Below are 144,179 nucleotides of genomic sequence, written 5' to 3' on the forward strand. Positions count from 1 at the left end.
AACATCAGTTTACTGAGGTTTTTATTGAATTTATTACACCAATGCTAAAACAAAACAGGTGAACATTTCAAAGAATTGAAAAAAGCAATCTTATAATAATAAGACCTTAAGTAAAAATTTCAGAGCAGGCCCTTTTTAAACATGGCTTCTAGAGTGAAAGGTGCTTTTCCATGTTTGAGTTTGATATCACAATATCACCGAAGGAAAACATTCCCACAGACATAAGCGTGTCCATTTTAGTAGCTGTGCATGTTTTGTGTGTTGCCACCTCAAGCAGAGGGCAGAAGATAAAAAAAAAACATTATTCTTTGTTTTTAAAACCAAATATACATAGTGGTTTACATACAGTATGGGGAAACTGCACATGCTAACATCACAAATTAGACAAGGTAATTCATTTTAATGCAGGTAACCTCAGCTAAAAGATGTAAGCCAAAGGTAACACAGTATCATATCAAATCAATGAGACGAGAGATGTCATGATGAGAATGGTGACAGCTGCAGTATTAACTGATTTTTTTTTGTATGAAGAACAAAAAATATGGTCTCCTGCTGCTACAGGAGTGTACATCAAAAACCATGAAACAACACTTTATTTCTATGAAACATAGAAGCCCCATATCACATGCTGACATGAAAGCTGTAGAAGCCATTGAAAGTGTCACTTAAAGCTTCACTGGGTACACCAAAGACAACCACAGCTCTCACCATATTTCCTGATGAGAAGAAAACCATGAAAGTCTATTTCTGAAAAGTTCTTATTTTCTAACAAGGCATGATCACCAACAAGGGATGAAAACCATCAAGAGTGGCTTCAGGTCTTCTTGCGGCTACACAAATTGAGAAGGAGGGTATCACCTGAATATTGGAAGAATAAAAATTAACAGCAGAATATATTATGTACTGTACAAATGTCCTTAAATGCTAGTAGTCATTTTGCAATAACATCAGCAGAATTCTGAATGAATTATAAAGTAACACAAATGGCAAAATTATGATGTAAATATGGTTATCCGGCCATTCACAATTAATAAGCAAGGGACGGTTACACCAGAGTTACTTGATTTTACCGTGTCAACTTGACATGAATACAATACTTAATGTTTGTGCCTTGCTGAATGCAGTTCTGCCTGTTTACTTCAGACAAGAGAGAACACTCATGGCTTCTTTCTTTAGACCCATCGGAATTCATGTGTTTCTTCAAGAGGTCTCCATCCATAATAATTTTGGTATATTCCTTAGCTAGTTTCTAGACACATATCTCTTACATCATGGATTACTTTACAGGAATCTAATATCTCTAATCTTATAATAAATATTTGTTTTAAAAAATCTCAGTTTCTCATATAAGTATATATACATACATATAATATATTGATTGTGGGCTTTTGAAATTAGTTTTATTTATTTGTATGATGATGAACTTGGTCCACTTGTGAAGCTTTCTCCAAATGTCACTCTGAAGGGCTGATTAAATAGCACAGAAGATAGTCCATCCACTGTGACTGTGAACGGTTTCTTCAAGAATACACGGCATCCTTCAAAAGTGCTTAGTTAGCAAGTTGCCAATTTCATCTTTCTGAGAGCAGAATAAATATTGTAGAAAACTGAAATGCTGCAGTCTTGTGTTTTTTCAGTTACCTGCGTGGAGGCAGACATCTGCAATTTAAAAAGAAACATTTTTAGAGTAATACTTATTTGATGGTTATGTAGCACATAACATTTACTGTGCTACTTGAAAAGTTGCTTTTTCAGTGAAATTGGGAAGTTCAGTACAAGACACAGTTTGCATTATTTCTGCTTTTTCAAATTAAGAGCAGGAATCAATAAAGTACTTACACATCACATTCTTTTGATTTTGCCTTTTCTTTTCTTCTTCTTCCTTTTCCTCTCTGTTTTCTTCTATGAAAAAAAAAAATCTATTTTGTAGTGGGCAATTTAAATCTGTCTGTCAATCAATCGTATTTCAGTTACACGCGTCTGTCAAGGCAGTCATTTCTGTTTAGTAACTTACCATACTGTATTACGCATTGTAAACTCAATATATAGGTCAATACATAACCCTGGTCATACGTTAACTGCTGCACTGGACTATTGCCCTGTCAGGTGTCGTTTCTTATCTTGGTAGCCTGATGCTGCCAAGATGGGTTCCAGCTCCCCACCACCCTGGACTGGATTAAATGGGGTTGAAAATGGTATGCTATGATAAAATGAACTTCTACAGGAAAAAAAATGCTAAAAGTTAAAGGGAAATAAAAAAAATGGTTTTTCTAACAATATGGCTTCTTCAGATGACCTTGACTTTTGAAAGTTAAATTTAGATGAAGAAATGGAAAGAAATGTATATAAAGTTCTCATTCTCAAAGTAATCAAGACCACAGGTAATCCCCCAATATGTCAGACTATTCCAAATTAAACAAACAGAAAGTGGAAATAATGACCAGCGTACATACAGCTTTTCTTCATCTCTAAGCACGTGGAAGAAGTGAAGACATGATAAAATACTTTATTGCACAAAGTGGCCAAGTCACACACAAACACATACTGCAAGTACCGTTAGGTTATGATTGGCAGGATTGTTTACTACTAATTTTGCTTCCCTAATTCTCTCCTCTCATCAGTACATTATTTTACTCACAATATAAAAATATGTATACAAGAACCACAGTGGCATAGTGTTTGCGTCCTGTGCTTGAGGATTGTTTACAAACTAAATTTTTGCCTCTTGGGTCTTCTTGCTTAAAGCCATCCATCTTCTAACCCGCTGAATCCAAATACAGGGTCACGGGGGTCTGCCGGAGCCAATCCCAGCCAACACAGGGCACAAGGCAGGAACCAATCCTGGGCAGGGTGCCAACCCACCGCAGGACACACACAAACACACCCACACACCAAGCACACACTAGGGCCAATTTAGAATCGCCAATCCACCTAACCTGCATGTCTTTGGATTGTGGGAGGAAACCGGAGGAAACCCACGCAGACACGGGGAGAACATGCAAACTCCACGCAGGGAGGACCCGGGAAGCGAACCCGAATCTCCTAACTGCGAGGCAGCAGCGCTACCACTGCGCCACCGTGCCGCCTTGCTTAAAGCTGTCTTTTTTAATATTGAAAATGTTATGAGGTATGGCTGTTATACTCACTAATCTTGCAGATGGAGAGTGGCAACATGTTACACATTAATTAGCACATTGCAAGTAAGAATTAAAATGTACACATAACAATAATGACCCTATAAGCCTATACTATTTGTTCTAAAGTGGGCACATTCACAAATTCCTACAAATAAATATGACATTTCATAGTTGTATGGTCCAGATTATAATTTTGTAAAAGCCATATTTACCTTTCCAGTTTAATTGTGTCTTTCTTTTGTCTATAGAAAAACAAAACCAAAAAACAAACAAATTAATACAATATGTTATACTTTTATATTAACTTTTATCTCTCCGTTGGAGTTATAAATCCCTTGCAGTGGAGACAATGTCTTCTATTCTATTCACCAAATGGAGATTTATGTGCAGCATTATTTTTCTCAGGGACTGGCTAATAAACTCAGCAATCCAGGAGGAGTTGGGGGTAGACTTACTACACCTCTAGATGTGATGATAGAGGATGTTATCTTGCTATAAAGTTTAGCAAGGACAGTCTAGTGGGAGAAGACCTAGGGCATGTGGTAGAAAGTGGTATGCGAGTGCTAGATAAATACGATAGATACTCCCAAGAGCTCTTAGCGGCTGTCTCTTGTTTTGGCATTAACTGGAGTAATTTCATAGGGTGCAGACTCTTTCAATTTGTCCCGGCATGGTTTTGACATTTCCACAACTTTATATATATATATACTAGCTGATTACCCAGTGGCTTCGCTCACCGAGTGCAAGGGAAAAAAGTAAAATGTAGTATATAAATTATTAAAACAGTAAAACATTAGCATGTAAGAAGTAAAGATACATTGAGCAGTACTGGACTGCTTTCAGGTAAAGTACATTTTAAAGGCGCTATAACACAACAGGTAAGTAGCACTAACAGCAGCTTAAATGTATTTGGATCATCTCTCGGTAGGGGATCCCTTGTGAAAGGCGCTACACGACCGCTGTGGTATAGAAAACACATTTTCTATGCGATCCTGCAAATTTCTGCCTGACAACCTTGCACTACGTGCCTGTGATTTAAGAGAAAAATTATTCTGAGAAATGTGGACGCTGCCCTTCTGTGCTTAACGGGCAGAAGGTCCAAACAATTCCCAAGTCTAAAACTTAACATGAAGAGGTTGGTACATCTTCTTAGATGTAAACCCTTCATTTTCTTAAAAGAATTTATCACAATAGCAACCTTGAATGTTGCGGGGTTTCAGTGACCTGAACTCACCTTATGGGACAGTAAGTAGTCGTGAAGCGCAATTTACAAAGAGAGTTTTGCTTCAATGGCGCCGATCACACTCATTCGCAATGACTTCCACTCTCCCAGGAGCTGACGGGGATCTCGTAGTGTCACAAACAGTACGAGAAGAGAGGATGGCGCCCGAAACTGCGAAGCTCTCGACCCAGCAGAGCAGCCCAACATTCCGCACCTCCGAGCATCCACTTTGTTCTCACGACCCCTCGCTGCTGAAGGGGGTGTCATCTTCACATTGTTTACAGCTCAGCGCAATTAAAAAGTAGAAAGACGCAAAGCTGTTTTCCTCATCTCTTATACTATCAAGTACTGCCAATTAAAAAAAGTTGTAATGTGGCAGTTTCCGCAACAGTCACGTGGATGAATAAATAAAACTTCTCTGTCAGAACGTGCCTGGTGGTGAACGGCTCAGCGCTGGAGTCCAGAGAGGAGGGCTGGGAGAGGACAACGTGGGGCGCACTTCTATGGGATGATCGGCGTGTTTGTGTTTACTTCTTTTCAAAATCGGTAAAGTAACTTTCACTCAAATAATAACAATTCATAAAGACGATATAAAAATGGCATCCACAAACAAAGTGATTAGTTCCTGTATTATAATATGTTCTGTGGTCATATGTAATTTCCGTTTCGCATGGTCATACATAATTTCCGTTTCAAACACGAAAAGAATTTTATCCGTTATATATATATATATATATATATATATATATATATATATATATATATATATATATATATATATATATATATATATATATATATATATTTATTCATAGCATTCATAGTCTGAGTCCCGACCTGATTGTATGGGTGATTACCTAGCAGGTAACGCATGTGGTTGGTCTGGTGACCTGTCGAAGCTCATCGAGAGAATGCCAAGAGTGTGCAAAGCAGTAATCAGAGCAAAGGGTGGCTATTTTGAAGAAACTAGAATATAAAACATGTTTTCAGTTATTTCACCTTTTTTTGTTAAGTACATAACTCCACATGTGTTCATTCATAGTTTTGATGCCTTTAGTGAGAATCTCGAATGTAAATGGTCATGAAAATAAAGAAAACACATTGAATGAGGAGGTGTGTCCAAACTTTTGGCCTGTACTGTATAAATATATATATATATATATATATATATATATATATATATATATATGGAGGATTGACGGATTGACGGCGTGCTCGGCCCTCACCCCCAGGCCGCCAGGAGGAGCTCTCCCGACAGCAGGATCGTGCCCCGAGTTCCAGCAGGGCCTTATGGACTATGTAATGTTTTTACACAGCCCTGCTGGATACCTTGGGGGCCACTGGGAGTCGCTGTAGGGGGGGCTCATGGGCTCTTGTGTGCCCTATAACCCGGGAGTACGTCACGGTTATGTGACAGGAAGGAATGACGTGCTCCCGGGTTGAAGAAAAGGACTGTTTGCCCTGACCCGGAAGGAATAAGGAACTGTGGACAGGAACACCTCCGGGTCAGGGGCTATAAAAGGACGGTGCCTCAGTCCAGACACTGAGCTGAGCTGGGAGGTAGAGGAGCAAGTGTCTGGGCGAGGAGGAGTGATTATAGTGTTGTGTTGAATTGATTTATTGAATGAGTAGTGTGGAGGGTGCTTTGTGCACATTGATAGTATACAATAAAGAGTCTTGAACTTTTACCTGGTGTCTGGAGTTGTACCTGAGGGTTCAAGGGAGCACTAGCGCCCCCTACTGCCACAATATATATATATATATATATATATATATATATATATATATATATATATATATATATATATATATATATATATATATGTGTGTGTGTGTGTGTGTGTGTGCGTTATACACACGTTTCTGTGTAAATCCATAATTACTGCCTTTAGATTGCCAGAAGATTCCAAAACATGAGCCAGACATATTGCTTTAAATAAAATTTTCTCACTTGTCACTGAATTATTTTATCTGTGTCATGACAGAAAGAGGACTGAAGAGGTTCATTGCCTTCTTTTCCACTTTTGTGTTTCAAAGAAGGTCATGTCCAGCTAACTGTTAAAACCTGATTGCATGCCAGATCCTGTTCCAGACAGTGTTTGAGAATAGCTGATGAAGTGAGATACTAACACCAGTGTAGTGAAAATATGTTTAGAAAAAACTTTCCTGTAAGAAGTGTGGTTAATCAAACAAGTGAAACAGAGGACTTGATGCACATCATTATTCAGATTTGATGAAACTGTGAGGATGTTAGTAATGTAAAAATAAAAACATTTTAAAAAAGAGCAGTAAAATAAAAAGGAAATTAGCAAGCTACTTATTGATCCTGTAGCATGGTGAGTGCAAACTCAGATCTATGAAGATAGGTAAAATACCAAAATTTGGTAATAGCCCCTTCTGCTGTGTGCAGTAGAGTTCATGAATGGTTACTGCAAATTTGTACACTATGTATTGTCTGTGAAAAATTTGTGTCCCACCAAATGACAATAGTGTATCACCCCCGATATGATAGATTCTCTGTATAGTGCCAACATAATAAATAATAACTAAAAAAGAAAAGGTTTCTGTTGTGCATACAGAGAGAACTAAAAGATGAGTTACTTATCATTCAACATTAGTTACTGAATTCAATGAATAAAGTCATCTATTATCATTTATTATCATAACCTCCTATTGTTATACTAATCTAAAAAATTCACTGTATTCCTTCAGTGCCTGGATTGCCACCTATATCCTTAGCTCTAACTGGTTATCGGTTATTATGCATTATCGACATGGTATTTGATTTTATGTGAAACATGTGCATGAGTTTATTGTGCTATGGAATAGTGCCACATGTGGGGCTGCAAAAGTAGACTTCAGTTTCTTGCAAGCCTTAGATTAGAGTAAGTGAGTTTAGTAAAGAGATGGACTATTGGAAGATTAAATAGATTACACTTTGTGTTATTATTGTAAAATGTTGACAGTTAAAACGTTACGTATACCAAACAAGCACATACGTGAGTATCACAGCTGTAAGTACTAAAGTAGTGAAACAGTATGTGCAGATGAATCATTACACAAAGTTGTCTTTACATAAACATCACAATATTGTGAGTAATTAACTTATTTGAAAGTTATCATAACGGTAGTGAAGTTTGAAGGGGGTATACAATTGATAATGATGTGTTTCTAATTCAAATCATATTTATTTGGTATAAGTGCATCACTGGTAATGTGCCCAGATGCATTCGCTGATTTTGCATTAGGCTTATAGCAATCAGAGTCCATCTGGCCTTATTTCTGTAACAGGTATGTATTCCATTGTGGACATCATTGAGGAATAAGCAGCCTATAATGATAAATTTCACACATTTTTCAGTCCTGTACTGCAGAACACCACCTGACTCATGAAATGCACTCCAGAGACCTTTTAGCATGCCTGTGCAACTTTCTTCAGTTGCAGATTTAGTTTCTTCTCTGACTAAAATGAAAGTTTTGTTGCAGGAGTTAAATAGGAATATGATATCCAGTTTTTTCAGTGAGCTAGGCACCAAGAAGTCCATCTTGTTTTTGCCAAGTCCTTTGTATTACACCTTACACCTATAACTGATTAAAATGTGAAATTTGGCCACTTTGCTATGATTTTGTTTATCATTATCTTGCTGTTGCTGATGAAGAACATGTCCAGTAAGGGATAGTCACTTTGACAATGTTAAGAACTGTCTGGTTGTTCCTTTTGTTTACTATTTGCCTTTGGCCCCTGCCATATGTCTCTTTTCTTTGTCTTCTTCTTTCAGCTGCTCCCATTAGGGGTTACCACAGCAGATCATCTTCTTCCATATCTTTCTCTCCTCTGCATCTTGTTCTGTTACACCCATCACCTGCATGTCCTCTCTCACCACATCCATAAACCTCCTCTTAGGCCTTCCTCTTTTCCTCTTCCCTGGCAGCTCTATCCTTAGCATCCTTCTCCCAATATACCCAGCATCTCTCCTCTGCACATGTCCAAACCAACACAATCTCACCTCTCTGACTTTGTCTTCCAACCGTCCAACTTGAGCTGACCCTCTGATGTACTCATTTCTAATCCTGTCCATGTGGAATAATATTTACGTAGCAGTCACATGATGGGCAGGGCAAGGGAAATAAAAATGTGTAACTTAGATAGCGATGTTGTTCTAACTTTGCACAACATTTTGCACTGCAAAAGCCACACTTTTAGCATTTGTAGTGTTTTGATACTTCAATTTTTTTTCAACCCTTTTTTCTATGTTGTGGATTATTGATTGATTGCGTCATTCATTTGTTATGTTCTGTCTACTGATGTGTTTGTTTTGAATTTTCAATGTATGACTATAGGCCTGTTTTTGCATTGTGCCTTTCCCTTGGGCTTTTAGGAAGCTTTTGTTCATACCCTTGTTTGTCTGGCATTTATTATCATCTTCCTGCTTTTTGGAGTATGGAGTAGGACAATAAACATCCTTTTACTTTATCATTATCTTTTTCTATTAGCTAATCACAATATCCACTCCAGTAAGGGCATGGGGCTTTCTTTCTGAAAAGGTTGACTGAATACCACCTTGATCTTCATTCTCTCACCAGAGTGGCTTCTACATGGTTGAGAAGCTACAAATGGAAGAACATACTGAGAAGGTGACTGTCTCTGAAGGTATGGCTAGGCAGTAGTCTCCTAACAGATAATCAAAGTGAAGCAATGCATCGACTAACGGTTTGTCTCTGATGTAGCTTCCATATATAGTACCAGTTTCTTTTGGAAATCCAGAAATAGCAGAAACCTTTCTATTAATGTTAAAAGTTTGCAGTTCATTTAAGGTTAACTTTTATTACAGAGAGTACAGTGTGCTGTGCTGACAATAATCACTAGTGATTCTAGCATATATATCATATAAATGTGATAATACAGCTGATAAAATTTAAATATTTTGTAAAGTTGGTCTTGTTGTACAAATGATTGATTTCAGAAAATGTCTGGTTATCTTTGGAATTGAAAAGGACTTAAAAGCAATAAGTCAAGGATTTCTAACATTGTTCAGTGGTTCACTGTTTTCAAGGATTTACAGAGCTATCAACTCTAGCATGAACACTTTGCAAGAAGAAAAAATAATTTCCTTCCAGTATCCAAAAGAGCTGCACAAGATTCTCTGTAAAAAAAAAGTACTGTTAATCCTGTGCTGCTTTCACAGAAAGGGGAAATTTTATTTTGGGCACTTTTGTGTGTGAATATTTGCCTGTATAACTAACAGTAGAAATATTATATCTGAATTAACTTACACAGTAATAACAAGAATAATAAAATCAGACATTTTTATAATGAAATGTTAAAACATAACATAATTTTTCCAAAATTCCTCTTAATTGACAATGTACTGTATTTGAGCTGCTGTTTCATGAGTGATCGATCATGACAACAGATGTTTGAATCATTTTGTCAGCTTTAATGCTGCAGGTAACCACTTCTCCATAAACCACAAAATTAACAACAGTTTAGTACACATAAAGGTTTCACAAAGTAGCTGTGATACTGTGGGCTAGAAGTAAAATGATCCCCTAGTCAGGACTACATCTCATATTATCCTGAAGATGGATTAGAGACGTCATTAGAGTTTTATATACTGTATATTTATGTGGTGTTTTAATATTTGGAATTCTCTACTACATGGGCTGTTGTGCCAAATAAAATACAACCAAAAGGTAACATACCTGCATTCACAACTTTGATGCTCAATAAATGTCATTTCAATGTACTCTTGTCTCTCTCTTTTGATTTTCAAAAGCTAGAAGAAAATTGAAAGAAAAAGTATAATTTTACAGCATCTCTTCCAAAAAACATTTAAGTGACAGGTGAAACTTTGTTTTTGGTGTCCTGTAGTGAATGATGCAGATATAAAGTAAATAATGTTATTTTACTATGTGCACCAATGTAGAAAAAGGGGAACAACTCCCCAAAATGACTATATGGCGATATATTAAAAATTCAATGAAATATATTATTTTTCTACATAGACATCTTGTTTCACCAAACACCTCACATATTGTTGCTAAGCATAACAGCACGATATAACAATCCCAAAATGGCCTAGTCCAGCTCAGGCTCATGTAATGCTAGAGGATGGCCCAACAGCACTAGGTGCAAGGTAGGAAACAGTCTGTCACATTGTTCACTTATGCACATTCACACTTGCACTCTTTCTAATTTATATTTAACAGTTAAAATAACCTGTCTTTGGTGTTTGCTGTAGAAAAACTGGAGTACCCAAAGGGAAAACCACCAACGCAGACAGTGAACATATACATGCCACACAGACAACACTTGGCTGCAGGATTCAAACCCAGCACGCTGGATCCGTGGATCAGCAGCATTAACCATCGTGCCATGGTGCTGCCTGGTTTTTCATACAGTCTATAGAAAATGTTTTCATTGATAAGCATAGTTTACCATTGTGGAATGGTCTTCATCAAGTACGTTTGTTCACCTAATTTTAATTTCTCCACTCCTCATACTTGTAATAAATCAGTTCCTCCATATTTCTCTGAAAATTTTTTGCAAATTAGAAAATGGCTGTCTCAATCCAGCCACAAAAATGGTTACTAATGGTGAAATTCAAAAATGGAAAGTTAAGTCAATATGATTACGCCTTGACAGGATATTACGGACAGTGCAGTCTAATGGAGTTGGCTGCCTAATGTATCAGCTTGAAATAATGATCTGACGTGGGAAATTACTTTTAAACAAAAGTAACCTCTACTTATTGCCATATACATGTACAGTATACTTACATAGCAAAATTGCTTAGTCATTAATCTTTGAGGTTATTGTTCCTGTTTTTTATTCTAAGTAGCTTATTTAATTTTTCTGGAACTTAAGTTTTTGCTTAATGAGTTAGTTCTGAAGCTCAGTCTCTACAGTCACAGAAAACAAAGTCTTTTACTTTTCTACACAGTTTAAAAATATCCAATATCTCTCTTCACTAGGGCAGTATTTCTAACCTGCTTATCTAGTTCAGGGTTGCTGGCAGTCGGTTCATATTCCAGCAGTATTGACTGCAGTGTGGGATCAAGCCCTGGATGACATCCTAGTTTATCACAAGGCACTCCCACTCTCATTTACAGTTTAAAGCTGTCAATTAACCTAACTTGAATATTGGGGAATAACAGAGTACAGGAGCAAATCCCAGAAGGACAGAAAGGATGGAATTAACGTTGTCTGTGACCAAAACAGTCCCCTAATGTGCTTACCGTATATACTCAAATATAAGCCAAGTTTTTCAGCACCCAAAATGTGCAGAAAAACGTCACCCTCAGCTTATATTCGAGTGAGGTCTCGCTGCCCCCGCCAACCCGACAGAAAGCTGGAGTGTACGGTACAGTACCTGGTTTGGTCTGCGGGCGGTAGAAGAACTGCTGCGGGCTCTGTGTGGTGCTGTGCAGCCTCTGGGAGACTCATTCCCGGCTGTGTGCTCAATTAATGAGCTGCTGACTCAATATATGGTAATTTTATTGGTATTTATTTTGATTATTGAAACTTACCAGTAGCTGCTGCATTTCCCACCCTAAGCTTGTACTCGAGTCAATACGTTTTTCCAGTTTTTGTAGGTAAAGTTAGGTACCTCGGCTTATACTCGGGTCGGCTTATACTCGAGTATATACGGTAAATCAATAACATAGATGAAATAATATTCTCAACCCAGGCAGGAACCAACTATGAACAAAATGGAAGTGCATGGTAGGGCTTTTTCATGTACACACTCACATTTATACAAAGCCAGTTTGGAATCAGCAGTCTGCCTATCCTGCATGTCTTTGGGACTTGAGTATGAGGGAGACTCACACAGACAAGGACATAACGTGCAAATTCCACTTTGACAGTGACAGAATGTGATCTAAATTTTAAAAATAATTTGTACATGTTATTTTCAGGTTTGCCACAGGGAGAATGGAAACAATTGAATCCTGTATGGTAAAATTGCAGCTTAATTGAAGTACTTATCCTTTTATTTTAGTTGCTTCCACATTAAACAATGAAATCAAACACTATTTAATATATACAGGTGCTGGTCATAAAATTAGAATATCATGACAAAGTTGATTTATTTCAGTAATTCCATTCAAAATGTGAAACTTGTATATTAGATTCATTCATTACACACAGACTGATGTATTTCAAATGTTTGTTTCTTTTAATTTTTATGATTATAACTGACAACTAATGAAAGTCCCAAATTCAGTATCTCGGAAAATTAGAATATCAATTAAGACCAATGCAAAAAAGGATTTTTAGAAATGTTGGCCAACTGAAAGGTATTAAGTATGAGCATGTACAGCACTCAATATTTAGTTGGGGCTCCTTTGGCCTGGATTACTGCAGCAATGTGGCGTGGCATGGAGTCGATCAGTCTGTGGCACTGCTCAGGTGTTATGAGAGCCCATGTTGTGGCCTTCAGCTCTTCTGAATTGTTGGGTCTGGCGTATTGCATCTTCCTCTTCACAATAGCCCATAGATTTTCTAAGGGGTTAAGGTCAGGTGAGTTTGCTGGCCAATCAAGAACAGGGATACCATGGTCCTTAAACCAGGTACTGGTAGCTTTGGCACTGTGTGCAGGTGCCAGGTCCTGTTGGAAAATGAAATCTGCATCTCCATAAAGTTTGTCAGCAGCAGGAAGCATGAAGTGCTCTAAAACTTCCTGGTAGATGGCTGCGTTGACCTTGGACCTCAGAAAACACAATGGACCAACACCAGCAGATGACATGGCACCCCAAACCATCACTGACAGTGGAAACTTTACACTGGACCTCAAGCAACATGGATTCTGTGCTTCTCCTCTCTTCCTCCAGACTCCAAAGGAAATGCAAAATTTACTTTCATCAGAGAACATAACTTTGGACCACTCAGCAGCAGTTTTGTCTTTAGCCCAGGCGAGACGCTTCTGACGCTGTCTCTTGTTCAAGAGTGGCTTGACACAAGGAATGCGACAGCTGAAACCCAAGTCTTGCATACGTCTGTGTGTGGTGGTTCTTGAAGCTCCAACTCCAGCTGCAGTCCACTCTTTGTGAATCTCCCCCACAGTTTTGAATGGGTTTTGTTTCATAATCCTCTCCAGGGTACAAGCGGTTATCTCTATTGCTTGTACACTTTTTCTACCACATCTTGTGCTTCCCTTCACCTCTTTATTAATGTGCTTGGACACAGAGCTCTGTAAACAGCCAGCCTCTTTAGCAATGACCTTTTGTGTCTTGCCCTCCTTGTGCAAGGTGTCAATGGTCGTCTTTTGGACAACTGTCAAGTCAGCAGTCTTCCCCATGATTGTGTAGCCTACAGAACTAGACTGAGAGACCATTTAAAGGCTTTTGCAGGTGTTTTGAGTTAATTAGCTGATTAGAGTGTGGCACCAGGTGTCTTCAATATTGAACCTTTTCACAATATTCTAATTTTCCGAGATACTGAATTTGGGACTTTCATTAGTTGTCAGTTATAATCATCAAAATTAAAAGAAATAAACATTTGAAATACATCAGTCTGTGTGTAATGAATGAATCTAATATACAAGTTTCACTTTTTGAATGGAATTACTGAAATAAATCAACTTTGTCATGATATTCTAATTTTATGACCAGCACCTGTATACTCTTAGAAAAAATCACAAGCAACAATTTAAAGACAGTAAAATCAGTGCATACTTGTGGGTTGCCTACAAATAAAACACAAATTAATTTTTCTTTTATATGAAGCAGTAGCCTTATTTAAGAAAAGAACATCTGCTCTTGGTTGCCACGCTAGGTTATAGAATTTAAATGGTCGTTGGTATGGGCCTATGTTAGCACACATCCCTGACTACCTTAATAAAAAACACCTTAAGTTTCAAAAAGAGAAAAGAGGCATTGTCTGCAATGAATGCATTTAGCATCACCTGTTGATTTTTGATATTAAATCTAATCCTACCATTTTAAATAAAGGCAATTGACACTGTGGAATATGACCAACAGAGCAATCCTTTCATAGAATACAACTGTTGTTGATGACAAAAGATGAAAAGAAAGAAAAGTGGATGCCTTTTATAGCCTCAGGTAAATTTTGTTCATTCATCTTGGTTTATTTCTTCTAAGAGAACTGTTCAACTTAAAAAGAAATCTTGTTTTTGGTTACATACTGCCATTTAGCAAAACCGCCTAAGGCAATTCTTTAACAAGCTCAAAAACCAAATCAGATCACATCAGTAAGGAGGAAAACCACAAAAAAGGGTGCTGTACTGCATGGAGCAGGAGGCCAGCAAATAATACGTAATCACTTTGTAAGGCTGCTCTTAACCTATTTAAAGTAGAACCAAGTAACTACAAGTCTTGTTCAAAGGCCAAAAAGAATCATGTCAGTTTATAGTCACAAATCAGACTAATATCATGTGGTGTATTTAAGAGAAGAAAGAAGAAGCAACAGTGGAATGAGGAGAGGAAAGATTAGTGAAACAAAGAATTGAGAAGAAAAAGAGTGGGGTTTGTAGGTAGTTCACTAGACACTATAGAGGATGATGCTTCATACAGAGTTATTCCTGCTCAGATAAATTTTGTTTAAAATATGATGTCTTAAAGAACCTAATATAATGTATGAATAGCTAAACAAAAACAGAGAAGGAAAGCACCTAAGAAGGATGCTAGTTAACCCAAGAGACCTGATACTATTTTAGGTGGCAGTCATTTGCCTGCATTTATGTGCTGATTAAAAATAGCAAAATTAAGGCACCCAGTAACAAGTCAACTTAAAAATTCTGGTAAACATTTTTCTAGGATACAGCAAATACCAAGAAACCCTGTTATTTTGTGAAGAGCTATCTGCTTTAATTACACTAACCAAAGTTCAGTAGCTACTTTTGCAGTAGTAGATGCCCAGTTGTGCTTATAGCAATAATGATTGTATTTGGATCAGGTAATCGAGGTGCTCAGCTGTCCTTGCAGTTTTAGCTGTGCCCCAGCCTTGCACACCTTTAGGGATGGCTCTCATTCTGGCCAATTAATTATTTCCTCTCAGCCTCATGCTACTCATTTGACAGCCACATGTGAAAAAGGGCTCCAGACAACATCTGGTGCACATGTGATCAAACAACAGATTTGAACGGTCAAGATCTATGCTAAGCCCTAAAGACCACCACAGCAACCAACAGTGAGTAAAAAGAAGAACTGTGGCAAAACAATTCTTTGTTATGCATGATTGAAAATGAATGTATTTTGTTTGATCATTCATATACTGTATGCATATCCATTTGTCAAGTTAATGAAAGTATGATCTGGGAAATGGATGCTTAAAAGAGTGAGTCAGGGAAGTTATTTTTAATCAGAAGATGAGTCAGTGTCTGCAGAACAGATTCAGGTCTAGAGTACATATCAGCTGTGCTCACAAATGTTATTTACACTTTACACAATCTATACTTGGAAATGTGATTTATTGCAGTCAACTAAGCACTTTGAGCTACTGTTTGTATGAAAATGTGCTATATAAATAAATGTTGTTGTTGTTGTTGATGTCTGCGGTGGGCTGGCGTCCTGCCTGGGGTTTGTTTCCTGCCTTGCGCCCTGTGTTGTCTGGGATTGGCTCCAGCAGACCCCCGTGACCCTGTAGCTAGGATATAGCGGGTTGGATAATGGATGGATGGAGTCAATGTTTTGGTACATAAGATCAATTTTGCTATTTTCTTATATGTAAATGTGATTTTAATAATATCGAGTATTATTTCACTCTAGAATTTAGCACAGTTTGAGGATTCAATGGAGGCCCTCTTCTCAAGTCCCCCAGCTATGTTAAGGCAAGAATGCCCATAAAAGTTATGAAACATTTTCTTTATTGCTGATCAGTTAATTTAAAAAAAAACTAGGGGCCCCCGCTCCCTGCTCGCCTACCCCTGGGTTTGGTTTACCGAATATACAATTTAAAGAGATTGTTATTTTCATGGGAATTGTTACATATGCATTATTTTCACTTTTACTTTAAAACTTTTGTAAAAACAATACTTGTCCTTAATTTCTGGCCCCGGGCGTGGTTAAATCTTTCTTGAGGACGTATAACGCTGCTCATGTTGTGAAGGGCGGGTGGGGGCATCTGAACACGTGCTAAGGAGATGCCGTTGGATCATCTGCTTCTTTCTGCTGCTGCTGCTAGCGAGCTGCATGTTCTTTTTGTCATGCTGCACGTCGATCTTTGTAAAACCTGTACAGCAGCTGTCCTTTTACCATTTTGCGTCTGTGCAGCTCACGTTGTAAAGCGGGGTGGCTTAACACATGCTAAGTAGTTACAGTCGGATCATCTGCTGGCTTGTTTCTGCCGGTGAGCTGCGTTTTCTGCTTGTTGCGCTTTGCGTCGATCATTTCAAGGCCTGTACAGCAGCTGTCCTTTTGCCACATTGTGCCTCTGCCACTCGCGTTGTGAAAGGTTTAGGCTGAATGCGTGCTAAGGAAAACCAGTCGGATCATCTTCTGGCTTCCTGCTGCTGCTGGCAATCTGCGTGTTCTGCTTGTTGGTTGTCGTTGTTTTAAGAGCTGGGAGCACATGATGTTTCTCTGTCAAAGGCATTCCAACAACTGCTTGGTTAGATGTCCTTGAACTTGTTTTAAATGTGGTTTCACTGCCTTGTCTCTCATGATGTTAAAGTGTTTCCAGCGGGATGTGAAATTGTCTTCGTGGGACGTTAAAGTGTCTCTCACGCGGACGTCAAATTGTCTCCTGAGAAGATCACGTCTTGTCTCCCTAGTCTCCCTCCCAGGATTTTTTTTTTATAATAGAGAGATGGTTTAGTATTTACATGGAAATTTACAGGAACAAACTTATCAGATGTTTCTGACACTTACTGTAACTTTGCTCAACAGCCAGTGTATCAGTAAAGTATCTTCTTTAGTACACTAAATGACTTTTCAGAGGTCTATATCTAATACTGCTGGACTTCTGCATGTGATGGCATATGAAAAGCATTGTCTTCACTACAGACCTCAGTTTATTGGGTTGCAATGGTTATTGCAGTTGTATCAAGGCTTCAAAGATCAGGGTTCAATTACCAGTCTCTGTAGAGTTTGCGTGTTCTACCACTGACATAACCAAGGATATCATTGTATTGCATTTGCAATCCAGGCCAAAGTGCAGACGCATCTCTTTATGCAAATGGTCCTGTGAGTCTGAAACAAACTAATAAGTCATCTAGCCAAAGCAGGAATCTTAATGTCATTTCTAAAGTACCTGTTTGAGACACTGAAGCTTCCTAACAATTGATTAATAGAATATGCTTAATGGAATGAATGGTTTCCTGTTATTTATCAAATGTTTTATGTTCTTATAGGAGAGAATCCATTCAACCTTTGCCACATTACTTTGAGTAACAGGACAGACAGCAGTGCATTACTTCCTTGCCTATTAAACTATTAATGGAGTTCATATTGAAACTATACAGAAATATTAAATTTTTTACTCTTTATTTTACAAAGGGCAGTGTGTGATTTTGCATTTATCAGCCTGTAATTGTTTGCATTGGTTCAGTTGTTTTATGGTTAATAGGTATACCTCTAAATGGTGTGTTAAATTGCTACGCTTAAACATTGGAAAGATACAGTGTCATAATGCATTTTAAGTGTTGCACCTAATGAAGCTAAAGCAACAGTGGAAATAAGAGAGTAGGAGACGCCTGAAATAAATATGACACCTATATATTTAAAAGAGTAAATAAAAAGATAATAGGTTCGCTTGTTTTTTGTGCTTCCAAGAAATGGCCTTCTTATGACAATGGTTTCTGTCATCTCTTGTTGTTTGCAACTTCCTTTCAAAGCCCTTTGTAATTCTGCTTATTATAAAAGGCACTGCATGAAATAAATATGTAGTGACTGAAAAACTGTAGGTGCTCAATGGCTTCAGGCTAAAATGTAAAGACAAGAAGGCAGACATGTACGGTACTATGTATTCACTGTCTGAATTGTAAATTACTTTCATTTCTAAAGAGCCTTGTAATAGTATTGTATATTGTCTGAAAGGCAATCTATGAAATAAAGCTGGACTGAAAATTACCCAGGGTTAAAGAACGTAATAAAAGCTGCAGTCATGCCACAATAGTGTGGTGAAAATCGATTCAGTTCATTTCTATATAGACTGTGTTACAAGTGTGACATCAAAAAAAAAAAGTACAGTCTTCATTTTATATAATGCCATTTCACAAAAAACTCCATCTCAAAGGATTTTATGTTATTAATGCAATATTTGCAGTAATACAACAACAGAAGGTGAGGTGTACCCTAGTGACTAATAGGCTGAGTTGTAAGTCTTAAGCTGGGGTTTAGGTTTGACTACTGCCACACACTATAAGACGTCTGAGCAGCAACTTGATGACAAGCAGTTTTTTCAGAAAGTGCTTCATCAGATAGGACAAAAAAATGCTTATCTCTTTCAAGGCCTTTCTCTCTCAAGCTAAGTACAACAGAGCATTTCTGGATCCACTTTGCAACAGTGACATCAAATTTTAATTTAGTAATCCAGAAGAATGCAACGTCTTCAGTAGTTCTCTCTTTCTGGGGCGATCATAGTTAAGATACATGTTATGTTTAATGCACTGATTAAATATTTATCATCAATGGGTAGAGAGAAAAATAGTAGTTAGAAATTGCTTCTCTATAGTGCCTCTTTCAAGGATTCCTCCCACTACATGGACATGACTTGAGATTTATGACTACATCAGTTTATTATCATTGCCTCAAGAATCACTCTATTTACTATGTGCATTTTACCTGCATAGTGACATTATAGGTTTTAACAGGAACACACTCCAAGTTCTCATCCCCACAGCAGCCTGCACAGCGCAGCAGTGGGACACACGAAGGGCTGAAGATGTGCTCCAGCTCATTTGGGTAGTCCTGAATGACATCCACTAGTTTCTCAATGGTGCGGCAGAAACTCCTTCTGTATACTTCCTGAAATGGCATCACTGCAAAACAAAAAGCATAACAGTATACAACAATTGCAAACACAAGTGCAAATACCAGAAATTTCCCAGAGAAATTAGATAACCAATGACAGTTACAGTAAGTCATCTAATGACAAAGACAGTTCAGTTAGATTAGAAATTGACCCCTGATTAATAGTACCCAACGTTCTTTAGCTGAATACACTTATCTAAAGTAATTTCAGCAGATGTATAAAATTGCAAAACGCATGAAAAAAATAGAAAAATTGTTTTTTTTTGCTTGATGCTCACAAGTTGGGTTGCTGCTAGCAGTGCCTGCCTCACTATACAGTATAATAATAAAACATCTGCCGGTATATCACAATTACACAATGCTTCTTGCCGTTTGTGGTACCTCTTGAAACATACATTATAGTGCATTTTAAGAGTTAGATTTGGTGTTTTGACAAAATGCAGGTACATTGATTAGTGGTGCTGAATCACAGCTTAACTATCCTGGGTTCAAATCTTGTATCCAGCCTTATCTGTGCAAATATTGCATGTTCTTTGTGTCTGTATAGGTATGAATAATAAAAAAAAAAACAAAAAACAGAACCCACCCATGGTCAAGAAAAAACTCAGTTGTATTTAATAATGTAAAGCATGCCTCGGGCCAAATTCAGGCAAACTGATATAAGTAAAATTATAAGCTGATAGTTTGTCTAATCATGCAGAAATGGCTAAACTGAATTTTTACAAAATCTTGCATGTTCCTTGCCATTGGCAATGTATTTTATGAACCAGACTTTAATAGTTATATCAATCAATCAGTCAATCAATAGTAATTAAATAATAATAATAAAAAACAGCAGAGAATAGTAGAGTGTGCCTTTCAAATTCTGAAAATGCACCAGTTGTGGCTAGTTGGAGGATGGTGTGGAGTACCATATCTGGTAAATACATTATCTTGAGTTGAAATGTAGTTCCATCCAATTATAAAACAAATCAGGTTTATGACATCTATGACAGGGGTCTAAACCAAAATTCCCCTCCATTCTTTTAGCATAACTTGATATGAAAATTATGAGCAAATAAAAAAATGTTTCCATAGGCAAAACACACAAATAGGAACCTGAAAACAATAAAAATGGTCAAAATCCTAGATCTAAGGCAGGAGAGAAGGTTTTCACTAAACAAAATATTTTTCAGTGTTCCATTCCTCCGAAAGTGACTTGCTGTACTTAAGTATGCATAACTCTCTTATCACATATGATTATGTGGAAAATAGGTATGACTAGTAGTAGGCAGCATGTGGAAGGAGGGATCCTTACACTTACACTATATTCTGGAGTAGCAACTCTTAAACATGTAGCACCCTAGTACTTTACAAACCTGAAGGTACACATCTCCCGGTAATAAACTTTAGGAACTCATTGTGTATAATGGCTAATCTAAACAACAGAAATCTCCCATATACAGTACTGCTCTAGTTTAAGACCACTACCTGGCTACCATGTTTCTATAACAGTTTACAGTTTGCAATATTTCACCAGTGTGATTCATGCTCAAATTTTGGTCAGCCTGTGCATTTCCCAATATGTTGTCTGGAAAGCTGTTGCCCTGGTATATAGCAAGCAGTCTTCTTGAAATGCAATGTGTGATCTCTCTAATGTGCTTCAAAGCAGCTTTAGTGGCTGATGGCCATTACACTGTAGTCATATAATTAATGTAAACTAAGCTTCAGATTTTCAGTCTAGGAGCAGGAACGGTGACACAGAGCTTGATTATAATAGCAAAAAATTAAAAATGAACACAAAAGAAAAAATACATGAAGCAAAGATAACAAAATCATAATTACTTTAGCCACAATAAAACTGCAGAACAGTCAGTTTAAATAAACTTTTTTTATTAAAAAAAAGAAGTTAAAGCCCATGAAGATTTAAGTTTGTCTCGCTTCAGAAAGTTAGAGTGGGAAGATAAAGGCATGATTCTCAAAGGAGTGCAGTTTGGTGCCAGGCATGTATGGTTAATAATGCACAGCTGATTGTTCTGTCACCAGTGGAAAAAAGCAGATCACAAAATCAGTTTACATCAAGACTAGGAGGTGAGAGGAAAACATGTGTAGTCAGTAATAACTAAAGGCCAAAAACCGAAAAGAAAATCAAATTCAGCCATAAAAATCCAATGCGCAGAAAAAATTTGTAAAGGTCCTGATTCCCTAAAAATTGGTTTAATATCGTGGACTGCATCAGGAGTGGGCAGGAGGAGTATAAGAAACTAATCAAGGACTTTGTTAAATGGTGCGACTCAAACCACCTGCAACTGAACACCAGCAAAACCAAGGAGCTGGTGGTGGATTTTAGGAGGCCCAGGCCCTTCACAGACCCCGTGATCATCAGAGGTGACTGTGTGCAGAGGGTACAGACCTATAAATATCTGGGAGTGCAGCTGGATGACAAATTGGACTGGACTGCCAATACTGATGCTCTGCGCAAGAGAGGACAGAGCTGACTATACTTCATTAGAAGGCTGGCGTCCTTCAACATCTGCAATAAGATGCTGCAGATGTTCTATCAGACGGTTGTGGCGAGCTCCCTCTTCTACGTGGTGGTGTGCTGGGGAGGCAGCATAAAGAAGAAGGACGTCTCACGCCTGGACAACCTGGTGAGGAAGGCAGGCTCTATTGTAGGCATGGAGCTGGACAGTTTAACATCTGTGGCAGAGCGACGAGTGCTAAGCAAACTCCTGTCAATCATGAAGAATCCACTGCATCGACTGAACAGTGTCATCTCCAGACAGAGGAGCAGCTTCAGTGACAGACTGAGGAGATCATTCCTCCCCCACACTATGCAACTCTTCAATTCCATCCGGGGGGATAAACGTTAATATTATACAAAATTATTGTCTGTCTGTTATACTTTCATTGTTATCAATCTTTAATTTAATATTGTTTTTTATCAGTACGCTGCTGCTGGAGTATGTAAATTTCCCCTTTGGATTAATAAAGTATCTATCTATCTATCTATCTATCTATCTAGCTAGCTAAATTCAATGCAAGTTTTCTTTGTAGAACCCAGAAACTTGGATGCCTTTGTAAGTGTGCGGCCACCTTATAAACAGTAGGTGTTTGACACTTTTAAAAGGCACATCATAAAAACAAGTACTGTTGCCAACAGTAATACACATAAAATGGGAAACGCTGTAGTTAGGAAGAATAAACAAAACAGTGACATGATAACATTAAGAAAACGACAAAAATAATACAATTATGAAAATGACAAAAAATATTAAACTAGAGTACAAAATGACAGTACCACACACACAGTGTTGACCAAAACTGCCATCCTGTAGGTCTTTTGAGCCTGGCAAGGCGGACACAGCTTTCTCTCTCACTCTCTATACACAGATATACAGTATATATATATATATATATATATATATATATATATATATATATATATATATATATATATATATATAGAGAGAGAGAGAGAGAGAGAGAGAGAGAGAGTATATATATGCGCAATGGGTATAGCAAAGAATCACCCAGTTTGAAAATATTCACATTTTGTTGCTTTACAGACTAAAATGAAAGCACACACAAAAATAATTTTAACATCCAAGTTAAAGACATAATAGCAACAGTTTAAAAAAAAATAAAAAATTGATACAAGTTTGAATTGATAAAGGATTAAAGTGTTAGAACTTTGTAGAAGGACCTTTTGCTTTAATTATATACAGTACGTACACAGTATATAAACAGTATATTGAAACACTGATGCAAGATGAACGTTTTCACTATACTTCAGTATGTCTTCACACAAGCATCATTTCTTAGTTTGTTCTGTTAAAATCTAGTATGATCAAATCTGCAGTTGCAATGATTCATTCTTAAAGATAAAAATTATGGTCTGTCTAATGCAACTCACCCCCACACAAACAATGTTCTCTCAATCTTGTTTCCTCATGAGGGCCTATATCTACAAATCCCACATATTTGAAAGCTCTTTGATTTTCTTTTCTTATTACCCACAGCAGCATTGTATGCCTAGTGAAGACAGAGAGTCTGCTCATACTGTGTAAAATGTCACTAGGTCATAATACACTTCTCAGTAGCTGCCAATACAACAGAGGAGAAAAGAAATTCAATGATATAATTGACACTGACAAGACGGATACATACCTGAGCTGCACTAAGGAGTTGCAGGGTCACATGAACAATTAGATAAAGTCACAATTACAAAAACAAAATAATTAATCTTTAAAGGATCAGCCCAAAGCAACTCATTGATAGACATTCTGCTCTGCCAAATACATTTATTTCTACAATCACACATTTCCTGAAGAAAGAGTATATTGAGCATATTGTAAAAACATGAAAATGTTACCATATGTAGTTTGTCAAAGCACAAAAAATTGGATGATTGGTGCACTGCTGCATTGGTGCATTGGTTTATAACTCTTTGACATCTGGGAAGGATCTCTAAAGCTGAATTGCAAGGGTAGCCATTCCATGCCAAAAAATCAAAAGAAAAACTGCCTTTGCCACTGATGCTAGGACATTTGCTTTAAATATTTCTAAGTGAGCTTCATTGAGTATAAGATGAGTCTAATTAAATGTTGTTGAGCGGAAAGACACCCTTAGTATGTTGTTCTTACTATTATGTGCAAGAAGTAAACCTCTTGCCAAGGAATTTTGCAAAGTCTGTTTTGAAAAGTGTTTCACAGAAAATGTTTATTTAGCTCATCACTCTTTTTATCAAACCATTGTAACTGCTTAAGAATCATAGGTTATAGAGTAAAAATGGTAGGGGGACCGTAACCTATCCAGAAAGCTGTGGGTAAAAAAGAAATCATTTTAGGGAGCTGGGAATTTAGAGTTGCCATGTAAGCTAACAGCATGTCTTTGGACTATGCTTGCCACTGGAAGGTTGGGGTGTATATTCTGTAACTTCCATGTCTAAAAATGAAACCAAGGTCCAAGTACCATATTGTAGAGCTCTTTCAAAATTTACATGTGAGATTGAATTTCTATATAATATCCATCATAAAATCCATACTTTCACATTTTATGGTATTTTGTCTCCTTCTAGTATCTGTATGAACATTTGCTGTACAACCTGCATACCCACCAACATGATTTTTCAGAAAAATTGTGGACATTTCAGATGCAGGGTAGACATGTTTATCACTTGCATTTGCTTTAATTGGTAATAACAAAAGAGTCAGACTTGCAACAAAGCTCGCATCCCACCCATTTCCTGAAACCACTTTTTCCATTACATGACCCTGTAATTGAATAATTGAGCTGAAACCCACCTTTGTTGCACCGGGTGCTGAACTTCGTATCAAGTTATGCTAAAGGTTGGAATGAAAATTTGATTTAGACCCCTGTCATGATGTCTTAGACTTTTTTATAATTGGATGGCACTACATTTCAACGCAAGATAATTTGGTAGCAGATATGGTATTCCACACCATTTTGCAACCAGGTACAACTGGGACATTTTCAGAATTTCAAAGGCACACCCTATTATTCTATGCAGTTATTTATTATAATTATTAAATTACTATTCATTCATTCATTCGTTTTGTAGCCAAGGGACAAAATACAAAAAAAAGTATAAATGGAATAAAGTAATACTCATTCTTGTTGAAATCTTGAAGGGTAGTTTCTCCCCAGCCTCTTTAACAACCTCTAGATTAAAAGACTATTTTACTCCAAAAGAACAAATTGTTCCTTATACAATGACTCAGTTAATTAATATTAACCATATATTTTTTTTGATCTTACTTGCATTACAAATTATGTGAAACAAATGCAGATGGAGTTAGAATAGGTAGATTAATTTTATTCCCCTTGATGATTTCCACCATTGGCTTAACTATTTCACTGCAAGTGCATGGACTTAGATTTGTAAGGCTTAAAAAGAAAATATGAACGACATTCAGTATAGTGAACAATATGAGATATTGTATGTGGTATATCATAACCTACTTTAGCCTACTTCAGAAAAATATTTCTGGAATTATTGAAAATCAGGTTACTCCATAAAGTTAGGCAGGCAACCAATGTGTGTGGTATTGGTAACAATTTGCTTCTAATCTAAATGTTGTCATAGAGATTTCATAGTTTTTTATGGGTATTTAAAATTTTTATAGTGGTCATTAGAGGCCTGTCTATTGGTCTTTCAGTGAAGCAGCACCATTAATAACCTTGGCCTCAGTCCAAATCCAGAATCATGACCTCTTAATTTCACTGTTTGCCTGGGTTAGAGTCTCTAAAGAGTAAAAGAGAAATTAGTGATCTGACATGCAGCTTACCTTCAGAAGTTCTGCTTACACTGGAAGAAGATAATATCTGCAACAACAGCAAAAACACCATCAATCAATTACATGTACTGTTCATATGCTGTAGCAGGCAGTAGTAATAGAGTTTGCCTTTCTAAATTGCCCATTTTCATTTTATTGCCTAGAGAGGAACTGAGTCAGACATTTAAAAGCTGGATAACAAGACGCTTTGAGCTTAATGATATTAATGAAATTTGTTTATTTATGTATTATTTAATCTGTTTTGGCAATTCACAAAGCAAATAAAGCAAATTGCTCTTCTGGGAAGTAGTTTGCAGTCCTATTGCACAATTTCTTAAGATTAAAAAAATCTTAAAACCACTCCATGTCACTCCACAGCTGCAAACAATTTTTGTCATTTACTAATTAAATGTATACAGCTTTACCTACAAGCAGACATAGTATGTGTGACCAGACTGCATTATAAAAATAAAACACTATGTTAATTCTAAGTAATGTAGAACTCTTGATTTTAGTTCAGCTGCTTAAAATATGATATAAAGAATATCAAAAATAAGAGCAGGCATGCATAAAAGTCAACAAGAAGAAAATCTCGATACAGCTGAATTGTTTAATAAATCAAATGCTAAGGAAATTAATAATTTTCTGATTTTAATATTTTGAAAGAGTGGTTGGCAAGCACTGATCCCTCACAGTAACTGAGACAAGGACTTGAATCCTAACCTGGTCAGAGTCAATGCAGCGTTGATATGATCTGCCTGTGTTCATTTGTATCTTCTTAGCGGCACATCCCAAAGACATGTATTAAGGTGAACTATTGTCTCCACTTTAATCTGGTGTGGATGAATGTATCAAGTCTGTGAAACTAACAATGACTGTGTAGTATACTGCCATTTGCTAGCTTCTGCCTTGCACCAGATACCAGTAAAAGGCTTCAGCTCCTCATCACCATGTATTGATCTATGTTGGTCCTAGCACAGTTAGGAAGCCTAGCACAGTATGTGTGCTGACTCAGTATGTTACACATTTTTGCTTGTGTTTGACATCAGAATAAATAGTTTCCACAGAGTTTCACAGCTTTGTCTCACATTTTATCTGAACTTATAGAGTTTTCCATTAGAGTTTATATGACTGTTGTGATGGCTTAACTCATGACATTACCAGTGTGGTTTATATTGGAGTTCACTAAAACTAAACTTTACTATTAAACTAAACAGACCTATTAGTATTTTAAGGATAAATGTATGTGGCTGGAAAACATAACAGATCACAAAATGTAGAATATTCCTGTATGATCATCCTTGCCCAAAACAGATCTTCACTGCCCTTCCTCACTTGTAGGTAACACCAACTTTCAGAGTTGGGTTATTTGATACTTAAATAGGTCCAATAGGTGGTGAGATTATTAAATATAGATTAGTGAGACTAACAGGTAGAGAATGAGGAGGCTTGGTTAATCAATCTTAAACTGAAACAGAGGACCTGATTAAAATGCAAATGTCAAATTCAAAACCTAAACAAGAATCTGAAAGAGGATGACAAAACCAAAGCTCTGTTCCCTTTTGTGGTGCCCATTAGACACAGGGCCTGCAAGCCCTGAGATTTATAATATCTAGTAAAACAGCACAACCACTTGCATATCTACAAATATCTTTATATTGTGCCCTTCTGACAGAAACTGATTGGTGTAGCATCTTTACTTTGTCAAATAAAGACTGGCAAATGAGAATCAGGTAGACATTTGAATAGCAATTTCCCAAGAAAACAACAAACTCCTTTCTGCAACTTCTGGAGCCCTGTTAGAACCAACATGGGGAATTTATTTATTTATTCAGGTGAGAATGAAACAGAAGATATAGATTCCAGATTGGACAGAGTGAGCTACAGTGTTAGAAAACCAGCAGGAGGCCAGGATGCACTAAACCAGACAGCAAAATGAAACTTCTCTAGTAGCCCCTTGAAAGAGATGAGATACAACCTGCCTCATTTTCAGTAAGGGATAAGATTCACCAAAAAAAAACCAAAAAACTAATGCACATGACCACAAAGTTCTAATCACATATTTTACTAAACTTAAAGCCAGCAGCTCTCTTTTGACATAAGGATGAGATGGGCAGAGCACAATTAATATAGAATTTATAGCAAAACAGCATCAGTACTTAGCTGCTGTCACAAAACGAGACAAAGACAGATAAAGGTTTGGGGCAGCCACTCATATAATTTGGTATCCTGACTGCAAAAGTCGTTTTCAAAGCAACTAGCACTGAAGTGCATACAATGGAGTCCAAAACCAGACTGCGGGAGAAGGGAGAAGGGAAAAGGGTAGGCTTTTAAAGGGGAAGACAGGAAGTGAGGTCATAAGGATCGGGCATGTGTTCATTATTCATTGGATCAGGCCCGGATGTGACATCAGGGGGGCCAGAGCTGGTAAGGCCAGATTCCATTGGTTCGGACCCAGAAGTGATGTCAAGAGAGCCAGGTGGAGCCTCCCGGGTTTGGTCTACAGGGAAGTGAGAAAGAGAGTTAGTGCACTCTGCCACATCCCAGCATGCCTCAGAACTGCCTTCACTCGAGCCCTTTAGCTGCCTCCCATGCGCGCGTGCGTGACACTGCTTATCTACTAAACTAAGGTCTGTTGTATTAACACAAAAGCATATAAACACATTTTCCTTCTAGTTTCAAAATTATGAAGAGTGCTTATCCTTAGTTTGATTATTAATTTCTGTGATGCAAGATCCAATACTGGCACATTCATTACAAGAAAAACCAAGAGTTTCCTCCACATAAAAGGCTACCTGCTTATTCCCAACTCAGAAAATGATAGAGTTGTTATACCAGATGGCTAAATCTTATTTACTGAAAATATCTGAGATAAAGCACAATCATAGTGTTATTTTTCATAAAGGATACATTTCAATGAGTAAACGCTTAGAAAATGAAGACACTTTGATTAAATATCCATATGGTGCATACTGTACAGCAGCCATTTCAAAATGGGGATGGTGCTAAATGGTTTTCTGTAACAGAGAAATCTTAGGCAGTACAGTTGTGCTGCTGTCTTGCAGTTCCAAGGACTAAATTTCAATTTCCAGCATGTTCGCTCTTTCTGGGGTGTTTACAGGTTCGTTTTATGTCCATGATGGCCTTTTCTGGATAGTCAGCTTTACTCACACATTTCAAATGTGATTAGTGTGTCTGAAGTGACCAGGATAACTGATGGTGGGTATGTAAGTCAGCATGTTGGACTAGTGTGCCATCCAAGTCAGTTCCTGCATTATGCATAATACTACTGGGATATCAGGTCCTTCAACTGGAAAGTGGTATCAGGAAAAGAAGGAGGGGTAGATTGATGGATGGATAAATGGACAGATGAACATTTATTTCTATAGCATATTTTCACACAAAATATGTAGCTGAAAGTTACTTCCAATAATTTAAATGAAACAAAAAATAAAATTACAAAACAAATAAATAAAAATTCAAAACATAATGAAAAAAGGATAACCTATAAATAAAAACGTACATAAAACAGATAAACAAGTAATATGGATTCAATTAAAAATACCTTACATTGTAAACTCTTTTTTAACGAGTGTCTAATGATTAAAATGTTAAGTCTAATGCTACGGATGGCTCCATACATAATACAAACTGTTAATCAAATTAACCAAAATCTATTCTGCATTTATATTTCGTGTTTAAACTCAGTCTGATCGGGCCTGTTTTACTGTAAATGGGTTTATCAGAGCCTATTTTTTCTCTTCCCTCTTGGACATTGTTGGGCAACCGGTGCGAATTTTCAGGGGCGCTGCGAAACCTTTTGTAAAATATTTAAAATTGCTAGTGTTTTTGAACTTTTGGTTGATTAAAAAGATAATGTTTAAAAAAAAATATTTTATGTTGGAAAAACAGATAACGGAACACTTACGGAAATGAAGTCTGAGAAACGCGAGAGACTTCAAATGATCGACAAGGAAACTGATCCTTGCATCAATCTTATATGTGCTGAAAAACAATCTCAACATTCACATTAATTAAATTTAAGATTTATCCTTTGATTCCTTTATTAATAAAATGTCTTTCAAACTTGTAAAATTAACTGTTTTTATTGGCGATTGTCCATAGATTGTGTCGTCAGGACTTTATTTATGGACAGTCCCTCAGGTGTGCCGTGAAAGAAAATCTTTGGACTTAGTGCGCCGCAACTCGAAAAAGGTTGCCTTTCACAGCTCTTGGATTACAAACAGTAACATTCAGTATATGTAATACATTTTAGAAAACATTACTGTGTTACACCCTAAAGAAAAGTTCTTAGTGACATATTTAAAAAAAATAATATTTAGTAGTATACCCAGAGGTTTAATTCCTTTGCTACACTGTGCTAACATTTATGAGGAGTCAATGCTGATTATGGTTTGGACAGGCTCCAAAGTTCACAGTCCACAACTTTCATGTGGAAACCTGATCACAGCATGTTAAAATTTAGTATACCATTCTAGTCCTGCTCATGTTTTCTTCAACTGCAGTGCCAACAACATGAACTAGAATTGTTCTAAAGTATTTTATAGGTCCATTCACCTGTGCTATGGTTAACACCTCACTGCTCCTGGGACCTTATTTTATTTGGTGGCCCAACCACCATCTGCGTAGAGTGACTTTGCTTTTGGAAATCCAGTTTCCTTCGGCATTCCAAAAAAAATGTGTATTACATTAAGTGGTAATTCCACATTGGCTCGTGAGGGTGTGTGTGGTTGACTGGTGCCCTATCAAGTGTTGGCTCTTTCCTTGTACCTGATGTTCAGGATTAGACGCCACCCCCCAGGAACTCTGAACATTATTGCAAAGGCTTGAAAATGCTAGGTAACATTCTAATGTATGGCCAGCTTTTTTGATACTGCATTCAATTCTTTCTGTCTGCACCCTGCAATCCTATCATTGTGTGATCTTCCATATGTTTAGGCAGCTGGTGGGTGAGAGTGCAGACTAGATGTGGCTTTGCAAATGAGCAAACACCTCTGTCCATGGTCACTTTGAATTTTAATTTTGCATGCTTAAATGTTCCTTTCTGCTATTGCAAACTCAAATTTTGCACTTCCTCCTTTTTTGGTGTCTTTTATTTTTAACCTTTTCCAAAATGTTTTAGCTTGAGTTCCCACACTGGCAACCATTTTTTTTCTACACACTGGCTTTCTGATATGTCTGTGAGAGATTTACCCAAGACATTTTGCTAGCTACAGTAGAACAGAATGAGGACTCAAGACTGCATCTATTGTTCATAACCCCCGAAAACATTTTTTAAGAGAAAATATTGTTGAACTCTTATGTGAGCAGCAGTATTTAATTTATAACTTACTCAACAGTTTTCATTATAAGCAATGTCACAAAGCAAAAATTACACTATATGATAAAGAAATACTTGAGGGAAAAGCAGTAGTATAATTTGATTTAAAACCAATGTACATAAATGGTAACTGATGAGTAAGACATGATTCTAAAACCAGTACAATTTATTGACCCAGAATGTTGGAGTTATTGGTATTGCATTGAATCTCCATTCTTGATGGCATAAACAGTGTGACATACACATAAATGGTGTCCTTTTGACATATTCAACCAAGCACTTTGTCACTGCTTGTGTCGTGGTCTGTAGATGTTGTGGATTTGATGGCAGTAGATATCCCACTATGTCTTAATCATTCTCTTTGAAAGGTTTTGGTGTCACAAAAGCACTCCTAGGAGATGATGACATTGTGTGTGATTTGATATTCTGTTTCAGAGTACTACCTGTATCAGATAATATAATAGGTGACAATGTGTTAATGACATATTATTGTCTTGTAGTTAAGCTGCCTGTAACAAACAGCAAAGCAAAGCCTCAATCTTAAATTATGATGTACCACACCTTGATACTTATTATCCCTGATGGAAAACATTGTTGCCCAAGATGCACCATTGTCCACATTATCTTCAAGATAGATAAAAGGAAATTTTGTGAGAGCAGACTTTACTCCATCAAATTTGTTAGCTAATACATAAAATTCCTACGTATTTTATCTAGACTTTATTTAAAAGCTGTTTGATTCTCTGATTTAACTATTGACTAGTTTTATATTTGCACAGTCATTTGTGTGAAGACGTGCTGCCTTGTTTCCGTCAAAAATGCATCTTCCTTTAAGTTTCCTATTTAAGTTTAACTATTTTGGTATTTAACTCCAAAAATTCTGGTGGATCAACTTTATTGATGCCTTTGAGAATTAAGAAGGCTTGGATTGTGTCCCCTAATAACCTTCTCTGTTTTAGAATAGACTTTAGAATATGTTTAATTCTTTTAGTCTGCCCTTTAGTCTAAGGATGCATTTAGCACAGATTCTAGTATTGACATAAGTTTTGTAGTATGGTGGCCAGAGTTGCAGATTGAACTCCATATGCATTCTGAATGGAACATAATAGAATCAAAGTTTAACATCCCTTGATTAATAAGTAAAATGTACAATATAACCTAACATTTTATTTGCCTTTTAATTGCTTCAGCGTTTTGTGTGTAGAATGATTTAGTTGTTTCAATTAGGTCTCTAAATCATTTTTAGAATTTCCTTTCCTTAGATGAATGTTACACATGCTGTTTTTACAATTAATATTCCCATTACAGTGGTGTGAAAAACTATTTGCCCCCTTCCTGATTTCTTATTCTTTTGCATGTTTGTCACACAAAATGTTTCTGATCATCAAACACATTTAACCATTAGTCAAATATAACACAAGTAAACACAAAATGCAGTTTTTAAATGATGGTTTTTATTATTTAGGGAGAAAAAAAAATCCAAACCTACATGGCCCTGTGTGAAAAAGTAATTGCCCCTGAACCTAATAACTGGTTGGGCCACCCTTAGCAGCAATAACTACAATCAAGTGTTTGCGATAACTTGCAATGAGTCTTTTACAGCGCTCTGGAGGAATTTTGGCCCACTCATCTTTGCAGAATTGTTGTAATTCAGCTTTATTTGAGGGTTTTCTAGCATGAACCGCCTTTTTAAGGTCATGCCATAGCATCTCAATTGGATTCAGGTCAGGACTTTGACTAGGCCACTCCAAAGTCTTCATTTTGTTTTTCTTCAGCCATTCAGAGGTGGATTTGCTGGTGTGTTTTGGGTCATTGTCCTGTTGCAGCACCCAAGATCGCTTCAGCTTGAGTTGACAAACAGATGGCGGACATTCTCCTTCAGGATTTTTTGGTAGACAGTAGAATTCATGGTTCCATCTATCACAGCAAGCCTTCCAGGTCCTGAAGCAGCAAAACAACCCCAGACCATCACACTACCACCACCATATTTTACTGTTGGTATGATGTTCTTTTTCTGAAATGCTGTGTTCCTTTTACGCCAGATGTAACGGGACATTTGCCTTCCAAAAAGTTCAACTTTTGTCTCATCAGTCCACAAGTCTTGGCAATCATTGAGATGTTTCTTAGCAAAATTGAGACAAGCCCTAATGTTCTTTTTGCTTAACAGTGGTTTGCGTCTTGGAAATCTGCCATGCAGGCCGTTTTTGCCCAGTCTCTTTCTTATGGTGGAGTCGTGAACACTGACCTTAATTGAGGCAAGTGAGGCCTGCAGTTCTTTAGACGTTGACCTGGGGTCTTTTGTGACCTCTCGGATGAGTCGTCTCTGCGCTCTTGGGGTAATTTTGGTCGGCCGGCCACTCCTGGGAAGGTTCACCACTGTTCCATGTTTTTGCCATTTGTGGATAATGGCTCTCACTGTGGTTCGCTGGAGTCCCAAAGCTTTAGAAATGGCTTTATAACCTTTACCAGACTGATAAATCTCAGTTACTTCTGTTCTCATTTGTTCCTGAATTTCTTTGGATCTTGGCATGATGTCCAGCTTTTGAGGTGCTTTTGGTCTACTTCTCTGTGTCAGGCAGCTCCTATTTAAGTGATTTCTTGATTGAAACAGGTGTGGCAGTAATCAGGCCTGGGGGTGGCTATGGAAATTGAACTCAGGTGTGATACACCACAGTTAGGTTATTTTTTAACAAGGGGGCAATTACTTTTTCACACAGGGCCATGTAGGTTTGGATTTTTTCTCCCTAAATAATAAAAACCATCATTTAAAAACTGCATTTTGTGTTTACTTGTGTTATATTTGACTAATGGTTAAATGTGTTTGATGATCAGAAACATTTTGTGTGACAAACATGCAAAAGAATAAGAAATCAAGAAGGGGGCAAATAGTTTTTCACACCACTGTATATACTCCTATCGTTTCATATTTCTTTATGCTATACTGTATATTTCAAGTGTTTCTCCAGTTTTGAACATTGTCCAGGCCACGGTGAATACATTTTCCACATCCATGCAATTTTGCTATCATCTGTGTGTTTTGAAAATTATACTCATAATATTTGAATCCATGTCATCAAGATAAATGAGAAAAAGGCAGCTGAAAAACTAAACTGATTATTTCACTTCATTTGTATATACCTCTTTCATCTTTATTGCTTTTATACTGCCCTGTAACTAGCTTTAGTGAGTTACCTAGAATGTCTATGGCTTTTAGCTTTAACATTAATCTTTACTGCAGAATCATTCCACTGCATATTAAATGCTTTGATTTTGACTGTTATTACTGTTGAATGTAAGAATAGTAAAATAAGTCTTTCAAAGTCTGCTGCTGTAATTTATAATATAATTTTGATACTAGCACTTTTAGGTTTGTTTCCATTATTGGCAAAGCTTGTTGATCTGGAATTATTAAGATTCATTTTCTCTCTCTCTCCCTTTAGTCAGTTATGTCTTTCATTTGAAGTGACTGTTTGAATAAATTTACCAACTGTTTGTAAATACAGTGGAACCTCGGTTTGGGAGCATAATTCATTCCGGAAATGTGCTTGAAATCCAAAGCAATCGTATATCAAAGTGAATTTCCCCATATGAAATAATAGAAACAGAACCCAAAACTATTCATATAAAAATGATTAATACAAAATATAAGGTAAAAATACATAAAACAAATTAACTTGCACTTTACCTTGAAAAAAATCATGGCTGGTGTGAGTGAGTTTCTAAACTCTTTTAGGATTCCACTCAACAGGCAGAAGAGCGTCCCGAAGCAACCGCAGGTTCCAAGTGCTGTAGCAGTTTGCCGTAAAAGCGAATCCAAAAAGATCATGGGCATGGTATAAGCGTCTGCCGTTGATGGAGAATACAGGAACATTATAAATACGCAGGGCACAGTATTACTTGGCCCCGACCCTGCCTGACTGCTGTGTCTGTGTATAGTTAGTGGCAGATCCCGCTACAATAAATAACCATGCAGTTCCTGTTTCAAGCTGAATAAAGCTGGTGTCACTAAAGTACTGAGACTCAGCTTTGTGTTTTGGGTGCAAGACAGGGGCTCACACACGTGGTCACCATGCTATAGTAAACAGTATAAGCTCGTACGGATGTTGACTATATGAGTGAGGCACCCCCGTAGACATATATAGATAGACGCCGCATTCACTGTGTTGCCCAGTCGACACGATACGTCAGCGCGTCCACCCTATTGTGAGTGGCAAAAGTGCCATTTAAACTAATACAGGTAGACGTGGAAACCGGGTTTTCTAATGAAAAAACAATAACGTTTAAAACAGTATCGTTTACATACAACAGATTTTGGTGAATCGTTTACATGCAATTATTTATATCCATTTATACACTAACGGCAATTATTAAATAGTAATTATTATTATTAAATAATTCCTCCCATATAAGTAACATTTCTTGGACTGCCTTCTTCCATCTCCGAAACATTTCTAGACTTCGTCCTGTTCTTACGCAACACAGTACTGAAGTATTGGTTAATGCCCGAGTCACCTCACGTATAGATTATTGTAATGCTATTCTATCTGGCATCCCACAAAAACATATCCATCGCTTACAATTTATTCAAAATTCTGCTGCCAGGATAATAACCTGCTGTTCTAAATCCACTGAACTTACTACACCTACTCTCTCAACTTCACTGGCTCCCTGTTAACTACAGAATACAATACTAAATACCGCTCTTAACATTTAAAGCTCTCCTGATCTCCTACAGACTGACACTCGTCTCGCTCACTCAGATTCTCATCTGCAGCTGTACTTTCTGTACCGCACATCAAACTCTGTGCTATGGGAGCTCGAGCGTCTCTCATAGTGCTCCTCGACTTGGGAATTCTCTTCTCTCTCATATACATCAGCTCGATTCAATAACACATTTTAAAACTACCCTCAAAACTTATCTTTTCAAACTGGCATACCAATAGTGAATTTTGCACTGTTACTGCCAGTTATCATTGTTTCTTTGCTAATTATTGCTTTTTGATTTATTATTCTCTTGTTTTAATTTTACTAATGTTGTTTAATTTTATTGTAAGTTGACCTTGAGTGCTAAGATTATAAAACAGGATTTTCTAATGGCCACATATAATCAAAACAATTGTTCAGTCTTACCTATGAAATGTAATCCCCCAGGATCTGGTTTGGAGCATACAGCGGTTTGTTCTATACCAAGCAGCACATTATTCATTACTTCACTCCACAGCAGTGCCACTCGCAATATGGCGGCGATGTTGGCGTACGATACTGCTGGTCATGCAGCGTCTAGTAATTCTATGTCTATGGGCATGCCGACTCAGACAGAGAATGGGAGACGATTACCCACAATCCCGCAGTGAGAGAGAGAAGAACCATTAGCTCAGTTGTCATCACGTGGCGCTTGGCATATAAAGCGTATACGTTCTACTCGTATTGCAAGATATCACTCGTTTATCAAGTCAAAACTTATTAAAAATTTAATTGCAAAACACTCACAAACCAAGTTACTCACAATCCTAGGTTCCACTTGGTTTGTTTTTTCATTTATTTCACCCTCACTGGTAAAATCTTTTTTTTTTTATTTTATGAATTTTATGTATTAAATTAAAATGAATGAAATGCAAAAGAGTCAATACTACTTGCCTTTATGTCCCATATCATGTGAAATCAATGACAGCACCCTTCCTCTACCCAATTTGGAGAACTATGTGAACAAAAAACCTTAATTATTCCTTACATTTCTATTATATTTTAAGTGAATGCTCCATCTAGGGGTGTTGTTAGTGTCAGCAATTATTAAGGGCTTAGCCCTCACTCCATAACGTGGAGGTAAAAATGGAGAAGGTGGACCATTGCAGTTTTTGTGGGATCGATGAACATTGCCAAAAAGCTGAAAAAAGAGGAACAAAGGCTGGGCTTGTGAACACAGGGACTAGAAATCTATGTGCATTGGATAGGTCTCTCATTGATCCGGAGCTGGGCACCTGGAATCCGAAACAAAAGCCTTGGAAGTTCACCCCTAACATTGCCAGTGGTTCCACCACCAGACTAGTAGTTAATTAGTGAAAACAAGTATGTGCTGCAACAGAAAGTAAGGCATATAGTGTCTTCTCTCAACTTAAAGTTCATATATTTGTGACCATTAATAAAACTGACAGTTAGGTAGTGACATAATTTTGTCTACTTTTTTACATGTGGCATTTTTGCATCTGAAGTGAGCAAGTTAACATTTGAATCTTAATTTAGAGAATAACATAGATAGATAGATAGATAGATAGATAGATAGATAGATAGATAGATAGATAGATAGATAGATAGATAGATAGATAGATAGATAGATAGAAAGAAATACTCTGGAAAGATTGGAAAGATATTCATTTTGAACTATAATAATTCTTCCGGCCAAGCTGAGCTGAGGACATGAAATACTCTGAGAAAGGGTATAGTTGTACATTGGAATGATTTCATTTAAACAGTAGCAATTCCTCCATCAAAACTGAGGACATGATGATCTATTAATATATTATTTGTTGCTTTCCATCAGATTACCAAAATGAACTGATCTTTTAAGATTTCTTTTAACTATAACTTCCAAAATTGTTTTAAGACAATTAAAATAATGTAGTATAAAATAAGGTGCAAGACTATTCACTTGAAACAGTACATTTTATTGGTAAAATCAAATTACATTCAGGCAATTAGTCTCCAGTTGGCCTAGTGCTTGCAGCACATGTTCTATACCACAAAAATGCATCATCGACACATTCTTGTTGTGTCTCCATGATCTGACCCTGTCTGGTTATTGCCTTTTTATAGAAAGTTTAAAGTTTTGCCATCTAGTAGAAGTCATGAGCATAATGTGCAATTAAACCTAAATATATACATACTTGCTCATGCTGATCTCCAGTTTTTCCTGTAAACTGGACCACTGCTTCTGGGTGCAACTATTTTCTGCAAAGTATTTTTAGAAGATACTCATGAATTGAACAAAAATAATACAGTAAAGAGCATCCGTCTTAGGGGCAAATAGCTAAAGTGTTTACAGAGATCCTGATAACGAATCAACTGAAACAGGTAACCTGCTTTTTTAAGTTGGAATTGAGAAGTTGATGGAACTGAGGGAAAGCAGCCCTTGGCAACTACAGAAAAAAAGTGGCTCTAAGGAAGGGAAGTAAGGAAACATTTTAAAGACAGAGAAGTCAAGCATAGGGTACTATTTTCTATGGACCTATTAGTATTTGTAGGGGATTTTCTCACAAACCAAGTTAATTAAGACAGTCGGTGCCTTTCTGCACCCACTACTTAAAATACAATTAGATGACACTTATACACTTAATGGAAGGCTCAGATGTTATTTACTATTAAAGTGTGTTTATCTGGGACAAGCAACCAAAAAAGGTTTCCTGCTAGTATATTAGAATATAATAATGAGGCAACTTGGTATGATCCAAGCAGCATATACTCAATTTACAGTGTCATAAGAACTGACAAAGAGTTCAAAAAGGGTTGGGGTAGCCACCCGTGTATTATATCCTGGCTGCAAACTTGGAAAAAAATTGGTTTAAAGATGTGTACAGATCAGATTCCAAAACAGAACTGACTGGATAGAGGAAAAATGGCGCCCCTAAAGACCAGTACAGGAAGTGACGTCATCCGCCACCAGTAGGATCCTCATCCATAGGCTCGGAACCAGAAATGATGTCATCAAAGGGTCTGGAACTGGAAGGTTCTTTGTCCATAGGCTTGGAACTGGAAGTGACATCATCAAAGGGCCCAGAACCAGAAGTGACATCATCAGGCCCGGAAGTGAAATTATTAGGGCTGGAACTGGAAATGATGTAATCAGGGCCAGGCGGAAATTCCTGTGAACGGTCTGCAGTAATGTGAAAAAAAGAGTCAGCGCACACCGCCACCTCCTGGTCTGGCGTGGAATTACTCTCATTTAGGCCTTTTAGCTGCCTCCCATGCGATGTGTGTGACAACAGTTACTGGAGGTTGATGTCTACCATTAACACAGAAGCTGCAAATAATATAGCCAGCACTGCTGCATGGGTAGTTTGCATTGGTTCTGAGCAAATGCAGTAGGAGTGCACCTGCATGTGAAAAAGAGCTGGAGTGACCCTAACCCTGCAAGCTCATCAAAAAATGGGTTTAACTTGTTACTAAAGGTGGAAAAGCATCCACAAAGAGACAATTTATATAGTGTCTCTGTCACATTTAAAACAACAATTCCAAATCTGATTAATTTTCAAATATCTGAATGTCTTTGTTATAAACTACAGAATTTACAAACTGAATTAAAAAATCTCAATTGAAAATTATTGATTGGCCAAATGTTGTTAGACTGATATATGATACTGGCAACAATGTAAATTAAATTATCAGGGTTGCTTCATTGAAACAATCAATCAATTAACTGCATGATGAACCGATGTTGAGGGCTGGAGCTTCTCCCAGCAATATTGTGGGGACCAGCCTTGGACAGGGCCCTAGTCTGTCAGTCTTCTAAAGTACTTTATAAGTGTTCATAACCACAGGGTCAGCTCTGAATCAAAAATGATGTTGATATATACAGTATGTATTTAGGAAGTGTGAAAAAAACTGGAGTGCCTGGAGGAAACCCCCATATAGACAGAAAGAGCGCCTGCACAAACCATAGAGACTGAGCTGGGTTATACACCGTCTTACCTTCTTCCTACTGTATTAAAATGCAGCAAATATATAAGATGAATTACCAGCATAATTCTACATTTTGCAGAATAACAAAAATTATTGATTAAGAAGGAAGTGATGAAGAATAATGAAGACCACCAATATATGAACTTTTCACACAAGAATGTTTAAGACATTAAAATCGCAGTCAGCAGGAAAAACTTAGCCACACCACCAGCCTAGACTTAAATGTCATGGCTGTACTGTCCCCTTCCAAACTACTTTATATTTACCAAATAAATTGTGTTGGCCAACTAAATTAAAGGAATACTGCCACAACCCAAGAAGACTTTGGCGAATGTTGTTTTTGAAATGACAAGTGCTAAATGAATATTGATTAAAAAATGGAACACAAATTGCTTTGGTCTAGTTCAAAGAATAGAAGCAGTCCCATATATCAGCTTCTTGTGCTGTTTGTAGGTTGTGGGGAGGAGGAGAAATTAAGGCATGATGTGACTTTTTTTCCCCACATTCCTAGAAAAGAAGCACTGCTCAGTCTCTTGTGGAAGATTTATACATACTGGCTCATTTATTAAAGTGCATAATCAGGAGTTTTAGGTTCATGTTCTACAACACTTACTGAAGCGTAAAAGGTTTTATAATACACATAACAGTTAATGAGCGCAAACAAACAGTAGGAGATTCATATGGCAACATTCTTTTATTCTTCGAAGAGACAGCAATTTAACTATCCCAGCTTTTAATAAACACTTTGTTTTTTTATTCCCTGCTTTAATAAATCTTATCTTAGATTTATACACAGAAATAGTCAGTCATTAGCCAACCCACTATATCCTAACACAGGGTCACGGGGGTCTGCTGGAGCCAATCCCAGCCAGCACAGGGCGCAAGGCAGGAACAAATCCCAGGCAGGGTGCCACAGGACACACACACACACACCAAGCACACTCTAGGGACAATTTAGGATCGCCAATGCACATAACCTGCATGTCTTTGGACTGTGGGAGGAAACCCACACAGACACAGTGAACCCAGGTCTCCTTCTGCGAGGCACCCACAGAAATAGTATTTACATATATTCAAACAAAGTTTCTTTGTCATTATAGAAAGTCAAGTGATTGGCTCAAGATCACACAGTCAGTGATGGAAGCGACAGCTTTGTACATTAAATTCCACCCCTTCAGCCAGTAGACCACACCTGGACAATGTACAGTAAATGCACTCCTCTGCATGCAGCTTCGCAGATTCCAAATTACAGTTTATTTTAAGCACTTTGGAGATAATTCTGTGTTCCCTTACCAAGCACACAAGAAATGACTCATGTTTTGTCACTTTAAAGGAAAGATATAAGATCGAAAAAGTGACATTATTTTTGTATTCACCTATAAACATTTAATCTAATTAAAAAGCAACAGAAAGAAATGAACAAATATCTTTTTATAAAAATACTTTAATACAAGACTACGAGAATTAAAGCTGAAAGATAATATCACAAAAGAGGAGCAGTTCTGGAACACTTCAGTTTTATTTCAAAACTCTTCTCCAGTTATCAGTGCTGGCGTACAGCTCCACAGTTCAGAGTAGATACTCATCTCTTGACAGTCTGCACAATCTCCATGTCCTCATTGTTTCTCTACAGTTAACAAAAGTTCCATTACACTTCTCAAAGCTGTGAGTGTTAGGCGAATTTGCAACCAGAAACCTGCACAGTGTGTGCTTCATTCTTGATACGTTCTTTTGTTGTGCCTGGTGTGTCTGGGACTAGACTTTTGCAAATGTAAAAAATACTTAATAATTAATATTTAAAACAATCATTTACTGGTTTTCTGTGCACAGACACTTTTCTAGGTCCATTACTATGGAAACAGAAGACAATTTGTGAATGCAGGTGAACTGAAATTTCTTGAAAACAAACCATTCTGCTGTGGAATGACTTTATTTGCCATGGTTCATGCCCACCATAAAAGAAGATAATAACAAATGCTTTGTATGTGGCCCTTTAATAACATTAGTAGCAGTCTCATATAAGAGTAAAAAAGTTGTCTCCCCAGTACAGTCACTGGATCTACATTTTTCCAGTGGCCACGTTACTTTTTTCTGATAGGCCAGTTTCTGACATACCCCAGAGATGCATATGTCAATTTAACCGATGAGTATGATCAAGAATTTCTTGTAAGGGACTTGCATATTGTTCAAGATTTTTTCTTCATTTATGAACCAATGCTGCCTTGATAGGCTCCAACAACCTGTGATCCTGGATTAGTTTAATAAATATTCAGAAAATGAATGGCATATAGATAGATTTGTTTTTACTTGAATGATTTCGCAGATCAAGAGTAACACCTTCATAAACTCAAATACTGTGAAGGGTATCTTTTGAAAATTAATGTTTCCTCAAAAGACTTACAGGCATTTTCATATACAGTATTGCCTAACGGAGGTGGACTTGCCAATTGTATACATAAGGACTCAGTCTCTTACTTGTATATCTGTATTATGTAAGTTCATGAGGATTTATTCCATCTTACTATTTTAAGTATGCCATTTACTTATTCCTTTTTCTGTTTTTAATTTGATTTTCTTCTCTTTAAGGTTTTTTCTTTGATTTCTTGTAAAGCACTTTGAACTGCATTCTTTGTATGAAAATGTGCTAACCATCCATTTTCTAAAACCTGCAGGATCCTCGTCAGGGTCATGGTGACATTGTGCACAAGGTAGGCACAATCACTGGATATGGAGGCAGTTCATTGAAGGCTAACACACATCACACACACAATTTAACATTACCAATCCACCTAACCTACAGTACTTTTCTTTAGGATGTAGACTGAAGCCAGAGCATCCAGAAGAACTTGCAAACTCCACGCAAGGAGGACCCAGCCCATGAACCCCAGTCTCTTTATTTACTGAGGCAGCAGCCCTACCACTGTGCCACTGTGTTCCCCCTAAAATATAATATAGAAATAAAAATGTTGTTGTTGGACATTGCAAGTTTACAGGTTCTCCATCACAAATTTATATTATATAATTTTAAGTATGGCTACTGTGGCCCCATAAATTTTTAAGTAGAACGAGCATTGTACTTTCAATCATGTTATGATCTGACTCTTGGCAAGTAATATGACCAAACTACATTCCAAAAACAGGTACTGTAAATGTGTTATTTAATACATGTAAAGCACTTCAGGATAATCTACTATAAAAAGGCATTACGTAAAAATAGAGATTATCATTGAGGTAAGAAGAGAAGTTAGCTACTATGAGATTTTGTATTGCAGGATTTTGTAAATATCTCTCTATATAATCTTCATTTAGATCGTGATCTTTGTTTGTCCGCGAATGAATTAGAAGAAGAAGCACTAGATGGCAGTAGAGAGACAGCTAAAACATAGGCATTGCATTATGAATCTCCTCCAGGCTTATACTACTCAGGACTGTAGTACTCCAGTCACACCTCAAAACACAGACATTCAAACTAAACAAATTGTTGTGCTTTAAATTAACTAAAAAGATCTTCATTTAGATCTTGATCTTTGTTTGTCCGCGAATTCCATGCATGCGTAGACCACCTTCATGTTTAGTACGTTGTTGTTACTCACAGATGTCAACAATATGCTGGAATAACGAAAGGGGTGGTGGACAGTGTTACACTGGTTACCTCCTGAGGCCTGGTTAGAGAATGAGATTGCCGAAGATAAAAGGTACGTGCCTACGTAACATACGAATGAAAGAAAGACAGTGGGTAAAATGAATGACAACGTAACAGTACATTCCGGAAATTATTATTGTTATGTTGTATCCGGTGAGCGCTGCGCATCTCACAGTTGTACCGTGGCTTGCTCACATGTCAGTGAAGTGATCCCTATTTATGCTTTAAAGAGCCTGGATACCTATGTGTCCCCCTTTTATAACCATTGCTCCATGTATATTGCCTTACTCTTTGGATTGCCACAAAGCAACCTGCGAGATTGGAGAAAGGTTGAGAAGCCATTGAGAGAGGAAACGATAGCGTTGTAAAAACGAGACGGACTGTGAGCGAACAGAAACAGAAATGCTCCTACACCACCACGTAATTACGATTCGGACAGTGATTCCGAGTAGGCCGTTCCTATCGAATCAATGTCCAAGGGTTTTCTTTTGTAATTTTGTTTCCCTTATAAAAAATCATAATGCTGTGCCACGAAGGGCCCAGTTCACGACTGGCAGCCGCGTTTAAACAGGGAGTCCTTCACAGACAACTTTAACACCGGCAATGTAGTTGGGCCCACATGGCTAGTACAGTATAATCTTCATCTTTGTTTATGGGAGTTTTAGCCTAGGGGCCTGAGATGTTCAGAACATTTGGATATGTGTCAGTGTTTTCCTTTGGAAACAGTAGATTTGTTTAATTTTTTTCTTTGAATATAATCTACAAGAAGTCTAGTGAGGAGAAAGTCCTGTGATCCAACCAAAATGAAATGAAGGCCAAGAATATTAGTATTGTGCCTGAGACAGAAATATTGGGGCAACGTTGGGGATGTTTTCTAGTATAGTAAATGGAGTTTACTGTCCTGTATCAGAAAGAAAAGTTGACAGAATGAAGTTATGAGTAGTAAAAAGTGGAGCACACCAAAATTATGCCAAATCAAACTGTACATTTCTTAGAAACCTGAGATGGCCGTGTTAAACATGAATAAGTAAAATTAGATTTTTGTATGCTTCTGCTCTCAACACAGTACTCATTCAGCCAACCAGCCATCCATTAATAAAACCATTTAATCCAGATTGGTATTGTAGGGGAAAAGTCCATTACTGGAAGCATAGAATGCAAAGCATACAAATATACATATGGAACACTTACTCATACACACAAGTTTGCCTAGAAATGCTCATCTTTGTTTTGTAGGAGTGAATGATAGCAGAATACCAAGAGTAAAACCCACACAGGCAAAGGGCGAACATACAAACTACAGACACTGAGCTGTCCTGAATTTGTTTATTCTAATTTGCCTGGCTCTGTTCTGAAATATCCACATATCAGTTAAACTGTTTAACTGAAAAGGCCGGTGGCAACAGATAACACTTAAAGGCAGAGAAGCCCAAGGGATGTCCAGAGTCATTGGGATATCTTTTGCAATCAGTCTGGCTCGTTCACAGCTTATTTGCAGGCAGACTCATTTATTCAGAGAGCTGGCACCTAACTTTTCACTACAAATATGAGTAACGTATTACAGGATATAAGGCAAACCAGACATTAAGTGAAGACAGTTAAATACTGGCTTTTCTGTATTTCTAATGAATCTCATTATGATTACATCTTGCCTGCAGAAGGGGCCTGAGTTGCCTCAAAAGCTTGTATATTGTAATCTTTTTAGTTAGCCAATAAAAGGTGTCATTTTGCTTGACTTCTCACTAATGAATCTCATAAAAACTTTGTATTGAAAGTGACAGGCTGTAAATATAAAATTATCAATGAACGCTGGCAGAATGTTACCAGAAACGACGAAATAAGCTCCATATGCAGCATTATTTTAACTGTGCCCAATTGTCAAAGGCAATGCTAAAACAATATTCTATAGCACAATCTTTTTGTATTTCTTGATGTCTTCTAATCTAGAAAATAACTGTCAGTTCAGTTAGTGTTAATGTTCAGACTCCTTTATTTGTCTTGCATTTGAATGGACTTTACCTGTAAATGACTATTCTGTGGCCCTTCTACACCTACTGTTTTCTTTTTGCTGATATTTAGAACTTCATGTATACTCTTGCATTCTTTTCAAGCACTTTTTGACATTTAATTTGTCATGCATTTAACAATCTTGTTCATCCATCCATCCATTGTCTAACCCGCTATATCCTAACTATAGGGTCATGGGGGTCTGCTGGAGCCAATCCCAGCAAACACAGGGCACAAGGTAGGAAACAAACCCCAGGCAGGGTGCCAGCCCAGCACAGGGCACACACAAACACACACACACTAGGGACAATTTAAGATCACCAATGCACCTAACCTGCATGTCTTTGGACTATGGGAGGAAACCCACGCAGACACGGGGAGAAGATGCAAACTCCAATCTTAACAATCTTGTACTATACTATATCTTGTAACTTTCCAAACGTCCCACCATTACCTTTGATTTACTTGCAAAGTGGGCAGCATGGTGGCATAGAAGTTAGTGTTGCTGCCTTATCGATCCATTACAGATCTGTATCATTCATAGGCATTCTAACAAGTTATTAAGTATGCTCTTGTTTGTGAAGAGATATTTCCACCTTCATTCCTTGCTATGGATCTCAATTTCACCTAGCATCTTGATAATGGTGGAGTTATGAACTTTATTGAAACGTTTACCCTTTACTACTAGAGAGCTTTTGTCAGGCTACTCACTCCTGAGAAGTCTGACTGCTGTCTCAAATGTGCTCCTTGTAGATAATGTCATTTTGACTGTGTTTTGATGAGATTAGTTTATTTATTTATTTGCTTTGCTTGATACCTGTGAACCTCTACAGCTTATGTGACATCAGCCACATTCTGTTGAAAATTCAAATGATAAACGTTTGTCACATTTACATTAATTAGGCTAGCTTTAATCAGGTTTGGTTATTTGCAATGATGTCCAAAGAAATAATCATACATTTTGTTTGTAATGGGGTTCATACTTTTCTTACACCAAAAATAAAAGAAATATTAATATTTTGTGTCTTCTTAAGCTCAACCACAATCCACAAAAGATGTATCCAAATGTACACATACTTTGGAAGACACACAATAATTCAAAAAACAGGTGACAGAGCAATACTCTTTTGTGATACTTTTTATGCAGTATACAGCATACACAGTATAAGCAACATCATATTTTATGTACTGTACATGTAAAGCTGCTTGCAAATATTGTTTTTTCTTATTAAACCTTAAGCTCTGTTTATATTTTACAGTAACATAAAATGGATTGCCAGGGACGTTCTTAGGCATACATGAACTACGCATCCGCAACCGTGTGGGGGGCCCCGACTTACAATTTTTTTTTTTTTGGGGCTCCTGTCATGCTCCTGGCACTGCAGCTGTGTGTGCCAGTCCCTCACGTTGTGTGTCACGATACCCTCCTCATCCTAAATTTTATCATTCTGAGTCGAATTCAGAGGGGAAGGGTAGGAGCAGGGGGCAGCAGGCAGGGAATCGGGGGCATGGCCATGGGACTGGGAATGTATAAATAGCAATCGCTCAATCTGGAATGTGCATCTCTTAGTCTTATTAACAATGGTAATTTATTATCCAAATTGCAATCTTCACCTAAATCCCTAATAATATTGTCATGCCGTCGTAACTTTGCCAAATGCACTATAGCAAACGTTAATTTTAGAGATTTGTTTCGGATTCAATCAGAGAGATCCCATAAAATCATGAAATATCCCTATACTACCGGCCTTTACCAGATCCAGAACAAAATCAATATTTTACCACTCTGCATATACACAAGCGTACATGTAGGCCTACTGGTCGTCTAAGGCCTTATTCAGACGTTTTATTAGAACACCTTCCTGAGCTCCTGGGGGGCTCTGCCCCCACGGACAAATCCGGGGCCTGCAAATTTCTGAACCGCGTAGGGCCTCCAAACTGCTAAGAATGGCCCTGGGATTGCAAATGTTGGCAAAGTTGAGCCTATACATTGCAGCCATGAGCTACGCTACATAGCTGTTTGGGTAGAAATACAGATCAGTGTTGAATGGTGTGGGTAATAAAAGAAGAGGACACAGGAAACTTTATGTTTGATCTGTTAAGTTTAAAAAGGGTTGTCTTCACATACAGCTACTTGTTGATGCAAAGCATTTATAGAAGTAGATTTCCCCTCATTGTTTGAAAATGCTTGGCTACAGTCCCTTCTCACTAGTTTAATCTTTCAAAGGTTTCCAACTGCTGTCGTTCATCAGCGCCAATCACTCAGCACACAGTCACAATCTAAATTCTCAGGTTATGATAATGAAGAATCACATTTAGTTACACTTCACAGAAAAAGAAATGCTAACACCTAATGACTTCTTTGGAACTCTTTTGGGAAGGCAGGGAGAGTAAGATAAGAGTAAGAGCATAACAGACATGTTTTGCCCTGAAATAACACACCGTCAACAGCGCAAAGCAACTCTGTGCCAGAACTCAGACTTCTAGAATCTACCTAGTCCTTTCACACAATTGTCCTCCTATTAGTTCAGCTTTCTGTCTCTCTCATTTTTAGGTCACTTCCCTGTAGTAGTGGCAAATCAGAAGGCTCAGAGTCTCAAACACAGCATGTGATGTGTGAGAAACTCCATACAACTCAGCAAGGGTCAGCAGGCGGCCAATGGACGGCAAAAAAGCCTGCTTTGTTTGGAGCTGCTGTCAAACGTGAACCAGTTCTCATGAAGAATTTCCCTGGTTCAAAGATAAAAGCAAACATTTGAGGCAACCTTGAAAAGTGTCTTGAAAATCACACTGGTATATCTGCCTATTGATATCCTTCTTGTAGAAAGCACACTAATCAATAAATGTACCCAAAAAATGAAAAAGTGACACTTCACTTGAAGAGGTGGGATCAGTAAAACAAAGGTATTTTAACTTCCAAATTACTGGAACTGCCAGGCACAGCGATTTACATTAAAGGAAAATAATTATGTTTTTGTTTCCTCAGAGTCAAGACATTATGTGTTGCAGGATTTTCTCATAATTTTCTAAAACATCAAGGATACTGTGGAGGGGATTGTTGTCCTCTGGGCATTTCTCTCATCTCAGTTATGCCAGCTTTGAACTTCTGTCAGGGTACACATTGACTTTTTGGTCACTTTCTCTAATCATATGTCAACTTCGTCAGCTTCCCAGTTTGGGAGGATGAAAGTGGATCGACTCTATATTTCTTTCAGTGTCCTAAGGATGAAACTCACTGTGCTTCTAGAACTTATCAGCACTCTAGGCAGTTTTATTTTATTATTTATATGTCTTTCTTGTAGTGTGGTGACCAGCACTGGGCCTCTGTTTTGTATCTTATGCTGATATGCTCTCCATAATTATCTTTTGAAAATAGTTGATTTAGAAAATGAATGTTTGTTCCACAACAAAGCAACACATTTGCTGACTTTGTCTTAATGAGTTTCAGTCTGGGTTCAGAACAAGAGTCAGTCTTCCTGGGAGTCACAAATATCTGTTGCTACCTGCTGACTCCAGAAAGTTTGTTGTTTTTAATTCTGTTGGTTCTCAGTGCAGGCTTTGATGTACTGTAGTTTATTTTGAATCCTAAAAAGCAGGACCCATTCATCCAACCATTTTCCAACCCTCTGAATCTGAACACAGAGTCTGTTGGAGCCAATCCCAGCCAACACAGGGCGCAAGGCAGGAAACAATCCCGGGCAGGGTGCCAACCCACCGCAAACAAGCAGGATCTCCTTTGTTAGTTTTGATAGCTGATTATCTGTGAGTTACTTCAAGCATCTGTTATCAAACCTTTTCTTTGAATATGTTACCATTGTGCACCATTAAAAAAAACCCACTTTTACACACACAATAAGAAATCTGCTGTCCTTAGATAGATAGATACTTTATTAATTCCATGGGGAAATTCACATAGGGTGGCACAGTGGCGTAGTGGTAGCGCTGCTGCCTCGCAGTTAGGAGACCCCGGTTCGCTTCCCGGGTCCTCCCTGCGTAGAGTTTGCATGTTCTCCCCGTGTCTGCGTGGGTTTCCTCCGGGTACTCCGGTTTCCTCCCACAGTCCAAAGACATGCAGGTTAGGTGGATTGGCGATTCTAAGTTGTCCGTAGTGTGTGCTTGGTGTGTGAGTGTGGGTGTGTGTGTCCTGCGGTGGGTTGGTGCCCTGCCTGGGATTGGTTCCTGCCTTGCGCCCTGTGATGGCTGGCATTGGCTCCAGCAGACCCCCGTGACCCTGTGTTCGGATTCAACGGGTTGGAAAATGGATGGATGGAAATTCACATAATCCAGCAGCAGTATACTAATACAAAAAAAAATATTAAATTAAAGTGTAATAAAAATGCATGTAAAAGCAGACAATAACTTTGAATAATGTTAGCATTTACTCCCCCGGGTGGAATTGAAGGGTCGCATAGTGTGGGGGAGGAACGATCTCCTCAGTCTGTCAGTGGAGCAGGACGGTGACAGCAGTCTGTCACTGAAGCTACTCCTCTGTCTGGAGATGATCCTGTTCAGTGGATGCAGTGGATTCTTCATGATTGACAGGAGTTTGCTTAGCGCCCGTCACTCTGCTACAGATGTTAAACTGTCCAACTTTACTCCTACAATAGAGCCTGCCTTCTTAACAAGTTTGTCCAGACGTGAGACGTCCTTCTCTATGCTGCCTCCACAGCACACCACCGTGAAGAAGAGAGCGCTCACCACAACCGTCTGGTAGAACATCTGCAGCATCTTATTGCAGATGTTGAAGGATGCCAACCTTCTAAGAAAGTATAGTCGGCTCTGACCTTTCTTACATAGAGCATCAGTATTGGCAGTCCAGTCCAATTTGTCATCCAGCTGCACTCCCAGGTATTTATAGGTCTGCACCCTCTGCACACAGTCACCTCTGATGATCACAGGGTCCATGAGGGGCCTGGGCCTCCTAAAATCCACCACCAGCTCCTTGGTTTTGCTGCTGTTCAGGTGTAAAAATATGCATGCCTGATGATGAGGTTACTATAACTACTTATTTTTAATTGTATTCAGGATACTAGTTGTTGGATGGCGTTTTTCACACAAAATGAATCTAAGACCAGTTATATCATTTTTAGTTCTTACATCTTAAATAATATTATTGCAAGAAGCCTAAGTCCACTAACCATACACATAAGGTCTTAAACCAGATACCTTGGAATCATGTTTGGTTTGATTTTAAATTTGATAAACAGACAGATTATATTATTAAAGTGGTCTTTTCAGGTCAGGGTCATCACTAAGACACTAAGTTCAGGTCATTTCTGTTTTTTAATGATTTGCAAGAGCTGCATACTTTTATTTTTGTCATGCTTGGAATACTGCAACTACCTATATGCTTGCTTGTGGCTTTCATCTCAATCAAATTGGGCGGAGTGGTGGCTCTGAGGCTAAGGATCTGTGCTGGTATCCCGAAGGTTGCCGGTTCGAATTCCCCATCACTGCCAAAAGAGATACTACTCTGTTGGGCTCTTGAGCAAGGCCCTTAACCTTCAATTGCTCCAGGGGTGCTGTACAATAACTGATCCTCTGCTCTGACCCCAAGGGGTATGCGAAAACTAACAAATTCCTAATACGAGAAATTATATAAGGTGAAATAAAGAACAACAAAAAAAAAAATTTACAGTTAGTCCAAAATGCTGCTGCTGCTGCCATAGTGCTAACTGGCTCCGAAACGGAGAACAAAATTTAACCCATATTGGCTTCTCTTTACTGGCTCTGTAAAATACACGGTGGGTTTTTAAGATTTTATTTTTAAAGCTTTACACTAGGCAGCTCCATCCTTTATCACCAACTCCTTTGCCCGTCTTTATCCTTTGTGCTTCTCAGTTTCTCTCACCAATTATTTCTACAGTATGTTTTGTAAGCCTATTTTGAAACTTAGTGGTGGTCATGCTTTTGCAGTTCTGGCCCCTATTGCCCTAAATAGCCTGACTTTCATGCTAACATCTGCCTCCACAAATATTACTAGTTATCGGCATTTTCTCAATTGCTAGGAAGAACCTGGAACTGGCAGATACTGCTCACTCAGGTATGCAAGGATAATGTGCAGACTTGAAACTCAAAACCAGCAACCCTGTATTTGGGAGGCAGCAGCAGAAGGGATTGTGCCACCCTGTACCACTAACACAGAAAATGTAGATATCTACTGTATATGAAGGGTTTATCAGTAGGAATCAGATGTGCTGATTCTTTAAGTGCTTAAACAGTTTCCTGCAAGATATTAAAAAACAACAAGACTTGGAAAATATGCATTCTTGGAGACATTAGAGTGGCCTGTCTGCTGTTTGTGGTTTATAATGTCATTTTTTCCCCCTCGCTTGAATAAATTATGTCCTAGAAAACACAGGCTGATCAAAGAGAAATTGCCCCCAGTTGATGAGTATAGGTTGGCCTGGGCTTCATTGATAAATGGGGCAATGGAAATCATGAGATTGTCCTGCAAGTTGCTACTGTATATTACTGAAGGCATTAACCATATTTTAGTTGAAAAGGGGGAGTTAATTTTTAGATAAAGCTACTACTTAACTATCAGTCTATGGACATATTGTTACCTCTAGTAACCCACCTTTAGATTAGGTTCAAGAGGATGAAATTGAGCAAGCAATTCAAATTAGGTTTCTGTGGTGGTCTGTGGGGCTCAATGTCCATAACATGGTGAGGGATTCAGTAATCCAGAAGGACATTAAAGAAGCATTGGATTGAGAGGACTCAATTAAACCGATCAGCCGCAACATTAAAACCACTGAGAGATGAAGTGAATAACATAGATGATCTCATTACAATGGCACCTGTCTAAGAGTGGGATATATTAGGTAGCAAGTTAACAGTTAGTCCTTAAAGAGAATATGTCGGAAGCAGGAAAAATTGGCAAGCGTAAGGATCTGAGCGACTCTGACGAGGACCAAATTTAGATGGTTGAATGACTGGGTCAGAGCATCTCCAAAATGGCAGGTGCTGTGGGTTATTCCCAGTATGAAGTAGTTAATACCTACCTAAAGTTGTCCAAAGAAGGACAACCGGTGAACTGACGACAGGGTCATAGGCACCCAAGTGCACGTGTGCAGGGAAGGCTAGCCTGTTTGGTCTGTTCCCATGGCAGAGCTACATTAGCCCAAATTGTTTAAAAACTTAATGCTGGTCATGAGAAAAAGGCATCAGAAAACACATTGCATTGCAGCGTGCTATGTACTGTATGGGGCTGTGTAGCCATTGATGGTCAGAGTGCCTATGCTGACCCCTGTCCACTGCCAAAAGCACTGAAGAATAGGCATGTGAGTGACAGAACTGGACCATGGAGCAATTGAAGAAGGTGACCTGGTTTGATGAATCAAGTTTTCTTTTAGATGATATGGACGGCTGAGTGCATCTGTGTACACAGTGTGATGGCAGCAAGATGCACTAATGGAAATAAATGCAAGCTGTCAGAGGTAGTCTGGTGCTTAGGGCAATGTTCTGCTGGGGAAACATGTGTTCTGAGCATTCATGTGGATGTTACTTTGTCACATGCAGTAACACCTACCTAAAGATTGTTGCAGATCATATTCACCCCTTCATGGCAATGGCATTCCCTGATGGCAGTGACCTCATTCAGCAATATAATGCACCCTGTCACACTGCATAAATTGTTCAGGAATACTTTGGGGAACCTGACGAGAGTTCAGGATGTTGATTTGTCCCCCAAACTCGTGAGATTTCAGTGTGATGAATTATCAGATGAAGCAACTGTTGGATGTGCTGGTCTGATCCATGGAGGTCCCACCTCACAACTTATAGGACTTAAAAGATCTGCTGCTAACATCTTGGTGCCAGATACCACAGGACATCTTTCCTGGTCTTGTAGGCCCATGCCTTAAATGGATCAGGGCAGTTTTGGTGGCATGAAACATGCCTACATAAATGGGTAAAGCCCACAGTGAGAACACCAAGGTTCAGCTCTGGGCAAAATCGAGAGATTAAACCTCTAAGATATTACTAAAGTGAAAGTGAAGAATGGTGCCAGAAATGGGGAAGTCTAGTTAGTATACTCCGAATATGACTAAAGAATAGACAGAAAATTAAAATGAGAATGCTTAAATATTTTACAAATTTGAATTTATAACTTCCATAAGTACTGGCACATTAGGTTACATAATTCATCCAGTAAATAAGGGATTACTCTTCTCACACAGTACGCAGCAAATATACTGTGATGTATACCTATTTAATTAATTCATTTGTTTTTATCTTCGTTTAAGGATATTACTACATGACTTATGAGAGTTGTTAAAGAGACTTGTTTCTGAAAGGCTTTTTCTACTGAAATAATTTAACATAGTATTTATCATGCAACAGCACCCAAGGATTTAAACTGCATTGTACGCTCTTTATTATTATTTGTTTTTGTCTCTGTTTAGTTATTCTATACAGCAAAGAGTTGCTTAACAGTTTCCTTAACTCACATCCGCATCAAACTAAGAAGCAACTTAGTGTTAAGAAAAATGTTTAAAGGGAAAAAAACATTCTCTATGTCCCAGATGTGTCTATTTGAATGACGTTTGGTTGGACATCATTTGTTTAAGTTTCCTCCGTGTTTGTCTACATTTGAGAGACTCATACTCCGTCTATTCTGTCAAAGTGGAATCTGACCTTCTCCGGAAGTTCTGATGCCATTTTCCATCCCACACACCTCAAATATTCTTGCCAAAACACACAGAACAATGCTGTGACATCCAGTGGAACTTCTAGTAGCTTTACTTTTTTTCTCTCTGGTCTGTTTTACTATATGTTTGCCAAATTGATTTTTATCTGGTTCCTCTGAGTAATTCCTCCATACACTGCAATTTTATAAAAAGGATTATCAAGCAGCAGTTCTTAGGAATATTAGATGGTGATTTTTTTTTTCTCCCATCCATCCATTATTTGCTTAATCTAGTTCATGGCCATGTGGGAGGAGGTGTTTATCCCAGCAGCACCAGTCACAAGTCCAGAAACAAATTCAAAAGGGTCTCCATCACTTCCAAAGCACATTTATGCATGCTCTCATTTTCACTCATACTGGACTAATTTAGAGTTGCCAGTTAGTCTATTGTGCATATCTTTCAATTAGGCCGTAGGAGACCTTACAAACCCTATGCAGACAGTAAGTGACCTGGGATTTGATTTGATCCCTGGATTCTGGAGCTGTGAGGCAGCAGTACTCACTGCTCACCACTGTGCCATCGTATCCTTTGTATCATTATTTTATTAACTCATAAAATTTTATCACATCCTATTTCATTTGTATTCTTAAAATCTGTAAAAGAATCAGTGTATTTGTGATCCTCTGGTTTAGAGTCTGATGAGCATCTGGTGTGGAAGCCGCTTGACCCTACAGTCAGCAGGCCGGCTGGACTAAACATGTGCAAGCCCAGCCAGTCATGGGAGAGTAATTCATTCTTCTAGTGCCCCTCTTAGACTGGGGCTCATTTCCAGTCAGGGGCCTGTTACAGGCAAATCTTGGAAAAGTGACAGGAAGTGTAATTTGTTCACCGGCAGCCTTAATTAATCAGCTGCAAGAGCAATCAAAGAAACAGCATGAGATTGCCTGAACTAATTGGAGTACCTCCAACAGATTACATCAGCCTTTGAGTTCCCTGGTGTTTTGTTTTTTTGACTCATCCTCAAACTTCACCAGTCATTACTGTGAACCCAATGAAGAGCTTCTCCTTCAGGTGTAGCTGGTTGTGTACACATCCTTATGAGTGTAGAAAAAGGTCACAAGACTGTTTACTTAAAAAACTATGGTTAGACCCTCATTTTAGAAATTATTTTAGATTGGTCTCAAAAAATACTTAGCCTGCTGCAACTAAAACCAAAGTAGAAATAAAAAAACATAATATAACCTGTAGGCCACAATTTACTCAAAATGTTTTTAAACATGTCAAAAATTAAAATGCAGTATCGACTGAATCCTGAATTTGGCAAAAGTAGAGACAAAAAAATGTATTGAGCTATTCTAATGATCATTATAGAATTCAACTTGCTGTTTTGGGCAGAGCCTCTGTTACAACTTTATCAGCACACCCAGGCTACGCCTCAAGATTCCTCATCCACCAATCTACCACATAAGCCAACAATTGACTTCTCATTCAGGATTTTCAATATCCCACCCTAATTGTAGAAGCACCAACGTTTTTTCTTACTCGCTTCCTCGGGTCGCTTTGTTGGGTTGCTTGTGAACACACTTTCTGTGCTTCTGCTGTCCTCTATTTCTAACACCTGACACAGGTGTCACGTTTAAAGCAGGGCATCACATTCATATAATACTACTCACCAAGTTGACTGCCTTATAATTATCATACTTTCCCTTGGATGAATAATCACAAACGTAATTCAGTTAAACACTGGTACACCTTGTACATTGAACATAAAAACATACAAATGTTTGAGAAATGAGAGGAGGCTATTCAGTCTATCTAGCTCATTTGATTAGCTAAAGTGTTACAATATCTCATCCAGATACTTTTGAAAAGTTGTTATTGAGTTGGTTATATTCAAGTAGAAGGTGCTGTGAATAGAAATGTTGGACACAAAGTCAAACCTATCAGTTTGTCGAATACACTAACAGACCTTGTTGTGATCCAGAAAGTTACCAAAGAGTCCAACACTTCTTAATAATAAGCATCTTACTTAAAAACAAATAGTATGGTAAACATTAATACAGGGAAAACACAAATGTATCAAAAGGACGGACAGAAATTTGCCTCCGTGGGACTCTAAACACAGAATCACCCACTTGCTCAGCATTGAACACTAAATTCCTCTGGCCTACTCTCTTTCTCTCTGTCTCTTTTTGTATCTCTCATTCTCCAGTCTCACCTTCTGAAACCATTAACCTTCTGGTAGGAAGTAATCTTTAAATTCTACCTGGATTTCACATATCCTCAAAGTCACTTCCAGGGTCTGGGCATATCAGCAAATTCTTGGTACCACCATGCCAGTGTCCTCTGGAAGCTCCCAAGTTTTTAATACCTTTTAAAAGGCCAGACCATCATGGCAATTTTCACACTCCCCGTCCACTTTTAAACCTTTACATTTTAAAATAAAGTACTTCTCTTCAAATTGTGATACATAACATAACATTCTCAAACACACTTAATCCAATTTAGGGTGATGGGGGACCAGAGCTTCTAGAATACATTAGATTAGATTAGATTAGGTTAGATTAGATTAGGTTAGATTAGATTAGATTAGGTTAGATTAGATTAAATGTATTAATCCCAAGGGGAAATTTAGAAATGGTCAAGTCATCTATTCATCACATAGCCCACTCAAGCATGTTGCATTTGTGAGATGGCAGTGCTAACCATCTCATCAACATGCTATATAGGGATGCAGTCTTTTTTAAATCTGAGGATTTCATTTCTTATGACCACAAAAATCTGTTTACAACACATTTTTTCACTAATGGCACAATTGCAAAGTGGACCCACCTTGGTTAGGCTTGTATAGGCTTTGACTATACAATGCAGACGACAGCAAGCTGCTAGTGAGACATCTCTAGACATGTTTAACTATTTAGAAGGTATGATTGTCTCAAATTTGTGGTCATATGTAAAGAGCTTGTTTTGCTCAAAAATTGTCTTTATGTTTAGTGTTACTCTCTTATAACATAATATATTTAATTATACTATATTAATTTTCTGTGGAATGTTCTTATCAATTTAAAAATTGCAGCTCTTTTTAAAAAAATATGGTAAAATGTCACTTTTCTAATGGAACTCCTTGTATTTGTTTTGTTATCTGGCTATCTCGATCAGGTTGAAGCTGTATTTGTATTTTATTGTGTAGGTAATGAATGCAAGCTAAGAACAAATGGACAGACATTCAAAGGGCAACACCAGTATACATACACCAGTGTTACTTCTAGATGCCTCCTGTTAACCTGAAAGAATGGCTTTGGGCTTAGAGAGGAAACAAGGATTTTTTTTAAGAAATATCTCAATTTACAGACACAGGCAAACAGATGTTTATAATTGACTCAAACAGCTGGGTGGCACTTCTCCCATTTAAGTCATCTCTTAATGTCTCCCAAACAATCGAGACCAAGCTCTTAAGAGAGACTAAAGTCAGTCTGTAGTACGCTGAAAAAGAAACCTGAGATGATGGAACACTTTGTGACATTCATGTATGTGTAAGATGCACCAAGTGACATTTATGTTCTAAGATCCAATCATGACTGTTTACTGAAAGAGTCAGAAACAATTTCAAATTTGTTTTAAAAGTTGTATTGATGCAAAACATCTGCAGCACAAGTCACGCTGTGCATATTTTGTAAAGTTTGGTACTGCTGGACATTACCTGAGTGTCATATGGCTGCCAGTTTCTGTTAAACGCTGTTTAAGAAACAAGTGTATAGTCAGTTTGGACATTTTTTAAATTGTACTTAGACTTTTCATTACATGATTTTCTTTTCTCTTTTTGCTTAGTAGTGGTTTTAGACCATGCAGATTTCATTTGTTTTATTGTTGTTTGAATTCTTGACATTTTGAGGGATAACAGATTAAATTGACATTAATGGAGGTCCATCTGGACAGCGCGGCATAAACCTGTCTAAGCCAAATAACCTGTACTTGAATATATTTCCAGTATTCAAAAGACAACACTATTGTTTTACATATTTTCCTACATATTAAGGTCAAAAGATAAAGGATGGTACCCTTATACCCTCAACCGGTAATAAAAAGCAAAATGATGTCCCATTCTTCAGTCAGGCATTGTTTTATGTAGTTACTTTATGAGGACACTGTCACAAAGTTTTCATATTTCATATAAGAAAAAGAATTAAATAATCCTTTCAACATTTACTTTATATTAGTACAGAAAGTACAATCTATACAGAATATTTCCTTTTCTCTATTTCAGATCCACTGCGGTGGGTTGGCACCCTGCGGCGGGATTGGTTCCTGCCTTGTGCCCGGTGTTGGCTGGGATTGGCTTCAGCAGACCCCCGTGACCCTGTATTCGGATTCAGCGGGTTGGAAAATGGATGGATGGATGGATTTCAGATCCAAAAACTATTTAGTCTGTATTGCAATCTTGATTGTGAAACCATTTATTTGGTATATTTGCATATTTATACTTCATCCATCCATTCATTATCCAACCTGCTGAATCCGAACACAGGGTCACGGGGGTCCGCTGGAGCCAATCCCAGACAACACAGGGTGCAATGCAGGAAACAAACCCCGGGCAGGGCGCCAGCCCACCACAATATATATACTTTGTTTTTGTAATTAAAGTCCCGTATTTTATTGTTATTTTGACAATGCCATTGTGTGTTCTGTTTATCTGATTGTCACCACCATTTGGTGGCCATTCTTTCATGACTGCAGCCATATTTTTTACAATTGCCATGCCCACTGCCAGTCACATTGAAGCTTATGTCATCATATTCTGCCTATGAAAGATGGCACTGCACTGCTCCTGATATCTGTAAATCAGATCAAAATGTGCTCTTTTTTTCTGTCCGGTATTTTTTCAAAAAAGAGTCAAGGAAACAATATCAAACCAGGGATTTTTGTATTTCGGACATGTATTTTTTTTTTTTAATAATGTTTTGTATTTTTGGTGCTTGTTTTTTCTGGTTTGTGATCACTGACTTTTCTAGTGCTATTTTTGCTCCCACCCTAACAATTTTCAATTCTTGGTCCATCTTATCTTACCAAGTCAAATATAGAGGAAAAGTGTTGCTCGCTTGCCATTTACTGTTTAGCGGTAAGCTGGACAATGATTGTTAAAAGTGGCATTTACACCGAAAGCACATCCATAAGTCATTTTGCTATTGGGACTGAAATATCCAAAGTGGAAAGACTTTTCTACTACAGTATTTCTGGTATTTGAAATAACTGAATTTTTACTTATAAAAGGGGCTAATTCCACAAATAATTAGCTCAATTTACTGTTGTCTCTGGATTATTCATGTAAAAACTTATCTTTTCCAATAATATTTATGGGACTTATTCAAAATTTCTAACAAAGAAAACAATATTAATGCCTGGTCACAAGCTGACCAACCCAGGGTTCAGTTTACAAGAAAGACTTAACTTAAGAAAGTCTTGGATTTTCTGAGAAATCGGTTGTGTTTTAGAGTTAACTGAAGAGAATGAGATTGTGGTCATGTGATAAGCTAGTGTCCTATGCCTGATCTTGTGTAAATAGGTCTTTTTATTAAAGCAGGTTCAGAAAATAAATGGATGATGGAAAGATGAGTGTACAAGAAAAACTGCCATTCGTATTAAAATCTAGCCTTTACAACTGTGTGGGATAAGCACATTAGACATAGAAACAGCCTGAGTCATCACTCATACCAGAGTTACAATGAATATGATGTAAAAGGCAGAAATAAGGTTATAGGTTGAAGTAATCTTTGACGTACTGCTTTCACCTGCTGGGACACGTCTTTGCGTGCACCACACAATGTGTAGTTTTGCAGAACTTCTTTGTTTCAACAGACTGGGCAGAGTCTGATTCAGAGCGAGGGGCTTGATGGATTTCTCATGGATGATTTAATCACACACACTATTCAAGTTTCCAGGCTCCAGATAATGGCATGGTAGTAAACGTCAATGATGTAAATATATACTTGGCCAAATAAGTACCCAAAATGCTAACACCTGCTGCTCACATTTACATGACATTAGCTTGGTATATTATACTTGCCAGGTGCCACAATGTTCACTGCAAACATTTTAGTAGCAATTAATAATTTACTTTTGATGTCTGATATACTGCATTTCTTTGTACCTTGCAAGCTATAAATAACTGCATTGTGTTTGCCATTTATAAGCAACATTCAGTTCATTTGTTTGCTAATTCTTTTTCCATAACTCATCACAGCTGCAGAGTCTGTCTCGGCGTATAAGGTATAAGGGAAGAACCACTCACAAATGGTGCACAGATTGACTGTAAGGCCCACTCAGTCATAGAGCATCAATTTGGAAAAGCCAGCTAAGCTAACCTGCATGTCTTTGGGATATGACAGAAAAATGAATACTCTGGGAAATCCCACATGGACACAAAGAACAAAACACAGTCTGCACACAGTTATTGCCCAATATTGGAATATAGGAAACAATGAAAGCAATGAAGTACAGTGATTGCTTTAATTCTTTTAGTGCAAGAGTATCTCTATATATAACCTTCATTTGGGTCTTGATCTTTGTTTGTCTGCGAATGAATTAGAAGAAGAAGCACTAGATGGCAGTAGAGAGACAGCTAAAACATAGGCATTGCATTAAGAATCTCCTCCAGGCTTATACTACTCAGGACTGTAGTGCTCCAGTCACACCTCAAAACGCAGACATTCAAACTAAACAAATTGTTGTGCTTTAAATTAACTAAAGAGATCATTCAAACTAAACAAATTGTTGTGCTTTAAATTAACTAAAGAGATCTTCATTTAGATATTAATCTTTGTTTGTCCCCGAATTCCACGCATGCGTAGACCACCTTAAAGTTTAGTACATTGTTGTTACTCACAGATGTCAACAATGTGCCGGAATAACGGAAGGGGTGGTGGATAGTGTTACGCTGTTTAGCTCCTGAGGCCTGGTTAGAGAATGAGATTGCCGAAGATAAAAGGTACGTGCCTACGTAACATATGAATGAAAGACAGACAGTGGGTAAAATGAATGACAACGTTACAGCACATTCCGGAAATTATTATTGTTATGTTGTAGCCGTCGAGTGCTGTGCGTCTCACAGTTGTACCGTGCCTTGCTCACATGTCAGTGAAGAGATCCCTATTTATGCTTTAAAGAGCCTGGATACCTATGTGTCCCCCTTTTATAACCATTGCTCCATGTATATTGCCTTACTCTTTGGATTGCCACAAAGCAACCTGCGAGATTGGAGAAAGGTTGAGAAGACATCGTGAGAGGAAACGATAGCGTCGTGAAAATCAGACGGACTGAGAATGGACAGAAGCAGAAATGCTCCTACACCACCACATAATTACTATTCAGACAGTGATTCCGAGTAGGCCGTTCCTATCGAATCAATGTCCAAGGGTTTTCTTTTGTAATTTTGTTTCACTTATAAAAAAATCATAATGCTGTGCGACGAAGGGCCCAGTTCACGACTGGCAGCCGCGTTTAAACAGGGAGTCCTTCACAGACAACTTTAACACGCGCAACGTAGTTGGGCGCACATGGCTAGTTATATTATAATTATGTAACATAATCATAGTATTACAATTTAGTGGCAGTAGTTAAAAGTTAACCCAGATTTGGATCCCACTCTATGTGGAGTTTCAATATTCACCCTGTATCTGTGCAGGTACTTCACTTTCTCTAAATTTGGCTACAGTTAGTCTGTGTATGAGAATATGCCCTGCAGGGGACTGCCATTACATTTGAGGTCAGTCTGTATCTTGTGGCTAATGCAACTAGTATAAGTTGTGGCTTCTTGCGACCCTGTAATGAGAAACGTTACATTTGTAAATGGACGGATGGCAAATCTCAAGGTCTCTTCTTAAATAAGTTTATGTCTGGGAGAATGGAGATTGCCTGGAGTCCTGTTTACATTATCAAAAGTTGCGCTCTAGTGATTTCTAAAAAGTTAACTGCAACATTCTGCCCTTTTTCTGCTGGCACACAGTCACAAAATAATTTCAGCCAAAAATAATCTCTTAAATAAGCTCTTATTTTCGAAATAGCAGCTAAGAGAATAATAGCAAGCATATGAGACATCTAGGCTCAATCTGTATCTTACAATTATACTGTAAGGCAGAAGTTATGCAATATAATTTATAATAAAGAATATACTAAAGATGCTGTGGAGCCTAATTGTAGATTTATGATTGTTACAGTGGAAGACAGATTTAATCCTAGGGAGTAAACTTGCTTTTGTTCCAAATACTTACAGGTTTTTGGGAAACGATCATATTTGGCATTGGCAACAACTAGCCTTGTGCTAAATCTGTTAAGGGACTTGAAAACTATTATATTCCAGTCTATTTACACCTTTGAAGTTGAAATTTGCAATGCTCTAAATTATTTATATAGTCTTTAAAAAGAAACTAAAGGCTTGCAGACCAAGCTAATTATATTACCATACTAGGGGGCTTTGCCCCCTGCTTGCTTCGCTCGCCTGCCTCCTTCCTCCCCCAGGGGTGCACTACACTTCAGCCACTTTGTGTATCTGCTGCTCGCATTGTCAAAGGGGGGGCTGAACGCACGCTGAGGAGATGCGGTCTGATCAGCTGCTGGCTTTCTCCTGCTGCTGCCTTGCTGCGTATTCTGATTGTCGCGATGTACATCAATCATTTAAAAGCCTATACAGCAGCTGTTCTTTTTTCTCAATGCATTGTCTCGCGGGACGTCAAATTGTCTTCCGAGAAGATCACGTTTCATCTCCTTCCAAGCCTGCCAAGATTTTTTTTATAATAGAGAGATAACCCAAAAAGATGCACAATTTATTCAGAAATAGACAGAGAGAGGCCAAGACCATATAATCAATAAGTTGATTTTTGTATGACAGCATATATCATTCTGAATTCCCAGTTTTGAATTACTGTAATTGGTTTAATCCAACAAAAGAAAAAAATACAGGATTGAACAATATACACAGTTCAGCCACATATTTAACACCACGTGCCAAATATTGTTTAGATCCTCCTCATGGTGGTTGTCAAAATAACATTTACATGAATGCCAAGATCCAAGGTTTCCCAGCAGAATATTGCCCAGAATATCACGCTACCTCTGCTGTTTTTCCTTCTTCACATAGTGTATCCTGCTGCCATCTTTTCCATTGGTATCCACATGATCTAAAAGAAAACATGGTACATCAGACCAGACCACTTTTTTCCACTGGTTCCTGGTCCAGTTCTTATGCCCATGTGCTCATACACACTTGTGGCAGCAGACATGGGTGAGCATCTAACCAGTCTACAGCTACATGGCCTCATACACAGCAATCTGTGATTCACGGTGTGTTCTGACACCTTTCTCTCATGGCCAGCATTAAGTTTTTCAGAAATTTGTGCTATGATAGCTGTTCTGTGGAATCAGATCAGGCAGGCTAGCCTTTGCTAACCCACATGCATGAATAAGATTTGGGAACGCATGACCCTGTCACTCTTGGACAACTTTTGGTACCTTGCAAGACCTGCCTGTCTTACGATGCAAGCATGCACACTGGTATCATTTACAACTGCAAATCAGTCTGATGGAATGTTAACAGACGCAGAGAGGAATCTGGAGTCAACAAAAGACACTCAATTAATTATGTGAAAAATGTATAAACTCTGGTCATTGAGTGAAGGCAGGGACCAAGAGCTACCAAATCCAGTTTGGAGTCATGGGTACTAGAGCCTATCCCAGCAGCACTGGCCACAACCTGGAAACCAGCACTGATCAGGGTAGCAATCCAGCACTATGCAGACTCACACACACTAGACTAACTGCACATCTTTGGGATAGACAGAAAAACTGGAAAGCCTGGAGAAATACCTAGATACACACAGGCAGTATAATGCCAGACATTGCACTGCCTTTCCACCCTCTATAGCATATGTAGAAAACCATATTATAGGCATTTTGTATTTTGCCTAAATAAGAAGCTGCATTTGTTTTGTTTGTGGTTCCTTCATCATTATGTTTCTAAAGTGAAATAAAATACATGTGCCTGGAGACCACAGTTGAACCTTATTTTAAACATTTTAGAGAACAACACAGGTTTTAAATAGCATCTTGGTAGAGTGCAATGCAGGAATGCAGTTGATATTGATACCACCACATGACTTACACCATTTTCTAGTAGAATTTGCATGTTGTCTATGTACTTATATGTTTATCCTTCAGGGACTCTATGGTTTCCTTTTCCCCATCCAAAGATATACTATTAAACTGACTGACATATCTAAGTTTTTTCTCTTGTGAGTTTGGGACTGAATGGTATCCAATGCAGCAAGGGCTGCTAATTTATTCTTGCCCTGACTAAGTGAGATATGTATTTTGGGCCTGCATTATGACCTACTGTATAAAGCACAGTGCAGAACATTGCATATAATACAGCATTCTGTGGATATGCAAGAATCGTCAAAGAATCAAGTAATAGGAGTATAAATTATGATGATCACTTTCACTTTGCTAGGGTACCAAGCCAAAAATAAATTTAAGTAAACATTTAATAGATACATGACAATATCTAATGTCAAGGGTAAACACATCAGTATTGAGTATTATCTCAAAAAACATTCATACTCATTAGAACACTATATACATACATTCATCCATTATCAAAACTTCTTAAGTACTTGCAGGCTTACGGGGGCTGAATCAGATACTATGCAAGGTGGAAAATAAACTTGGATGAGGTTAGTGCACATTTAGGGACATACCAAAATTCACTCGCATCAGAGCAAATGCTCTTCTTATGGATGTTGTGGGAAAATTGAACCACCTGGAAATTCCCAAATAAATACTAGTAGAATAGTATAAACCCCACACAAACAGTGAGCAGACCCTAGGACTCTGGAGCTATGAGGAAGAAGCGTAAAATACTTTTCTAACAAGTCATTTCCTGATATCCACTTTTACAACTTGCAACTGCACACGATTTAAATAAAATATTTAGTAGTCACCATGTAAACATGTAGTTTTACTTTCATCTTGTTACATCTAAACCTGAGTTGTCTGCTAAAGGTGGTTACTAAAACCACAACAACACTAAGTGGCAAGGGGGTTAGTAGTCCTGGATGGATATTGCAGGGCCCACTCACACATACTCACACTTGACCAGCTTGGCATTACCAATTAATATAACCTGCAGGTCTTTCAGGATATGGGGAAGACACCCCATGTAGACACAGGGAGAATGTGCACAGTCCACACACACAATGACCAGGCATATGATATGATTTAAACAGATGACAAAATTGCCTACTAGATATCAGGTCAAAGGCAGCCTTTTAAATTTTTTGCAGTGCTTTCAGTTTTCATTATATCGTCTTAGAGGACGCCTGTCAGCATATTTCACAGAGTTTCACAGGGCAGCAAACCTGATGAAAATAGCATTTCTGTGGTGTATTTCGCAAGCCTAGGAGCTGGACACCTCTTGTAAATGGCAAAATCAAGATGGTGACTTTACCAGAATAGATCTGTATTCCACCGAGAATATGATTAATGGCACAAACATAATCAAGAATATAATCAAGAATAGACTGTATAGGTAATGATCAGCCCGATATCCAATGTGTTTAGCCTTTACAGAGGTAAATATAATTGCATCAATGCAAACTGATGCTGTAGATATGGCAAGAGTTGTCCTAGCAGAGCCCCTGTTTGTTTCCTATAAATAAAGTCCACCTTTATAGTAAAACTATATAACAGTATGTTTATCTAATTAGCCTGTTTCCTCTCTTTTTGCATAGAGCGTTATTCTGCATTGTTGATACACAATGGATGGATCAATATCCTTTAGGTGGCACAATTAAGTTACTGAAGTTTGGAAGCTTCATGGTGAAATTTGTTAAAAAGCATTGCATGTCTTTAAATTTACAGTAAAGCAATCAGAAGAAAATAAAAGCCATTCCAAAAATAATTCTTCCCATATCTTAACAAGTGAAACACGAAGGCAGATTAAGTGACTTGTGCAGGTTGTATCAGTGGTGGGGGACTGAAACAACGTCCTTGTTAAAGTCAGCCATAACTTAAACAAACGTTTGGATTTTAACCACAAAAAGAGTCTGAATTAACATAACCTGCCCCAAATCATGGTGTTCATAAGAAACATAATGATTTACTTCATGAGGCAGAAGAACATAATAAACAAGATTTGGAATATTTAAAAAATGTATGATTTAATTTAAATGTTTAAAGTCTAACTTATTCTAAATTATATAGAAATCTGTCATTGTTCACCCTTTGATAGCAGTCCATAGAGAGCTACAGTAGATACCTCACCTTACAAATTAAAAATAACACCATACTCATAATCACAGACGTTGAAATAGTCTCAAACACACACATGTTGATCTTTGACATTTGACATTTTTAACCTTCTGGGAGTGACTCTTAGAGGACTAGGACCACAGGTAAAGAATCAAATATCAAAAATATTAACACATTTGTAATCAGCAACCTTAAAATAGTATAAAATTACACTCCACCTGCCCCATTTTTATGGAGGGTTAGTAAAAATGAGTACTTTTGACCACTCGTATCCCATTAGGGTGTGAACCGTTGGGGTTAGTTGATGTGGCATGAACAATCTGAAGTCCTTTTGACCATTTGTGCTGACGACACCTATTGGTTTACTCTTTATCATGAGGGTGTAATTTCCTGCACAAAATGAGGACCAAAAATGGCCATAGCATTAGGGTCTTTTCATGTCTAGAGGGCCAAAAGTAGGGTGGAACTCCAAAAACCTTGCTGTCTTGCAGATCTAGACAGCAGGATGAGTTGAGCGGTATATCGTATTTGGGGATTTTTTCATACCAGCGAGTCAAGAGGCACTGACCAAATAAACTAAAGTGACTTCAAAGCATTCATAAGTAATTGTTAGGAATGCCAGTTTTATTATACAGTTGCTATTTATTAGTTAGTATGACAAATGGCAACATCATTCTAAAAATGTTAAGCGAAAGACTAAGCTTTTCCCACATTGCTGTCAGGTTACTAGCTTTGATGTGATGTAACACTGCAATCACAAAGCATTTTTATTAAGTCATGGAGGCACAATAGTTTACAACTGCAATTACATTCATCCAGAATCGAGGGTTAAAATCCTACACCTTGTCATTGTCTGTAGAGAGTGTGCACATTCTTCCTATGCCAGCATCAGCTACTGGTTTTCCTCTCACATTTAAGGACATACTGATTAAGTTAATTGGTTCTTCCAAGCTGGCCTTGTTTAAGTGGGTTTTTGCAAGAGGTTTTTGCTGTCCAAACCCATTTCCTATCATTCTCTCAGTACTGGCCTCCAGCAACCTTGAGTTGGATTTAGTAGGGTTAGGGTTCGCATGTTATACTCTGTTACAAATTAAATTGAGAACGTATGCTTCACTGCAGCACTTATCATAAAAATATCATAACAAATCCTCGGCACACGTAGAGAAATGGCTCTAAGAAAGTTACTGGTGGACAAAGATGCATCTACTATAATGACATAGACTGCATCCTCTGACTCTACTCTGTAAGAGACCTTCAATAATTCTATTGTGTTTCAGTACAAAATAAACTTTACAATTTTCTTTTTCTGCTTGCTAATATATGCTGACCAAAGCCTACTGTATAAAATATGGAAAAAAATTGGGACTTCTAAAACAAATAAACTTTCTTCACATCACACTGGCAAAATGTCCCCAACACCTCTTCGTAATAAAGCAAGAGTAGCTATTTTATATAAAGTAATGAGGCTTTGGCTTACTACTTATCTCAGCGTAATATTTTTTCAGATACCAGAGGTCACTTTGAGGTAATAAATCTTATAATAATAAACACTTGGTTCTTAGCATAATAAACAAAGAAAATTCAATAAACACTGAATACTCTTCATATGCAGTTAAGAACAAAGCCTGTTGACTTTACATTTATCAGTAGAGGTTATGTTGTTTTCTTTCACAGTTTTCACTACGCAGAATGCACTGGCATTGATCAGGAATAAGAGTCAGGTGGTCAGAGGTCACAGTCCTTAGACAATGTCCATGACGTTCCCTTCATGTGATCATTTTGGGGCTCTCGTAGGAAGAAAATATATAAATCAGAGTTCATTTTATCAAAGTATATTGAACTGAAACTGTTTAACTCATTGTAGTTTTACATTATATGTACGCACACATACTGGCCACCCATTTACAGTTGGTTTCTGCTTTGATCCTAGTATTGCTGAAAAATATATCAACCAAGTTCAAGAAATAGATGCATTAATGGAAATCCATCCATCCATCCATCCATTATCCAACCCGCTATATCCCAACTACAGGGTCACGGGTGTCTGCTGGAGCCAATCCCAGCCAACACAGGGCGCAAGGCAGGAAACAAACCCCAGGCAGGGCGCCAGCCCACCACAGGGCACACACACACACACACACTAGGGACAATTTAGAATCGCCAATGCACCTAACCTGCATGTCTTTGGACTGTGGGAGGAAACCCACGCAGACACGGGGAGAACATGCAAACTCCACGCAAACCCGGGTCTCCTAACTGTGAGGCAGCAATGCTACCCACTGCGCCACCATGCTGCCATTTATGGGAATATACATGTGAATATTAAATACCCTATAAGTTTGAACAGGTTGAAGCAGGTTTGATGTATGGATAAATCTAATATACAGTACAAAGCTCATTGTGTGTCTTTGCTCTTTATATAATTCCACACCCTTGGTCCAATCTTAATAGAATTTTGCACACATATCCCATTTTGTAGGGAAGAGACCACAGACTACTTTGGAATCCAATATTTTGATCCTGGGGTATATTTGAAGGGTGTTCCTTTTCACTACAGTGATTTTAATGACAGTCCCACCTAGTGGCTCAGAGCAAGTGAAACACCAGAAATGACAAAAGCCAAACTAGCAGACAAAAGGATCAGAGCTTAAAATTACTTACCTGGGCAATGTCTGGTGCTCTGGCGAGAATTTTATATATTTAATTGATTCCTTTCCAAACTTGCCTTACACATTATGATGGGTGGTACATCTGTGTGTCTCTCTAACCAGGTACAAAGAGCATCAAAATCCATCCATCCATTATCCAACCCGCTATATCCTAAGTAGGGCGCACACACACCAAGCACACACTAGGGACAATTTCGGATTGCCAATGCACCTAACCTGCATGTCTTTGGACTGTGGGAGGAAAGCGGAGCGCCCGGAGGAAACCCACGCAGACACGGGGAGAACATGCAAACTCTACGCAGGGAGGACCCGGGAAGCGAACTCGGGTCTCCTAACTGCGAGGCAGCAGCGCTACCAGTGCACCACCATGCCGCCCGCATCAAAATTCTTATCAAAAATAATTATTTTACCACCATACAAAATATTGTGCCTAGGAACCAAAGATTTCTTGCACTTACTTCTAAAATGTATCTGTGTGCCTGTCCCCACTCGAGTCACACTACTTTCTTGCCAGTTAAGCCTTTGTCCCAATGCACCATCTGATTCCAAACTTGATAAGCCACTGACAATTAATGGAAGCCAAACTTCACGCTGGTGTTACTCCTTAGAAATCACTTCCAGGGTCAGGAATGTTCTTTAAAGTCCCGGGACTGTCTCCATAGAGCTCTCTCTGTCATCCCCTGGGTATCCTTACATTCATGTTTCCTACTACACAGTTAAAGGTAAAAGTACCCTTGGTATGTTTCAGGATTTCCTGCCCTTCATACCACACAGGAACGGTCTGCTGCTGCGTGACAGACTGAGGGAATTATCCAAACCTTATGCACACTCTTACTTCACTTCCCACAACGTAATTAATATCTGGGAACTCCTTTAGTAGTTATGGCCTACCACGTCTGGCAGATATTTACTCATTCTCTTTAGTTAGTAGTATCAGAACCTTAAAAAAAAAAAGTAGTTCACCAACTCTTTTTCAGAAAAGCAACCTGGCATTGTACACATATGTACATATACAGTATATGAGGCAAAGCAGTGGCTCTCCTAATCTGAAACACAAGGACAAAGTAGTGCAAAAACTATAATCAGAAACAAATTTCTATTAAAAAGAGCACTAAGGGGCTCAGCACACTTAGAAACACGACCAAAAATAAATATAAAAATAAAGCTTTCCTGCTGTTTTGGGCCTGAATAGTCCATATGTATCTATGCATCTTGCTTTCCCATGTAACAACCTCCAGAATAACTTTAGTCACCTCCAGGTCACACATCATAAATCTGTAGCCTTACCGCCTTCATGCCAGTGATCCTTTGCCCCAGCTTATCTCCTGACACTGAGCACAATTAGCACTGGCAGGAAGCGGCATCTTAAATCTCACCTGGAGTTTACTTTGTGGTCTTTCCAGGAACCACTGCTGGGTTCAGTGAATACCATAAGTGCCAGGGTCAATTCCATACAGGGGTTTATGGCATTCTTAGATCCCACTGGAGTTCCAGACACTGATTTATAGTTAATAAGCAGGTGCCCAGGACAGCCCTTAAATTGTTTCTATTCCTGTATTAATGGTGAAGCCCTTTTATGTCATCTTTGGGATTCTTGTCTGCTATGTAGTAGTTTGGAGGATTAAAGGTGAGGTCCATCAATTCAATGTTATGTACTAGCACTGCCAAAAAAAACCCTTCTGATGGACATTTCATGGATTCCTACCTCACACTTGTCTCTGCTTACCTAGGAAAGCAAAGACTGTCTTTTAGCAGTTGATGGATATCTTCTTATGTGGCCCTTGTCTTACTACCACAGCCAATCCTTTATATTATGTATGTAGAAAACGTTAATAGTAGCACTTTAAAAGAAAATAATAATTAACTGTTGCCCTTGAGGAATCTGGATTTAGTTTCAGACTCAGTACATTCTCCTTGTGTTTATGTGGTGCTTTCCTGGGTATTCTGGTTTTCCCACACATCTCAAAGATGGACATGTTAAGTTAACTGGTAACTCTCAATAAGCCAAGCATACAGTGCAACCAGAAAGTATTCACAGCGCATCACTTTTCCCACATTTTGTTATGTTACAGCCTTATTCCAAAATGGATTAAATTCATTTTTTTCCTCAGAATTCTACACACAACACACCATAATGACAACGTGAAAAAAGTTTACTTGAGGTTTTTGCAAATTTATTAAAAATAAAAAAACTGAGAAATCACATGTACATAAGTACTCACAGCCTTTGCTCAATACTTTGTCGATGCACCTTTGGCAGCAATTGCAGCCTCAAGTCTTTTTGAATATGATGCCACAAGCTTGGCACACCTATCCTTAGCCAGTTTCGCCCATTCCTCTTTGCAGCACCTCTCAAGCTCCATCAAATTGGATGGGAAGCATCGGTGCACAGCCATTTTAAGATCTCTCCAGAGATGTCCAATCGGATTCAAGTCTGGGCTCTGGCTGGGCCACTCAAGGACATTCACAGAGTTGTCCTAAAGCCACTCCTTTGATATCTTGGCTGTGTGCTTAGAGTCGTTGTCCTGCTGAAAGATGAAGCGTCGCCCCAGTCTGAGGTCAAGAGCGCTCTGGAGCAGGATTTCATCTAGGATGTCTCTGTACATTGCTGCAGTCACCTTTCCCTTTATCCTGACTAGTCTCCCAGTTCCTGCCACTGAAAAAATATCCCCACAGCATGATGCTGCCACCACGTTGCTTCACTGTAGGGATGGTATTGGCCTGGTGATGAGCGGTGCCTGGTTTCCTCCAAACGTGATGCCTGGCATTCACACCAAAGAGTTCAATCTTTGTCTAATTAGACCAGAGAATTTTGTTTCTCATGGTCTGAGAGTCCTTCAGGTGCCTTTTGGCAAACTCCAGGCGGGCTGCTATGTGCCTTTTACTAAGGAGTGGCTTCCGTCTGGCCACTCTACCATACAGGCCTGATTGGTGGATTGCTGCAGAGATAGTTGTCCTTCTGGAAGGTTCTCCTCTCTCCACAGAGGACCTCTGGAGCTCTGACAGAGTGACCATCGGGTTCTTGGTCACCTCCCTGACTAAGGCTCTTCTCTCCCGATCGCTCAGTTTAGATGCCCAGCCAGCTCTAGGATGAGTCCTGGTGGTTTCAAACTTCTTTCACTTAAGGATGATGGAGGCCACTGTGCTCATTGGGACCTTCAAAGCAGCAGACATTTTTCTGTAACCTTCCCCAGATTTGTGCCTCGAGACAATCCTGTCTCGGAGGTCTACAGACAATTCCTTTGACTTCATGCTTGGTTTGTGCTCTGACATGAACTGTCAACTGTGGGACCTTATATAGACAGGTGTGTGCCTTTCCAAATCATGTCCCAATCAACTGAATTTACCACAGGTGGACTCCAATTAAGCTGCAGAAACATCTCAAGGATGATCAGAGGAAACAGGATGCACCTGAGCTCAATTTGGAGCTTCATGGCAAAGGCTGTGAATACTTATGTACACGTGCTTTCTCAGTTTTTTTTATTTTTAATAAATTTCCAAAAATCTCAAGTAATGTGTAACTTTTTACACGTTGTCATTATGGGGTGTTGTGTGTAGAATTCTGAGGAAAAAATTAATTTAATCCATTTTAGAATAAGGCTGTAACATAACAAAATTTGGAAAAAGTGATGCGCTGTGAATACTTTCCAGATGAACTGTACATGAGTAACAACCTCAATAGACTGTTACAATTTTCCTGATGTATGAGATGGGCTTTCACTCTGACCTGGGAAGAGCAGTCCGAGGCAATAAATGGATGAAGGCAATGCTATTGGTTTTGGCTGACCATATTTATACATGAGAGTACTACAACTACAGCAACTACAATATAGATTAATATAGTTCACATTACGTCCAGTCTGATGTAACATGACCAAAAGACAGAAGCAGGCATATTAGTCAAAATACATAAATGTAAAACATGAGCTTGTAGTTTACTCTTGGGATCGTATTCTTCCAGTAGGTGTGAAGTGTCCAGGCTGGTCTTCCATATCCGATCATAAAGCACCTTTTCTCGCACTTTTTTTCTGATGTACAACTATAGTAACTACAACATTAATAGTGATAATCCTCAAAAACATGTCTTTGAATAACCAAAGGGTGATGTTTTGCTTGGTTTCTTAGAAGGTAAAAATGAAGCTAGTTCTTCATAGCTGTAATTTGTTGAGTTGCATACACAACATTAACTCACATATCAAAACAAAAAACAGAGAGGCAAGGACCCACCATAGAGAGAGTGGTGAGGACTTAAGTATTCGTTAGGAGAGAGTCACAACCCAGCCCAGCAACAGGAGAGACGATAGACTGTTTCATATTCTGAAAATAATGGTCCAGTTAATTGATCAATGGAGGAAGTTGCCCATACAAACAAACATTTTTCTCATTGTTGTGCACCGACTTTTGTGTTTTATTGCAATTCTAGGCCTAGTTCTAGAGGACTGCAGGCTTTCACTCCAACCAGATTTAATTTGAAGTCAGTCTTTGTTGTTAATTAAATAGCATTCTCAAATGTGTTTATTCCAAGTCCTGGTTTGTTGGAACTTATCCTGGCAGCACTCAGCACAAGGCCGGCACCAATATTGGATAGGGCAGTAGCCCATTGCAGGGGAAACTCTTACACACAACCATTCTCACAAACCAAAACTGGAATCATCAATTAACCTAAAATATTTTTTAAATAGTGGGTATGCACCAGCTCTCTGTCTTCGCCTCAGAAATTACTTTTACTGCAGCGTTTACTTTTCCAAATGCCTTTTACTGCTATAGCTTTTAGAACAATGGAGTTGTCTTAGTTTCTGCATTTTTTTTCTTTAATATTTCATTTCACTCAATTTTTAAGAATATACCAAAAAAGTACCAACTGCTAACAGCTTTCATTCTTCCATTTCACGAGTCTACAAATGTTTTTCAGAGTTTTCTGCAGCTAGCGCCACTGTGACACTCCTGTTCAAAGTAATATGTCGTAATGAACACCAAATGCATCACATTTCTTTGTTTCCATGCTAACTGTTTTCTTTATGCTTTTTTCATTTTAATTCATTAAAAGCATGGTCATTGTCAATTAAAAACTACGTTGTACTTGTGAAATTCAGACAATAAAACTTTAAAACACTTCAAATCACTTAACCAGTACTAACTATACAATGACCTACGATTGGAAATGAGAATGATCACATTCACAGGACTGAGTCAATTATGTGTGATATGGCGCTGCTGCCTTACACATCTGGTGATTTGGGTTTAAATCTCACACCCAGTCACTGATTTCTATGGAGTTTGCAAGTTCGTCCTATCTCTAGAGTTTTCTCCAGTGCCAGTGTAAATGTGCAAGCATGGGACCTGCAGTGGGCAGTTGTTTCCAGCCTTTGTAGCGTGCGGCCAGGGCTCTTGCCCGACTGGGACGCCTCCACGCTGAGAAGACCAGGGGAGTAAGCGTGGCCAGAGCTTCACCTCCCCCAGGATTCTGGATGTCAACCCCCCTGGGTTGCAGCAGTACCTCAGACTCCTGCAGGGCTGCATGGGAGTTGGAGTTTGGTGCAGCCCTGTTGGGATCCGCAGGCACCACCAGGGGGTGCTGCAGCAGGAGCTGTTGAGCCCGTATGGGCAGTTCTTCAGCCACACCTGGATGTGCTGCTGGAAACGAGTAATCAAGCACCTGGAGCACTTCCGGGTGCATTATAAAAGGAGCCAGAGTCGGGAGGAGGAACGACGAAGCTTGACCCGAGGACTGAAGGAGGAGAGAAGGAAAAGAGTAAAAGAAGTAGTAGTTAGTAATTCTGCGGTGGGTTGGCACCCTGCCCAGGATTGGTTCCTGCCTTGTGCCCTGTGTTGGCTGGGATTGGCTCCAGCAGACCCCCGTGACCCTGTATTCGGATTCAGCGGGTTGGAAAATGGATGGATGGATAGTTAGTAATTATTTGTGCTGTGCTTGGACTGTCTCTTACGTGTGGGGAATGGGGAAGGCGTTTCCCACAAGAGAAAAAGAGAAAACAAACCTAGTGTGCATTGAACTTGTGTCCCACGCGTGGCGGTGCCAGCCTGGTGGACCACACCTTATATCAGGATAGGCTTCAGGACTTCACATCTCTGAATCTGAATAAGCAGGTCACATAATGTTGTGCTAAGCGGTGAACCAAAGAGGTGCAGTGCTATAACATTTACAATATATAAGATTAAATATAGCCTTTGAGCTACTGTCCAGGCCAGGTCTTGCTGATCTTTTCTGATCTGATAAGGGAAGACTTCAGAGCAGTGAAAGCAAATGCTGTTGAGATCTGACATGTGGTAACCCCTGGCTGCCTTCATGAATTTCTGAATGCATTTCACAAAGAATGGCTGGGGTCAGCATCTATCTAATGACACCAAAGTAAACTGAACTGGAATTTGTAATGTCCGTAAATGCTGACCAAAGTGATCACTAAAGACTGTAATGTTATTACTATCCAAACATACCCTGAGCAGTGTAGCTTCTTTTTTTTTATGTGACTTTCTTCTTGTACTTTAACACTGAAACCAGAAGAATAGGCTTAAGACAAGAAGTCCAGACATTACACAAAGCAGACGAGGTAATTCACCTTTACATTTAAATCATGATAATGATAAAAAAAAAAAACGATTTGATAATGGTTGTTTCACTTTAATAATTGGTAGCACTTGGCAAAATGAGGAGGCCACTCTCCTCGCATTACACTGACTGCAGCAGCAAAACAGAAAGAAGCCCAGTGAGATAAGAACATGTGACACGTTTACACTTTAACACAATGCTGCCATAGGATTAACACCTTCTCCCTAAAATAGATGCACAAGTCATAGCTAATGAAATGTTTTTTGGACACTCTGCTATTTGACATTACAATTACAATCAGTTTGATTAAATGAAACACAGTCAAATAAAGTGGCGCTATTAGATAAAAATCAAAAACTTAAGTGAACTGCACATTGCAAGAGGGATTATATATTAACAAGACTCTGCGCAAGTCAATACTACAGACCCTGTCATTCATTATTAAAAAATATCTAAAGGAGCCAGGTATGCATTGTTTACCAGTTCTATTTTCAATATAAATAAATTAATCAGCACACTTTTTTTATCATCAGGAAACCTGAATGAGAACCTTTTGCTTGTTCCAAGTATTACAGGTCATTTTTTATTCCTTTTTTTTTACATTGCAATGGTTTAATTCTGAAAAAATGTCAAGTCACCAAATGAAGCAAAAGTCCGTGTTTTTAACTGTTCCTCCTTGCTTAATACTTATGATATCTTCTGAACCAAAGTACTCTGCATGAGAAGCAATGACCCCTAAAGTATCTGTGGACACAAGGCCATCACATGCTCAGGCTGCAGCATTTGTATGCAACTGTGCCAAGCAGCTATCTTCATTTGGATGGAAGAAAAAGAAAACAAAAATCCCACATTTCACTGCACATGTTTGGGATCTAGCTAGCCTCTCGGCGCCAGAGACCGCCTACCTGGCATGGAACTTGGTGAGCCAGGAGGATAAAGGCTAACATCTATCTATCTTGTCCTTGAGGAGCCATGCATTCTACATGGTTTGCCAGCTGGTTTCCCACAGAAAAAGCTGTGTAATTGGAAGAATGTGTAATAAGGAGTTTGTTTTAGGATATAAGTGAATTGTTATTGTACATTTGTTAAATATCAATGATTATATTTATTACAGTAAAAATAGGAAACATAAAATCAACATGATGCAAATTCCTGTCACGTTAAATAAACATCAAAGAATGCTTACTAGACTCAATTACTAAAGGTGAATATTAAAGACAATAGCTGTTTCATATTGTGAATTTCCCTTTCGGATTAATAAAGTATCTATCTGTCTATCTATCTATTTTATAGGCCCATACAGAAGAAAAGACTTCAAAAATGCGGAGGAACTTATATTTGCAACAGAGAGTACTCCATGCATTCCACAAGATGACTCACCCAACTTAAACGTTAGGAAGAGTTCTTTGAATGAAATCCACTGGCTGCACAATTTAAAACTATGATTTTGCACTCTGTTGCATTTCTTTTAGAAATTAGAAAGTTTTCAATAGAAGTGTGAAATTTATCAAAAGTCATACATTATGTATTTCAAAACCACGTAGAATTGGCCAACACAACTCAAGGAATTATCCGCTTGACATAGAGGAAAGTGATTTTTCACAGGGTTAAATATAGATGCAGTCTTGCAAAATTCCCTGCCTTATATACATAAACCAAATTGGGTTAGGGTCAGTAAAAGCTGAGGTATACTCAACAGTTATACTACAGAGAGGCATACTTTGACACATTGGCACAAGATCTCGAGAAGGTGATACATTCAGCCGCTGCTTTGGTCTAGTTTGTTTTTTACTTCGAGCCAGTTAGTGAGGTGGAAGTTAGTTTAAGGTTCATGGTTTTAAGCCTCATCTGTACCTCCAAGAGTCCCTGCATAATTAGAGGTCGGGACATCTGGGTCATCAAAATATTACAAGCGCCTGGCTGACCAATCTCAATTTACACATCTCCCGTCCTTGGAGGACCAGTGTTTTCTGGGTTTCATTTAAGATGATCCTCTCTTTTAACCTAATCTGTGTAGCTATTTTCCCAGCTGTGCGCAACTCATATATTTGTTTCCTTCTGCAATTCCTCTGACTTAAAGCACTTTAGTAGTATTTTTTGTTAGATTAAGTGTACAGATAATTAAACGTATAATCTCGTAGCATTCTAATATCATATTATTCAAGTCACACAGATGTTTAAGACGATTAACTATAACAATTTTGTTGCAGACATTAAAAGTCAGTTATTTTGCAACATATGAATATCTCTTAGTCAATGTAATCTAAAATACTTCATTGCATATGTGAGTTTAAACTTTATGTGTTGTAGTTTCTCAGTGGTAGCCAGTCTAGTTTAATAAAACAAGACGTCTGGCAGAGAACCACTAGGTACGGTTGATGTGTAACAGCATGTATTGGCAAGAGACAAAGTCAGTCTTCAAAGATCATAATATCAGGAGGTCTTTATTGTACCCAATCTTAAATTAGCAACAATGTTTAGGCTTTAATAAAATTGACCTGTGGCCTAACTTTTGGCATGATTACAAATTCCTATTAGAATCAGACAGAGTGAAATCGGCCTTTCTCTAAAACATCAGCACAAATGTGCATTACGGTTGTGATCACATGTTTGCCAGGTCACATATTTACTAAAAGTTATGTCGTTTTTGGCAAGTGTAAACTTCGGGCACTAATCATTACTTGATCGTTAACACAATACAATGGTGTCTGCTTATCCCAAAACAAAGGGTTTATTAAATATTTTAGAAATTAGATGTTTGTTTTATGATTTAGAGATTAAAAACGCCTGGTTATCTCATCCAACCCAAACTGTACAAGAGCAAAAGGAAAGACCATAACAGAAATAACGCCAAACAAAGCGTCCAGCTAAGCACAAAGCTGGGGGTGATGTTTTCTATACCGTGAGTAGCCTAACTGTTCCGGATTAGCTACCATTGAATTTACAGCGTAGTGGGGCATACAGTATAAAACCAAGATACTAACCATAGTGTACATTCACCTTGTCAGCATTCAGTGCTTTTCCGTATTCAGACCTGGCCAGTTCTACCCATAAAATAATATGAAGACATAAAAAACTGTTTTAACAGAAAGCGGAAGGTACTCAGAAATGTAAGGATCAAATAATGTGAAGTATTTGAATGTTACATTGACTAAGTATTGACATATTCATACTTAATTATTTACGTAATCTTCTGTCTGCTGGCAATGGCGAAGAGAAAGACAAAGTTTACCAGTTATTCATAAAATATAACAAAAAAATTCGAACACCAACGCGTAACCTTTTAATAACAAAACGGAGTACTTTCAGTCTGTGAAAGGCTCCCTTTGAAAGCACTGCACGTGAATGCCAATTCGCATTCAAGGCTGGCAGGACTGATGCATTGTGTTCCACTATAATTGCCCCCTTTCAGTTTCCGATTTATTCATCCATTCATTCTTTATCGAGGCAAACTAATCCATTTTCTGTACCGCTGCCTATCACGTTTGCTTCGGGGACAAGGCATGAATCAACCCTGGACGGGCGCAGACCACACTAACTCTCACGGGGTTAGTTTAGCGAAGCCTGTTAACTTACCGCAGCACCAAAATTACTAGCAGCAGTGTGAAGGGCTGGCGACAAATTCATCGATCCAAGCGATGCAATACAACAGTTACTTTTAACTCCACATTTGCACGTGCGAGTTGTCTGTTTTCGGATTTGCTATTTATTCTATTATTTTCGATATTTTCTGTCATTAGTAAACAGAGTTTTCTCGTAGGTTATAAATTATACATAGTTTTGTTATAATAGTACCTGGATCAAGTTAAAATCAAAACATATCAACTGTAAGAAAATACTTCTGGATGTGACGCTTACGCCACGCACGGGATTTTTCACTTTAATAATATGAAAAAAACCAAACAAAGCAATCCACCGTCTTCTGAGGTTTACTCATTTTTAACAATCTAGCACCATCACGAGAATTTCAACAGGGTGAAACAAGCTCTTCTCTCTGTGCCACTAAGGACTGTGTGACACGAACGCGCATGCGCGTTCACCATCACGAGACTAGTTTGGCTCCTGCGGACTGGAGCAGGAGCCGGTGGTAAAGCGACGCGCAGTCTCACAAGTGCTTTCGTATGCCACGGAGTTCAGGACGCACTTTTATTCCAGCTTTTCATCATACACTAATTCAGGTTTTGTCCCATCAATCAAAAGACTGAAATATTAGGGGGAAATAGCTGCTTCTTACCTGAGCAGGTGACAGCGGTAGTAGAGCAGTTATCAACTTGACGAGACAGATAAAAAATCTCATCGCGAGTGTGTCATCCGTTTTTAATTTCAGGAATCAGTCCGAATCGCTTGCAAGTGACATAGATTGACAGACAGATCCAGCCAGAAGCAGTCCCTCAAGCACCGTGGTTTGTAGTCGGAGTGCAAATCCCAGTAAAGATTGCTTGGCAATTCACTCAGATTTTCCAGTATCCCTCCTCTGTAAAGTTGTGTGAAAGCAACGAGCGCATTGTCACGTCCAGCAGGGAGCTGACTTACAAACTGACGCAAGAAGAAAAGAAGCAGGAGGGACGGACAAACGACAATCCAACTCCGAGCGGGACACCGGCTTAGCACACCAGTATTTCTTCTTGCCTTTAAACCGTATTTTCCTCAGGAAAAGCCGGATGTTTTCGTTTTGCGTCAAATAGTAGCAAAACAAAGTTAAGCGTTTCTTGAAATTCAAAGACTAGTAGAAATTAACAGCATAATTTGCGTAAAATATGCTATGCAAATCAATACCCACAAAGCAGTAATGACTCATCAATCAATTTAATTTATCCTCCAAAATATGACATGATTAAGCTGCGACAAAGCAATAGATATAATAAGAATGACTGTAAGTAAAAAAGTATACGCAGTGTCCGTGCTTGCTAGATCTGGCTACTTGGAGAACTCCGAAGGTTTCACCGGTTGCTTTGCCAGTTGAAATTCGCAGACACTCTTGAGAACATCTCTGCTAATTCCACTGCCTGGTCCACGAAACTCCGCCCTTATTACGGGACTGGCCGAGACGAGCCGCTCCTTGCTTCTGCTTCCTGCACTCTTAATAGTATACCTCAGGGCTACCTTCCCAAGTGATTCACTCTTTTTATTTTAGAAACGTTGAGCAACATACATATACACACACACACACACACACACACATATGATATATCTTAACAGACTGAGTGGGGCCATATCTGTTTACCGGTTCACTATGAAATATATCTAAAAATAAGTTTAGAAATAGGAAAACAAGGGAGGGATCATTAAAGGAAGAACTCAAAGTAATGACCTAATAAACAAAAGAAGATTTGTGGGACCGACTGGTTTTCGGAATAGCGAGATGAGGTGGGTTCCCGGCTCATATATTTGACATTCTCCTACATACCTTTCCTTCCAGTTAAACTCTTCTCCTGATTTATATTGTTATTTTATATTTATTTTTCAAACAAAGGTTTGCATCTGAGGTGATTCTAACGTGGTTTGAAAAACTTGGGAACCCCATAAAAAAAGAAAAAAGCTAATTGGCGTTCTCAGCTGTTGATGCACTATTATTATCTAACACTCAGTTAAAACACTGAGAATCCAGGACTGTTCTCAGCTGGTTTCGGCTGGTTACAGAGAATCTTCACCTTATCATAAGGCAGAAATATCACGTTAGCCAAAAGTATTCATTTTGGACTTGGGATTTTGGAGTCTCCTACACTATAGTACATTTGCACTGGAAAATCATCAATTATATATTTATTAACTCCCAAGTGTTAAAAAGTAAGCCTTAAAGTGTATATATGGTAACATTGTTTTCATGTATGCAATTTAAATGGTAATGTAACACTGGTTATTTTGCTTTGTGGCAAAACTATGACCAAGATATTATGTGAGATTTTATTTTATGCAGTCACTTTTGTAGTGTGACTTTGTGGAATTTCTTAAGTACCAGCAGATTTCAGCCAAGGATGTGTGGCACCTTGGAGGGCACTCTGGGCACTAATTAGTACTAGTAATGTAAATGCTTTGGGGAACCTTTATACTTGTAAAAAGAATTTCAACATTTTATATGAGGATTTGTTTGGGTACTTTAATGTTGTTTCCAAAAAAAAAAAAAAAAACCAAAACAATTAATATATATAATGGGCTTTAGCAGTGAGAAATGATGCCCAAAAACATCAAATGTCACACCCCTCTGTAAATTTAAGGCTTTCTACCAGAGGGAAGTTTGTTAGTCTGTTGCTGAATCAATATGAATATGACCTGCAAGGGTCATATGCCGAGTGTGAAATGGAAATAACCAAAGTTATCAAACAATATGAAATAAATACAGATATGGACAATCTACCATTGCGCATTATATGGTGTGGACACTAGGGAGTGTACAGCTCCCCAAACCCCAGACAGAAGAGACACTGAGCCCAAGTTCAACACACAACACACCTTTATTCACCTGTGGGAAACGTTTTCAGCTCGTTCCCCACAGTGAGACAGTACAGTATAGCACCAAGCACCAATACATTGTCCTTCTCTCTCTCTCTCTCCTTTCTCTTCTTCACTTTGTCCACCTCCTCCTGACTGGCCATAGAGTGGCGGTGACTGGCTCCTTTTATAGGGTACCTGGAAGGTGTCCAGGTGCCCAACGAGCATCTTCTGACAGCACTTCCGTGTGGCAGAAGTGCTGCCAAATAGGGCCCTGCAAACACATCCAGGTGCCCCCTGGTGGTGGCCACAGGCCCCAGCAGAGTTGAGCTTCCATACTCATAACCTGTGGGTCCGCTGGAAGCCAAGGGGGGCTGCCCTCTGGTCCAGGAGAGAAACGGTCTCGAAAATATTGCTTGATAGCTATGAATAGAACTGGAATGAAAGAGCAAAAGTAATAGAACATGTCATAAGTACCAAGTTACAGAATGTCATACACCAATAACATTTTGAAGTCCAAAAACAATTTAAGTCTCTTTGTAGTTAGGCATATGTGGAGCCTCTAATGGAGACTGGTATAACAACAACAACAACATTTATGTATATAGCACATTTTCATACAAAGAATGCAGCTCAAAGTGCTTTACATGATAAAGAAAGAAAAAAAAGACAAATTAAATAAAAATTAGAATAAGAGAACACTAATTAACATAAAAAGTAAGGTCCATGGTCAGGGAAGACAGAAAAAAAAAAAACTCCAGACAGCTGGAGAAAAAAATAAAATCTGCAGGGGTTCCAGGCCACGAGACCGCAATAGCTTTCTTTATTTATGTAATGACACACAAGAATTCTAATTAAATCATAAGATCTGATTTCCGCCCAGTGCCACATACAGATAATAAAAAGACCTGTACCTGTTGTGCAAGGTTCATACGTATGATGGCTCAGGTACTGAACGCACAGAGACAACAGACCTCCTTTCTATAGCAAACACCTTCCAAAGACACTTTTCAAGGACAGATGCTGTACATTGTACAACTGTTTACACTTATTTTATTACAGTTGGTGCGCAGGCAGGTTAAGTGACCGACTAAAGGGTTCCACAGTGAGCCAGAACAGGAGATTAAACCAGCATCTCTGAGGTTTAGAGTGTTATTCCACATCAAGTACTCTATACACTGCCTATGTGGACAATGTACCATTAATTTAGTTTATTTGGTGACTTGCAGTAAAATCTTTGGAAACAATTTTGCACAACCTTGAGCTAAATAATGTATGTATCATAGCTTTGAAATGTAATCTTAAATTGGCATGATAAACAAACACATGGGTAGTGCTATGATGATGATGTTGTATCTTTAACATATGTGAACACATGGAGGTCAGACGATCATTTCAAAGCAATTTAGAATTTATAGATTGACATGACCCAGTCCAAAACATTCAACTATGAATAGACTCACCATACGTTAACATTGACATGATGGCAGTTAAGAGAGAAAGAGAGAGAATTTGACACATACAGTTAGGTCCATAAATATTTGGACAGAGACCACTTTTTTCTAATTTTGGTTCTGTGCATTACCACAATGAATTTTAAATGAAACAACTCAGATGCAGTTGAAGTGCAGACTTTCAGCTTAAATTCAGTGGGTTGAACAAAACGATTGCATAAAAATGTGAGGCAACTAAAGCATTTTTAACACAATCCCTTCATTTCAGGGGCTCAAAATGAATTGGACAATTGACTCAAAGGCTATTTCATGGGCAGGTGTGTTCAAGTCCGTTGTTATGTCTTATCAATTACGCAGATAAAAGGCCTGGAGTTGATTTGAGGTGTGGTGCTTGAATGTGGAAGATTTTGCTGTGAACAGACAACATGCGGTCAAAGGAGCTCTCCATGCAGGTGAAAGAAGCCATCCTTAAGCTGCAAAAACAGAAAAAAACCCATCCAAGAAATTGCTACAATATTACGAGTGGCAAAATCTACAGTTTGGTACATCCTCAGAAAGAAAGCAAGCACTGGTGAACTCAGCAATGCAAAAAGACCTGGACGTCCACAGAAGACAACAGTGGTGGATGATCGCAGAATCATTTCCATGGTGAAGAGAAACCCCTTCACAACAGCCAACCAAGTGAACAACACTCTCCAGGGGTAGGCGTATCGATATCCAAGTCTACCATAAAGAGAAGACTGCATGAAAGTAAATACAGAGGGTGCACTGCAAGGTGCAAGCCACTCATAAGCCTCAAGAATAGAAAGGCTAGATTGGACTTTGCTAAAGAACATCTAAAAAAGCCAGCACAGTCCTGGAAAAACATTCTTTGGACAGATGAAACCAAGATCAACCTCTACCAGAATGATGGCAAGAAAAAAGTATGGAGAAGGCGTGGACCAGCTCATTATCCAAAGCATACCACATCATCTGTAAAACACGGTGGAGACAGTGTGATGGCTTGGGCGTGCATGGCTGCCAGTGGCACTGGGACACTAGTGTTTATTGATGATGTGACACAGGACAGAATCAGCTGAATGAATTCTGAGGTGTTCAGAGACATACTGTCTGCTCAAATCCAGCTAAATGCAGTCAAATTGATTGGGTGGCATTTCATGATACAGATGGACAATGACCCAAAACATACAGCCAAAGCAACCCAGGAGTTTATTAAAGCAAAGAAGTGGAAAATTCTTGAATGGCCAAGTCAGTCACCTGATCTTAACCCAATTGAGCATGCATTTCACTTGTTGAAGACTAAACTTCGGACAGAAAGGCCCACAAGCAAACAGCAACTGAAAGCCGCTGCAGTAAAGGCCTGACAGAGCATTAAAAAGGAGGAAACCCAGCATCTGGTGATGTCCATGAGTTCAAGACTTCAGGCTGTCATTAGCAGCAAAGGGTTTTCAACCATGTATTAGAAATGAACATTTTATTTCCAGTTATTTAATTTGTCCAATTACTTTTGAGCCCCTGAAATAAAGGAATTGTGTTAAAAAATGCTTTAGTTGCCTCACATTTTTATGCAATCTTTTGTTCACCCCACTGAATTAAAACTGAAAGTCTGCACTTCAACTGCATCTGAGTTGGTTCATTTAAAATTCATTGTGGTAATGTACAGAACCAAAATTAGAAAAAAGTGGTCTCTGTCCTAATATTTATGGACCTAACTGTAACATCAAAAGACTGACTGCACGTAGCTAATTAACACTAATAAATAAATAAATAAAAACAGAAATGCCATTTTATGGGACTGAACAAACATTTTAAATCCACCCCACACTTCAATTGTCTTTATATTCTATTCTAGCTATCAGTTTCTTTCATCAGCTGGGGGGAATCATTGCCCACTCTTCCACACAGAACCATTTCAAGTTGTGTGATGTTTGATGACTTTCTTATGAATTCAGGCTTCAAACTCCCCACAGAATTTCAACAGGATTTCCAGTAGATCTAAGGTTGAACTATGCTATTTCAAACTGTCTGTTCTCTTTTGCTTTTCCTACAGTGTTTTGAATTATCATCCCATTGACAGTTACGTATGTTTTTGGACCGTCTTCAGTTCCTTGATAACTACATCACATTATGCTCAAGCATAACTGTATCTGGTACCTTTTAAAATTCCCAGCTGAGTCATTGACAGTAATCCACCCAGGCCCCAAAACACCAAACTGGCCTCCAATGTTACTACTCTCACCACCACCACCACACCCCACAGTTGAAATGACGTTCTTTTGTTCAGAGGTGGTTTTTAGTGTGCCAAATGAAATATCTTGCATCGTGGCAAAAGACTGCAATTCTGACTCATTTGGTCCAGGCACATTGTTCCAGAATTCTTGTTGTTTGCCAAGGAATCTCTAACAATCCTCAGTCATGAATTTCAGATCTTTTTTGAGAGCAGTGGTTTCTTCCTCCTGACCTCCCATTTAGCTTATAATTGTGTAATCTTTTTTTCTCAGTTGAGAGGTGCCTTTAAATTAGTGTTGAAGATTTCTAGGAGTATCTTATGTACATTGAACGTGTAAGTGGGATGGGGCAGCCTGCATTGTCATGACAGCCAGGGATCGTGAATTCTTCTCATTTGTAGATAATCCATCATATATCGGAATGTTTGACTCGAAATGCTTTTTATCCTCTCTTGTATGCCTGACTTTGAGTTATTTCTGAGTCCTTCTATAAACTCTGTTGATTATTGATCTTGACCCGATATTTTATCACTCATCTGAGCATGCTTCTCATTTGTATGTAAATGTACGCTCTTCAAATTATTAAATGATTTTGCCAATCATTTGCTGGTACATCTGATGTAATCTGTAGTCAGTTTAGGAGAAGACTAAGCATGAGGTGCATTAACTTTGCCTTCCTCAGGAAATTGCATCTCTTTTGATTTCTGATGATTGATTTATTAATTATAAATACATGCCTTTTATTGTGATTAGTTATGTTAAGTAAGCTTAGTGTGTTGAAAGTTTTGAAACAAGGGCCAAGTCTCCATATAGTCAGACTAACTGTTAATAATATATTACACACTTTCAGGAGGTGTACGTGCTTAATCTCATACAAATACAGCATATTTACCCGTGCTTTACAATTCAATGGTTTGATTAACATGCCTGAAGAAATAAACAATGGTTTTAAAGGAATGAAACAAAATATGAATAGAGTGTTTTAATGACTGAGCTCTTCATAGTCTAAAAGTAATCAGGATTTTCTTTTGACAATTTAGAATGAGCTCTTTTTAGTATTTGTATTTAATGATATTAGACAACCTCTTAATGATCACTCTTAATGATTACTTAGTATGATGTTAAAATTTACATTTTGTTTATGTTTATCCTGTAAGTTATATGTATAAACTAGCAAAATACCCGCGCCTCGCAGCGGCAAAGTACTGACTTCAAATTTTTATTAAAAAGAAAATTAAACCTTTTTAAACTGAGGGAAAATATACCAATAATTATTTGTTAAGGATCTCTTTGTATACCACATTGTGAGTTCGGCCCTCCGGTTGTAATATGACCAAGCTGTGCACTGAGCTTACTCTTGAGCATGTAACGTACAGCTGGCCTTGTGAACAGTAATTTTGTTTCAAATCTCACAGCTTGGATTGCTGCTGTCATAATCGGTTTGAGTTTCATGGTTTGTTTCAATTACGACTTGTGTTGAAGAGACATTCGGCATCTGTCAAGCGTTGTAAGCATACAACCAGTTTCATCGATAACTTCACATCCAGCTTTTGAGAGTTTAAACATTCATAAACATCAAAGTGTCCACTACTGAAATCGTCACCTGTGAATCTAAGATGTTTAAGAGGCATTGGCAGTCGTCGAAAGGTGTAAAATATTTGGCCATTTCGGTACACTTGAAAGCACGACAACCGAACAATTCAGCGGCAGCCATCAACTCACATGCAGAACCATAGGTGAAGGGCTTAAGCATTTCACTCTTCTAGTTCTCTTGTGTAGTATAATTATCTCTTGTACCGTCATCAGTCCACACCTTGAACCTGTCCCAGTCATTCAATACATGAGACACAATGTTCCTCCGGATATCAAGAGTATATGATATGGCCGTGCAATATGTAACACAGAGAATGAAAATTGTGCTTAATTACGTTTTCCTCCTCTTTTTTTTTTTTTTTTTTTTTAATTTTTTCATGTGTACCCTAAATGAGACTGTTCAATATCATACCCTTGGTTTGCTGTTATGAGTATTTGTAGGACTTGTGTTGAAGAGACATTCGCATCTGTCAAGCTGTAAGCATACAACCAGTTTCATCGATAACTTCACATCCAGCTTTGAGAGTTTAAACATTCATAAACATCAAAGTGTCCACTACTGAAATCGCTCACCTGTGAATCTAAGATGTTTAAGAGGCATTGGCAGTCGCCGAAAGGTGTAGGTAGGTGGCATCTCCGGGCATGGAAACCACTCGGTAAGTGACAGTTCTTTGATCGATGGTGATCACCTCGATAGACATGTTAATGGGGGTGCGGTTGTAACGATAAAGGAAATGGGTACCTGAACAATGTAAAGTAAGTCTAAAATACCTACACAATAACTATAATCATAATAAATGAACAATAAAACAGCGGAGAAGCCGTGGATTAAATAAAAAGGCTGTAGTTATCAGCAGGGAGACGTGAATCCCGTGGCGAACCAAGGAAGGGAATGTAGAGACTGGAGTGACGGACGGCCTTATATAGGCAGGCAGCCAACAACGTGGGAGGCATTGGGATGGGGACCCAACGCCTCACACGTTGACCGAGCTGCAGGCTATGGACGTATATATGTACGTAAGTAGGATTCAGTTAGCGTTGGGAACCCACATACCAAATGTCTTGAAGATGGGCCCATAAGTAACAAAGACTGTTGAAAAGTTCAATATGGCGGCCGACAGTGGCATCATACCACTGAAATAAGTACGACATCGGTTTCTGTTAGCGCAGGGAAGCCGCCTACCAAATTTTGTGAAGATGGGGCCGTAAATAAGAAGGTTCAACATGGTGGATGTTGTCGACCGTTATCTACCGTTATGACCGTTGCGTGTAGAATTTCAAAATTAAAACCTGTTTAACTTTTGTAAGTAAGCTGTAAGGGATAAGCCTGCCAAATTTCAACCTTCGACCTACACGGGAAGTTGGAGAATTAGTGATGAGTGAGTGAGTGAGAGAGTGAGTGAGTGAGTGAGGGCTTTGCCTTTTATTAGTATAGATTAAGATAAATTGTAATCAGTTTGACTTGGCAGCAGCCAGAAAATTAAATATTCTACTTCCATATAGTACACACCTGTTGAAAAACTTATTTTTTTTTTTTAGTTAAATTGGTAGTGCTGAGGTCGTCCTGAAAGTTTTGTAAAAACTAAAGCAACCTACATCAAATGACAGCTACACACACAATGTTATTTTAAATGACACCCATAGGAATAAAAGTACAGTTTTATTCAGTATTTCATTTAATCTTGAACTACAAATGTTAATCATTGTAAATATCACTCTTTTGGATATGACATAATACAATAAAATTATAAGATGAAATGGTTATATTTTGACAGAAGCACAGCAGTGCAGTGACTAGCCCAGTGGTTCTCAACCTGTGGGGCAGGCCCCCCTAGGGGGGGCGTGAAGTAACAAAAAGGGGGCCGCCAAGATGTGAAAAAAATAAAACAAGAATCAAAAATATGAAAAAAAATCTGTTGAAACCAAAACAAATTAACTTAAACTACTTTCTGATACTAGAACAATAAATATAGAGTTTGATAAATATCGATAAAAGTTAAGTAGGTATAATAAAATATACATCTACATTTCAAAAAAATGTTAGGGGGGCGCGATTAAAACTGTTATGTACACTCGGGTCGCAAATACTTAAAGGTTGAGAAATGCTGGACTAGCCCATTTGATTTCCAGAGGCATCTTGTGGCTACTTCAGTTTTTAAATCTCAAATTTAAAGCAATATATCTAACAATCATTAATAAAATTTTGATCTTTTATGTTTCACCTACAAAAGAGGAGGTGTCACAGGTGTTTGGAATATTTAGCATATGAAAATTGTTCTAGGACTTTATGTACAATAATCTCACATACTGCGGTGGGCTGGCGCCCTGCCCAGGGATTTGTTCCTTGCCTTGCGCCCTGTGTTGGCTGGCATTGGCTCCAGCAGACCCCCGTGACCCTGTAGTTAGGATATAGTGGGTTGGATAATGGATGGATGGATGGATAATCTCACTTAATCTCTGGTGGGGCCACTAATAGTTTATGCACTGTACACAGCTTGGAAATTTTAACTGTCTGAATCTTAATCTAGAGAGATTAAATAAAACTGTTTCACAAAGCTAATAAAAAACAACAAGTTGTGATAAAACTGTGTCACTACTGAATTAATTTACAAATTTTGCTTTACAAAATATATATGCAGTGTCACATAGGTGTGCCTGGGGAATCACCTTGCTGGTTCTGTTGAAGTAAGCAGTACCACAGTGAGACAAGAAGGGGGCACGCATTCAAACTGTTTCCCCCTTACCACCTGCAGCTCAGAGAAGCCACCGAGTGGGGGCACTGATCCAACCACAGCTGGCCCCGCCCTTCTGGTTGGCGCTCTGTAAAATCCAATGGTCCCCAGAAAACGTCATCTGTTTTTGAACCCGAAGCTTGACCTGGAGTAAGCTATTGTGCTATTCCAGAGGTCACAACTCCCCTTTGCTCACCATCTCTTTGAGCTGATCCATTCCAGGATTGTCTCTTGCCAGAAACCAGACACCTAGACTGATTTTTGCGAAAGCGAGCGTCTTAATAATAGGCCAGTGCCGTCTTTCTCTCCTCCTCATTGTAGTGTCTCTCTCACAGATCCACTACATAAATACTGTCATATTTTAGTATTCATAGACTTTTTTTTATTTTACCATCATTTTTAGGACAGTTTAGAAATTGTCAGACTAATGCAGATGAATACATATTAAGAAAACAATTAAAATGTTATCCATTATTAATCATGCAATAAAAATATCTAACATTTAATTATAGTATGTTTGGTTACATTTGTCATTCCTTAAAAAATAAATGTAGTCACAGGCTGAACATAGAAACAGAACTACGCAGCCATGAAACAGGCTTAGCCTTCACAGAGAGTTAAATATTTTCCTCTTTTTTTACTTTAAGTCATATGTAACTTGTGGATTATTTTCCTATTTCTTTCATTCTGAATTCATATGTACTGTAACTGTATATTTTCTGTATATTAAAAGTATGGACATGTAGGCCGGGGTGGGTGAAAGAAATATCTCCTTTAGTTGTGCCAAATACAAATTCAAAACAATGATGGAACTTTAAAACATTTCAATTCCTGGAGGGGGTAGACCAGGGGTGCCCAAGTCAAGTCCCGGAGGGCCACTGTGGCTGCAGGTTTTCATTCTAACCCTTTTCTTAATTAATGACCTGTTTTTGTTGCTAATTAACTTATTTTTAATTCAATTTATTTGACTTGCTCTTGAAGACTCAGACCCCTCAATTGTTTCTTTTTCCTTAATTAGCAGCCAAACAATAATGCGATACAAAATGAGCCAAAACTGGACCAGCAAACTGTGACCATCATACAATATCTGAAAATAAAGAAAGGTGAAGGTCTCTTAGAAAAGAAAAAAAAAGACAATTTCGGAAAATGTCTGCTATTGCACAATGAGAGCAGCAACAAGCCATGGAATTAAAGATTTAATTAACGACAAGACTCAGTGCCTCATTAAGCAACTGGTTAGAGTGAAACTGGTTGGAGTTTGAGGTCCTGACTTAGTTGGTCTTCTGTTGGCTCACTCACTTCACATTTCACTTCTGTTTGGGTGCCATTTAAGGAAAGAAATGAAGCAATTCAGAGGAACGATGAAGAAATTCAGGGAAACATTTCTTGAAAACCAAGTCAATTAAAATGAATTCAAAAGAAGTTAATTAGCAGCAAAAACAGATCACTAATTAAGAAAAGGGTTAGAATGAAAACCTGCACCTACTGCGGCCCTCCAGGACTGGAGTTGGGCACCCCGGGGTAGACCAAGAAAAAAGATAGAGAACACGTAGCCTAGACTTATCCTACATTTGATCATTCACATGTCAATTGTCTGCTGTAGTTAAACATTTGCTTTGATTAATAGGTATACTATATTAGTGGGGGGCTCTGTCCAGGTGGTACAAGATCTTAAAGGGCTTTGGCTTAAAAATGTTTGGAAACCCCTGGCCTTGTGGCAACAGAAGCAAGACAGGAACTTCTGCAGCACACAAAGACCTTCGATTGATTTTTAGCCACCAGTCAGTGTTTCTACTTGTGTTTGAAGTAGAGTCTCCCAAGTAAACCAGCATGAGCATAGGCAGAAACATTAGCTTTCCTAGAGGAGGAATCAAAATTTGGCTCATATATAGAAGGCAACTCACCGTCTCAGACATCAACGCTTAAATATTTGCTTGCTGCAGCTCCTGTCCATTCATGCATTTACTCTGCCCACACTCTCCATTAAATGATTAGCATTTCTGGAATTTCTGGCAGTATTGGGCACAAAGCATAAGTCCGTCCTAGTTTGGTCGACGTGCACATCCCTACCTTTGCGTAAATTAACAACATTCACTGATCCACTATGCATATTTTTAGAATGTGGGAGCACCCATGAGAAACTCATACAGACACATGGACACCAAACATATCACTGACAGTGACCGGGTAGGATTTGAATCCAACAACCTGAAGATTTCAGGTAGCAATATTTACTACTATCCTAATACTGAACTTTTTACAGTTAAATCTGCTAAAAGAGAAAAACACATTTTTCAGACTAACATAAAGTAGCTAATTTTCATTGACTTCTTTAACAAATTTAACCGTTCCAGAGCTTATGCTTTTGTGAATTTTCAGAACACTGAAATGAGAACTACTGAACAAGTTTTTTTTTTAACGTCTATTAAAACTACTGTAGTCATCTCCTTGCTTCACCCACAGCACAAACTGATCAAGTCATGTACAATCAAAATAATAATTATTCACATTCTTTTTAAGAATATGATTTTTTTTTCTTCCCAAGCTCCTAATTTGAAATTTTGTTTGGCGTTTAACAAATTCCTTCGATGTAAAAATAAATTATCTTAGCTAAAGTAAACAAATAGGTTACTCATTATTTAAAGAGGAGAGAGATATTGAGGTTACCATTTATTGTGTATAGCTTAGCTGTTCCCATTATCTTCAGATGTTTAACTGCCAAACACAATGTGTTCATGATGCATACAGGTAGGTAGCACCAAGCATATGTATAATCTACGCTATCTTAGTTTTCAGTAATTACTGTCTTTATGCTGAGTTATTAGGAATTCAATGTGTGAAAGTGGGGTGATCTTGAGTAGACAATAGTTGCTCTGAAAAGCTTTAAAAGCTTAGCAGGCATCAGCTTTTTGGTCACTTGCCATACTGTTTGGCGCAGCCTGTGAGATGCAAGCACAGTCTTTACATGGCAAGCAAGCTCTTTCATATGCGACTTGAAATCCTTCAGGAATACGTTTGTAACCGATGTGTAGCAAGAACTGAGCTTGTGGCATGTGCATTTTTATTATAGATTTTAAAAAATGAATGAAATGGATGAATTTTATGTTTTTCTTTGTAGCCAAGGGCTTCTTTTTGAATTGGTTTGTAGACTCTAGCACTGTAGTATTATAACATATTGCACAATTATAGATTATTCTGGATTAGTTCAATTCCATTCATATGTTTTCTTTGTGCACATTCTTAATTGCGGGATCATGGTGAGATGCTTGTGATATTGAAGATTTCTCATTATCGGTGGCAAGTCTACAGTAATTGTAACATTCATAATTTTGTGTTTTTTAATCAGTCAGGGACCCATACAACAGGCTGATATGCACAATATGTAAAGTTAAACAGGTATGTCACTTGTGGCCACTCACGCAAGCCCCCAACAATGTTGCTGCCCTTTAGAGTTTATCGTCATTGCCTTAGGGATCCAAAAGACAGCAGGCATTTAACAGCAAGGCTTTCACTTTGCCTGAAAGATGAACAGACACTCACTTTTTGAAGGTTTACACTGAGCAGATTAACACAAAGCATTTATATTCATTGACCACATTCTTCTCCATCTTATCTCTTCTGCCACTCCATTTTATCAGAAAGACTAATTTGACTGCCCGGTTTGTTTACATTTTTGGACATGTGTTTTTAGCTGCAGAGACAGAAGCTCCCACCCTCAAACACAAACCAAACACATGTGTCAGTATTAGAATGCCAAAATAAATCTTGGTCCTCAACATCTACACAAAGGCAGTAGTGGTATTCCTGAAGTCTGTCTTCAAAATGCTACAAACATCGTATCAAACTCTCAGGAAATGCTTTACATATTTGATGCTGCTATAAGAGCAATCGGCAATACAGGTGCTACTGCATTTCTGAACTGTGACATTTTGTGGACAAAATGATCAGACTATTTATTCATTTCATGCCATGGTGGCCAAGGTTTCATATATTTCTAGAAGTTACCACAGGAGCAACTGTCCCCAGGGTTACACTGGACATTGAAAGAGAGCACAACACATACTCATCAGGCAGATATCATAAAATACTTCAGTGCAGATGGTGTCCTGCTAGGTTATCTAGAATGAGTAACACAGAGAAACAAGAGGTACATTCTGTCATGTTGTTAAATGGCAGGCAATCCTGTAGAAATTATTGGTGACTTATTTTCTAACTGATAAATGGAGGCCTTTGAAGACTGGCAGGAGCAAATACAACTCCTTTGGACTGGAAGGTGGCAGCAGAGATGGACCTCGTGAGAGTACACTATGCAGAAGCTCAGTGTGAGGCCTGACCCTTTAAGAAGAGGTCAGGACTCAGGCCTCAGGACCTGTCAAGGGATCTCTGTGGTGGTACAGAAACATTGTAGACCCACACCTCACCCGGAAAGACTGGAACTGAAACTCCTGCGAGGTTTAAGAATGCTATGGACTTTGTACAGTAGATAGGAAGTTAACTGGAAGTAAACACAGGCTTATTGCCCCTGCTGGTGCTGTAGAATTTCTTTTCTGTTTGTTTATTAATTTATTTAAATTTTATTTGCAATAAAGCACAACAATTTTGATATTCTTCATATCTTTGGAGTCTCTTGTCATTATTGTGAGATGGAGAGAATCAAAAGGCTTACCACAGTTTGGCTGTTACAGCAGAAAAGGGTGGCTACTTTGATGACTTGATTGAGTACACTTAATGATTCCTTGGCTTATTGTTTTTTGTTTTTTTTTATTTGCCATTGTTTATTTTTTATATGCCTTGATTTCATAAGACATTAAGTCATTAAACAGCATGCATTTCCATAAAAACTGAGGTGTTCTAAAACTTTTGACATATATATACAGTGCCCCTCCCTTCAGGTAACAGAAGTGTCTGTATCAGAGACTACTATCTGCAGAAGACTTCATGAGATGCAGAGGCCACAATAAGAGATGGAAACCACTTGTTAGCCTCAAAAACAGGACGGCCAGGTTACAGTTTGTGGAAAAGTACTTTAAAGAGCCTGCAGAATTCTGGAAAAGATATTGTGGACAGGCAAGACAAAGATGAACCTGTATCGGAATGATGGCAAGAGCAAAGTGTGGAGATGAAAAGGAACTGCCTAAGATCCAAAGCATACCACCTCATCTGTTAAACATGGTATTGGAGTTGGTATGGCTTGGACATGCATGGCTGCCACAGATATTGACACTTATCTTCAGTGATGATGTAACTGCTGACAGATGTGGCACAATGAATTTAGAAATATTTAATCTGCTCAAGTTCCAGTAAATGCCTCCAAACTTATTGTACAGCGCTTCATCCTAAAACAAGATAATAATCCCAAGCATACTGCTAAGGCAACACAAACGTTTTTCAAAGCTAAAAGATGGAACATTCTTGAATGGCCAAGCCAGTCACCTGATTAAAATCCAATTGAACATGCCTTCTATATGCTGAAGAGAAAACTTAAGTGGAAAAGTCTCTGAAACAAGCAGGAGCTGAAGATGGCTTCATTAGAGGCTTATGAAACATCACCAGATAAGGTATTCAACACCTGATCATGTCCGTGAATTGCAGACTTCATGCTGTCATTACATATAAGGAATATTCCACAAAGTCCTAGGCATGACTGCTTTAATATACCTACCATTGCTATGTCCCAAACATTAGGGTGCCCTGAAATGGGGGAAGCCATGTTTAAAAAGTTGTAATTTCCACCAAAATGTTTGCAAATGCTGTTATAGTCTCTATATATTGTGACAGATTAGGGCTTTCTCGCTCCCTTGTACCCTCAGACCACTTGTCAGACACCAGATAAAAAGTCCAATTATTATTTATCATAATAATAATGTGCACAAAGCACCCTCCTCTCCACAATACTCAAACAAATACACAATAATCAATAAACCAATCCTCCACTCCAAGACGCTTAGCCACCCTGCCTCCCAACTCAGCTCGCCCGTCTGGGATTTCCCACAGTCCTTTATAGTCCTTGACCCGGAAGTGTTTCACCCTCTCTGTCCATGTGACCTGGAACACTTCCGGGTAAGATAAAAATCCTCCTTGTCTTTACCCAGGAAGCACATCGTTCCCTTTGTCCACGTGACTATGACGTACTTCCTGGGCGTAAGGCAAATAGTCTCTGGGCCTCCCTGCAGTGACTCCTGGCGGCCCCCATGGTATCCAGCAGGGCTGTGAATAAAGACTCCAATGTCCACAATGCCCTGCTGTTCTTCGGGGCACCTCCATACTGCAGGGAGGGCTCCACCTGGCGGCGTGGGGGTATTGGCCGGGATGAACAGCCAGCCATACATCACAATATATAATATATAATATGTATAAAGTATATATAATGACTCAAAAGACCATCATTAATAGGATGAGTAATGGATAAATCCAGCACTACAAAATCACAAGGCAAATAAAAACATATATATATTGTGGGATATGGCTGACCTTTCATCCTGGCCAATACCCCCAGGCCGCCAGGTGGAGCCCTGCATGCAACATAGAAGTACCCCGAGTTCCAGACAGGGCATCATGGACAGTGTAGTTTTTCATCACAGCCCTGCTGGATACCATGGGGACCTCCAGGGGACGCTGCAGGAAGGCACAGAGACTTTGGTTTCACCTATAACCTGGAAGTACGTCTTAGTCAAAGCGACAGAGGGAATAACGTACTTCCGGGATGAAGAAGAGGACATTTTATCTGACACAAAAGTGATAGGAAGTCACATGGGCTGAAGGATGGGAAACACTTCCGGGTCAGGGAATATAAAGGACTGCGGGAAATCCCCAGAGGGCAAGCAGAGCTGGGTTGGAGGGTGGCAACGCATCTGGGAGTGGTGGAGTGTTATTGATTATTGTATTGTGTTATTTAATGAGTATTGTGGAGAGGAGGATGCTTTGTGCACTGTGTATTAATAAAAAGTCATATATTTGGACTTTTACCTGGTGTCTGACGTTTGGTCTGAGGGTTCAAGAGGACAATAGGGCCCTCTATCTGTCACTATATATATATATATTGTGACGGACAGCTGGGTCCCAGACGCCCCTGCTGCATATGTTCCGGGGGAGCCACCATGGACGGTTCAATACCTCCTCCGGGACGCTTGGTTGCAGCCTCCCCGGCCATTGTTCATTTCCCAGTCTCCCACATGGCTCCATGGGACATGGAATCTTCCACAGCCTGGTTGGGAGATGGGGTGGCTGCTAGGGAGTGCTGCCGAGAGCCAACAACCCGAATGGACGAGTTATCAGCCCCACCCAGAGGTGCAATCAGGACCAGCTGGTCAAGCGCCTGGAACACTTCTGGGTGGGCTATAAAACAGGCAGCCTCCCTTCATTCGTGGCCAGAATCGGGAGGAAGAGGTTGCCTGGGAGGAGTGGTGGTGCCAGGAAGGGTTGTTTAAAGTCTGTGTTTTGTGCTTTTGGGACTGTGTTGGGCCTGTGGGACACGGGGAAGACGTGCCCCACGGCTGAAGAGAAAAATAAAAGCCTATTTGTTCTACATGAGCCTCTGCGTAAGTCTGTGCCGGGTCGGGCGCTATATAGCACCTTTTACAATATATATATAACTAGCAGAATACCCGCGCTTTGCAGCGGAGAAGTAGTGTGTTAAAGAAGGTACGAAAAAGAAAAGGAAAAATTTTAAAAATAACATAACATGATTGTTAATGTAATTGTTTTGTCATTGATATGAGTGTTGTTCTCATATCTATCTATCTATCTATATCTATATATATATATATATATATATATATATATATATATATATATATATATATATATATATATATATATATATATATATATATATATATATATATATATATATGTTGTTCTCATATCTATCTATATATATATATCTCTATCTATCTATATATTTTATATATATATATATATATATATATATATATATATATATATATATATATACCCGCTTGGCAGCGGAGAAGTAGTGTGTTAAAGAAGTTATGAAAAAGAAAAGGAAACATTTTAAAAATAATACAACATGATTGTCAAAGTAATTGTTTTGTGTATTTGGCGGCAGCGCCACAAAGTTTTTTCGCCTAGCTGCATCAGAAAATGTACCACGACGTCTGACACGCCTCCTTTTTACTGTTTTCTCACAGCTTGGATTGCTGCTCTCATATATATATATACACACACACACACACACACACACACACACACACACACACATACATACATACATACATACATACATACATATATATATACACATACATATCTTCATATCTACATATCTATATACATATCTACATATACACATACATATATATATATACATATATATATATATACATACATACCTATCTACATCATATATACACACACATACATACATACACACACACAAATTATATATATGTGTGTATGTATGTATGTATGTATGTATGTATGTATGTATGTGTGTGTGTATATATATATATATATATATATATATATATATATATATATATATATATATATATATATATATATACACATACATATACTTGTGTGTATAGCTTTTATATATGTGTGTGTATAGCTTTGGTCACTGAGTGCAAGGGAGAAATAATAAAATATAGTCTATAAGTTATTAAACAGTAAAACATTAACGCTTTTAAGAAGTACAGGTACATTGAGCACTACTGGAGTGGTTGGGTAAACTACATTTTAAAGACTGTGTAACACAACAGGTAAGTAACTAACAGCAGCTAAAATATATATGGATCATCTCTCGGTAGTAGATCCCTTTTGAAAGGCGCTACACGACGGCTGTGGTATAGAAATTACATTTTCTATGTGAACGTTCAAATTTGTGCCTCTGGTAATGTGCCTTACCGCATTTAAAGAAAATTAGTTTTGTGTCCTCTGCAGTGTTAAGAGAGAAAGGCTTTGGTTTGGGATAAAAGGAAAAAAGGTGTAAAGAAAGGAAAGTTGCCTTTTTCTTTTATATAGTATAGAGAGATGTGTTCGCTGACGCTATGATCGCCTTTTGAGGACAGTCGCGTGGGTCTTGTGTAGACTGGTGAGACGCCCCGCCATTAATCGGCTGTGATGGCACTGTCAGTCCTCCACTCATGTGCGTGTCTTCATAATCCGGGTGAGAACCTCATAATCGTGATACGTGCAAAAGAAAGTGTGAATCGCCTTAATATTATTTTGCCGTGGTGTAGAAAAGGGGTCCCGTGTTTGCACTTGTCTGGGCTATAGCGCAGGGGGAGGATGAAAAAAATTAAAAGTGCTCACTTTGACTTAAGGCAGAAGCGCAGTCAGCGTCTCAAAGGCCGGCACAGCTATGCACGCGCTGGCTGCTCGACTTTTGCTGGGCAGGAGACCACAGTTTTGCAGACACGCTCATGATATCAAAAGTCTCAGCTTTTGGAGGTCATTCATATATTATATATATATATATATATATATATCAAAATACCCGCCCGCAGCGGAGAAGTAGTGTGTTAAAGAAGTAATGAAAAGAAAAGGAAACATTTTAATAATAACGTAACATGATTGACATTGTCATGAGTGTTGCTGTCATATATATGCCTGCCTAAATAAGTCACCCTCGCTTTGCTCTTACTTTTTTACCGCTCATTTAATTATGGCTAGTGGCGGAAAAATTATAAAATGGAAGGAGGATGGCTTTACCAAAACAATTATTGATGGCTTAATCGATTATTCATAAAGCTTGAATTGGTGATCTGTTTTTCTGTGTTAACCTCATATTTTTCATACTTCTTCTCAAACTAAGGTGGTGCGAGGGTAAAATGAATCGGGATGCGCTTGATCAAAGTAATCGTGTACCAGGAAATCATGCATTGACAAAAGCTCCCTTGCTTGTAATGCAAAGTGTGATTAAATGCATTATTTTTAACGCTTATGGAGCACATGCATCGAAGCTTCTCAGCTGTGCTTGTGCTAAGAAAAGGAAAGATTTTAAAAATAACGTAACACGATTGTCAATGTGACCTTTTGTAAGTAGTGCCTGGAGGATTCAGTGTGGAGAAACTCTATAGAGACAGCGTGTGTATTAACTTGTGGATTTTTCTGTGAGTATTTGGTGGCAGTCTGACAAGTTGCTTCGAAGACGGCGTTAGCTGCAGAGCTCAGCTCAGAGCCAAATGAGATGAATGGGAGGGAGATGATGACGTGACTCCCCACCGCCTTTAACTGTCAATCCCCACAAACACAGTCTCGAATTTGCATAAGCACACCCCTTCACCTACAATTTTAACTTAGTTACAAAGTGATCAAAACTCTCGCTTATATCCTCGCCCTCTCATTAAACTTGTATCCCGCATTACCTGTGGGCATTTGAAGCGCCAGCGTTAGCCTGTCTATGAACTTAATTTAAAGTTTAGGTTTACACCTTGCTTTCTTTCCGAGGTAGCAGCAGTCATGAATATGGTAGTATATGTCACTCGCTCGCTTCTTATTGTTTCGCTGCCTTCTCAATTATATAATGCATGTTTTCTTAAGCGCTTTTTGGAGGTCTTCCTGGTTTTCTACGCACTGCGCTGACAGTCAGTTCACGTGATTACGTGGGAGGCGTGATGATGTCACACGAAACTCCACCCCCCCACGCCATTCCAGCTCAACTCCATTACAGTTAATGGAGAAAAATACCTTCCAGTTATGACCATTAGGCGTAGAATTTCGAAATGAAACCTGCCCAACTTTTGTAAGTAAGCTGTAAGGAATGAGCCTGCCAAATTTCAGCCTTCTACCTACACGGGAAGTTGGAGAATTAGTGATGAGTCAGTGAGTGAGTGAGTGAGTGAGTGAGTGAGTGAGTGAGTGAGGGCTTTGCCTTTTATTAGTATAGATATACACATACACATACACACACACATATAAACATATATATATATATACACACATATACAAATATATACACATATATATATATATATACATACATATATACAGATATATATATATACACATCTATACTAATAAAAGGCAAAGCCCTCACTCACTGACTGACTGACTGACTGACTGACTGACTCACTCATCACTAATTCTCCAACTTCCCGTGTAGGTAGAAGGCTGAAATTTGGCAGGCTCATTCCTTACAGCTTACTTACAAAAGTTAAGCAGGTTTCATTTCGAAATTCTACACGTAACGGTCATAACGGTCAATAACGGTCAACAACGTCCGCCATGTTGAACTTTCTTATTTATAGCCCCATCTTCTCGAAATTTGGTAGGCGGCTTCCCCTGCACTAACAAACCAATGTAATGTACTTATTTCGATGGTATGACGCCACTGTGGCCGCCATATTGAACTTTCCAACGTCACTAATTTTCCAACTTCCCGTGTAGGTAGAAGGCTGAAATTTGGTACTATTTCGGTGGTATGATGCCACTGTCAGCCGCCATATTGAACTTTTCAATGGTCTTTGTTACTTATGGGCCCATCTTCAAGAAATTTGGTACGCTGGTTCCCAACGCTAACTGAATCCTACTTACGCATATATATACATCCATAGCCTGTAGCTCGGTCACCGCGGTGAGGCGGCGCGGTCCCCATCCCAATGCCTCCCACGTTGTTGGTTGCCTACTTATATAAGGCCGTCTGTCGCTCCAGTCTCTACATTCCCTTCCTTGCTTCGCCACGGGATTCATGTCTCCCTGCTGATAACTACAGCCTTTTTATTTAATTCACGGCTTCTCCGCTGTTTTATTGTTCATTTATTACGATTATAGTTATTGTTTAGGCATTTTAGACTTACTTTACATTGTTCAGGTACCCAGTTCCATTATCATTCCAACCGTACCCACATTAACATGTCTATTGAGGTGATCACCATCAATCAAAGAACTGTTACTTACCGAGTGGTTTCCATGCCCGGAGATACCACCTACCTTTTCCATTCTCTTTGTTAGATATTGCACGGCCATATCAGGCTCACTCTTGATATCCGGAGGAACATTCTGTCTTATGTATTGAATGACTAGGACAGGTTCAAGGTGTGGACTGATGACGGTACAGGAGATAATTATACTACACAGGAGCACTATAAGAGTGAAGCCCTTCACCTATGGTTCTGCATGTCAGTTGATGGCTGCCGCTGAATTGTTCAGTTGTCGCTTTCAAGTGTACCGAAATGGCCAAATATTTTACACCTTTGGACAACCGCCAATGCCTCTTAAACATCTTAGATTCACAGGTGACGATTTCAGCAGTGGACACTTTGATGTTTATGAATGTTTAAACTCTCAAAAGCTGGATGTGAAGTTATCGATGAAACCGGTTGTATGCTTACAACGCTTGACAGATGCCGAATGTCACTTCAACACAAGTCCTACAAATACTGTCGTAATTGAAACAAACCATGAAACTCAAACCGATTATGACAGCAGCAATCCAAGCTGTGAGATTTGAAACAAGATTACTGTTCACATGGCCAACTGTACATTAGAATTAGAATTAGAATTAGAACAATCTAGACGAGAACAGGCCATTCAGCCCAACAAAGCTCGCCAGTCCTATCCACTTGCTTCCTCCAAGAAAACATCAAGTCGAGTTTTGAAAGTCCCTAACGTCTTACTGTCTACCACACTACTTGGTAACTTATTCCAAGTGTCTATCGTTCTTTGTGTAAAGAAAAACTTCCTAATGTTTGTGCGAAATTTACCCTTAACAAGTTTCCAACTGTGTCCCCGTGTTCTTGATGAGCTCATTTTAAAATACAAGTCTCGATCCACTGTACTAATTCCCTTCATAATTTTAAACACTTCAATCATGTCACCTCTTAATCTTCTTTTGCTTAAACTGTAAAGGCCCAGCTCTTTTAATCTTTCCTCATAATTCAACCCCTGTAGACCTGGAATCAGCCTAGTCGCTCTTCTCTGGACCTTTTCTAGTGCTGCTATGTCCTTTTGTAGCCTGGAGACCAAAACTGCACACAGTACTCAAGATGAGGCCTCACCAGTGCATTATAAAGGTTGAGCATAACCTCCTTGGACTTGTACTCCACAGATCGTGCTATATAACCTAACATTCTGTTAGCCTTCTTAATGGCTTCTGAACACTGTTTGGAAGTTGATAGCTTAGAGTCCACTATGACTCCTAAATCCTTCTCATAAGGTGTACTCTCGATTTTTCGACCGCCCATTGTGTATTCAAACCTAATATTTTTACTTCCTATGTGTAATACTTTACATTTACTGACATTAAATTTCATCTGCCACAAATCTGCCCAAGCCTGTATGCTATCCAAGTCCTTCTGTAATGATATAACGGATTCCAAATTATCTGCTAATCCACCTATCTTGGTATCATCTGCAAACTTAACCAGCTTGTTACTTATATTCCTATCTAAATCATTTATATATATTAAAAATAGCAGCGGCCCTAGCACTGACCCCTGTGGAACACCACTCTTAACATCGCCAGTTCTGATGAGGTTCCTCGCACCATCACCCTCTGCTTCCTGTGTCTGAGCCAATTCTGCACCCATCTAAAAACATCACCCTGAATTCCCACTTCTTTTAACTTGATGCCCAACCTCTCATGTGGCACCTTATCAAATGCTTTCTGAAAGTCCAGATAAATAATATCATAAGCTCCACTTTGATCGTATCCTTTTGTTGCCTCCTCATAGAATTCCAACATGTTAGTAAAACACGACCTCCCCTTCTGAACCCATGCTGACTGTTCAGAATAACTCCTGTCCTTGTCATGTGTTGCTCAATCTTATCCTTAATAATTCCTTCCATTAATTTTCCTGTGATGCTTGTTAAGCTTACTGGCCTATAGTTGCTTGGATCTGCCCTGTCACCCTTTTATATAATGGGATGATATTTGCCATTTTCCAGTCCTTTGGAATCTCTCCAGTGCACAGTGACTTCCTAAAAATGTGTCAAGGGTTTATATATGTACTCACTAGCCTCCTTAAGAACACGAGGATAAATATTATCTGGGCCTGGTGATTTGTTTGATTTCATCTTATTTAATCTGAGCAGCACTTCTCCCTCTACAATTTCCAAATCCCTCAGTACCTCCTTAGTAGTTGCATTTACCTCTGGGATGTTATCCACTTGTTCACTTGTAAACACCTCAGAAAAATGTAAGTTTAGGGCATCTGCTATTTCATTGTCTGTATCTTTTAATTCCCCTTTACTATTCCTGATGAACTTGACCTCCTCCTTAACTGTTCTTTTACTACTAAAATACTGAAAGAATCTCTTGGGGTCTTCTTTGCCTTATCTGCTATATTCCTCTCCAACTGTCTTTTAGCCTCTCTGATATCCTTCTTAATGGTTGCCCTCATGTTCTCATACGTGCTACGGTTCTCTTTGCAGTCATTAGTCTTATATGCCTTATACAGCAGTTTTTTCCTTTGCAACTTCTTTTTAAATCTTTATTAATCCATCGTGGAGATTTTTTTAGTTTCCTATTACTTCCAAATTTAGGTATGTATCTGTCCTGCATTACATGTAAAACATTTTTAAACCTGTTCCACTGCTCCTCGACTGTCTCCACATTTAAAAGCTTATCCCAGTCTATCCTACTTAGACTTTGTCGCATCTGCTCAAAATTAGCCCTACTAAAGTTCAACTTAACAATTTTAGTCTTTGCATCTGTACTCTTACAAAATACTGAGAATTGTATTACATTATGGTCACTTGACCCTAGTGGTTCAATCACCTCTACACCCTCAATTCTATCCTGATTATTACAGAATACTAAATCCAGATAGGCTTCACCCCTTGTTGGTGCTTTAACATTGCATGCTCAAGGGTAAGCTCAGCGCACAGCTTGGTCATATTACAACCAGAGGGCCGAACTCACAATGTGGTTTACAAAGAGATCCTTAACAGATAATTATTGGTATATTTTCCCTCAGTTTAAAAAGGCTTAATTTTTGTTTTTAATAAAAATTTTAAGGCAGTACTTCGCCGCTGTGAAGCTCGGGTATTTTGCTAGTGTATATATATATATATATATATATATATATATATATATATATATATATATATATATATATATATATATATGTATATGTATATATATATACATATATACATACATATATACATATATACATATATATACATATATACATATATATACATATACATATATACATACATACAGTGGGATGCAAAAGTTTGGGCAACCTTGTTAATAGTCATTATTTTCCTGTATAAAGCGTAAAAAATGTCAGTTAAATATATCATATAGGAGACACACACAGTGATATTTGAGAAGTGAAATGAAGTTTATTGGATTTACAGAAAGTGTGCAATAATTGTTCAAATAAAATCAGGCAAGTGGATAAATTTGGGCACCACAAAAAAGAAATGAAATCAATATTTAGTAGATCCGCCTTTTGCAGAAATTACAGCCTCTAAACGCTTCCTGTAGGTTCCAATGAGAGTCTGGATTGTGGTTGAAGGTATTTTGGACCATTCCTCTTTACAAAACATCTCTAGTTCATTCAGGTTTGATGACTTCCGAGCATGGACAGCTCTCTTTAACTCACACCGCAGATTTTCAATTATATTCAGGTCTGGGGACTGAGATGGCCATTCCAGAACGTTGTACTTGTTCCTCTGCATGAATGCCTTAGTGGATTTTGAGCAGTGTTTCAGGTCATTGTCTTGTTGAAAGATCCAGCCCCGGCGAAACTTCAGCTTTGTCACTGATTCCTGGACATTGGTCTCCAGAATCTGCTGATACTGAGTGGAATCCATGTGGCCCTCAACTTTGACAAGATTTCCAGTCCCTGCACCACCACCATATTTTACTGTAGGTAGCAGGTGTTTTTCTTGGAATGCTGTGTTCTTTTTCCTCCATGCATAACGCCCCTTGTTGTGCCCAAATAAATCAATTTTAGTTTCATCAGTCCACAGCACCTTATTCCAAAATGAAGCTGGCTTGTCCAAATGTGCTTGAGCATACCTCAAGCGGCTCTGTTTGTGCTGTGGGCTGAGAAAAGGCTTCCTCTGCATCACTCTCGCATACAGCATCTCCTTGTGTAAAGTGCGCCGAATGGTTGAACGATGCACAGTGACTCCATCTGCTGCAAGATGAGGTTGTAGGTCTTTGGTGCTGGTCTGTGGGTTGACTCTGACTGTTCTCACCATTCGTCGCTTCTGTCTATCCGAAATCTTTCTTGGTCTGCCACTTTGAGCCTTAACTTGAACTGAGCCTGTGGTCTTCCATTTCCTCAATATGTTCCTAACTGTGGAAACAGACAGCTTAAATCTCTGGGACAGCTTTCTGTATCCTTCCCCTAAACCATGATGGTGAACAATCTTTGTCTTCAGGTCATTTGAGAGCTGTTTTGTGACCTCCATGTTGCTACTCTTCAGAGAAAATTAAAGGAGGAGGGAAACTTACAATTGACCCCCTTAAATACTCTTTCTCATTATAGGATTCACCTGTGTATGTAGGTCAGGGGTCACTGAGCTTACCAAGCCAATTTGAGTTCCAATAATTAGTTTGAAAAGTTTTGGAATCAATAAAATGACAACGGTGCCCAAATTTATGCACCTGCCTGACTTTGTTTGAACAATTATTGCACACTTTCTGTAAATCCAATAAACTTCATTTCACTTCTCAAATATCACTGTGTGTCTCCTATATGATATATTTAACTGACATTTTTATCGTAACAACCAACGATTTATACAGGAAAATAATGACTATTAACAAGGCTGCCCAAACTTTTGCATCCCACTGTATATATATATATATATATATATATATATATATATATATATATATATATATATATATATATATATATATATATATATATATATATATATATATATATATATATATATATATATATATATATATATATATATATATACAGATCGCGGGGTTGTGTTCCAGACCCCACCGCGATATGTGAAAATCCTCGAAATAGAAACCATATGTTTCTATGGTTATTTTATATATTTTAAGCCCTTATAAACTCTCCCACACTGTTTATAAATATTCCCCGCAGAGTTATACAGCATAATCCATTTGTATTCTCTTAGATATTAGGTAAGATTCATTGAAATTATGTATATAAACACACTGTTTATATACAGTAAAACCTAAATATTACTTTAAAGATATTGAGTGTCTCCGATATCACATATGTTACAGCCATTACGATAGACAGGCCACCAGCAATAAATACGTACAATGCAAGAAAAATAGTACAGTAAATGTATGTACAGTGACACTAAACGTACGTACATGTACTAAGTACTGTAAGTAGAAAATTAATTATGGTTACTCACCAACAATGACACGATGACTTGTCCGATAAAAATGAGTTTAATTTTACTGCACAACAAAGGAGAGCGTTACAGCCCTTAAAGGAGCCTCTTCAGGCGATTGTGTAGCACTGCCGTTGTTCTTCTTCAATGCAAATCCCTAAAGCAGATTCCATCCAGACTACTGCCTTATTACATCCACTTACAACTCGTTTTGGACCCTGGATAAAAGGACACTGCGGCCGTAGAAATTATATTCTTTTCCTACTTTTTAAATAAAAAGAATCGTAGCCTTCAACAAATCCAAAACGTTTACCTTTTCTCGGCAATCGTTAACATCTTCCGTTGGCGCAGGGCACGGCCCCTGAAACAGTAGCAGATCGTTTTGGAGCCATAATGAAGGGCTTGACTATGCACAAAGATAAACACAAAAGAGCACAACTCTTTACACAGAGAAACGCGTTGATGCTGAATGAGCGAGATGAGACTTCCTGGTTAACACTGCATTCAGCACACAGGAACTTAACTGCGTGCTCTGATTGGTTAGCTTCTCAGTCATCCGCCAATAGCGTCCCTTGTATGAAATCAACTGGGCAAACCAACTGAGGAAGCATGTACAGGAAGTAAAAAAAAAACATTGTCCGCAGAACCCGCGAAGCAGCGAAAAATCTGCGTTATATATTTAATTATGCTTTCATATAAAATCCGCGATAGAGTGAAGCCGTGAAAGTCGAAGCGCGATATAGCGAGGATTACTGTATATATATATATATATATATATATATATATACACACATACATATATATATATATACATATACATATTGTGGACGCTGGCCCGGGCACAGACAGACGGACAACGGTTTCTCACCCAACACACCCATTTATTTACAATATTTACAATGTTCGTGCACTCACAAACCCCAGTGCCTCCAGCACCGATTCCCCCAAATGTCCAGGCCACACAGTTCCACTGCCTTTCTCCTGGCCGCCTCTAGTCCCTCCCTCCAGCTCCGTCCTCTTCCACCCGACTTCTGCCGATGACTGGAGGGAGGTGGCCCCTTAAATAGGAACCGGATGGGCTCCAGCTGCTTCCCGCATTCCTCCGTAGCCACGCCCAGTGTGCCGGAAGTGTCGGCTGCGCACCCGGAAGCCGTCTGGGTGTCCCCTGTCGTCTTCCGGGATATTCAGGCACCGGGGCGTCGCCTGGCGGTGGCCACAGGTCCCAACAGGGCTGGGCTTCCAAGCCCTTTACCCGAGGCCCCCAACATAACCAGGACGGACGCCCCCTCACGGTCTGGAGGAGGCACAAGCCCTCCTACGGTCCTCCTGGGCATCCCGACTGGGGTACATATATATATATATATACACATATATACACACACACATATATATACATATACATATCTACATACATACTGTATACACACATATATATATATACAAATCTACATATATATATCTACATATATATATTGGAGGTTGGACTCGATTAAAAAAATTTATATAATTAATTAGAGGCTGTTTAATAATTAATCTTAATTAATCGTATGTAATCACACATGAAAATTTGCCCCAAATCGCAAATGTTTTTTTTAATTCAAAAGGGTTTTAGTGGGCGACAGAATCAAATAATAGACATGGACATGAATATTGTAAACTCAAGCTCTTTTAATTTCTGAAAAAAAAATGCATTTAAACTGCATTTCAATTCAAAACAGAAAAATATCATCCCTGGCTAAAATTGGGCAGACTTAAAAATAAAGTGGTAGTTTAAGTACTTTAAGTACATTTTCAGAATGGTATTGTCTTTAAATAATAATAACAAAAATTTCAACATAAAGTGCAGTTTTTCTTCTTAAAAAAATTAGGCAGAAACATAAAAGGTAATTTGACCAGCTTCACCTTTAAACTCTGAGTAACCTTAGCCAAAATTATTTTGTACATTAGGCTAAAACAGTGTGATCATTGAACATTTTGTAATTAAATGTAATTAGAATTACTAACGGTCACGGAAGTCCAATGATCTCAGTAAAAGCCACAAAGTCCGCTTTCTGTAATGCATCTAATTTTGCTTGCTTTTCAGTGTGCACAAAACCATGCTTTTATCAAGGCTTCTGTTGGGTAGTCTTTTGAAAGGAAATTTTCCTCCGATCAGTCGTAGGAACGCACTTTATTCCGACTCTAACATTTTTGTAGCTCTGATGTGTGCATCAAAGTAATCGATGTACCAGGAAATCATGCATTGACAAAAGTTCCCCTTTGCTTGGAATTGAAAGTGTGATTAAATGCGTTATTTTTTTTTAACACGTTATGGAGCACATGCATCGAAGCTTCTCAGCTGTGCTTGTGCTAAGAAAAGGAAACATTTTAAAAATAACGTGACATGATTGTGAATGTAATAGTTTTGTGACCGTTATGAGTGTTGCTGTCATCAAGGATTTGATTATAATTTCTTTCAATCAGGTTCGTATTTGGACAGTTTGCACAAAACAACGCTTTTATCAAGGCTTCCGTTGGGTAGTCTTTTGAAATGAAATTTGCCTCCGATCAGTCTTAGGAACGCGCTTTGTATCCATTATTCATAAAGCTTCAATTGGTGATCTGTCTTTCTGCGTTAACCGCATATTTTTTCATACGTCTCAAACCAAGGGGATGCGAGGGTAAAATGAATCAGGAAGCGCGTACATACTCAGTGCATCCCCTCTCGGGAATCGAACCTCAGATGTCAGCGTTAGAGGCAAAGCCTCTACCATTGCGCCACGGCGTGTGGTTTGTCTATTTGAAAGTATGTAGATTGAGGTATATATATACATACATATATATATATACATATATATACATATATACATATATATATACATATATATATATATATATACATATATATATATACATATATATACATATACATACATATACACATATATATATACATATATATATATATATATACATATACATATATATATATATATACATATACATATACATATATATATATATATATATATATATACATATATATATACATATATATATACAGATATATATATATATATATATATATATATACATACATATATATATACTAGCAAAATACCAGCCAATGCGGAGAAGTAGTGTGTTAAAGAAGTTATGAAAATGAAAAGCAAACATTTTAAAAATAACGTAAGATGATTGTTAATGTAATTGTTTTGTCATTGATATTGAGTGTTGTTGTCATATCTATCTATTTATATATATCTGTATATATATATTTATATATATCTGTATATATATATCTGTATATATATATATCTGTATATATCTGTATATATATATATATATAGCAAAATACCTCGATTGGCAGAGGAGAAGTAAAAAGAAAAGGAAACATTTTAATAATAACGTAACATGATTGACAATGTAATTGTTTTGTCATTGTCATGAGTGTTGCTGGCATATATATATAAATATATATATATATATATATATATACATCTATACACATATATATACACAGTTATATATATACATACTGTATATATACATACTGTATATACACATTTATATATACAAATCTACATATATATATCCACATATATATATATATTAGGTGGGACTCGATTAAAAAATTAATCCAATTAATTAGAGGCTGTGTAAGAATTAATCTTGATTAATCGTATGTAATCGCCTACGTAAATTTGCCCCAAATCGCAAATGGTTTTTTTTAATTTAAAAGTGTTTTAGTGGGCGACAGAATCAAATAATAGACATGTACATGAATATTGTAAACTGAAGCTGTTTTAATTTCTGAAAAAAAAGCCTTTAAACTGCATTTGAATTCAAAACAGAAACAAAAATATCATCCCTGGTTAAAATTGGGCAGACTTAAAAATAAAGTGGTAGTTTAAGTACTTTAAGTAGATTTTCAGAATAGTATTGTCTTTAAATAATAATAACCAAAATTTCAACATAAAGTGCAGTTTTTCTTCTTAAAAAAATAAGTCAGAAACATAAAAGGTAATTTGACCAACTTAATCTTTAAACTCTGAGTAACCTTAGCCAAAATTATTTTGTACATTAGGCTAAAACAGTGTGATCATTGAACATTTTGTAATTAGATGTAATTAGAATTACTAACGGTCACGGAAGTCCAATGATCCCCAGTAAGAGCCACAAAGTCCGCTTTCTGTAATGCATCTAATTTTGCTTGCTTTTCATTGTGCACAAAACCATGCTTTTATCAAGGCTTCGCTGGAAGTCGAAATGATCAGTCGTAGGAACGCGCTTTATTCCGACTCTAACATTTTTGTAGCTGTGATGTGTGCATCAGTGTAATGGATGTACCAGGAAATGATGCATTGACAAAAGTTCCCGTTTGCTTGGAATTGAAAGTGTGATTAAATGCGTTATTTTTTTAACGCGTTATGGAGTACATGCATCGAAGCTTCTCAGCTGTGCTTGTGCTAATAAAGGGAAACATTTTAAAAATAACGTAACATGATTCTGCGTTAACCTAATATTTTTTCATACGTCCCAAACCAAGGAGATGCTAAGGTAAAATGAATCAGTAGCGCGTACATACTCAGTGCATCCCTCTCGGGAATCGAACCTCGAATGTGGCATTAGAGGCTTAAGACTCTACAATTGAGCCACAGCATGTGGCTTGTCTATCTGAGTATGTACTGTAGATAGGGGTATATATATACATTTAAATATATATATCCGCGTATCGCAGTGGAGAAGTAGAAGTTATGAAAAGAAAAGGGAACATTTTAAAAATAACGTAACATGATTGTCAATATACAGTAATTGTTTTGTGAGTGTTATTGAATGTTGCTGTCATCAAGGATTTGATTATCATTATTTCTTTCAATCAGGGTCGTATTTGTACGATGTGTTGTGTTCAAGTTACATTCCGTGTTTGTCAATCGTTGTAAAGATGACAGGTTTCATTCATCGATTCGTTTTTACTGCATCAATAAACAGCTCGTCTTCTTCTTTATCTGAGACCTGACACACTGCATGCACGGGTTTTTTACACTGTCTTCCTTTAGGGACATTGACTTTTTCCACCGTGTGCTTTGTTTCCACAGTAGCTGCATTTATGAATATGCTTATCAGACGCTTCATATTTTTTGCTGCCTTTTCAATTGTGTAATTCGGTTTTTGTTCAGCGCTTTGGAACTGTTGCTTTTATCTGTGCACTGCGTCAGTTCACGTGAGCCACTTGGTGTACTTGCATCGAAGGTTCCCAGCTGTGCTGGTGCCATCTCGTGCTATGTCCATAGCTTTATTTAATGTTACCTTAGTCCTGGCACTTAAAACTTTCTCGCAGTTTCGCTGAGTTTGTGTCAAACACCACCCTGACCATCTCATCTTCCTCTCCATAAGCACAGTCCTTCACCCGTGAATATTTACCCGTGGCAGTTTGCTATTGGATTGCCGCTGACGGACGGCCTTCTATGGGCAGGCACTAAATTACAAACGCCAGCGGCAGCCTGTCTATGAACTTAATTTAAAGTGTAGGTTTACATCGTGCTTTGTTTCAAGTAGCAGAACTCGCTTCTTATTGTTTCGCTGCCTTCTCAATTATATAATGCATGTTTTCTTGAGCGCATTTTGAGGTCTTCCTGGTTTTCTATGTACTGCGTGATTACGTGGGGCGTGATGATGTCACACGAAACTCCGCACGGCGTTGAAGCTCATCTCCATTACAGTAAATGGAGAAAACTGCTTCCAGTTATGACCATTACGCGTAGAATTTCGATATAAAACCTGCCCAACTTTTGTAAGGAAGCTGTAAGGAATCAACCTGCCAAATTTCAGCCTTCCACCCACACGGGAAGTTGGAGAATTAGTGATGAGTCAGTGAGTGAGTGAGTGAGTGAGTCAGTGAGTGAGTGAGGGCTTTGCCTTTTATTAGTATAGATATATATACATATATATATATATATATACATATATATATATATATATACATATATATATATACCCGCACTTCGCAGCGGAGAAGTAGTGTGTTAAAGAAGTTATGAGAAAGAAAAGGGAACATTTTAAAAATAACGTAACATGATTGTCAATAGGGTGGCGCAGTGGTAGCGCTGCTGCCTCGCAGTTAGGAGACCCGGGTTCACTTCCTGGGTCCTCCCTGCGTGGAGTTTGCATGTTCTCCCCGTGTCTGCGTGGATTTCCTCCAGGCGCTCCGGTTTCCTCCCACAATCCAAAGACATGCAGGTTAGGTGGATTGGCGATTCTGAATTGGCCATGGTGTGTCGTGCGGTGGGTTGGCTTCCTGCCCCGTGTTGGCTCCGGCAGACCCCCGTGACCCTATTCGGATTTAGCGGGTTGGAAAATGGGTGGATTGTCAATATACAGTAATTGTTTTGTGACTGTTATGAGTGTTGCTGTCATCAAGGATTTGTTTATCATTATTTCTTTCAATCAGGTTCGTATTTGGAGGATGTGTTGTGTTCAAGTTACATTCCGTGTTTGTCAATCGTTGTAAAGATGACAGGTTTCATTCATCGATTTGTTTCTTACTGCATCAATAAACAGCTCATCTTCTTCTTTATCTGAGACCTGACACACTGCATGCACAGGTTTTTTTTTTACACTGTCTTCCTTTAGCGGGACATTGACTTTTTCCACCGTGTGCTTTGTTTCCACAGTAGCTGCACTTATGAATATGCTTGTATGTATCACACGCTTCATATTTTTTTGCTGCCTTCTCAATTGTGTAATTCGTTTTTTGTTCAGCACTCTTTGGAACGGTTGCTTTTTGGCTGTGCACTGCGTTAGTTCACGTGAGCCGCTCGGTGTACATGCATCTAAGGTTCCCAGCTGTGCTGGTGTCATGTCGTGCTATGTCCATGGCTGTATGTAATGTTAGCTAGGACCCGGCACTTAAAAGTTTCTCTCGCAGTTTCGCTGAGTTTGTGCCAAACACCACCCTGACCATCTCATCTTCCTCTGCATAAGCACAGTCCTTCACCCGTAAATATTTAGCGGCAGTGTTTCTATTGGATTGCCGCTGAAGGACGGCCTTATATAGGCAGGCACTAAATTACGTGGACGGGCATCGAGCAGAAGTCTGTTATAGTATATGGATGAAAAAATAGGTTCCAGTTATGACCATTATGTGTAGAATTTTGAAATGAAACCTGCCCAACTTTTTTTAAGTAAGCTGTAAGGAATGAGCCTGCCAAATTTCAGCCTTCTACCTACACGGGAAGTTGGAGAATTAGTGATGAGTCAGTCAGTCAGTCAGTGAGTGAGTGAGTGAGTCAGTGAGGGCTTTGCCTTTTATTTGTATAGATACTGTACCAGTAACGGCACGATAACGTGCAGTGAATACACTTGACTTGATCATACTCTGCGCCCATACGCATCTGCCACACAGCCGTCCTGCTGCCAAAAGTTGATTCTACAATAAAGTAATATATACATAAGAAGAGTAATAATTCCAAAACTCTTCGCTTTTAATAAAAAGCTGTAGTACAGAGTTTCAGCGTAGTATATGTGTACCAAATTTCAGGCTACAGGTTATTTGATTTTTGACTTTGACCTTCCTGGGTTGATCTTTGACCCTGGAGGTCAATCATCACCCCAAAAGCAGACAGTAGGAGTCATGTAGTATATGTGTACCAAATGTCAGGTCAATAGGTCAAACGGTTTGTGAGCTACAGGTGATTTAAAAACCTGGACAGACAAACAGACAGCCACGGTAGCGTATTATATAAGAAGATTATTTCTTTTCTGAAGGGTGACGTTTTCTGTTAAAAGAAAGGCATCTATGGAAATATAAGCAGGTATGCTACTAAGAAGTAAGTGTGGGATAGCTCAGCTATTGTCTATCAAAATGCATCAAAGAAGGACAATCCTAGCAGAAGCCCCTATGTTTTTTTATTTTGTTTTACTTTCTGTTAGAAACAAACATTACATATAAAGAAGAACACTGTTTTAATTTCAATGAGGTAGCTGGTCCATGCAACTGCTTTTGCTTGTGGTTCTGAAAGCACTGGCTTTTAATAGCTACTTACAGCATAGGTTTGTGAGACTGATTAATGTTACATATACTGCTGTAAATATGAACTTTTCTCATTTATCCAATGCTAACATTTAGTTGTGCACTGTCTCCCACAGAAGTAAATTAAAGTAGAATTCTTGTGTGGTTCAGATATTCTTTTTAGTCAGTAATAAATGTGTTAAATATCTCTGCTGACTAAAATTGAATGTGCTTCATTTGAGCTTTTACACTATCCATCCCTGGTTTAAACCAATTTATTAATATATCCATCACTGATTCAATTCAGGATTGTAAAGGACTGTAACTGATTGTGGCAGCATTTCACACAATTCCATTGCAGGACACACTCATAAACACACATATGACCAATTAAACATTTTCAGTTCACCCAACATACATACATCTGAAGTGTGAAAGGAAACCAGATTACTTGGAGAAAAACCCACAAAGACATGGAGCGAATATGCAAACAACATGAAGACAATACACAAGCCAAGAGTCAAATCCCCTCTCCCTTGGGGCTACTTAATATGCGACCATGATTCCTACAGTTAAATTAATATAAAGCAAACTGTTAACTCAAGAGGATGGGTGTGGTGGTGGAGCATCCATACTTCTATTAACTATTCCAGATGTCTGATTGTTTACCTTTTCCTGTAGTCCTGAAGGGAGCTGTCCAGAAGCAAAATTTGTTAAATTCCTCTTATCCAAAACCTTTGACTTTACTCAGATGATATGAGCAACCCTGAGACAGGCAGAAAAATCAGAAAAGCCATTTTTTTTACATGTAACTGAGCACCTGTCTTTGACTGTATATGTATGGGACGCCTGCGGTGGGCTGGCGCCTTGCCCGAGGTTTGTTTCCTGCCTTGCGCCCTTGTGTTGGCTGGGATTGGCTCCAGCAGACCCCCGTGACCCTGTAGTTACGATAGAGCAGGTTGGCTAATGGATGGATGGATGGATGTATGGAACGCTTAATATACTGTAGAACAGTGCCAAAGAATGAATGAAATCTGATTGATTTCTAGGAAAAGCAAGAAAATTTGTATAGGGAAAGCAAAGTTGGCTAGCATATTTTTCAATATATATAAATATCCCTGGTTTTACCTTTATAAATGTTCAGGTCAAATCTGAATTTTAAGAATGTCAAGTCAAGTCAAGTCAAGTTTATTCTCAAGTGTACATAATACAATGAAATTCATGGTTGAAAACCTCCTCAAAAGAGCTAGAAAAAAGATAATACATTAACAAAAGCCTAAATTAATTAATAAATGAAACATATAGTTAGCATGCAATATGTATACAATTACATACATCATATATATATACAGTTTATATATATATATATATATATATATATATATATATATATATATTTAGGCTGATAATTGATTTAAAAAATTACCTAATTAATCACATAAATCTATATAATTAATCATAATTAATCACATTTAACATTAGGACATGTAATTAGAAAATTGATAGTCAAGTAAATACACACTGAATCGCAAATTTAATGTAGAATCAACACAAAAGAATTTTAAACAAAATTAATAGCACAGTTTAAACTTAAACAATGACCTTTAACTTGAACTTTTAACAAAATACTACTTGAGCAACAAGAACCAGAACCAGAATCTGAATGCCTTCTTAAGAAGCAAGTTGAAAAGAAAGTAATAAGAAAATGAGGTCCATGTATTAATTATCCAGTTAACACTGCATATGAGACACAGACGTGTCAAAGTAAAATTAAACAATCAAAACGACTGTTGATTTTGCATGCACTGCTGAAGACTGTCTTCATTTAAAAAGTAAGCATCTCTTAAATGGGCATACTTTAAAACTTGAGCCAAAACTCCATAAGTACTATCCTCAAATGTTCATCACCATCAACAATCTGATGATTATATTCTACAGAAGTGTTTTTCAACTGGTGCACCCTGGAAATAACAGTGCAGTTCCTCTGGGTCCTGAACTGAGAGAGATATGCTCCTTAGGTGGTTGAGACCTGTCTGAGGAGGATGGGACTACCTGGAGAAGCCGACATAAAAGCAGCTCCATGATTGCTGTTTTGCAGACACAATACTTAGAGAACACTTTATCAGCCAGGAGATGTGTCAGAGAGCCAAAGGCCAGTCGGCATATGTGTTGCCTATGATTCTGCATCAGTGGAGTGAGGCAGAGAGAGAACCACCCATACGAGTGTGCAAAGGCCCAACAGAGTAACTTGAAAATACATCCAAAGTGCTCACTAAGTGCTGTGTCTGTGAATGGCAATCTCAAGCTGCTCATTTATTGTCACCCCCATCCTGCCCTTTCAGGCAGTTCAGTACATGCATAGATTTAATATTTTTCTGATTGACGGAATTGTGGAGTGCCTTGGGATTTTTTGGGTTACAAAAAGTATGCCACCACAGAAAAATGGTTGGAAAACACTGCTTATCCTACACCTTTGCTCCTGACATGCTATAAAAGATCTCCGTAGCTGCTACCTCACTTAAGAACTGACACTGTGCATTGCTTGGATGGTTTAGATGTGTTCTTTGCATAAATTAGTAAAGATTCTACAAACTTGAACCATGGGTATGGATAATTGTTGCACTTCTATTTCGTAGAACTTTGCCATTAATAAAAAACTGCATTTGTTTCCCATTGTATCACTGACCGCCTCTCCTTTGAGTGCATTCAGCCTCACTCTTCATAACACGAGTGGCAAAGACGTGAAGTAGCTGGCACATAGCACAAACCAGGGAGGTTGTCGAGCGAAGTGAGCAGGGGCGAACCCCCTAGTGTGTGTGTGTATGTATGTGTATGTATGTGTATATATATATATATATATATATATATATATATATATATATATATATATATATATATATATATATATATATATATATATATATATATATATATATATATATATATATATATATATAGTGACAGATTGAGGGTGCTATCATCCTCTTGAACTCTTGGAAAATACGTCAGACACCAGGTAAAGGTCCAATAATTAATTTTATTCGGACTATACAGTGCACCCAGCACCCTCCTCTCCACAATACTCTTTCAATAACAATACAATAACCAATAATCACAATCCACCACTCCCAGACGTGTTGCCACCCTTCCACCCAGCTCAGCTCAACTCTGGGATCTCCCACAATCCTTTATATAGTCCGTGACCCGGAAGTGAACCCCTGTCCATGTGACTTCTTAGCACTTAGTACGGGTCAGATCCAAAAGTCTTCTTTTCATCCTGGAAGTACGTCTGTCTTTTTGTTCATGTGACTATGACGCACTTCCGGGTTGTATGCGAAAGTCTCGCTGCTCCTCCCTGCAGCGCCTTCTAGGGGCCCCTGTGGTATCCAGCAGGGCTGTGGATGAAAACTTCAATGTCCATAATTCCCTGCTGGCATTTGGGGCACCTCCATGCTGCAGGGAGGGCTCCACCTGGCGGCCTGGGGGTATTGGCCGATATGAAAGGCCGGCCATATTTCACTATATATATATATATATATATATATATATATATATATATATATATATATATATATATATATATATATATATATATATATATATATATATATATATATATATATAGTGTATTTGCAAGTATTATATTTTAGATAAAAAATTCTTATGATTGACTGCTCAGTAAACATATGACTTGCAGGTAGAATCTATTCCCGACTGACTCTGCTGTTGCAAGTGCAAAAAGACTCTGTAACATTTGCAACAAAAGAGGACTGCGAAATGCTACTGTGAGAGATGGTTAAGGCCTTTAGTTATACAATACTTTCATGCTGAGGTCGGTGTGTTAGGAACTTCAAATTCCAATTGCTGAAGGTGACACTTAGTCTTAAATTGAGGAGTTTGCTGGTGGCTGAGGTGTTGGCAGGTGATAAAACTGTTATAGCAGTAGTGAGTATTAAATGTCTTTTTTCAGTGTGTAGCCATGATCCAGAATATTAGAACTGCTCATAGTGCAGGTGATATGCTGGTGAGATTTAGGGTAAAACTTCCTCAAGTTGAAGTCCCCCAGCAACAATAAACAATCCCTCAGGATGTAAATGCTCATATTCTGTAATAATGGCGTACAGATCATTCAGCACATTAATCATGTTGGCTTAGAAATGAAACAGCTGTCAACAAAAACAAAATGGAAAACTCTCTTGGAATATAAAATGGACAACAATTGATCACTAAATATTAGAGATCAGGTGAGCAATTTCAATGTGTTTCAGGGTAACCTTGAAAATGATGATATACAGTAAATATCAAACGATCATATGCATAGCTAACCTGTGCTGGCTAAAATTAGGCAGGAAACAATATGCAAGACATTCTTATATGTGATTTATTTGTAATTAGATCGACACAGACCAATGAGCAAGAAAAAAAAACACAAAACAAAGAAAAATCATCATTTTTTTCATAATGTTTTAATGGTTTGATTAATCTAAGGCATATAGCAACTTTTTATGATATTAGAACATATAATCAGTACTCATAATCTACACTAGTGGTCTTAAACCCAATACATGTATGACTGCAGTAACTGCAGGGTTTCATTCCAGCCATTTATTTTTAAATTAGTAGCCAATCAGTTGTTAATAGAACTAAATTTGTTGCCTTGAATTTGTTTAACTCACTTTTAAAGAGATTCCAGGAACTAAAATGCTGTTTTTTGTTAAGCAATTAACAAAAAGTGCCAAGCATCTCATGGTCAAAAAAAAACAAAAAAAAACCACATTTGGGTGATGTTCTCAGAAAAAGAAAAAAAATATTTTAATAGTGTCAGGGTGAATATAATGCCACTCTCTATAACAGGTATTTCAGATTCATTATTTCTTCTTCTTCTTCTTCTTCGTCTTCGTCGTCTTCGTCTTCTTCTTCTTCTTCTTCTTCTATCAGCTACTCCCGTTAGGGGTTTCCACAGTGGATCATCTTCTTCCTTATCTTTCTGTCCTCTGTATCTCATTCTGTTACACCCATCACCTGCATGTCCATTCTCACCACATCCATAAACCTTCTCTTAGGCCTTCCTCTTTTCTTCTTGCCTGGCAGCTCTATTCTTAGCATCCTTTTCCCAATATATCCAGGATCTCACCTCTACATACATCCAAGCCAACACAATCTTGCCTCTCTGACTTTCTCCTGCCACCACTTTGCAGTCTTCAATCTTCTTAAGGCTGACCTTCCTGCATAGGATGTAATCTATCGGTATGCATTTTCCTCCCCTATTGTACATCACCCTATGTTCCTACCTCTTCTTAAAATACATATTCACCACAGCCATGTCCATCCTTTTCACAAAAACCACTATCATCTGACCTTCTGCTTTCCTCTCCTTGACACCATATCTACCCATTACCTCTTCATCTCCTCTTTTCCCTTCACCAACATGTCCATTGAATTCCACTCCAATCACCACTCTCTCCTTCACTTCATCCAACTCACTCCAGAAATCTTCTTTCTCATCCATCACACCCCTAACCTGCAGGGCATATGAACTAACAAAATTCATCATCACACCTTCAATTTCCAACTTCATAATCATCACTCTGTCTGACACACTTTTCACCTCCATAAACACTCTTGACATACTTTTCCTTCAGAACAACCCCTACCCCATTTCTCCTCCCATCCAAACCATGATAGAACAATTTGAACCCTCCTCCAATCCACCTGGTCTTATTCCCCTTACATTAGTCTCTATGCACAATATATCAACCTTACCAGACATACTGCCAATTCTCTTTACCTTCCTCCTCTCCTCCTGCCTCCGGACATGTCGTCCCCCTATTCTTCTCCTTCTTCGGGCCAACAGTAGCCCAGTTTCCACCAGTACCCTGTTGGCTAACAGTACTGGTGGCGGCCGCTGTTAACCTGGGGCTCTACCGATCTGGTATGGAAATCTGTATTATTGTCTACATATTGATTTGGCAAAATGTTACACTGGATTCCCTACTTGAAGTAACCCACCCCATTTAGGCTTGAGACCAGCACGAAGAAACACAGTGGTTTGTGCATCCCCTGTGGCTGGGTTTTTCAGATTCATTTCTTGACAGGCCACAATTGATTTCGGTTTGTATTTTATTTTATTAAAAGGTTGGCAGTGCAAATTATTTTTCATTGGCACCACTAACTGACTATTACATAGAAGTTTCAAGGTAAGGTAGTTATTTAAGGTATGGAAGACAGACGTTTAGAAGTTTGGTAATTATACTCTAATCATTGTGCCGAAGAGTTGATTAGCACATGTATGTAAAAAGTTTGTTGTATTCTGTGTATGTGACACAGCTGGAATGAAAACCTGAAGCCACTGTGGCTTTCCAGAAGCGGAGTTAGAAACTCCTGATCTGTACTTAACAGCATTTTAGAAACCATCCAGACTTACAAGTGTTTCATATTATACTTAACTTTTATGTTCTGTGTACACTGCACAGGAGGAGGAGAATGAATGCATGAAAACACAAGGATGTGTCTTGGTCCCTTGTCACTTCTTTTCTTCTGCGTTGGTCTTTTTATGCCTTGTATTCAGTGAAGATGTGTGTGCTTTTGGCACACTTTTGTACTTTGCTGCCATAATGCAATGATGGATGTGGCTTTGGACAAAATGTGTTTTGGGAAATGCTGTCCTTTTGACAATGGAGACCCCCACTTCAGTATACCAATATCAAGATGCTAACCGTGCTTTTCACACTGTATTGAACCAAGACACCTCCACTGTATCCAATCGATTCATCATTTAACTTGGATATTATTAATACTCTATGGTCTTGCCACTGTTGCACTTTTAAACCACCAAAGTGACCTCAGCTACAGTAAATGACCCACTTTTACAAGAAACATCTAGCATTGCCTCCTTTGTTTATATTGTTTTCAGTACTTTAGCTGTTCTTTGGAGTTTTTCCAACATCCCTACATAATATGTTCACAGATGAGATTAATATTGCCTAACTTTTGCAGTGAACATGCTGGGTAAAGTCTAACTATCCATCCATTCATCCATTTTCCAATCTGCTGAATCCGAACACAGGGTCACAGGGGTCTGCTGGAGTCAATCCAAACCAACACAGGAACCAATCCCAGGCAGGGTGCCAACCCACTGCAGGACACACACACAAACACACCAAGCACAATTTAGGATCGCCAGTACACCCAACCTGCATGTCTTTGGACTATGGGAGGAAACCAACACAGACACGGGGAGAACATGCAAACTCTACGCAGGGAGGACCTGGGAAGCGAACCAGGGTCTCCTAACTGCAAGGCAGCAGCACTACCACTGCGCCACCATGCCGCCCCAGTCTAACTATCTTTCCTGATTTATTAAATTACATCCAAGACCATTTTAGGTGTCCTCAAAAGTCATTTGAAATGTCTATTTCGACAATCTCTCATAAAGTGTTTTGCTTTTGCGATCACTGATGCTTGAACATTCTTAGTCTGTTGGTAACTCCTAGTCAGAACTGCAGAATTCTAGTAAAACTGATGTTGATATTCACCATTCAATACCACGATTTGTGCTATGACAGTTATTGGCCAGAAATTGTCCATAGCATTTTGCAGCTGTCAAACCTTAAGATGTTTTTGGGGTTAGAAGGGAAGCTTTCCTTAACGTCCCCTGGGATACGTTTGACATTCTCTAGTAGATGAAATCTGAGCTAATTCTGGACAGTGGTGTCTGCTAGGGCTTCCTTATTCAGCTTAAACTATCCTTTTACTGCTGCTCTCAATGATTCTATCCAGCACATTGATTTGTAAGAAGGCAGTTTAGTGTTGTGCCACAAGGAAGGATGGCACGAAGCAACATGAATCATCAGAAGAAGAGATGTACTAAGTTCTAAAGCTAAGTTTGGTACCAAGAATCTATTTTTCCCCAAAGTTAAATTCAAAGAGCAGATTTATAGTTAAGCAAACAACGCACTAAGTCAGTAACCCAAAGAACTAAAACAACAGAAAGAATCTCTAAAGGTTTTGCATTTACCCATAAACTCGGCTGACCAGAAAATTATGGCACTGAATTTATATCTTTGCAGCAGTAATGTCAATTCTGGTAGAATTGGAATAGCGACATTTTGACAAATAAGACATAAAGTGGCATCTTCCTTGTTCTCCATACCAACAAAAAAAAGCAAGGAAGATAAGCCAAAAAACACTCAACACTTACTTTTACCAGGCTAATCAGAACAGGCAACCTACGATTCGATGACTTGCCTCTTGGCCTAAAGTATTCTGGGAGCAAATACATGCATCAGCAACAGAAATCCAAATTACAGTTAACTACTTGAATTCTGATGAGACCGGCTGTTCCTCTCAATCTTGTCTCTACAGGTTTTTTCTGTTGTTCTCCATGTAAACGCTGACCATCTTGTGGACTTACAGATTCAGCATACTATACTATAACTTTTCAAGAACTAGATCTACCGTGGCTGTTGCTCTCAGATCTGTCCGATTGTTGTATGTGTGATAATAGCGATATTTTTAATCATTGTTAGAAAAGTGTAATTTTTCACTTTAGGATTAGTAGCCTAAATGAAATATATGGAGAAATAAGTCTGTATGAATTTAATTAGGAAATTGGAATTGGATGTTCAGAAAAGTTGTTCACTGCCGATAACAGTTAAATTTTACCGCTTTGCAATCTTAAAGTCATATCTGAGCGAATGGTACAAAACCCCTCAGTAAAACATCTGTTCTATAAAACTGGCTAGAACTTTGTACACGTCTGCTTGGGCCCTGTCTTCATTCATTTCAGTCGGGTTTTAGAACAAATCACAGCACAGAAACTGCACTCGTTAAAGTAGTAAATGATTTGCGAGTGAATGCAGACAGAGGCCATTTATCTGTTCTCATCCTCTTAGATCTGAGTGCCACATTTGACACCATTGATCATAATATTCTTAGAAATCGCCTTAGTCAATGGGTGGGCCTCTCTGGCACAGTCTTAAATTGGTTTGAATCCTACCTGACAGGGAGAAAATTTTTTGTTAGTTGTGGGAATTACAACTCGAAGACACATGATATCCGATATGGTGTTCCACAAGGCTCTATCCTGGGTCCGCTGTTATTCTCAATCTACATGCTTCCATTAGGTCAGATTATCTCGGGGCACAACGTGAGCTACCGCAGCTATGCTGATGACACACAGCTGTACTTATCAATAGCACCTGATGACCCCGATTCCATCGATTCACTAACAGAATGTCTGACTAGTATCTCAGAATGGATGAATAGTAACTTTCTCAAGTTAAATAAAGAGAAAACTGAAATCTTAGTGATTAGCAATAATGGATACAATGCGCCACCTCCACCTACTCAAAGCTTCATGATGCTCCAACAATGATGGATGGATTAAAAGGCAGAAGTCTACGTGACCATCATCATCATCATCATCATCATCATCAAGTCCTTCCGTGAGAACCCTAAATCCAAAGAGGACTGTTTCATTTATGTTAGGTAGAATGCCCAGAGGGGACTGGGCGGTCTCATGGTCTGGAATCCCTACAGATTTTATTTTTCTCCAGCCGTCTGGAGTTTTTTTTTTGTTTTTCTGTCCCCCCTGGCCATTGGACCTTACTCTTATTCGATGTTAATTAATGTTGATTTATTTTGTTTTCTTATTGTGTCTTTTATTTTTCTATTCTTTATTATGTAAAGCACTTTGAGTTACATTTTTTGTATGAAAATGTGCTATAGAAATAAATGTTGTTGTTGTTGTTGTTGTTGAGAGTGAAGTGATACCCCTTGTTATAGAAGCCTACTATTACTGCTTGTATATGCATGTCACCCCACTGACAATGACAAGGCCTTTGGCCTCTAGACAGTCACCAGTGAACAACTTTCCTATGCTTGGTTCCAGGTGTGGGTCCCAGTATTGCTCTTCTGGGTTACATTTTTTTAATAATAGCCATTATTAAAGTTAAATTTTGGAATACTCTTTGTCAAGGTACTACTTTTAGTCCAAGTTATTAAGAATAACACTACTAGTAGCAAAACGCTGATTAATATAAAGCTGTAATGATGACTGAGGCAGAGAACACTCTCTATCACGCTAATGTCATGATCCTAGGAGGGGTTGAAAAATTTGTACCCTTCACACCATCCATTCACTTAGAAGCCTACTAAATCCAATGAAAGGGTTGAGGGGAACCGGAAACATAGGGGGCTAAGTGAGATCTAGCCCTGGAAGGGATGTGCAAATTATTTTAACTGGCATAAGAAAACTTGGTCTATGAAAACTTTATACCTCTGTGCACGTAGGCAGTGTATCTGTGTGGCCGCAATCACCTTTGTACTTGACCCTGAGCAAGTTCTTGATCTATCATTGACTAAATTGTTGAAATATAAATAAAAGAAACATTCTGTACACTTTTGATTTGTAATTTGCTTTGAATTAATAAATCACACATAGACATGTACTGTACAAAACTGTCCAATATCATACTCCGGAAGCCTGTCTCATCAGTGCATACTCTGACAAAATGGATGCTGACATATGTTTACTTTCACTCTGACCGACCAGTAGAAAATCTCTGAACATGTGGGAGGCTTTTTGAGGGTGGATGGCAGAGCTGTCTTTAAAGACATATATAAACACCCCAAGTGAGCTCTCTGGAAAAAAGAATGTAAAGAACGTCTGGGAGGAGATGGAGTTACTTGCATTTTTGAGCTACTGCAAACAGACTGGGCCAAACCCAAAGATAAATTCATTCATTTTTACCTGTCATTTCTCAGCACAAACTGTGAAAAATAGATCTTTGATTACAAACATATTGGAAGTAAATATCTTTAGTAAAGGGAAATGAAAAGAAATGATTAATACATAGCTATTAAAATTGTTGAATGTTTTCTGGGAGTATCAGAACAAGAATAAAGTGTAAAAATGAAAGGCAGTGAAGGCATAAACTGTTAATTTGAGTGCCTAGAAAAACTGAGGGCTTTGGATGAAAAAAATTCTTCTATGGTGGTGACATTAATAGTAAGAATAAAGTTAACTGGGACTGTCCTTCTAATGTGTCTTAGCCAGCATTTTTAATTAAGCCGCAGCTTTTCTTAGAAATGACCCAGATAATTGGAACTAGTTTCTGTTCATCTCGTTCTCTTTATACTTTGTCAAATTTGAACTGAAATTTTCAGCAGTTAATATTTATTTCATGTATTCATGCATATAAATAAATATGTAAAATATTCTAAAACAGTCAGTCAGTCATCATCCAACCCGCTATATCCTAACACAGGGACATGGGGGTCTGCTGGAGCCAATCCCAGCCAACCCAGGGCGCTAGGCAGGAACAAGTCCCGGGCAGGTGCCAGCATCATTTAAAAATATATGTCCTTAAAAATCTCTGAACAACACATCTATCTATTTAGATACCACAAATAATTCAATGTCAGGCTTTCAGAGAGACAAATCCATATTTCAGGAGTTGTCACCGCTGGGTGGAGTGCCAGTTCACGTCTAAATGCACAGGCAGCATGTTCACCAACTCGTGTCTCTCTCAATAAGCAAGAACATTTCTGACCTGGCTCGTCAGGTACATTAAGGTGCAATCAGTTTTACTGGAATGGACTTACTACCTCTAGGAGTGGTGCTTTGTTTTATTTTTGCAATGCTTTGGACAAAAAGTTTTTGTGAATTTTCTTGACAAGCTTTTATTTTTTATTAGGGTTATATTCATTTTAATTTGCCTCGTGGGCTTTGGAAATTATAATCATAAATAATTTATTTGTAAACGCCATTGCTCATACTCAAAGTGGTCACTAAATAATAGGAAAACAGGAATAAGAGGAACAATGATTTGCAATTGATTTATTGTATCACATCATAACAGACTAGATGCTATTCTAGTGGTACCCAGAGAAAGGCAGGAACCAACACCCAGAAAGAGTGGCAGCCCTTCACGGTCATTTATTGTGGTTAACATCAGGCCTGTCAAACAAATTATACTATTTGAGGTAATAGTGATTTTTTAAAACAACTGTAATAAAAATGACATTTTTCATTATAGGATTTGTAGCCTCAATTAAACATATGGTGAAATAATAAGCCTGTATGAATTTAATTATAAAATAGAAATTAGAATTGCCAGCCAGCAATTAACTGAATAATTTGAATACTGAATACAAATACTAAACAGATACAGATATGAGTTGAATGCCAAGATGTGAACTAAGGCCACGAATTCAGCAGCAGTAAGCACTTTCCCATCCTTCATTAAGTAAATGAAATACAGTTATTGGGGCGGCACAGTGACGCAGTGGGTAGCGCTGCTGCCTCGCAGTTAGAAGACCCGGGTTCACTTCCAAGGTCCTCCCTGCGTGGAGTTTGCATGATCTCCCCGTGTCTGCTCTGGTTTCCTCCCTCAGTCCAAAGACATGCAGGTTAGGTGCATTGACGATGCTAAATTGTCCCTAGTGTGTGTTTGGTGCGTGTGTGTGTGTGTGTTGCCCTGCGGTGGGCTGGCGTCCTGCCCGGGGTTTGTTTCCTGCCTTGTGCCTGGTGTTGGCTGGATTTGGGTCTAACAGACCCCTGGATAGAAATAAAGCTATTGGAATAGGTATTTTAGGCAACTACAGTGGTCCTTAGTTAATCAGATAATTTAATGCTAATTACCAAATTGAATGGCATATAAATATCCATCCATCCATCCATCCATTATCCAACCCACTATACCCTAACACAGGGTCACAGGGGGTCTGCTGGAGCCAATCCCAGCCAACACAGGGCACAAGGCAGGAACAAATCCTGAGCAGGGTGCTAGCCCACCGCAGACATATAAATAAATGTTCTGAATACAAGCAAAAGAGCATTATGGCTGTGTAGTTATTGTGTAACAAATCATCCTCCTTGCTACAGAAATGCGCCTGTTTGAATTTAAACTGAATTCAAATACGTCCACTAATTTTTTTGAAATGAATATTATTTGGTATAATGGTAGGACATTAGGAGAATTGTTTGGATCTAACACTTATTTCATAAGCAGTGCTATTCCTAAAGTTTCAAATAGGTTAAAACACACATTGCTTTTGTTCAGTATTAGGACATGTCATATGGAGCTATTACAAATAAACACATTACTGTATATAATATGAATAAGTCAATTAAGCTTTATTTTATTTGTCTTGTTTCATTGAAAGTTCAGATGGGTTACGCAATAGAGTAACTTTCCATAGAAAGTCATTTTACACAATAATCATGTAGGGAAATTTCAATGGAAAAAGGGAATAATAAAAAAGTAATAAATCTAAAGGAGAATGGAAAAGGTCATAATTGTTACAATAAGAGAAAAAAAAAACTATTAAAATAATAGCATTGTTAACACAATTGTAAACACTTAAAGGAGGGATATATAAAGGAACAATGCAAAATACAAATAAGCAAACAAAAACTGCCACTCACTGCGGTGGGCTGGTGCCCTGTCCGGGGTTTGTTTCCTGCCTTGCGCCCTCTGTTGGCTAGGATTGGCTCCAGCAGACCTCCGTGACCCTGTAGTTAGGATATAGCGGGTTGGATAATGGATGGATGGATGGACAACTGCCACTCAGAGACTGCTGCTCATGGATTTCCTAAACATGTCTGACTTTCTGGTGGGGGTGATTCTACCACTTGTCCATTGTAGTTGCACCCCAAATCACTCTGCTTTTCACCTCCCACCTCTTTCTCCCTCTCCCAGATTCTGTATGTTTTTCATCGTGCCAGTTGAGCACTTTTCTAATTTCCTCCTATTCCTACACACATAGAGGTCTTCAGGCTGTAATATACTGGGTTCACTTCCAGCAAAGCCTCAGAATCACCTTTAGGGTCATTGGCAATCTTCTATTAGCTCCCCAGACACAAGACTACAACTCGGAGTTGTAGATTGTGGTGTTGTATTGCTAAAATTAATTTTGTTTGGGCTACAGGTAGCCTGAATTGAATGATAAAAATTATAAAAATAAATTTTGATGTGCAATTTTAGAGGCAATGTCAAATTCTGATTTGGTAAATATCTGTCAATATGGAAAGGTCTGGACTGAAATAAAATATTAAAGGATACACACAAAGAACATGGGAGCTCTTGTTATAACAATAGTACCCAAGATTAGCATTCTCCAGATCATATAAGATAAAAGAAAAATAAAGGAATACTAGTTTCTTAATAAATACAATAAGGTCACATAGGAAAGGCAGCTGAATTGGAGCTTTTTACATTGCCTAGCTATTGTTCACAGATGCCATAAAATTGAAGAAAAGCAGGGAGTTGATTTTACAAGTTAAAGAAACCAGTTATGACCATTTTGCCAACTGAGCTGTTTACACAACTCCAGACGCAGACAGCCTGTGCTGCACTCTCTTTCTTTCTCTTTCAAAAGCATGAGTAATATATGTCTGTTATTAAAGGTGCAATGTCTGATATGGTACTCTGAGGCCACCCATTTGTTTTCTGTGCAAATAACATGTGACAAACTAAGCAAAGTCAAAGAACTGTTTGAATAGCGTGGTTGCTTGGAAGCAAACTCATGTGCTTCACAGAATAAAATGCATGCAATGTGTATGTTTATAATGGACATCGTATCACAGTTCCATTTCTTTTTAAATAATTCATCCAACCCGCTGAATTTGAACACAGGGGTCTGCTGGAGCCAATCCCAGCCAACACAGGGCACAAGGCAGGAACCAATCCCAGGTAGGGTGCCAACCCACCACAGGACACACACAAACCCACCCAGCACACACTAGGGCCAATTTAGGATCGCCAATCCACCTAACCTGCATGTCTTTGGACTGCGGGAGGAAACCCACGCAGACACGGGGAGAACATGCAAACTCCACGCAGGGAGGACCTGGGAAGCGAACCCGGGTCTCCTAACTACGAGGCAGCAGCGCTACCACTGCGCCACCCCTTCTTTTTAAATAAGTACTTTTTAAATAAATTTTAAATAAATAAATACCTTTTTTCCAAAAAACAATACCGTTCCTTCCATCATTTCTTCCATTTTGTGAATACACTTTTCTCTTACAGTGTTGCAGAAGAAAAGCAGGATCGTATTCTAAACATTATTGTATTAGGTTATAGAGGCTATCTATTGCAACTCCATTCTGTTTTACATTTTTCATTACTCAAATTCACTTTTTTCTGTTAGTTTTCCCTTCATATGTGGGTTCTGAATTATGCAGAAGTTAATTCTCATTTCCATTTTCATTTTTGAGTTGTATTTCATTTTATTAAAACTATAGCATATTACACTGTATAAATAACTCAAACACAGGTGCTCAACATAAAGCTCCATTCATGGCTTGTTTTATTGCTCCTTTTTTCTCCTCCGTCCATAATTCCCATTGTTTTAAAGGAACCTTATCCACTTTCCAACTCAAACACCACAAAAACATTTTTGCATAATTTCTGATGCCATCTTATTTTTTAATGGGTGTCGCCATTTTTGGAAATGCACAGTACATGATTTAAGTTATGCAATAGGATAAAAGATCAGCTTTGACATCCTGACCCTTTACGAAATTGCAGATAAATCTCCAAAATCTTTTCATGTGTTCTAGACCTTATTTCACTCAGGCATACGATTTTGTGAGTCTGTTTTTTTACTACAGTTCTTTGGTTTAGTTTTGAGTTTGGTGAAAGATCTGAGTTTTGATTTATGAAACTTTTCTGCAACTTTTGATTACATCTCATGTCCTGGTCAATCTTATCTAAAACACTGTCTCTTTCATCAAGTCAGCATACTATCTTTGCAGCCCCAGACAGGGACCCAGTCCATTGGAATTGCCAATGCCAGTTGCCAGATTAGAACTTCTAATCAGCCTGACCAGCACTTCTTTGTGGATGTGGGGAGAAAACTAACATCTTACTTAAACTAGGTCATTACATAAACCATCAGATTAATGGGTCCACTGGTCAGTAGAATGCTGACAAATGAATAGGAGAAACCTCAGATTTAGATGAATAATTAGCAAATTAAAGTTAATATACTGTCACCCACATGCGAGTTGGAGGCAGTCAAAGAGCCTAAAGGTGAGTGAAATCTTGCGAGACAAGGGAATATCACGTGGTACTTACCTGAATCTCTTTCTACCTGCAGAAAACTGGAGGAAAAATAAAACCTCTCCATTTCTGGCTTCAAAATGGCCGCAATGAGTCACTTCCGGTCCACTCCAATGATGTCACTTCCGGTTCCACAATCCATTCTGTCTACTCCTGATGATGCTGGTTCCGTGTTCCCGCCTCCAATCGTCACTTCCTGCCAACCATTTCCTCTCCCATCATACATTCTGCTATATAAACGCCATCTTGTCTACAGTGTTTCATTCATTTTGTACTGCAAAGTCATTCTGAATCACTTCTTTATTTCAATTGTTTGGACGACAATATATGGGGACGATCCCCAAACCTTTTTCTATTTTGTGAAGACTTCTTTATCACAATACATAAATGCAAAGTCTTACATAGAGAAAGCAAAACCATTAAGTAAAACTCTGTCACAAAATTTCTGCAGCTAGGAATTTCCACTTACAAAACAGCTTTAGGATTCCTAGTGTACGTTTCTCATGCAAACACAGCAGAGGGATTAAGAAGGCTCTTATAATGCTGGACTACATAGCACCAATTCTGTATGAAGTACAAGGCTGAAGATATTATGGCTAAGATGTATAACACATTTGTGAAGTCTTATCTGGAACAATGTGTGTAGTTTTGGTATGCAGAATAAAGATAAAGACATAACGGCACTAAAAGAGGTCCAAAGATGAGTGACTAGACAGATTCCAGGACTGTTGGGTATTAAATAAACGTAAAGATGGAAGGAGTTGGTTCTTTTCATTTTACACAGCAGAGAATAATAGGAGTCACGACAGAAGTGATAGTTAGTAGGATAGATGCTAGCTATTAGTTTAAAATAAGTTCTACAATATGACCACAAGAGCACACCTGGAAACTGCCTAAAGATACACGTTGCACAAATTCAAGGAAGTATTTCAAAGAAGGAGAATATTGGGCAAATGAGACAAGTTATCGAGTAGTGCTGCTGACTATAGAAGGCTAAGGACTGTACAATGTGCTGTAGATGATATTTTACTAATATAATTTGAATACAAAATGATGAACTATGTTGAGCTAAGCAGCCTGTTCTCGTCAAAGTATTTCTTATGTAGTCATAAAATAAAAATCTGTAATGGATGGGCACCAATTTAGCATTACTTCCTAACTTGTGAGAGATGCTGATGAGATAGGATCCAGACCCTGCACTTGTGAACTTGATCAAGCAGGTGTCATAACAGGTTAAAGTGTGAGTGCACCTGCATTCCGAAATGGGCCTGTTAGCTCAGCTGACCACGCTGACCTTGTCTGGTGTGAGTGATTGTGGGTGTGTGTATGTGAGCGTTCCAGACACTGAGCTGATTCCCCATCCACTGATGTTTCCTGTTTTGCACCCAGTGGCCCCCACCCACTAGATTTTATTAGACTCGGTCAGAACAGGTAATTAATGAATGAATTCTGTACTCGTCATGATCATACAGTACTGTAAAGTATAAATGTTTCTATGCTCCCCAAGGCCCAAATGTAATCTAATTTTGTTTATTTTACTGACAGTGTTATCCAAAATGTATTTTTCTACCAATTACATATGTAAATATATACTATATATTTTTATTAATTTAGTACTGGTAGATTGCATCTCATTTTCAGGGTCAAAGTTGTGGAATGAGCTGGTAACTTTGAGTTAGGACTCCCATCACCTTAGCTACCAAAGCACATTGACTACCTCAATGCTGTTATGGAAATACATTATGCCAAACATAAATAGTGAACAATAAAGATTATAAAATAGCAGTAGATTGAAATTCATACCATCTACCTCAGATAAGCCATATCCAGAAATGAGTCCGTATCAGTTTTAAGTGTCTCTTTCATATACAGTAACCTGACTCTGCATCATGTGATGATTGAAAATGGGTTATAGCCTGTGTGTGTAAGTGTGTGTAAAGGAGTGAAGCATCTGAAGCTTCAGTTCTGGAAGCTCTTTGAAAATGGTGCTCTCAAGGAATACAACAGCAAGTATGCTGCATGATGCTGGTACAGCAAGTGATTTATAAAGCTGAATTAATACTATTAATGCATTCTTCTTAAATTCTATCATTCCAATTTGCATTCCTGTGCCAGCATATAGTTTCTGTTTATCCTTCTTAACTAATGACAAAGTTATTTATTCTTTATTTTCTAAATCTAATAATTATTTGGAGGTAAATGTTAGTTTTGTCAAGGGCTGCATCTGTGGCTTTTCAATCTGGTTTTGTGACATCTTAATCACTGCAAAAGTATAAATTTAGCTGATGTTGATTCCCAAAATTCTGTGACGTCTCAAAGTACAATTCATGAAATGAAATATCAAATGCTAGGGTTAAGCTAAATGCACTTCTTTTGATTGGACATAATTAGAGATCTTTTGCACTTGATCTCTTCCTTATGTCTCTGGGGATAACATCACTAAACTCTCGGTCTCTGCCTCTGTGTCATTTGCTACCATCTCTTCTATCAGGTCTGAATCTGGTGCATTATTAATGAACACAAGCAAATAAATAAACAGTTTCTCAATAGCTACTCCACTTTATTTTCTCAGGTGCTTATGTCACTCTCTTCAATTTGCTCATCTTTTGTTAGAGTCATTGAATTGACCTTACTTTTCAGAAGAGGAAGCATTTCTTTGGGCACCTCTGCATTTCTGGATGAGTGAAAGAAACCCTGTTTCAATTCATTTTGGCCTTTTGGGAACACCTTTCTTTACCTCTCTTCCAAATTCTAAATACAGCTATTTCTTTGCAGAATGTAACCCCTAGACTCAACACTACTGTTATCACTCTCCAAGTAATCTAAGGCAAAAACTCTACCCAGCGTCACAGTTTCAGATGTCAAACTGGTGTTATCCACTCCTGTTTTGACTCAGATAATCTCAGATGGTTCCTTCATATAATCACTGCAGTGCTCTCTTTTCCTTCTCTTGTAGCTCTACTCTCCCTGGATGCCAAAAGGGCATTTGACTGGTTAAACTTGGCATTTCTTTGGAAGGTCTGTCTTCGGTTACATTAGACATTTTTTAGCAGATCTCCTTACAAGATGGAATTTAGCATTGAGTTTATGGACATCATTAACACTTTATACTCGGCTCCTTCAGCTGTCTTGCTAAAAAAAAATCACACATATATTTCGCTTTCTTTTTAAGAAGGGATCCAGGCAGGTCAGTCCTCTCTCTTCTCCTCCCCTCAGGTTAGCTCTAGAAGCATTGACTAAGACTATTTGTACATGAAAACTACTTACTCTTATTTCACTATAGTAATAATGATCACAGAATTTTTCTTTATGAAGATGGCATCCTCCTATATCAAGACTACACTCCCAATGCTCTTCCACATGCTTTACACTTTTTCAGATCTTTAAAATAATGTAAGGATATAAAATTAATTTACTGAAGTCTTTGTTGCTACCACTTAGCAATTCTGCCTCTTCTTCTATGTTTGCTGTGTGCACATTGACACATCCTCTGTCCATAAGATTTTCTGTTACGTTTCCTGTGTCTATCCCCAGTAATGAGTATTTACACATCCTCTGTACTTGAAAGGTTTTGTTGTTTTGATTCAGATGTCTAATCCACAATTCAGTCATGGCTCAGCACCCTAATATCTTTTTGGTTCCGCATTACTGCCACAAAGATGAAGTTTTGTCCCAGACTCAACTTTGTTAGTTGTTTGTCATTCCCTTACTCACTTACCTTTGTTTTGTGGCTCTGACCTCAGTAATAATGAAGTGCTTTGAGAGAATCCTCCTAAAGTACATCAAGGATGCCATCCCTGCTGGATTTGACAACCATCAGTTCGCCCACAGGAGGAACAGATCGACAGAGGATGCTGTCTCAATAGTACTTCACACAGCCCTGACGCATCTGCAGTGCCCTAACACTTACAGTATCTCACAAAAGTGAGTACACCTCTCACATTTTTGTAACTATTTTATGATATCTTTTCATGGGAGAACACTGAAGATATGACACTTTGATTCAATGTAAAGTAGTCAGTGTACAGCTTGTATACCAGTGTAAATTTGCTGTCCCCTCAAAATGACTCAACACACAGCCATTAATGTCTAAACCACTGGTAACAAAAGTGAGTACACCCCTAAGTGAAAAAAGTCCTAATTGTACCCAGTTAGCCATTTTCCCTCCCTGATGTCACGTAATTCGTTAGTGTTACAAGGTCTCAGGTGTGAATGGGGGGCAGGTGTGTTAAATTTGGTGTTATCGCTCTCTCACTCTCTCATACTGTTCACTGGAAGTTCAACATGGCACCTCATGGCAAAGAACTCTCTGAGGATCTGAAAAAAAGAATTGTTGCTCTACATAAAGATGGCCTAGGCTATAAGACGATTGCCAACACCCCGAAACTGAACTGCAGCACGGTGGCCAAGACCATACAGCGGTTTAACAGGACAGGTTCCGCTCAAAACAGGCCTTGCCATGGTCGACCAAAGAAGTTTAGTGCACATGCTCAGCGTCATATCCAGAGGTTGTCTTTTGAAAACAGACGTATGAGTGCCACCAGCATTGCTGCAGAGGTTGAAGGGGTGGGGGGTCAGCCTGTCAGTGCTCAGACCATAGGCCGCACACTGCATCAAATTGGTCTGCATGGCAGTCGTCCCAGAAGGAAGCCTCTTCTAAAGATGATGCACAAGAAAGCCGTTTGCTGAAGACAAGCAGATTAAGGCAGTGGTTCTCAACCTATGGGGTGGGCCCCCCTAGGGGGGCGCGAAGATGTGAAAAAAAGAAAACAAGAATCAAAAATATGAAAAAAACATCTGTTGAAACCAAAACAAATTAACTTAAACTACATTCTGATACTAGAACAATAAATATACAGTTAGATAAATGTCAATAAAAGTTAAGTAGATATAATAAAATATGCATCTACATTTTAAAAAAATGTTGGGGGGGTGCAAATAAGACTGTTATGAAAACTTGGGTCGCAAATACTTAAAGGTTGAGATACGCTGGACTAAGGGCATGGATTACTGGAACCAAGTCCTGTGGTCTGATGAGACCAAGATAAACTTATTTGGTTTAAATGGTGTCAAGCGTGTGTGGCGGCAACCAGGTGAGGAGTACAAAGACAAGTGTGTCTTGCCTACAGTCAAATATGGTGGTGGGAGTGTCATGGTTTGGGACTGCATGAGTGCTGCCAGCACTGGGGAGCTACTGTTCATTGAGGGAACCATGAATGCCAACGTGTACTGTGACATACTGAAACAGAGCATGATCTCCTTCCTTTGGCAACTGGGCCGCTGGGCAGTATTCCTACATGATAACGACCCCAAACACACCTCCAAGATGACCACAGAGGGTAAAAGTGCTGGACTGGCCAAGCATGTCTCCAAACCTAAACCCTATTGAGCATCTGTGGGGCATCCTCAAACGGAAGGTGGAGGAGAACAAGGTCTTTAACATCCACCAGCTAACGTGATGTCGTCATGGAGGAGTGGAAGAGGATTTCAGTGGCAACCTGTGAAGCTCTAGTGAACTCCATGCCCAAGAGAGTTAAGGTAGTGCTGGAAAATAATGGTGGCCAAACAAAATATTGACACTTGGGCACAATTTGGACATTTTTCACTTAGGGGTGTACTCACTTTTGTTGCCAGCGGTTTAGACATTAATGGCTGTGTGTTGAATTATTTTGAGGGGACAGCAAATTTACATTAGTATACAAGCTGAACACTGACTACTTTACATTGTATCAAAATGTCATATTTTCAGTGTTGTCCCATGAAAAGATGTAATAAAATATTTACAAAAATTGGAGGGGTGTACACACTTTTGTGAGATACTGTATGTTAGGTTGCTATGCGTCGATTTTAGTTCAGTGTTTAACACCATAATCCCAGACAAGCTGGTACAAAAGCTTTATAATCTGCGCCTGTCCACATTGTTGTGTCTCTGGATCAGGGATTTTCTCACCAACAGGCCTCAGGTGGTTAGAATTGGAGATCGTACATCAGCCACACTGGTTCTGAACACAGGCACGCCACAGGGTTGTGTGCTCAGCCCAGCACTCTTTGCGTTATTTAAGCACGATTGCTCTGCCATAAATATGGTTGTGAAGTTTGCGGATGATATGACCGTGATAGGTCTCATATCAGACAATGATGAGACTCACTACAGAGAGGAGATGCAACAACTAGCACTATGGTGCTCAACCAACAACCTCATCTTGAACACCAGCAAGACCAAAGAGGTAATTGTGGACTATAGGAGGTCCAGAAGAACAGAACATGCTCCTATATTCATCCATGAGGAGGCGGTAATGTGTGTGGACAATATCAGGTTCTTGGGTATCCACATTACATTGGATCTGACCTGGTCTTTGAACACATCTCACCTGGTAAAGAAGGCCCAACAAAAAGATTCTTCTTCCTCAGGAAGATGAGACATGCTGGATTCTCCTCTCGGCTGCTCACAAACTTCTACAGATCTGCTATAGAAAGCATTCTCTGTCACATTATGACAGTGTGGTACAGCAGCTGCACAGCACAGGACAGGAAGGACTTGGCACGAGTGGTGAGAACAGCACAGGGGATCATAGGAAGTCCTCTCCTAGACCTGGACTCTGTATATGCTGGAAGGGTGCAGAAGAGGGCCAAATGTATAGCTGTGGATCTCACCCATCTGGGAAATGGACTGTTTGTACCACTGCCTTCGGGAGAGCGGTACAGTAACATAATAACATGCACCAGCAGACTGAAAGACAGCTTTTTCCCCAGAGCTGTGAAGTCCATCTGCCCCTCCTGATACACACACATGCATCTACATCTACCCCTAACCTGCCCTCCTGTAGACATACACACGCACTTTCCCTCGTAATCCTCGCCTGCAGACCCACGTATACAGATCACTGGTCTCTGCAGGCGTACTACCTCAGGAAACATCTGGACTTGATGATGTTTTATTACTGCTGTCTTTTATACTTATTATGTTTATTTTATTGTTTATAGTATATTGTGTATTTTAAGTATTCTGCCTTGAAGCCGAGTTCTACCAACAAAAAATTTCGTCATGTGTATGCATAATGACAATAAAGAATTCTACTACTAACTTGGGTTCATTCTTTGCTCTCCAGTTGTGTTGGTAATGGCCCAGAATGAGACACACTGTCTTATTCCGAGATGGGCATAATGCCGGTGTCTCAATTCCAGATTTAGAGTTCTATCATTGTGTTTTTATGTTAGTCTGGATTGGAACTGGATAAGTTTTTCAATCCTGCAAGTTTGTTTTTTTATGAAGACTTAGATTAAATTCTATTATACTTACTGATTTGAATTTTAGGTCTTCAAAACTCTGTGTAGGGCCCATTCTACCTCAACCCCTCATCTCATCTCATGGCCTCAGGATCTCACATTATCCTCTCCTCTTTGCTGGAATACCATTTTTAAAAATCTCAAATTTGTATCTAGAAACCCCAGCTCTCAGTTCATTCATTTTAATGTTGTGTGTAGGTTGTATTTTACCTCTTGTAAGCTACATTTAATTTGCCTCTAACCACATCCCTCTGTTACATTTGCGTACATGATGTCCCAGTTACATTTATGCACATGTATTGCGTTTTCTTCCAGGTCCGTCTTTCTGTTGTGTAATTTGTTAGTCACTCTTTTCAACACTATCAACTCCCTCATCACATAAACTTATACTCCTAGACCTTTTAGGCTTAGCTCAGTGCAGTAGCATAAATTCTTTAGCAGCTTTGACTCTCATTATATGATTTCATGGTATTGAAGAAATGTTATAATCTGAACCATTTGGAGCTCTCTGCAGGATGGAATAATGGGGGAGCAAGCTATCCACCTCCATTTGAAATTCTGACTCCCTCAATGTGTTGAAGAAGTGTCTGAAGACTCTCTTTTCTGGGGAATTTCTGTCTATTAGATGTTGTAACTTAGTCTTTTATTTTATACTAGGCTCTTTTATTTTGATGGTCAATTTTGTAACTTTGTCCTGTAACATGTGTTCCCAAGCAGTCCCCCAGACTAATGTTTACTCAATTATGTTGATCTTTGGATAAAAGCATCCAAGTAGCAAATAAATGTAAAATGCAAATGTAACAAAGCACCAAGCATCTCCATTTACAACTGAGATTCTGCTATCTTAAATCTTTTATGAGATGAGACTTTTGATGGAGTTGCTCCCTTGGTTGGTTATAGTGGTGCTGCTGAGATTGCTGGTGGTATGTAGCAGGACTTGGGACGGGGATAGGAGGTATGAGTGAGAGGTTTGGGTTTATTTTACATATTGATAGCTTCTTATTCTGATTTCCTCTTGATTTTATCAACATAAATTTGATCAAAAACATAACTAGAAATACACATGTGAGAATAAAACTGAAAAATGTTAAGTGTTTTTTGATCTTTAGACAACTTATGAGCAGCTAGAAGTACAGTATATCAAACGATACAAGAACTAAGACTTGTGTGGGTGGAAATGATGCAGCTCCTATACCATAAAGCAGCATAAAGAGGCCATTTGTACCTCTAGTAAAGCCCAGTAAACTATAACAGGATCACTTCAGAGGTTTTTATTGTGCTTTGACAGTATCTATACGTGTAATTGACTGCCATGCTGCAAATCTCAAATTGGTCTTTCCTCAGAATACAATGACAGTTTCCACCACTTTACTTAAAACATAATAATTAAAAGCAGACCATGTGTATATATATGTGCTTTGTAGACATTTAGCAGACAGCTAGCTTTGAACTAATTATTGTGCTGTGGCCTATTAGACATTTTGGAATTAATGTATTATTCCAGTAATCCATTTAAAACCATGTGGCTGGGTTAAAGGTCACCTATAAAAGGAGGGGTGCCATTAGCAGCAATTGCATTTTGCTCCGTGAAATGTAACCCAGGCATTGACACAAGTGCATCAGCTTTCATCCATCTAGATTAAATTGTCAAAAAATGCACATTTCTTCCTCTCAGGACTTTTTGTGATTTTGTAAGATTAATAGAAATAATGTAAGCAAGATGAATACAGTCATGTCATCTGCTTATCACTGTGTACACCTTCCGCTGGAGCTGACTAATTCAGGCTCACTCGGCCACTTCTCAAGATAGTTTAAGTGTTTCTGGGAAGTGACTGTCAATTGACACGGTCACTTTCATTTTTAATCCTAATAGGGGAAGTCCATGCAAATTGTACTTTTAGCACATCTATGAGAAGTGGCTGTCTCCAGTGTATGGTAACATTTTATCAAGAACATGCAGAAACTGGCTGAAAAAACAAAAAACTAAGCACGTCTCACTGGGAGGGAACAGCTTTGCCAAACCTAAACTCTGGATTTTGTGGGCATTTTGGCAGAGAGTCAGTGGAATTGTTAGCTGGAATACAAATAAAGAAATGTTTTTTTTTTCTATATTATTAAAATGGTGGCTCCTGTACTTCTCTTTTTAAGGCCATCCACTCATTTTTTTAATTTGTCCCTTTCTCTTTCCCTCTGCTGTTTATTGGTGATAGCTGATTATCTTGTACAAGACAATGAATTGAGTAAGTAGCTATGGTACAAGAAAAAATAGAAACTTTACATAATATTTTCAAACCTACTAAATACAATTTAGAATCATTGGCGCAGATGAAAGTATTGCATTTCTTTTTTGTTTGTCCTGCATTACCACAGGAACCTGGAACTAGTTTGGGCCACATCATTCTGTTCTCTTTATTTTGCAAATCTGTGGCTCAGACATAAACTGACAGAAGGATATAAGAGGAACACAGTTTACCACAAACAAACTCTTTAAGCAGATACCTTTATCCAAGGTGACTTGCAAAAATCCAATACCTTTATTCATTTTGAAAGTACAAAGTTACAGTTACAGAAGAGAACAAAGCTAGAAAGAAACAACCTCTAAAAATACTGAAGTTAGTTGACGGTTGATTTGAACAGTTGAGTCCCAGTTATATATATAAGAACATAAGAAATTTGACAAGCACCAGCAGACCATTCCATTCATCAGGCTTGTTTGCTTAGCTAATAGCTACTCTTTCCCAATATCTCAGAGAGACAGAAGAGTAAAGGAGCAGTGTGGGTGAAATACACCAGTCAGGCATCACCAGGTGATAACCTTTATCTTAAAGTACTTGAAACCATTTAAGTAAAGTTGTAGCTGCTTGGTAGGGGACCAAACTGAACCCTCAGTAAACTTTGATTGCCCATAAATGGTTGCTTAGTTGGCATGCTCATTGCATCATAAGTAATAGTGCCACTGTACATGTATTCTTCATGCGACTGGCTTTTCTTTCCCCACTACAGTACCGTACTTGATGTCTTTTGCACACTTTTATAAAGAAATATAGGCCTAAGCAACCTAATGTCTGGTTTTTACCCTCAGGAGTCTCAACTTTCTTTTTTCTATGAGGCTGTTTTATCTGGCCAAACTGTAAATTATACAATGTGTTTAGGACATGGGCACTTGATCTCTTTGAAAGCCATTGCTGTGTACCAATTACTGGCCCACTATTAAAGTTGACTTGCAAAAGTATATGATTCCAAGCGCACATTACAAAGTTGTCCAAATCATATTTCTTCCATCTTAAAAATGTTGGGAAATTAAGGCGCTTTCTAAATACGTAAGAAGGATTCTGAGAAATGAATTCATGCCTTTATTTCTAGTAGGATTGACTACTGCAATGCGGTGTTCACTGGATGTTCAAACTGTTCTTTATACAGTCTCCAGTTAATCCAAAGTGCTGCTGAAAGAATTATTACAAGAACAAGAAAATACAAACACATAACTCGAGTTCTTAAATCTTTACACTGGCTCCCGGTTAAGTTTAGGACAGATTTCAAAATCCTCCTTTTAACATATAAAGCATTAAATGGCCAAGGTCCGGCTTACTTGTCTGAACTTATCATGACTTACAAACCAGAGCGCAACAAGATCTCAAGATGCCGGTCTGTTTATGATTCCAAGGATTAATAAAATAACAGTGGGAGGTTGAGCTTTTAGTTACAGGGCCCCTAAACTGTGGAATGGTCTGCCTGCTACTATAAGAGATGCCCCTTCGGTCTCAGCTTTTAAATCCCGGCTGAAGACTCACTACTTCAGTTTAGCACACCCTGACTAGAGCTGCTGATTAACTGTACAGACTGCATCTCTGTTGTTAGTCATTAGCGCTAAAACATAAATAACATGATAGTTTTAATTTGTTACTAACCCTCACCTATTCGGTTTCTCTTCTCTGTACTCAAATGTGACACTTGGTGCCATGACCCATAAAAGTTGTTTTGCCTGCCAAACGTAAAGTCATCCCTGATGGAGGATTGCAGGAATCGTGGGATAGAGGGGTCCTTTCATTGGATTGGCTGGCCCAGCACTGTTTCAGCCATGGAATGGCCAAATGGGGGAGGCAGCTTGATGGCCGAGGTCTCCAGGACTCTAAACAAATCCAAATCATATTATGGGATATCATCTGCTGTTAAATTCTGCTCCATACTTGTAAATTTTTTAATTTTTATACTATATTGAGGCCCTGCGGTGGGCTGGCACCCTGCCCGGGGTTTGTTCCCTGCCTTGCGCCCTGTGTTGGCTGGGATTATCTCCAGCAGACCCCCGTGACCCTGTAGTTAGGATATAATGAGTTGGATAATGGATGGATGGACTATATTGAGGATTTGTTCTGTTCTGTGTATTGTATTGTATTGACCCCCTTCTTTTTGACACCCACTGCACGTCCAACCTACCTGGAAAGGGGTCTCTCTTTGAACTGCTTTCCCAAGGTTTCTTCCATTTTTTTTTCCATGTCTTCTTAGAGAGTCAAGGCTGGGGTGCTGTCAAGAGGCAGGCCCTGTTAAAGCCTATTGTGGCACTTGTGTGATTTTGGGCTATACAAAAATAAATTGCATTGTATCCCTTATGGTCCTTTACATTTTCACTAATATCTAGTTAATTGCATGAAGCTAAGTAATTGGAAACACTCTGCACCTCATGTTTAGAATTATTTTACTAACATCCTAAGCTGTTTTACTTACATGTAAATGGAAGTTTGGTGATGAGTTAAAAAATATGCTATTGAGATACGTTCAAATTCTGATACTATGACGTTCACTTTATAATGGCATTAGTATATGTGAATGTATGTGGTGTGTGTGTGTCTGTGGAAACCTATGTGCAATGACAACTTCCAAAAAAATTGTAAGTTGCACCATTTTTGATTTGTTATAGGCTCCAGGTCTGTTGTTTTCGATCCAGAATTTATCGCCATATCCTTTTAAAACCTTTTGATCTATGTCCAGCAATAACTGTCATAGAAATTGCTCAGTTTTACTGTGATTTTGCAGTCTGCTCTGTTTAGTCATGGGGCCATGCATATTGATTTTTGCATGAGTAGTTTTTGAGATGTCATAATTTATTTAAATATACATGTATGCACAAATGGGCGGCACGGTTGCACAGTGGTAGCGCTGCTGCCTCGCAGTTAGGAGACCCGGGTTCGCTTCCCGGGTCCTTCCTCGTGGAGTTTGCATGTTCTCCCGTGTCTGCGTGGGTTTCCTCCGGGCGCTCCGGTTTCCTCCCACAATCCAAAGACATGCAGGTTAGGTGGATTGGCGATTCTAAATTGGCCCTAGTGTGTGCTTGGTGTGTGGGTGTGTTTGTGTGTGTCCTGCGGTGGGTTGGCACCCTGCCCAGGATTGGTTCCTGTGTTGGCTGGGATTGGCTCCTGCAGACCCCCGTGACCCTGTATTCGGATTCAGCGGGTTAGAAAATGGATGGATGGATAGATGTATGCACAAATGGAAGCACAGTCAAATGCGTGCACATGTACACACTCACCCATGCACTCAAAGAAATTTAGAAGTGAAGATTACTGGATGGTAAAGAGAAAGAAATTAACACACACAAACAAGAAACCTAGATCTGTAAAGGTCGAAGTCAACAGAGACATCAAGCCACCCCTGTACCAATCTGTCTTTCTGTGCAGCTTGTTTACTTTAATTGACCCAAAGTGTTTAGTTTCAAATTAAATATTATTGAAGTTGTTCACTTG

General features: G+C 38.5%; 1 protein-coding gene and 1 long non-coding RNA gene across 2 annotated transcripts; both read right to left on the reverse strand.

Annotated features, from left to right (window-relative positions):
• Positions 1-380: 380 nt before the first annotated feature.
• On the reverse strand, positions 381-1,879 carry LOC120518684. The gene is made up of 2 exons (XR_005631271.1): positions 1,840-1,879; positions 381-1,659 (listed from the first exon to the last, which is right to left on the reverse strand). It is a non-coding gene; the product is annotated as an uncharacterized LOC120518684 (long non-coding RNA).
• Position 1,880: 1 nt separating this feature from the next.
• On the reverse strand, positions 1,881-80,433 carry pgfb (placental growth factor b; the record flags this gene model as incomplete). Its single annotated transcript, XM_039741179.1, has 6 exons — positions 79,634-80,433; positions 25,584-25,620; positions 19,105-19,301; positions 10,063-10,136; positions 3,350-3,379; positions 1,881-1,902 (listed from the first exon to the last, which is right to left on the reverse strand). Coding segments are annotated over exons 1-6 (423 nt in total), but the record flags the coding sequence as incomplete, so codon positions are not given.
• Positions 80,434-144,179: the final 63,746 nt, after the last annotated feature.

This window comes from Polypterus senegalus, chromosome 18, assembly GCF_016835505.1.
Source record: "Polypterus senegalus isolate Bchr_013 chromosome 18, ASM1683550v1, whole genome shotgun sequence".
Classification (NCBI taxonomy): Eukaryota; Metazoa; Chordata; class Cladistia; order Polypteriformes; family Polypteridae; genus Polypterus; species Polypterus senegalus.